Here is a 144,179-nt window from a genome sequence, read left to right on the forward strand (position 1 = left end):
TAAAAAGTTTTTTGGTACATTTAGTTAAATTAGGGTCGTCTAAATGCGCATCTTATACTCGCATCTCATCTCATTTTATTTAATATGTTATAATTGAATTATAAACGATAAAATGGTTTTCAACAAAATTTTTATACTTAGTCATATGTTGCATCAACAAACATTTTCTTTATGATCAATACTCTATAATAGCATTTAATTATTTCTCTTTAAAATTAAATCCAAATTTAATTAATTTATTTGTGAAGAAATTTCTGCTTTAAAAAAATATATAAAGCTCAGAGTGGGCAATTTTTTTGACCTGCTTATATTTATAAATTCTAATTATATAAATAAATCGTTTCCAAAATAGCATAAGAAGTTTTAGAGAAATTTTATTTTATTTTAAAAAAAATAAGATTAAAAATTTAATCTGTCAAAAAAATATTGTCATATACATAAAATGGGATTATTATTCATTAATTTATTAACTTTAAATAGGGAAATTTATTTCCTTATTGGTATGCATCCATATATTGTATAAAACAATAAACTTCTTATTCTTTCATTAGATTAAGTTCTGCAACATTATTTAGCAAAACAATTTAGATTCTGCGAAAAGCACCAACACGCAACCTATATTCGCGTTTAAATTGTATAGAAGGAAACCAAGCAATTTTTTTTTAAGTCAAAAATTTGGTAAAAATAGACATAAGGATTAAACTCTTAAATATTATTTTAAAAAAAAATTAAACAAAACAAATATTTAAATATATATTTTGAATAATTTTGTTGAACAAATTAATTTACTACTTCATAAAAAGCATATACAATGTTTTAAGTTCATGACATTTAAAAGAAAACAGTTAAATCGAACTTTTAGCCAAAATTTATCACCTCGACCTCTAAGTTTTTGACGAAAGGTAAATTCATCCTCGAGAAAAATGTGGGGGGAAGGGATCAACTGGTCTTTCAAAGATATTTTTGGCACAGGCTTGTTGATTTAGCCGATTATGCAACACTATTTACAAAATAAAAACTAGGAAAAAATGGTATATTTTTTATAAATTGAATGTGTGCGTCCTAAAATTTTCTAAAAAGGTTCGTAGTTTTATTTAAAAATTCCTATTTGAAGTTTGTTTTTACATAATTTTTTGCCTTGATCTTTTTGGCAAGGGTGTTTAAAAATTTAAAGGAACTAGGTGAATAAAAATTTCTATGAATGTGAATATAATGACGGAGCGAAAATAAAATATCAAATTTTAGATTGAAACTTAAAACTCTTCTATGATTTTTAAAAAGCAAGTTGAAAAAAGGAGAACGTATTCATTTATATTTAATTAATTTCCTAGCCTTTTAAAAGAAAAAACAAGAGAAAATTTAGAAAATATAAATTAAAAAAATGTTTTTTTAACCAGTGTCAAATATATTGCATTTTGGGTATTAGAATTTATTGTATGTTATTTATATATAACAAGGGAGACCGGAGATAGTGTTATCCCGGGGCAGGTAATTTCTTTTCAAATAATCTTAAAACTATTAAACTTTTGAAATTTGACACATATATGTATTTTAATAAAATGTTTCTAAAAACGTTTCGCAGTAATATGCTCGAGAAAAGTTTTAAATGTATTAAAATTTTAAACATAAAAGTAACTTTAAATTTTTAAATTTTTACTAATAAATATTTTTATAAAAGTTACAATATCAATTTTAATTATTAAGTAATCTCAATTTTATCATGTAATATATTGACAATATTTATGTTAATATGTTGAAATTAAATTTAAATTAAATGTGAAGCCCTGGGGCAGGTTTTGACTGGGTGAATATTTTTTTAAGCAAATATTATTTTGAATGAAAACAAAATTCATTTTATAACATTTTACTTAGTGCAGTTTAGAGATCTGCAAAGTTAGGCCAGGCCCGTACCTAGCCCGAACGGGCTTCGCCGGGCTCGGGCCTAATTTTATTTAAAATAATCAGGTTCGGGCCTAGCCTAATATTTTTTTAAAAAAATTCGGGTCGGGTGGGTCGGACCTTGGAAATTTTTTTAAATATATCTAAATTTATCAATTTTATATTGAATTTTTTATGTAAAATAAAAATATTTGATTTGATTTATTGAAACTAAACGACATATAACATATGTCTTTTATTTTGAGTAATTATAAAAATTAATTTCTATATTTAAATAAATTCGGGCAGGGCTGATAAATTTTTTTTAAAAAAATTTCGGGTTCGGACTGGCAAAACTTTTATAAAAAAATATTCGGGTCGGACCGGGCTTGATAAATTAGGCCCGATGCAGATCACTAGTGTAGTTACGTGTAATTTAGTAAATTTTACATATTATGTAGTTTTAAATTTTGTGTGCCTTTTTAGTCATTTTATGTGTATTTTTTGCCCTAATTTGCTTGCCTTTTGATTTTTCATTATTTTTGTATCTTTTTTGACTCTATGCACATTTACGTGAATCATGGCTTGGGTTGGTTTCGCTCAATTTTTGCATAATCTAGACAAAATTTCGCCTGTTGTTTGCGTCGTTTTACATTCTTTTTATATCACTTTGTGCCTTTTATTTATTTTGCATTATATTTTCTGCTTATCGGTCATTTTATGCACTTTATTAGTGATTATTTCGCAGTTTAGAATTTTGCCCACATTTTTCATCATTTTGAATTATTTTTGTGTCATTTGGCTTTTTGTCATATTCCATTATTTCACGTAGTTTAATTATTCATCTATTAATATGGTAAATTTCAAGTTATTAAAATATGAAACAACTAAAAATTTTGTTAATTAGGTTTTTCTGATTGTTTGATCATGCTCATAATTTAATTCTCTGAAGACTTAAGAAAATATATGCACAAAAATAACCAATAATTTTATATGAAAATATAAATTATATTTGGGATATTTGATAAATGGGTTAATAGATTATGGGTCAAAAAAACAATGTCAAAAAGATAAGATTTTTGATTAGTTATAAATAGGAAATTTATATGCTTAGATTAAGTCATATTTATTTACATAATATGCTTCTAAATATTTTTTGACCACTTGATTGGCTTGTCGCCAAGTTACTTTGCAGTTTTCTTAATAACTATATTATTATTAATCTAAATTCATTAATGAAAAGAACAACTATACCATATTTATCATTGCTAATTATTAAGAAATCCATCCACTAGAACCTACTATCACTTAGATAATTAACTTTATAAATTAAATTTTATTAATGGGATTTAATGCTATTTATATTTAATGCGATTCTTAAATATATATTGACCACTGCATAGGAGCCTACTGGGGGTGCCCCCCTTAAAATATTCTTAAAAATAGATAATAGATCCATTATTTAGACATCATATTTTCATTAAAAAATTTACAGAACCCATAGAAATCTTTATAGTCATCACTTAACTACTTACCTAAAAAATAGGCCCGATGCATAGTTTCCAATATTAATAGTAAGTAATAATTATATTTTTTATACAATTTTATTATTATTATAAACTTATATTGTTTTAATAACTCTTGTAAATGAAGCATCTATAACAAAAAAATAAAATAAATGACATTTTTAGCAAATTTTTAGTACGATTTTTATACATAGAGATAACTAAAATTTATCATATTATATTTTTTTATCATTACAACTTTAACTGTTTTGTAAATTCTTGAAAACAAAGCGTCTAATAAAAAAAAAGGAATAACATTTCCAACTATTTTTTAGCATGGTTTTGGGCAGGTTTTAATTTTAATAAATGCATAGAGATCGAGATAAAATGTATAATATTTTTTTATTAACAACATTAGAAATAATCAGTTAATCCTGTCCATACAGTAAAATTTATATTTAAGATCTTGGATAATTGTAAAAATTTCTACTTAGATTCCTATTCAATTTAAAATATAAACTTTTTTTAATCATATAATTTTAGATAAAATAAAGGGAGTGTTACTTTTGTGCTACAGACAATTTTTTTTAACATTAAAATATATCAACAAATTGTTATTGAGACTATGGGAATAGCTGAAAGCATGTATTGTAATTTAAGGAAATTAGGGCAAAAGTAGTGGATGAATTTCATAAATTATAGGTCAATGTTGAGTCAAAAGCAGAGCTTAATCAATTTAATATTTGTAGAGACACATCGTTCCAATATAATGTAGGGTCAGTAGAATACCCTCTTAATCCCCCTCTTATATACCTTTATAACTCAAATACTGATTTATCAGGTCTCCAAATATTACCATAGAATAATCCTCCCAAATCTATTTCACATCTTGACAGAGAAAATAAATTAAATATTTGGCATATTTTTTATTACTTTTCCCTAATATATTAAAATAATTATATATTTTGGCTACTATACTCATTAGTAGTACTAATGAGAAACAACATTTTCTTTTTTAAGAAAAATAAAAACCTGTTCCTTTTTAGGTGAGTATGACGTAATATCGTCAATGAAATTAGAGGGTGCAGAAGTTCATGGGAACAGGAATAGACCAATATTATTTTTAAAATTCAGAATCTTTTATAAATTCTTAAAATCAATAGTATATACTAAGAAAAAATAATTCTGAACAATTAAGTGGCTAGTTTTGAGTGTTTTTTATATTTTTCTGAACGATATATTTTTTAATCTGAAAGTTTCAGTTCTAAAAAAAAATATTTATTTATATGGTAAAAGTGATTCATACGCCGGTTATATGAATTTAACATTTTATTACCCACATTAATATATATCAGAAATTGCCAATATTTTATAATAAGTAGTCTCAGTAAATTTCTAAAATAAGTAACTGGCTACGAGCATGAAATAGTATATATATTTAAGGTCATCCATTATTTTACTTCTCCTATGTTTCAAATTAATCTAGAAAAATATATTTATAAATATTAAATTATTCATGGATTGAGAATGCCTTTTTTTAAAAAAAGAGAAATTTAGGGTGGATGCTTAATGTCCCAAAACCAAATTATATCGGTGTAGGGGATTATCAAAAAAAAATAGCAAGGCAATATTCTTTCCTTCCTCGGAAAAAATATTTCTTACTTCCACCACGAATTTCTTACTTATATTTTTACATATTTTTGTATAATAAAATTATATAATTTAATAATAAAAATAATCATCTAATAATTTATATTATGTTGCCACTAATGAATTTATTGTATATTTTTTTATTACCTGATTATTATAAATATATAATATAATAATCAAAACACTGCCTTTAATATGTATTTTATGACTTGGTATTTTATAATATGAATATAAATGAAATTTAAGTTATAAATTTTTTATGATAAAATCATTTTAATTGTACTACCACATAAAATAAATTATATCGATGACATTAGGTATTTATTATTCAATTTTTATAGTGATATAATCTTTTTTATTTATACAATTAAGCAACTTTTATAATTTGGGCAATCAAGAGCGGCCAAGTTTTAGTAAACTTTAACTTAAAAAAGACTTTTACAAAGACAATTTTAATAAGTTTTAACGAGAGGGACTACCTAAAGAGTTCAAGATAAATAGGTGGTTAAAGATGGAGATATGATCACTTCGGAGATTCTACCTTAATTTCATTTACTTTCAAATCGGATAAATTGTTTTTAGTTTTATTTGTAATATATATTATTCTCGTCTAATAATAATATAAACATTTGGGCTACATCCTAGTTCGTCCTTTTTCTTTTAAGAATTCTAAATATCTCATCTGAATAGCGATTTTCAAGAAAAAATAAAAAATACGCACATCTTTATGTTTATTTTAAAAATTTCAATATCTGATGTTAAAATCTAGAATAAAAAAAGCAAAAAATGTACTGCTATTCTGAATAGAATTGAGAATTAAGAAACTTAAATATAAGTCATAAGACGCGATCTTATGATTTTCATTTGTGTTAAATAATCTAAACTAAACGTTTTGGTGTTATATTTTGTATAAATATTAAAGATAAAAAGAATTTTACAAATAAATCTCTAGTGCAAATACAACTTTTATTTGAGTAATAAATAATTTTATTTTCATCTAATAAATCATTTACCAATTAGGAATTAAAGGGGTCCTATTTATATATTAATACTACTTATATTATTAAAACACCATCTCACTATCTCACTGTAGTCTCTTTATCATTTTTCTTCTGAATCTTTTGTTAATAAATTATAATCTTTTTTTCCAAAATTGATAATCTATCTCATATCGAATTACTAAATAAAGAATAGAACTATTTTTTTACTTTTAAAAGAAATTGCTTATTGATAAAATATATAATAACTTATGTATGGGGGAAAGGAAAGGATTTTAATATTTAAAAAAAATGATGTAATAATAAGTATACATTTCTTCTTGTAATTTAATACATTGACCTAGTATTATATAATAGGGACCTACAGGATAAAATTTTTCAACCCGATTTATAGGAAGAAAGTTTTTTCACGACCTATCCCGAACATAAAACTATTTCACATTCCAGACCTAACCAGCCACAAAAATCATAATTTATATAAAAAAAGTACCTAATATTAGTTTTTTTGAGTATATGCTATAAGAAATATTCTAAAATGAATAAAATTATAAAAATTAATATTATTCAAACCATGATTTTTATATCGCTGTTTAAATTCAAAATTGTAACAAAAATATTTTCAAACCCGAAAAAACTTAGGAAAAAAAATTCCTAATACCCGATTTAACCAGAAATAAAAAATAATCCAAATTTCCCCGTCCACAACTCATGGTTCGGTTTTGGGTTGAGTTGGGTTTTGCAGTCCTCTGTTATATATAAAAATAAAATATGATAAAGAAAATATAATATAATTGTATTAATGATACTTTTGTGTATGTGTATATTTTTTCATCAATTGACTGGAAGAAGGTTTATAACAAAATAAAATCTACAGAAATTATTACTCATAAAATAAAATAATCGATCAAATTAAAAAAAATATATATAAGTAGGGAGACACTGGTTAAGGGAAAAGTAGGGTAAAATGATAGGGTTTCATAAATTAACAGAAAGACTGGAAAAAATATATTTATTTTTATACTCCGTATCCGCGTCATCAATATTTCTGAGTGGGCCCTCTTGATATCTTTTTGGATTTTTAAAATTTTTTGTTTCAATCTAAAAATGTTAAATTAATCGGAATTTATATTCAAAGTTCTAACATGTATAAGCTATTGAATAAAATTTTCCAAAACTCTACCTCACATAGAAGTGAGCCAGTTACCTAAGTTGACTTAGATACCTTGAGGAGGCATAGTTATAAAACATTTAATTAAATACAATAAATTACAAATAAAAAAGGATAATTGTGTCGGTAATATGCATAGCTGATTATAAAATTAACAACTGGAGTTGAATGAGCAAAATATGCAAGTAATATCACTGCGATTACTTTTTTTCTACTATTAACATTTGAGTAAACAAGAGAGGGAAAATTCTAAGAAAATTTCCGAGTTTTCATAAATACTATTAATATAATTCTTTGCACTTACACCGTATTCCTAAAAAATATATAAAATGATGTCATCATAAACTATTTTTATTTAAAAAATAAATATATAAGTTAATTTTAAAATGACTATAATTATTAATTTTCCCAAAAAGAATGTGACACCAAATTTTTATTAAAAAAAATATAACGCTCCCAAAGGCCTTTAAAAGTGAGTCATAACTATCTAATGTTGTAGCATGGAAAGCCACCTAAAAATCTTTCCCCCTTTTAAGAAAATCTTGCATAGGCCCCTGTTCTTTATATGCTATTTATATGATAAAAAAAAGGTAAAATATAATCCACCGTTATTGCCTTGATGTTCAATCATTAATAAATTCGATACAATTTTAAAGATTGAATACTTGGTATTTAGATGATGGCTTTATAGCCGGTAACATCATTTAATTACCCCATTCTGCACATTATTAATAATCTTATGTTCAATATAAGTTTATCTATATTTTTTCTCACAAATTCTATTATCCCAATCCTCCCTTTCAAATATAGTTCTATCCAGGAACTCACTCATTTTGGTTCTCCAATTGGTGGTCATTAAAATTAAGACGTTTTTAGAACAAACATATTATAATCGAGTAGTAATACAATCAGTTTGTTTTGAATGAATTACCAGCCCATAAGGCGATATTTCTATTTAAAAATTATTTTAAAATACCCAAGATCATATATACTAAGATCAGCCTCAATCTTTCATTAGCATGAGTTTTATATCCACATAAGAGGAAATCTTGAGACAAATCGTACCTCCAGGCCTCTCTTTAATGTAAAAATGGCGGGATTGGTTTCCGTCACCCATCTCTCCTCTTTCTTGTTGCTTATATCTCCACAAGATTAAGCATTTCAAGTTTAATTCCTATTGGTCATGATCTTGACCTAGAAAGCGCTCATTTGGTTGAGCAATTGTCAACCTGACATTAGCAAACCTGCATTCACCCTTCAGAAAACTGGAATATTTCCCTAGTGTCTCACTCCGTTGATCATCTCTTATCGAGTGATTCTTTAGAACAATGTCTCAGGAGAGCTATTCTGAATTATATATCGGGCTATTAATGGCTATCGGCTATTCGGCGCTATATTTTTATAATCGTTAATTTTTTATATATGCCCTTTGTTTTAAATTCGTTTTTTAAAACTCAATTTTACTTTTGTGTTATTTGTTTTACCTTTTCCGTCTTTGCCATTTCGCCTTGGGTAAAATAAATAATTTGTCGCAAAATGTGAGGCTACCTCCAAAACTATCGAGTTAAATATTTAATTATATAAATATTGTAGCTAACGGATATCAATTATTTTTAACTAGGAAACAAAATATAAAATTTTTAAAACAAAAGAGCAAATGATTTTCCGTTAAGCATTTATACTATCATGAAATTTAATTAATAAAATATATACAATTGATATAAAGATTATCAAAAACTATAAAAAGTATGAATATCAATACTTATTATACTATAGCTAGCACACTTGAATAAATGCTATATTTTACATTATAATTTAATAATCTATAAGGTCCTCATTCTATTAGATCTATTTCTATAATAAAAGAGAAAGAACATTGTCAGTGATATTTTTATTTATTATTTACATATTTATCCAAAAAGATGATATACAATAGGGGTTGCCAGGTCTTCCCGTCAGCTGGAGACTCCCGCAATTTTTTGACACGCAGACATCTCACTCCCGAAAACTATCGCAATCGGAAATCTACCGCAAAAAATCTACCACAATTTGTTTCTCCCGCACAATTTTTTTTAGCATTTTAGCATTTTACGTTTTTAATATATAAATAATAATTTTCAGAAATAGTAATTGATTATTTTTATATTTTTATATTATTCAAAAAACATATCTAGTTTGTAAATTTCTATCTTAGTCATATGTTTTATTTTTATCCAATAATAAATCAACTTCATTCAATCATATTTTATCATAGTGAAAACTTTACTTGTGGTAGAACAAAAATGAGTAAGGCTGTCACCAATGTTTTAGGACCTGAACAGGAGGTCAAATTTTGACGATTTGAAAGATGGGCATCCATAGGAAATTCTAACAGATGCATCTAATAAGGGAAATATTAAAACATTTCCCTTGATCCTCAGCTATTTCAACTAAAATAAGGGCGTTTCATTAAAACTGTTAAAAAAATTTTCCCTCAGATAGTGAAAAATCCAAAGACATAGCTAACCATATAATGGTAAATATAGCAGATTCGAGATTATCAATGAGTTGCATATCAGCTTTCTGCACTGATAATGCCTCAGTGAATTTTGGCAAAATCCAGAGGGTATTTACAGAATTGAGGCAACACAATGTTGACTAATATCAATTGGCTGCATGTGCCATATACTACATAATTTTGCAAGAAGGCAATGAATGTATTATCTGTAAATTCAAAATAATTGTAATGAAATGTTTTAATAAATTTAGTTCATCAACTAAAAGAGTTAATGAATTAAAAGAGTTGGTGGGTGAGTTGTTGGCACATGTCCATATCAGGTGGTTATCATTAATATCCGCCATCGATAGAATTTTAAAATTTTACGAACCTTGAAAAAATATTTCTTAAATAAAGATTATAAAAGTTGTCCTAATATTTTTAAAAAAAATTTCGAGAATGAAATGGCAGAGGCATATTTAGTATGATTTAACATGTAGGAAATTTACTACTTACTGTTAATATGCAGTTACGATCAGAAATCTTTTAATAAAGATTCACAAAATTATGCTGCAGCTGTGTTCATCTTTACAGTAAAAAATTGATAATAAATTTTTGGCGCTATTGCTAAAAAATAATAATAAAATGTTCAAATATTACTCTAGTTAAGGCATTTTTAAATGAAGCAAATTTTTTTATTAAGACAATTTTAGAATATTTGCAATCAAAATTTGATTTCAATAACTCGATTTGCAAGTATAGATATCCTTGGAACAGAAACCATTAGAACAGAAACCATTAATTGATTGTTTTTGTAATTAAATAAATATATTAAAAATACCGATAGACATTGATGCACATTTTGTAAAATATATTGATATATTTTCAAATTCTTGCAATACAATCAAAAAAAAATTTCTCAAGTTTATTCAAAATCAAAATAAGTAGGCTGTAAATCGTTTTTTTTTAAATATTCGATTCATCATCGGGATGACCTAATAGTAAAGATTCATATTTCGATGTTGGAATAAGATCTCTAAGGTTAGGTTATGTTAGATCTTTAACTATATATTATATAAACTATTCTTTAATCGAAATGAGACCAAGTAGCCTACAAATGTATTTCCAGTTATAAAAATAAAATTTTTGGTTTTATATCCCAAAATATATAACTCGCTTGTAAATGTATATCAGGGGACATAAAATATCAAAATGGCTAAAAGGTGAAACGGAAATCAAAACACTAAAACCAGAAAAAATTTATACGCGGATAAACGTTAAAGTTTTAAGCTTAGCAAGGGGACTATATGTAAGTACTCTCATAAATGAGATAATAATTAGTTTTGTCTAAATTTAAAACTTCATTTAACATATATATATATATTAATTTTTTTTACAAGACTCATTAAAATTTAAAAATGTAATAAATAGTTTAAAGAAGAAGTAAAAAGAAACAATAATCAAAAATAAATAAAGAAACATAGCGTCTCTAGGGTTTATGTAATTTGTGTTTAAGAAAAAATTAAACATTTTTACAATCGTTTTTATCAAAAATATTATCATTATTATAAAATGATTTGCTACTAAATCCATAATATGTAGAGAAACAGCCCAAAAGTCTAAACCTCTTCACGGTGGTCACCTTCTTCCAATCCCATTTAGGATGTTTTAACATTAATGTTGATGGTTATAATATATTCACAGATTGATCATTAAGACCTAATTAAGATTAAAAAAAATATGATAAGTTAGAAGCCATATTAATTTACCCTATTGATATTTATTGTAAAAGGCGAACAGGGAAAACAAAATTTTTATCTAAATAACATAGGGCCGGGGCTATAAGGCAAGTTATACACATGGTTTTTAAAAAATATTATAATTTACCTCCAAAATTAGTTTTTATAAGAATATGGTTATACGATACCGCCATGGCATATATAAGAGTATACGGTTTCTTTTTTATATCACGTAGCATCCAATGTTAAATACCAAAATACCCCTAAAACTACCTCTTTAACCTGAAAACCATTTTATTTCAAAATAAAATTAACGGCTGATAGGATGTCCGGCTAACCATTTCATTATTTTTATTTTTTAACTAATTAAATGCTATTATGATAAAGACAAAAATAATTATTAATATATAATTCAAAAAATATTAATAACGATATAATGTTTATCCAAATATTAAATATTAGATATAACTAATTTATATTTTTGACATATTCATTTTATTAAAGTTGGTTTTTATAAGATGAGATTTACAATGCATAACCTGTTGATACAAACACTCCTGTTTTTAATGTTTTCCCTTTTTTAGCCTTTTGATCTTGGCTCTCAGAAATTTTATAAGCTACTAGTTATTTATTTAACTTAGTTTCAAACATATTTAAGCCATTTACAATTTTATCATCTGTAATTGGTAAAAAGAAATATTAAGGTATTATCAAATCCTTTTTTTCGTAATAAATTTGAAATATGTTTTAATTAAAATCCAAAATTTTTTTATATCATTTTTATTTTCTAATAAGAGACAAAAATTTTGACACAATCGTAAAATACGTATTAACTATGTTTCATGTAAACTAAGAGTTGATGATATTATTTTTAGAGATTGAACACAACATTTTAGAGATAAAACAAGGGTTCAAGATTGAAATATAATTAAACAGTGTTTGCTTTTAATATAAAAACAAATTCTCTTAAAAATGATTAAATTGGTTGATTTTATCAATATTGGAAAAATTGTTTAAAATTTGTGAGAAAGTTGAGAAAAAAATGATAAAATAAAATTGATTACTGAAAAAATTACGTTAGGTTTTAAGAGATTTAACGGTTATATACTACAGATTCTGAAGATTATTTTAAAAATACATTTAAGCTAAATTATAATTACAAGCAATCTCTAGATTCAATTCAGTGGGAGTTAAACACAAATAATTAATTTTTAATTAAGGTTATACATATATAATTCATATAGAATAATGAGAATTAGAATTTACCTACGATTACGGTTTAGACCCTATATCACTTCCGGAAAATATCTAGAATAAACAAATAGCCCCCACCCCATGGCTTCTCCTTTTCTTCTAAAAATGAATAAAATAAATATAATTTAAAATGAATACTATAATTTTTTGAAGAAAAAGTATACTTAAAAAAATAATTACTTAGTGTAAAATTTTTCGGATGATTGTTCTCTTGAGTCATCTGTTTTGGCAGAGATAAATTTACCAGCTTTTTGAAGATGCGGGCAAGTGCATTAAATTTGGTAATAGTGGTGGTAGTAGCTAGGCAGAATAGGTAGCCGCCGGGTATCGGCATATTTTTCGAATTTTCCTCCTTCAACCACTGACAATATGCCAGGGTTTCGGTTGTAAGTAGAAAAATTACACTTAAGTCCCAGGAAAGGAACCGACCCTCGTTCCGTATGATATTGATGATCCCGTCTAGGGGGCAACTATCGTTGTATAGGTCTGATATTTAAGAGACCAGTATGGACTCTCTTGATGATGGCGGCTAAGAATATGGTGATGAGATCGGTCATTGCTATAATTACTGTGAACAAAATGTCCTGCGGGCTTTCCACATTTATAGAAAATGTAAGTAAGTGAGAAGAAACTGCGCAAGTGAATGGCTACAGTGAAACCAAATTCTTGTTTATATAGAAACCTAAGTTTCTAGAAGGAATTATATTATTAATTTTTTTAAAATTAAATCTTTAACATTCAGATGGAACGCGAGAGCAATGAAATAAATGGTATGGAATTGAAATGGAAGCACGTTCTTCTATAAGCTTATTCAAAAAAAGAAAATGATCATATTATTTTTTGAATTAAAATATAAAATAATATATATTTTATTTTAAGATAATATATATTTTATTTTAAGAATAATTCATAAAATTAAATAAACACATGAATAGCAGTAATAAGAGTGCAGACATCGTATTGGAACATGGAATCGATGAGAATTCTTAATTTTTCAATTTTAAATCATTTTCTAAGAGTAGAAGTCGAAGTGACCCGGCACAAATCGGACCACAGAGATTTTCAAAACAGTTTTTCTACCCTGCTCGTAAAATAATTTTGTACAAATTGTCCAGCTCCGGAAAGTAATTATTTTTTTATGAATGATAAAAATTTTTTTTGCCTAATTACATGCTTTAAAAACAAAATGTTGACATAGCCCGTAAAAATATTTTGAACAAATTACCCATCTCTAATGCAGAGTATACATATCCTATAAAATTTCAGACAATTTTTTTCCATAAACTTTTGTGTATTTTTTTAAAAATTTGTATTAAAAATCTTTATAAAATTAATATAGATCAAGAGTAGTTTAAAGGCAAAATTATCTGAAATTCACAGTGTGGTTTACTCTATACATGTTGGCATAGATTTCAGGCTCAGTCAGTTTTTTAAAAAAAATTAAAAAGCTATCTAAGTAAATAATATAAAATTGAGAGTTTCATAATCCCAATGGATTTCATTATCCTAATACGACATTTATATTCGTATTATTTAATATATTGTATGATTTTATAAAGGATAATAATAATAATAATGTATAAGAAGGAAAAAATAAACCTATAATTTTTATATTTTCTATTAATATATATTTTTTTAAATATATTAAAACATCATTCGTACGTAAACTTAACCATTAAAAATATCGCCTCATTTACAATTCTTTAATCGTCGCGATTTATTAAAATAAGAAAAGAAATATTACTATTAAATTCTGGTACTAAAAAAAATAATATTTAAATTTTTATTATTATAAAATACTATATTTAGTTAAGTAACAAAAACAACCAAAAACATTTAAATTTTTCTTAGTGAAATGAGTATAACATTTTTTTATTATCCTTGTTATGTTATAAGCGTTTAATATTTTTTTACGACTCTAAAGTTTCTAAACGTGTTATAGTAATATAAACGATGCTACAACTTATTTTTTTTATGATAAGTTACTAAATCAATTTTTAACCTTTTTTTTGATCAATAGCCAAAATTAAAAAAGTTGTCATGAATGAAAAATTGCATTCGTTTCTAAAAAAAACTAAAAAACGATATTTTATGTATTATAAAGCCCCACAAATGTTTTAAGAAATATTAAACTCAAAATCTAAAATTAAAATTTTTTTAAAAAGGATTAGTACAAATAATAAATGGCTTCTATCCTGAACCGGAACCCGAACCGTTGTGTATAAAGATTAGATTAGGTTTGGTTATGATTTTGGAACGATAGTTTAAATAGAATAATTACATAATTTATGAATGTGATATAAAATTAAATTATAACTTGATCCTAAACAAATTAGAGATCCTCAAAATTAGGCCCGGCCCGTACCCGGCACAAGTCATTCGGGCCGGACTCGGACCTAATTCTATTTAAACTAATCGGGTTTGGGCCGGGCCGGGCCTATATTTTTAAAACCTTGGAATTTTTTTTAAATATATCTAAATTTATCAATTTTATATTAAATTTTTTATGTAAAACAAAAATATTTGATTTTATTTATTGAAATTAAACGACATATAACATATGTCTTTTATTTTGAGTAATTATAAAAATTAATTTCTATATTTAAATAAATTCGGGCCGGGTAGGTAAATTTTTTTTAAAAAAATTTCGGGTTCGGGCCGGGCCGGCAAACCTTTTTTAAAAAAGATTTCGGGCCGGGCTAGCTTGAAATAGGCTCGATGCAGATCACTAATATAAATACAGGTTTAAGTTTAATCAATCTCTGTGATTTGATAGGTTTTTTTAAATATAATAAAACGATAAAGCTATTTGTAAATCCTTTAGATAAAATAAAGGCGTTTTAATAAATGGTTTTAAATTAAATTATTATATTTTTAAAATAATAAAAATTCGGTTACGGTTTGAGAAATTATTTTTGGTTCATCTGCTCTTCCCGATCCGATTTTAAATAAAGAATCCAAATCAATCCTGTCATATCTTTTTAAATTTATTTCTTAACAATGGCAAGTTATATTTATTTTAAGAACATTCTCCGTTTCATGAGTCATAGCTCAAATCTCCTGAAAACTTAGTGAATAAACATCTATCGCGTGCTTGTCCATTTTAAATAGTTTCACTGTGTGAATATGTTATATTATAATATGGAATCTATGGAGATTAGGAATCTTCGAATATTATATTATTTACTGGCAGAGATTTTAAAATTGTAAAAATCTGATTAGACTGGAAATGCATTCCAGAATTTGTAGCATATCTACTCTATAAATTCCAGATAATATTCGCCATAAACTCTTGGGTATTTTTTTAATTTTATATAAAAAATCTTTTATAAAATGTTATAAACAAGGAATACTTCAAATATTCTAGACAATGTCTGAAAATTCACAGTGTGAATACTCTATACATGTTGGAATAAATTTCTGATCAAATCAAATTTTTCAAATTTAAAATTCTTTCTTAATAAATGATTTAAAATTGAAAGATCTCGAATCCCAAGGGATTCCATATCCCAATACGACATATAAATAGAAATAATATAACGAATCAGATATTCTTAAAAAAATTTTTTGAATAAATCATCTCTCAGTCGTGTAGAGTGATAATAAATTTGAGTTTAGCGTAGAATAGTCAATGGATTGGATAGTTATATGAATATGAGCCAATAATCATTAAAACTTGTCTTTTTTAAAAAAAGAAGAATTTTTTTATAAGAGTAAAATTTTGAAAATTAATTCAATATTTACAACAAAGATTTATATTTTATTTTTTTTAAACTCCAAGTCCAATACAAACAAACTTTGTATATATAGATAATAGATAGATGTTACAAATACTTATAACTAACTAAACTATATATTTATTATTATTATTGGCCTAAATTTATTTTGATATATCTAATAAGGATATCAACTTCTTTATCTTCTTTTATCTTCTTTTATCTTTAAAGTTTTCAATAGAGAGAATGTTTAAGGTTTTTTTTATAGTTGTCCCTACCAAAATGCGAAAATTTTTGGTATTAAAGTAAAATAATCAATATAATTTGATTAAATATACATAAACCGATGAAAAAAGATTGTTTAATCAAAGCTGATCATTAACCTAAATATTGAGTTAAAATATTGATAAAGGTTCTAGAATTATATAGGTAGAAAAGTAGAGCGGCTTGTAATGGAAGAAGTAAATCTAAGAGAAAGAAAATGTATTCATAAAAATTAGGTTTGATATAATTTAGGCTGATGATTAAAGCAGATGTTGATAAAGTATAAGAAAGAATAGAGAAGAAGAATTTTAGATTTCAGAGCATTTCTATATGAGAAATAGCAGAAATATAATAGAATTTATTATAGTTTATAAATAGGATAAAGTCCTTTATTTATAACATTTATAAAATTTGTAACTTAGCTTGTATCACATTTTACTTCTCTTAACAACCCCAAAAGAAAAAGGTAAAAATAATTCGTAAAAGCAGCAAATCCATGATTTATACCCATAATTAATTATTTTTTAAAATTACCAATATAAATTTTACTGTCCTATTTTCAACTGTTTTAAAATGGGAATGACAATTTAGGTTTAAATAAAGGATAAAATATTTTGATCTCATCTTATATAATTTCAAATATATTTTTGATCTGTCGAATTATAATAAGTCAATAATAAAATAACTCACGGAATATTTTGATTTAGCACCATTTTCAGACAGATAAAATAAAATTCGCTTTTAACTAATATATATTCTGTAATATAAGTATTCTAATTTTTCTATATTTGGACAATTCACATACACAAAGTGGGTTAATTTTGAAAAAATAATATGTAACTTAACTATATACCTGTAGCTTTATTTTTATATAGCCAATTATGTAAAAAAAACGTACTATATTTAAAATAGTTATTAATATTTTGAATATAAAAATCGATATATTGTATATAAACACTAGCCAAATTGAAATTTAACATTAATCTCTCAAGTAAAATATAATAAGTATATAATTATCATAATTTTATTATAACTCTCGTTAAAAAAAAGGTGTCAAAAAGGGGCAATTTGAAATATAAGGTAATATGAGAGAATATTTAATTAAGATAAATTAGTTTTAAAAAATGTATAAATTACATTCAAGTAGCGAATGTAAGAAATATAAGATAAATATTTTTAGTACGTATTATAAATAATTATTTAGTATCATCTATTTCAACTCGTTACTTAAGAAGTTTTCGCGAAAGAAAAGGGGGGGGGGCAGGGTTAAGATTTGTTTATGTCAATATTTTGTACTACTCTTTAATCAGTGTATAAACAAATTATTAGCCAAAATTAATTTAAAGCCAACTTAGGGCTAATTAATATATTGAAAGATTTAGTTCTGAAAACTAATTTAATGTTTAGCTTTTTATTATTTTATTTTAGTGCTTGCATCTTTTTGGTAGACAGTAATAAGAAGTTAAAATAAGATAAAAATCAGCAACATGCTAGAACGGAAAATATAGAATTATAGAAAAAATAATTTTTAATCAATTTCTTAACAATTATTACATAATAATAATAATATTTGATGCTATATGTTCATTTTTATTTTTCACTATATACTTACCAGAGAACGTTCTAAGAGGATATGTTAAGAAACAAATTGTTTTTCAGACTACAGATAGTAAATAATAATCAAACCTTGTTTCCTTCTTAAAAAACAATTTTAATTTATATTAATGAACTATTTATATATTTTTTTTTAATTAAAAGTTTTAATAAAACATCGTGTCAAAAAGAAAAAGGAAATAAATATTATGGAAATGGGAGACGGATAAAAAAGATATTAAAAACTCAATGTACTATCATATATTTTCTCATACTAAATCAAATATGAAACTTTTTCTATGTCCGTAAATTTCTGGTGCAATTTATTTAAAATTAATATTTTTATTTGCAAATATATAAATAATAATAATCATTTAGCTTGCTAAATTTACTTAGAAAATCAGCCATCATCGTCGATCCTAAATCATCTAAAATTATCAACAAAATACTGGTGTTCAAAGAATATTCTACTCTCATAAGATTTTTCAAAAGTATATGATACACCATGATTTCGTAAATTGCTTATAAGATAATTATATAATATTCGCTGTTATTTAGTGAAGTACCGATTTATCACCATGTAAAGAATTGTAATATAAAATAAGTTAAAGGGGTACTTTATAGGAAAATTGATAACTAGAAGATGTGAGGGTTCCATTTATTATAAAATGAAATTTAAATTTAATTCGAAAAATATTTATAATCAGGGACCCGAAGGTCATTTTTGCCTTCCTGTCTTTTTACGGCCAAAAATATAGTTCTCTGGCATTCCACGTTCCGAAACGCATTCCTAAAAAAAGATCTATATTATTTCTATTTTATAAATGTACATGTCACGTTATAAAGTGTCTCCAAACCTAAAGATTGATTTAAAAAAGAATTTTAATTTTTTTAAATACCGAAATCTAAACGGAAAAGTGAAATAATCAGATATTATCAAAATTTAACCTTTTAAATATGTTATACTAAGTTTTGAATATCACGATAAAGTGTCGCATGATAAAGCCGCTTTATCAAATGACTGAGTTATAAAGTGTCGTCGTGATAAAGTGTCGTCGTGATAAAGTGTCGTCGTGATAAAGTGTCGTCGTGATAAAGTGTCGTCGTGATAAAGTGTCGTCGTGATAAAGTGTCGTCGTGATAAAGTGTCGTCGTGATAAAGTGTCGTCGTGATAAAGTGTCGTCGTGATAAAGTGTCGTCGTGATAAAGTGTCGTCGTGATAAAGTGTCGTCGTGATAAAGTGTCGTCGTGATAAAGTGTCGTCGTGATAAAGTGTCGTCGTGATAAAGTGTCGTCGTGATAAAGTGTCGTCTGATATTGTCGCCGCGATAAAGCGCCGCTTATAAAGTGTCGCGTGATCAAATTCGCTAGGCAAACAAAATTATCTTTTGAAATTCAAATTTTATTATACAATATTAATTTTATAACAAAAAAAACGGTTAAAATTATTTTAAATTTAAAAAAAAAGGAAAAGTTCTTATAATCTTAAAAATCACGTAACAAATGGGTAAATGATGTTATGTGATCAAACTGGAAATAAAGAAAGAAAAACGAATATTTATGAATGAGATATTACAAATATTATTATATCTTATAATTATGTAATAAATTCAAATAAAATTTTCATAATGAACTGTTCTGAGAAGGTTCCTAATTTTTTTTTAAATTTATTTTTAAGCCCTAGCCTAGCCTAAAAAAATTTAGGAAACAAACAAAACGAATAACATATTATAAAGTTAAAATAAAATGAAAATCGCTAATATGACAAAATTAAATTTTTTTTTAGGTGCACCGCCCGATCCGAGTTTAAGTAATAACGCCTAATAATCTGATTCCCATAGAATCGGTCTCAAGGCATCATTGCTAGACCTCTTCAAATCGATAACCCTAACCTTAATGCATATTTTGTTGAGTTTAAAACAATTTATTGCACTCAATCAACAATTGTACTGGATTTTTAATTAAAAAATAACATTTTTAAAAAAATATTTTGGCTAAAACTCCAAAATAATCTGTAATCATGTACTAAACTATAAATCTAACTATTTTTTTTATATCCATTGTAAAAAAAATATATTAAAGGTTTTCAAAATAATACTTTATGACACAATTTCTATTACTAGAGGAGGCTCATTGCGCAACGAAGGCCATATTTAAATATTCATAAATTATTCTATTAAAATATATTATTTAAAATAGTTTTGTATCCATAAATGATAGCATTTTACTGACTAATTGTGGAGCGAAGATAAACTTTTATAATGGGTGGGGGGGGGGGAGGGTCTTACATTTAGCACATTATTAAAAAAGGTATCACAATATATAAGTTATACATTTTATAAAATCCAATGTAGCTTTAGGGGGTCAGTTACTGAGATATATGATTAGACTTGAAGTTGCCTAAAGACCCCCCCCCCCTCGCCCATGATTTATAAGTGGATAAGATGGATAATTTTTTAGGTTGATTTTAGCTAAACTAAATATCAGCCAGGGGCCTCTTGTGGACTATAGTTATTCTGCCCAGGGCTAAATTTAATTTTAAAAAATGGATTCATTTGACCCTATTCCTATTGTATCATCTTTAAGTTACTTTTTTCCTCCTAGATTGGATATAAAATATTTGTATAATTATTATCTAATATCTATATTTCAGGATAAATTAAATCATATATCTTTTCTAAATAAATAATAAAAAGTTTGTCATAACGCTTTAATAATATGTATATTATCAATTTTTAAAAAAAATTATATTTATTTTCTACCATCATAATAAAGAATCAAATTTATATTTTTCTTTTCTGTTCTGTTCTGCTGTCTGCTTTGCTGTCTTTTCTATCTGTCCTTTTATTAATAATAAAAAAATAAAATAAATTTCTATAAATTATTATATAGTAATTTTTTAAACAAAGAACAAAATAAGATGCGATCTTAAATTTTTTTATTAGAAAATAAAAGTTTATTAATATTTATTATAGATTTACCTTATACACGAAGATTCGTATTATTTTTTTTTACTATAAAAGCAAAATATATTTTATGTAATATTTATATAAGGTTATTATAATCTCGATTGATTATTAGATTATAAGATGTGGTTAGGGAATATAAAAAAGATTTCTTAATTCTTTATTTGTAAAAGAAAGCGACTTTTAATCTGATTTTTCTTAAAATAATAATATTTTATTAAATAACTATTGGATAAATATTTAGTTAAAATAAAATTACAAAAAAAAATTATTGTAGTTACATTATCAGTTGTGATTTTTTAAAGTCAGTTTTAAAAGAAACAATTATTATTTATTTTTTTGATTATTTTTTATTTTTTTCACTTCAGCACCTTTTTTGCCTACTTTTTCCTTCATCACTCCCCTTTTGTCCCCTTGACTTTTTATTTTATTTGTTCATATTTTATAGTATAATTTTTTTTTTACGCATTTACGAATTTCAGTGAATTTTTTAGGATAAGATAAAATAATATATTGTTATAGTGAGAAAAGAGGGGAGGCGGGGGGGGGGTGGTGAGGGGTTAAACTTAAATAAGTTTTATTTTTTTTAAAAATAGATATAATAATTTTTAATATAGTAGGTTGATATGGCTTAGATCATGGAGATTTAGATACTAGCAAAAAAAATTTGTGCCATGCCAACAATAAAAATCATAATATAAAACGGATATTTTATTTTTGTTAATAATAATGATAGAAGATTATATAAAATAAAATATATAATATTACCTTGTCAAAAGTGAGTTTTAAAAAATAGTGTAACAATATCAAGTTATGGGAAAAAATTATGATTTTTTAAGATATTTTTTTTAATTTAAAAAAAATAAAAATATATATAATGTGGACATGTGTAAAGTGTTGCTCAATGCTTATTATTATATTATATTATGATTTGTAGGATCAATACCATGCATGCATGATGCAGCAATGATTAAATAATTTTAAAAGAAATTAAAAAAAATAAAATAAAGATAACATAGTTTGGCTATACACTAAAGTTTTACGTTATGAATTAATTAGAGATATCTTCACATAATTTACATAAATAGAATAGTCATTTTTTTTAGATTAATTTATATTCTCCACTGTTTTATTTATTCTTAATTTGTAGAAGGGAAATTATATATTCAAATCTTATAATTTAATGCGTTAATATAAAAATAATATTTTTTATCAAAATTAAACTTCATTTTATACTTGTATTTTTATTTAACTAAATAAAAAAATCTCAGTGATAATTATTATGGGGCTCAATTAATTTCAGATAAATCATGATATAGCCTATTCATGGGATGGGACTTCGATTTACTGTTAAAAAAAATTCCCATACAGATACATTACATTTTCGAGAGTAATTTGGTTAAACGGCTCGATTTGAACCAATTTTTAAAAACGGCTAACTCAACATTTTAGCAAGAAAAATATTGCCTATATTGCTAATAGATGCCAAAACCTTTGTATTACCAAATCTTCAGGCCTGTTAATATTTTTTCTGAATAATAAAATATTGAGTTAGTCGTTTTTAAAAATCGGATTAAGTTATTTAACAAACTACCTGAGAGATTTAATTATCTAAATATTTTTACACTATTTTTAAACTTATATATTTATTTAAATTATATTTGATTAATAATTTGGTCATTCAGTTAAACCTTCAAAGGCCACCATTCTTAACCGCTCTAGGTCTGTATAGTGTTCGGTTCAATTTAGTCGAGATTTAATAACTAAATAGAAATTTATTCAAAATACTATTACCTAAGATTTCGCTAATAGGTGTCCAAACCTTATGTATTAATCCAACTTTAAAACATTTGAATATCTCCAAAGGTTGTATTTTTTTTGCCACAAATATCCAGGTCAAATATATCTAAGATCAAGATTGAAAAATTTATAGTGATTCCAACTAGTACCCTTTTAATATTTTTTTTTTAATTTAAAATATTGAAATTATATAAATAAATAGACCCTCTAGAGGTTGAAATTTTAGGTTCGACCAAGATTTTAAAAAATACCAAACCCTGCTCGGATTTTAATTTTTTAAATTATCAAACTTGGGTGGATTAAAATAATATCTTTTTTACTTGTGCCAAATTCGAACTGGACTGTGGGCCGGTTCTGCAATCTCTCTGATAAAAATATGATCATTGGGGACAGAATTTTTGGGGAAGGACTTCTTCAACGTGATTCTATACTTCTTCCTTAACCAAAGTTTTGGCAAATTTTAATATAATTATAAGTTATAAGTGTATATACTATATTTCAAAATGAATGAAATAAAATTAATTGTTGATACACTAAATATCCTATATTATGGTAGTTGGTGCTATATATGCAGGTGGGGAATTTAGATAGGAGCAATTTATCATGGGGGATAAAGAAAATTTGGAATAAGGGGTAAATATCGGATCGTTTCCTGCAAATTATTTTTCTTATGAGGATAGGGGTTTATGGTAAATATTTACTTAGAAAATTAGTGACAATAAGGAAATCATATGTGGGCTAATCAGGCCAATATTTAACTTGAGCATGCCTAAAATATTTTCTATCTTAGCAAACCCTAATTTTATTTCTTGATTCTTTCCTATCCATATAATAAAAGAGCTAATGATGCCCCTGAAATGAATTCGCTTGGCCTAAGCTAAAAATTTAAATATTCATTTTTTGATAATAAAGATGAATCTCAATCATTCGTTGCAGACCTCTAATAATATAATATACTATATTTTTCAATTTGCTTTATATTTAAAAAATTTAAAGTGATTAATTTAAACCCATTTTAACCATTTTTTATAGTATATTTTAGTATAAAGCCTAAGAATAAATTAGCCTAAGTAATTGAAATGGAAAAATAATCAATCAAAATGAAATCTATATTTATTTTATACATCGCATATTTGATCCAAAAAGAATATATTTTTTTTATATTACACAACTAATGTATATTTTATTTTATTATATTTTGCTAAAATTTGGATCTAAATCTTATTTCATAAAAAAAAGTAATTTTATTTTAATTAAACTTCTTTCTTTTTTTTAAAAAAAGGCATTTTATTATTAATAGGATATTTATTATTATATATAATCTTTTGATTGTCAGAAAGTATAAATAAAATGTTTAACTTTAATAAAAGCTACACTTTTTAAGTTTTTTCTTCATTTCGTTTAAAAAAAATAATATCCTTTTCATATCGCTAGTTCTATTAGAGTATTTTAATTTCTAAAAAATAAAATCAATAAAAATTTTATCTTCTATAGGTAATAATACTAATAATATTTTAAAAAAATAATAAAATAATTTTCTATTTTATATTATATTAATAGGATAGGATAATATTATTATCTAATAAACAAATGTACACATTGATGTAATTATATTATTATTGCCGTTTCGAATCTAGTATAAGGGTGCTTACAAATAGTAATGCAAAATGAATCCACTTGAGCCGCTTTTTAAAATCGGAGTAACTCAGCATTTAGCCTAAAAGATATAATGCAGGCCTGAAGATTTTGTTCATAGATGGCACAACAATTTGGGCATCTGTTAGTAAAATCTCTATCTTTATTTTTCTGGCGGAAATATTCAGTTAACCGTTTTAAAAAATCGGTTCAAATGGAGTGATTTTGCATTACTACTTACAAAGTGAGAAGAAGCGTTTAACATTATGTCTTTAAAAAAAGTAAAAAACACAAACTATTTTAGCGTTTTCTTTAACGCAATGTTTTTTCAAAAAAATCAATTTGCACGTTTTACCATTTAAATATTAAATGCATTATTTTAAATTGAAAAAACATAACCTTTATAAGTAAAAAGAGCATAATAGTTTTAATATTAATAAATTTAGAATAATATATAAACATAGGGTTATAATAGGAGTTTAGAAACTGGATTAATAGGGATTTTTGGATCTAATATTTTTTAAAAAAACTATTTCTGGGTCCTACTCTTACACATTTTGTGTTCAGGTTTTAAATTTGTGCGCGATTCAGAAGGTTCCAGTTTCCAAACTTTATCAAAAAGCCATCAAAAAACAATTATAACAATATATTAACCCTCTATAAAATATTATATGTTATTTTATTATGAATACTCGTGATTTCGATTCCTATCCCCCTACACCCAATTTTTCCATGGAAAGAATAATTATAGTATTTGAGTAAAAAAAAATCAATTAAGCAATTAAAATGCGTTGTATCTTCATTATTATCTTGTAACAGCGCTCCTATAGAATTGTTCAGAAATTTTCTCTAAAACTTGAATTTTCCTTCTCTATTCTTTTATCTCCTATTATAATATTAATCATTGCACTATTATATTTATATCTTACATTAAACCCATGGATTTTAATATTCCGAAATGATCTCTTGGTGGAACCCCCCCCCCCAACTTACCCAATAGAGTTTGTTATAAATGCTCAGATGATCAAATAATGACAGAAACCCGAAGTTGGCAAAGTCAATATTAACATTTTTAGAGTGTTTTTATTCAAATATCTGAGCGAAAGCCAGGATTAATCGTTAAATTTTCTATTATAACTAATATTGTATAGTCAAAAGCTCATGAAGTATTTACTATTTAGTAAGGTGAAATTATAAGGGCTGGATTCTCACTTACACATTTATTTTCACTAAATCGAAACATTTTTAAAACAAAGTTTAGTGATATATTTATCCTAAAGATTTTATTTGTAACTTATAAATTTAAAATATTTAATTGATAACGCATTCGTTAAACAAAATATGATATTAATTATTTTTATTTATAAATCAGATTTTATATATTTTATTAAAAATTTTAATTATGCTTTAAATTTTTGTTCCTTCTTATCTCATGATAAAATTTTAAACCAGAATTTCCCAAAGTTGACCTAAAGATCATAATTATGTCGTATTTATTGTTAATTTTATTAAAAAATATTCATATATTGAGTTTTAAAACTACCAAAATTACAAATTAAATTTGTTGTTAAATTATTATATTTTACTATTATGTAAGTTGATTCCTTTTTTATTTTGCAAATTCATAAATAATTTATACATAATAACCAATCATTAATTTAATTTTAACGGTTCAAAATAAAAAGGAATATGTTTTTCACGTTTTACTTTCCATGATAAAAAAATATATAATTTATAAATTCTGTTACCTAAGCCAGAGCTAAGCACATTTGATTCCATTATTATGTACTATGTAAAAAAAATAATATTATTATATTATTCTAAAAAATAAATAATAATGTTTCAATTTTTTTTACTAGAGTTAATAGATCTATCATTAAAGATATATTATATAAATTTAATAACCTATTAGATATTGTATAAAATATATAATATAATCCAATAAAAATTAAAATGTAATATCTAATATTGTAATAAAAAAGTTTTTAAATTCTATACATATTTTATAAAATCTCAATAAGTTATAAATAAAGTTTACAAATTATGAAATAAAAATGCAATGTAGAATTTTGTTCAAATTAAAATTATTAATTGATGAAATTTTTTAAATCCCATAATAACTCATATAATTGCTAAAAAAAACATTATTTATGAAATTAATAATTGATTTAATTAACAATTAAATTTAAATTTTAGATGTGCATTTAATAAATAAAATTCAAACAGTTTAATAAAAATATAATAATTATTTTTTTAAAAAAACAGCGTGAAACAGTAACTTAAATTTTGAAAATAAAATTAGTCACAAATTTTTTTTAAATAAATGATAACATAATCAATGATGATTTTATAAATAAGTTATTCTTTTAAACAAAAATAAAACGAAAAACGAAACACAAAAATTTATTAATTGAAAATTTATTATTTTATATAAACTATTTTTATTATGAAATATATTATTCCTAAAAATACGCAATATCAGATCGTTATAAAATGCGGGAATCTAATAAGCTTTTATTGATAAATACTTTCTATAGGACGCCAAAAATTCTGCCTTTTAGGTGCTATTCTACGGGGTTTATCCGATCCAATTCTGCTATAAAAACAATAATACAACGCAATGATATTTCTATCTTTCATGCAAAGTTACTACTGTATTTACTGCGTTATTCAGTAATTTTTATGTTACACATTTGGTGTTGCAGCATCAAAATTTCGCTCACGGATGCTGCCACTGTTAAAGCCAATGATTATTATGACTTCACGGGAACTGATTCCTATGATAATCAAAATTTTTCCAAAATTTGGAAACAAAATATTATCGAAGATCCTCATAGTCCCTCTTTTACTATTAATAAAGAGATCAATTTGAACTCAAATATCGATGTAGATGGAAACACTGCCATTATTACATCCAAACGCAAGAGACACAAGCTATCGTGCCCGGCGGCATGCCACTGTTTCACGCTGAACAACGCATATACAGTTAACTGCGAAACCAAAAATATGCTTGGCATCCCGGAAAGTTTAGATTTATCGACAAAAATATTGCGCCTTAATGGTAATCCTGGCATTCGAATATTGCAAGACAAGGTATTTTTTGAGAGAGGATCGACGAGTATTCAAAATTTGGTGCTGTCTCATTGTTCTATCCACTTTATAGGCACCGAAGCATTTTACGGGTTACGATTCTTAAAATCTTTGGATTTATCTCATAATTCGCTTACAACTATTCCCTCGGAGGCCTTCATTCATACACCTTTCCTTAAAACCCTTATTTTATCGCACAATCTAATTCGAGTGATCAGGAAAAATGCTTTATTCGCTTGTTCTAGGTAACCCTCCCCCAATTAAATTAAAGCAATTGTACGTTTGCTTAATCAAATAATAAAAAAAGAAACCTTAAATTGAATAACAGCTTTCATTTAAAGAAATAGTGAGAATAAATATAGATATCTATCAGAACTTTGATAATATTATAAGATATAAAGAAAGTTTTAAGTATAATGAGATCGTGGTTATAAGCAAGCTTTAAAAGTAAATCAATAAAATTAAAAGTAAACTATGATTTTAAATATATATAAATATCTCAAATTTATATGTTGTCTTATATATATACATATATATTATAGCTTCACAATGTATTATATAATTTATTTTTTTGATTAAAAAATTTAATACTTTATAAAAAAAGGTCAAGGTTCAATATAACCCCGTTCTCATTATATCTCGGACCCTCTCCACTTTCAAACAATTTAAAATACTCATATTCATTAATGTAAAAATTCAGTAAAATTAACCATCACTCCAATTTAGCCATTCATTTTCTTTTTAAAAATTTCACACTATATATATTGCCTAATTTTTAGTGTTTGCATTTAAACATATCGTGGAATATATATCCTAAGTCCTAACTTATTGTCCTAAGTTATTGGTATATGTAAAAAAATATAATACTGAGTTTTATTTAGGGGATATAGACGTTCAAGTCGAATTCTCAATTCTAATATTGATTGACAGAGCTAACTATCCCCAATTAATAAAACGGGACAAAAATGTAGCATGTCTAAATCTTTTCTACGGAGCGAATAAAATTTAAAACACGATTTTTAAATATATGGCATTTTTTAAAATTAAATATATTTTTAGAAAAATCATTGGACAGACAAAGGCATTCTTGTCTTATCCCTAAAATACTCTAGTCAAAGTTATGTCGTTTAGAGAAAACTTGCCCACCCATAGTGTTAAAATTTTTTTTTAATCCATCCGCACATTTATTTAAAAATTTTGTTTATCACGTTAGCCTAATGCATTAGAAATATTTTGGTTGGTTTTGGCTCTTTATTTATTGTAAAATATTTTTTATTTCAACTTATAAATTATGCAATTATTAATTAAAAATTATTTTTTTTAAACATTGCCATATCCTGCTATCTCACTTGTAAATTATTTCATTATCCTGCATAAAAATATTATTAACCCGCTCTACCTATGTTTTAATTTTTTTATCTGCCCGTTGATTTCTAGTTATTAGAGATGTATAATGCCCGGACATTTTCCGGTCCCGGCCCATGGGAAACGTCTGGTTTTTTTTAATGGACCAGGCCGGGCTAAAAAATTTCTGGACCGAGCCGGGCTATTTTTTTTTGTAAATATATTTGATGAATTCTGATATTTGAATAATCCATAAAGGATATAGTTTTTCTAATTTAACCACTCCTCAAGATTATAAATTTCAACAACATATATTTTGGTATAGGTTGTATTTAAATAAAAAAACCGTGGCCAGGCAACCATAGTAAAAAATTGAAACCGTGGCCGGATTAGGTCGGGTAAGGTAAAAACTAAATTCTCACCGGGTCTAGCCGGATAATTTTGTCATTTATAGACTTCTGATAGTTATTATCTAATTGATTATTGTCATTTTAAATATTATGCCTTTAAAATGCATTTATAATGCAATCAATATAATATGGTTCAGTTAATAGATACAATGTAATTTATACACGTATAATTATTATCACGAATGTGGCCATCGAACGATTTTCGTCGATCAATAAATAATAATCATAAAAAATAGGATTTTGGAAGGAAAAAAACTCGTTTATTGATTTAATTCAATAATCCTTCTATTGCACATACATTTTTTTTGGTTTTAAAACAAAAATACTTATTCGATAGGATATAAATGATAAATGAGATATTATTATGTTTTTTTTTCTACAAGTTTTCTAAATTTAATTTTTATTTTCAAGAAAAACTTTATTTTTCATTTCAAGTGATATCAATCCAATTGAAAAAATTTTGACAGTTATACTTTGAGAATTGAACATGTCCATAATAATGAATATTTAATTAAAATGGGAATAAATACATTTATTTTGGTTATTATAATATAATATAATAATAATGATGTTTTCCTTATTATAAGCCGAAAAAAGTTTTTTTTTTTTATTATATCATTTTTTTTAAATTTTATTAAAAAAATATTAATTATTGCAATATCTATCCAATAAATCACGTGTTGGAAACTCCTTTGGTCCCAGAAATTTAATAATTTACAATCTCCTTTATAATATTGGCTTTCCGCACTTAAGCTTTTAAGAACAATTTTTAAATATATATTATTAGTTATCTAAGATTTCTTTTTAACCTAGATGGGAAAAATTAGCGTGATTCGTTGGATAAGGCATAGCTTTCACTTAGAACTGTCATATTTCACTAAAATTTCTATATTAAGCCTTGATATATTAGATATTTATTAATATAGAATGATAAAAAACTCGATTATGTTCAATGTAAAAATGTAAAATTATTTAAAAAAATTTAAATAAATTTGGACCGGGTGGAAAAATAATTTCTATTTCGGGTCGGGTTGGATCGGGTTTTAGGAACAAGTAAAAAAAAATTTGTTCATGACGGGCCTGACTGGACAAATTTTTTTAAAAAATTTTGGGCTGGGATCGGGCTTGGAAAATCAATCTAATTTTTATTTAATTAATAATATTTTTATATTTTTATAAGCATGTGTCCAATTTTTTCAACTATGAGAGATAAATAAATTGGCTTTTTGCCTTAAAAAAATCTTTTGAAAATAATTCAACAAAAATATACCAAACTTTGCAGAAACATAGTTCAATATAAAATCAAAATCTAATAAAAATGACAGGTCTAAATAATATGTTTTTTAGTAACAATTTTTAAAAATATCGGAGGTGTTGCCTATAGCACTCAAAAATGATGAAGCTAATTCAAAAGAATAGAATTGGAAAATTTATTTAATTTATTATTTTTTAAAAAAAATGGCAATGGTCTCTTCATTCTCTCTTATTTTTAATCTATTTAAAAGGGGAAAATATTTAAAATTCTATTTGAGAAATTGATTGTTTCTGTGATTTACCATTAAAAATCGATAAATATTTTATAAAAACATAAATTAAATAATATATAATTACAGGTTTAGCAAAATATTATTTAAAATTCATAATCAGTATAGTGATATAAATACTAAGTGACATAAGCAATTACTGACAAAAATATTCTTTAACCAATACAACTTATAATTAAAAAGGTATCAAATAAAATTCTAAACGGTAGTCATGAGCAAACTAGTTATCCAACTTCCTGAAAATCGAGAATATTATCATCTTAAATTTATTCTTTCTATATAAAAAAACAAATATTTAGCTAGGAGCTGGTTTAATTTTTCGGTCTGGATCAAACTACAAGACTGTTTTTTGGCTCAGTCTTAGATTTTTGCAATAAACTATTATTATTCATAAAATTTTTAAACTGATATGGGTATCTATATTTAGATACAATTTTATAAAAAGTAAGATTTATATACTAGATACTATTTTAGAGGTATCTGTATTTTAGATACTTTTAGATACATTTTAATATAATTTTATTTTACTTTTTTTATATTAAAAGTAATAATATTTGAATTAAATTATTTAACAATATGTACGAGTTTATTTCATTACAAAAACAATACGAATTTCATTTTAGTCAATTGTTGACGACAACATGGTAAATTAATATTATAATTTTTATACTAATTTTAGGAATATACATCATAATTTTTAGATTAATATTTCTTCTAGACAACATCCAAAAGGAAATCAAACAATTAAATAATAAATTTTTTGGGCACCCTTACATGATACAAATATTTATATAAGTTTTAACACTATCCACTTTTAAATAATTTTTTTTTAAAAAAGTGTTGGGAATTTTATTTAATGATTATACCAATATAAAGTTGTTATTCATTAGATCTAACCATGCCGTCCAGTTCCCCGGTAGAAAGATTTTTGTGTGGCTAAAAATATTTTTAAACAAAAGTGCCTTAATAAAAATTTTGAGAATGTTTTATTATTAACTAACAATTATTTATAATCATTTAATTATATACTCTATAATCTAAATTATTAAAATCTAACAATCATTATTTTAATTATTAATTGTATATAGATGTGATATCAGCTCAATAATTTTTTAGATAACTTCAAAATTTGAATTTTAGCTGGAAATCATAAATTATGCATTATACACATCTTATAGTAAAATTGTATCGATATATAGATACATTTATAGACTATATATTGAGTTATTTTTAATTTATAATTAATTGACAAAACTAGAATTGACTAAATAGTATACGGCTCGATTTAAGAAGATTTCAAAAAAGGACTTGATCAATATTTTAGCCAGAAAAATATTACCTAAGCTTCGAAATTTTGTTAATAGATGTCCAAACCTTTGTGCAATATATGAGCAAAATTTTAAGTCTTGCTTAATATTTTTATGGGTAAAATATTGACGTTTACCAACACTAGCTGTAAAATATATAAAGTATAGAAAATATCTATTAGAAGAAAAGTTCCAGATAAGAAATATTAAAATTGTAAAGTATATATTTAATATCAACATAAATAATTATTTTGACTACTGACTTATATTTAAAAAAAAGGGTTCTATCATGACAAAATTGTTCATTTATAGTGATACATTGTTTTAATGAACAGGAATCCCTGTATAATCAAAAAATTTTTACTGAATGCATGAGGTCTACAGTTGTGTAAGGTTTAAAATCATTTAATTTGTTTTAACTTAGAAGAGTTTGCCTAAAATTTAGCTTAACACTTAGGCACGAGTTAATTTATATTCCTCTCTTCAAAGTTATACATAGAAACCCTGAGGCCTTAGGGTTAATCTTTGGTTAAAAAATGACGTTTTTTGCAGGCTATAAATCGGCGAAAACGATTTAAAATAGAACCGTTACCCAAATGTGACGAATTCTTTTTTCCGATAGATGTAACAGATTTAATTAGTATAAATTTAAAAATTAATATTTATTAAAAATTTAAAGTCTACCTAAAATTAAGCTATTTGAAGTAAAAAGCAAAATATAACCAACTTTTTGTTACAATAAACTTTTGATTGGTATGATTAGTAAGGCATGGATGGCTTGTTATATAGAAAAGAATATTATAATAATTTTTATAATATGTTACTGATAATTTTTACTGAAATGTATTATAATAATCAGTTTTTTTTAAAAAATATATAGATATTGATATAGAATAAATTATGAATTACACTCTAAAATGAGAAGCGAGATGTAATTTTTAACTATTAAGAGCAAAATTTACCATGGTATCTAATAATAATGTTTGTTATTAGATTATATCATATTATAATCAAATTTTTTTTATCATTTAGAGATGATATAAAACCTCCAATATAAAGCCTACTCAAGAACTGTTATGTTTTAGAAACTTAGAAATAAAAATGCAAGTTTCTTTAGATCCAAGAAAAAATTTAAAAAATTTTGCCCCATAGATTGTATCATTTTTTTTAAAGATTCTAGTCCAATCCTAATTTTGGAAATAATTCTGAAAAAAAAAATATTGGATGGAAAAAGTAAAGGATTTTTTAAGGAAAGCGGAAAAATTATAAGCGGTATTGAAAAATAATAATTGTATAAGTTAGTTCTACCCGAGTTCGAGTAATTTTAATTTTATCCGAATCCAGTCATCCTATTAAAAATTTAAAATTAAAGATAGCTCTGCTGAGATAATGTCTGCTAGAATCCAACGTTTAGGGCATAAATACGTGCAGGGCTCAAGTAATGGAACGACCTACCTAAAGAGATCAAAAGAGGAGTACTTCTATTTATTTTGAAAGAGTTCATCCTTTTGGAGATTTTACGCTTAAAAGAATCAAATTCGTAAATCTTCTCCTTCCACATTTAATAAATTTATTTTATGGTTTATAAAATATTTAAGATAATTTATCAAAAAAATTTTTTTAATATTATTTATATCATTGTTTAAATGTAATATAAAACTTTAAAAATTATTTTATACTTTATATTGCATATATGATATTGTTAATTTATTATAAATATTATATATAATGTAGATTGGTGGTTATATTTTTATTTTCTGAAAAATTACTCTAATAAACCACATGGTGTATCAATTTATATATTTTTTAAATTCCCTATTTTTCCATATAGGAGATAAAAAAAAATTTTATTAGTGCCAAAAGTTAACTAAATTAGAGTTCAATTTTTTTTACTTATTTATTTTTGATGAAAGATTAAAGTTTTAGAGAGAGTCCTAAAAATTAGAAATAAAGTAAATTTTATATACAATTCATAGACCTAAAGTAAGGGGCCTTGCAACTGTTACATTATATTTTTAAATTAAAAATATCCATTATATAATATATTATTTTAAGAAAATTGAACTAATTTTAACCTAAAAGCGTATATTTAATAACTCTTGTTGAATCTTTTCTATTTTGCTAAGGTTGGGCTTTGATTTAACATTGTTTCAAGAGTATCAAATAAAAATATTTATAACATTACAAATTCATTAGAATTTTCAAAACAAACAACTCTCTAAATATGTAACAAATAGATTAAGATTAAATAACTTTAACGCCATTTATATAATAAAATATTTAAATTTTTATAAATTGTCGCCCGAAAATTAGATTATTCTATATCCACTTTTTGTCAAAAATGACTTTTTTTATAAATCAATTTTTTTTATAATTATATTATTATATTTACACAAAAAAAATTGAAATATATATAGAATAAATTAAATTATAGCCAATATAAGATTAAATATTGTAATGAAAACAATAGAAACTTAAAAATTGGAGATGGAAAAATCTAATTTTCAGGCGATGAAACATTTTATTTATAAAATAACAAAAACTATCACAATAGATTAATAAATTCAGCTTCATTTTATATAATTCCTAATATTTATATATAGTTTAAGCAAGGCTTATTCAAAAACGAATTGAAAATAACGAATATGAATTGTAACTGAGTATTCAGTTTAATTATTAATATATTTTTTGATAAAATGTAACCATTTATCATTTCTATTGATAACTTATTAATCTGACAGGTGTGCGATTAACAAGGTAAGCATCAACTGCTAGTGAAGGCCTTTCTTAGTAAGGAGAAGCGATAAGAAAAACTCTTTATAGTAGTAAAAATTAGCTTGGCATTAATTAAATCAATATGCATTTTAATTTCGTTAATAAACTTGTTCGCATGTTCTTATCATCATAATATTATAACTTTTTTTAAAAATTAGATGGGCAATAAAAATTTAAAAAAATATATATTCTATCAAATATATTTCTGTATGAATTATTTCCTATTTAAAAAAAACGAATTATTATTCATACGAATAGTAAGCGAATTGACTATGTGTTGTTCGATTTTCGTTTTTAAATAGGCCAGTTTAATCTTTGTGTTTTTAAATATGTATTTGATTTTTTAAAGTACGCTTTCATTTTGTTTTCAGCTGGCCACAAATTTCTTAGTTCAATTTAAACCCTATCCATAGCCTAGTAATGAAAGACTCCAATGATCTCACTACAATTGGACTGTTATATTTTATTATTAAAAGTTATCGTATAAATAATAAGGTGCCCCAACAGGTTTTATTTTAATGGGATGATCTTATTATTTACTTCTTTGATTTCATGATTCGATTATGGCTTTCATAACCTAACGATGAACCATTTTTATTGATTAATTTTTAAATATTAAATAATTTTATTTTGTTAATATTAAATAAATTTATTTTGTTAATATTAAATAATTTAATTTATAATATTTTAAGGATAAGATTTTTTTCAGTATATTAATTAACTTTATTACGCAAACAAACCATAACTTGGCATGGGGTGCTTCAAATTTTTTTTATTACAAATTTGAAAAATTAAATTAAATTTTGTAACGAAATATACATGTGTATATAGAAGAAGAGGGTTTATAACCTTTTTTCCCCTCTCTTTAAAACATCTTGAAATATTTAATAAAATAGCAAATTTTAATTTCTTTACAACCATAATATTTTATCTTCATATATAAAGTTGTTAATTAAAATTTTCTACAAAGTATAATCAAAGTAAAATAAAATGATTCCCCTAATGTTGGATGCAGTGAAGAATTATTAATTAACTTACATATTACTATCATACATTAAGTTCATTTAATGAAAGATAATCCAACCCCCCACTAGTATTATTTAGGAGTCATTAACTTTAGTGTAAAAAAATCAAATATAAAAAAACTATGGTTTATAATTTTATTCTTATATGAACCTACCTTGGACAGGTTCAGGGTTAAATCACAAATGTTTTCGCTATTTTATAATAATAACATAATATGCTTAATTCCATAAATTCAAATGCAAAAATAAGGTTATATTGCAAACCAGTAGTAATATGTCTTAAGAATTTAATTTATATACAAGTAATTCTGGCCTAATATAATCTGCATATATAAAAATCTTTAACCACAAAAAATTGCCCCTCCCTTCCATTAAAAATTACTGGTTGCTTTTGCAACCTTTTTGACTAAACGCAAATGGGATTATTTTTTTTATCAAATTGGTTAGTGGTAATAGTTATTTTATTATCATTTCAAAAATATTATTTTAATTTAAAGCAAGCCCTCCCCCCACCCTCCTTTTTTTTATAGGCTATATCTATAGGGCTGTGCAGATTTAATTCAAAACATTTCTATATTTATTAATTTATTTGACTTGTAAAAAGTTGTTAAAATAACATATTTATATATTATTATTTTTACAAGTTAAATATTTTTATTTACAAGCAAATTAAAAAATATGGAAATGTTTTAAATTAAATCTGCACAACACTGTATTTAATTTTGATGGGATCACTCAGAGATCAAAATTTAATGACATGACCTAAAACATTAAATAGTTGCTCACCTCATGATACTTATATAATATTTAATAATTTTTAAAGGTAAATCCTAAACATTATAATAAAAAAAAATTGTGCACTCGATACCCATGTGTGATATCGAATTATGTTCAGTTTTTTTAAAATATTATAATGCCATTGTTAGATTATTTTAAGATATTTTATATAATATTGAATAATATTTATTATATAATCTAACATATATTTACTATAATAATAGTATTGATAGCCGAATGTTAAAATTTTTTTCCAATTTATATGTTAATTATTTATGATATTCATTCATTTATCCCCCCCTCCCCCCCCCCTCATTCAATCTAACGAGATTTACATATAATTTTTTTGTTAATTAACATAAAAGGTCATAATTAGTATTAGTTTAGTTTTCATTAAGCCATATTCGATATCTAATATTATGATAATGTATATTTTTTATTTTAAAATTTATATAAAATATTTTAATGATCATATATTTAAAATATTATTTTAAATCATTATCATCGTGGTCACAAAACGTATTCTTTTTTAAAAAATGCTAAAAGCTAATAAACTATTATATTACTGTTATCTTCTTTTTTTATATAATTTTAGTTTTATTCCCATGAGGGGATATTAAATTTAAAATATTCTAATTTTATAATAACAAAATTCTTAAAATTAGGAGTTATTATAAAAAATATTAAAGTATATTTTATTTATTAATCTTTTTTTAAGAATGAGTACTTCATTTTCAGATTGTTATACAGATTTTTTAAATATTAAAAATGATTTGTTAAGTAGATTATAGGATTTCTAAAAAAAATAAAAGAAAGAAACTATTCTAAAAAAAATTTCCGGAATATCGCTAGTGCTACCTGCGTGTTGAGTTGATTTAATTGACATCTTTTGAAATTATTGAGATAGAAATTATAAATCGATAAATTGTCTGCAATTTAATAATATATCACTACTACCCTTACTTATTCAATTATATTATGGATGATCACACGCTTATAAAATTTATCAAGAATCGACGATGAAAAGGAATTGTAATTTTAATTATTTAATAAAATCACGATTACATGCAATTTTAACTACTTACCGTTTTTAGAAATAGTATTAGTAATTTTAATTAAATCTATATTTTTAAAGTAATTGTGTTTAAGAATTAATTAATGCACATCCCTGACAAGTACTATTATCTTTGAGTAAATACAAGACTTAAAACTAAATTTGTGAAAAATTTTATTAATTTCTCCGTCATCACATAAATTTTTAATGAGAGTAGATTACCAAAAATTTTATATATCAAATTTATTAGGAGCGCAGTGGCGTAGGCATAGGGGATGGAGAGGGAGTTAGGGTTAGGGGTTAACCCCTCCCCATAAAAAAATGTAAATTTTTTTAAAAATTTATTACAATTTATTAAATTGATAATATAAATGCTTAAAATTTAAAAAACAACTATTTTTATATTATTAATTAATAATTTTGATCTACAGAATTTGATTATTTTTACATTTTTTAAATAAATTTTAAATGATCTTGCAAAAAACTTGTTTAGTTTGTCATATTCCTTTTTTTTTAAATCTACTTTGCAATTTTATTATGAAGAAACAATCATTAATTTATTCCTATTTCAACAAATACAGATATGCCACACGTCTAGTTGACTATCTTTTTGTTTCGCTATTAAATATTAAAGTAGTGCTATTAAACGGTTTGATATGCCAATTTTTTAAAACGGCGAACTCAATATTTTAGGCAGAAAAATGTTGCTTAAATCTCGAGATTTTGCTAATAGATGTCCAAACCATGGTGCCATCTATGACGAAAAATATTAGACATACGTAATATTTTTCTGGATAATTGAGTTAGCTGTTTTTAGAAATAGACTAAATTCGAGTCGTTTAACAACACCAAAGTATCAATGCCACAACCAAATCAAATCTCGTATTTTAAAATAATGAAAGGATTTTTATAATGATAATAATAGTAAAACCTATTTTAGATATTTCGTTTATTTAGTTTTTTTTAATTGCTTATCTTGTTTAATTACATTAAATTACTTCTATATTTATTAAACAAACTGAAAAGAAAAAATAACATCTATAAAGATCATACAATCATAAGATTCAAGATATCTTGAATCGGGGAAAATAATGTATATAGACCAAATTGATTTTTGATAATTTAAAATTTGTTATTATTTAAGATCTTAAGACTGCTGTATTTTTTTATTTCGCTTATAGCTGGTTTTTATTTATTGGCTGAAAAAACTGATCGATAAACTAGTAAGTAGTACTAATCATGCATTACATATTGTTGATTGCTTCTATAATTTTTCATTTAGCATGATACCAATTTTGGCAATTTTTTATATTTAGTCAATAATATTTTTCTTTAAACTACCGGGTTGAAGCAATAAAGAAGCATGAAATACACACTAATTAGAAATAAATTTCCGATGTATTGCTTCCAGATGTTTGGCTAAAACTTTAAGCTTAAAACATGATATCATAATTAGTTTTTGATTTATAGTTAGGTTACCTATTTAATGATTAAAGAACTAATAGGGCACTAAATATTAACAAGCAGATAGTTAGAACTTCTATATTCTCCGTTCTGGCATGTTGTTAATTTTGTCAATAAGCAATAAAATATACTAATAAGGCCCTAATTAATGGTTTAATATAGGTTTCAGAATTAGTGTTTCCAAAAGCTTGACTCACTTAACCCTTAGCGTGATGTCATAGTATTCATTTTGTTTATAACTCTGTTTCTTTTCGTGGTTCTCATAATAGAGTTAGGAATTGAAAGTACTAGTCAAGCATTTAGCGCACGTTAGATATATAGTTTTTATATTTTCCATTTTAGCACAATCTATTTTGAGAATTTTCTCTTTCTTAATACTGTCTACCAAACGGATTAAATTAATATACAATTATGATTCAAACAATATAAAATTTACTGAATATATGCTTTCAGACACTTTTTAATCGTAATGTTGGCCAAAATCTTTTTACTAATAATTTTCCCTTTATACTGGCTACTATACTAGTTAAAGGCTGCCACTAATAAAGAAAAAAATATTTAAACCAGAAAAATATTGTCTACGCCGTTTAGATTGCGCTAATAGATTGTATGATCAAAATCTTTAGTTTTGATCATTTTTAAAAATCGGCTCGAATCGAGCCGTTTAGCAACACTAATTGTGATATTATTAGGTCATCCTATACATAAAAATGAAGCAAATCCGAATATATAAAATACATAAAATTTGTGCTTATTTTCTAAATAATTTATGTTCATTATTGAATAAATCCCATTTTTTTTTAATATATTATTAATATTTTTGATAAGAAATTCTTTGGGGTAATTTAACGATTTTTTTAATGTTATGAGGCTATATGTTGTTAAATATTATTTAGGATGCATGTATATTATAATTAGTTATAATATAAGTTACAAATCTATGCATATAAACCCGAGCGAAGTCCGGTCAATAGCGATCTGAAAGCCATTAACCGAGTTTTAAAAAAATGATAGGCATCTTTTTTAAAATAAATTAGCATTCTTTAGCACCTCCTTTTGTAAAAAGCTAGCAACGCCTCTGAAATTTTATATCATTATTACTTTCTAAGTATATAAACATTTTTCTAATTTTAAATATTTAAGATAAAGGTAAATTGCTTAAATGATAAATCAAATTAAACAGCTGACAATTTTAATTAGGAAATTTGATTAAATAAATTTCTTTAGCAATTAACTGATTTTAACATTATATGAATATAAAAGGGACTTTAAACTTTCACATTTATCAAATTCTCAATACACCACTTGCATTTACATGATCATATATAACATTTTTTCAAGTAATAATTTCAAAATGCCGCATTTTTTTTCGCAGTTAAGAATATTACAATTTGCAAAGGTTCATATTGTATAATATATGTTGATATGGAATCCATTAGGATTCGGAGTTTCTCAACTTTGAATCCTTTACTTTGGAAAATTTTTAAATTTGAAACATTTGATTTGCTCCAAATGTTTTCCAGCATGTATAGAGTACCCACATTGGCTTACGCAGCGGGGTGGGGGGGGGGCAGGGGGGCAAATCCCCCCCCCCCCCCCAAAGCCAAAAAATGCAGATGCCGGATATATTTTTCAAAAAAATTATTGTTTATAATAATTTATATTTGTTAATATTTATTCGTATCTCATATTAAATATATATTATATTACATTTATTATCACATTCATAAGTTATTTTATCAATTAATTTCGATTTCAAGTTTTCCGGCGTAATATTTACTTATTATTTTCAAATTTTTAGTGGCGTAATATTTATCTACCATTTTCAAATTTCTAGTCAAATAATAATTATTTCTGAAACTTCTGGTCCAACAGGGAAAAAGAAATTGCAACCTTGTCCAACGAGATAGAGCCTCTTCCATCAAGCACTAACAGCTATTAAGGAGTTAGAAGAGCCAATTATTTCCTATTACTGAAATATTACAATGGCCTGAAAGAAATATTTCCTCAGAAGCAAGAAAATTATTGGATTCAATGCTTATTCCAAATTTTATTTCTCATTAGAATGTATTATTTAATTATATAACTATTTTAAGTATTACTTTTCAAAAACATGACAATGATTTGATTAAGAAGATCAGAATAGCGGAGAGCATTTTATCAGAACTCAAGGAAATTAGGGCTAATGTTGATGAAGAATTTCATATTTTATATTTTATTGTTGAGTCAAAGGCAGAGCTATACGTGTTTGATATTTATATCCCTCGACAGCAAGGCAAGCTCATCGTTAAAACATTAATATAGGATCAGTAGAAGAGTTTATCTTAGATGCAGATACATTTATAACCCAAATAAATGAATTTTTAATATATCATGCAGCACTTACATCTGCAAATATTACTTCCACAAAAGCCTTCCCAACCTTTTTCAGATGGTGATAGAAAAATAAAATATTTGTTAGATTTTTATTATGAAGATGTTAAAGTATCTTATGATGCCTTACTAGCTAAATAACTATGTTTATAAGATTAACTATAGTTGATATAGTCCCAAAAAATGCTATGGATGCTCTGCATTATTTCAAACACATTTTAGATTAAATTCCCAATGTATTGAAAGGGTTTATAAACTTTTCCCATTAGTAAACTAATGAGAGAACACTCTCTTTTTTTAAGAAGAATAACAGAGGCCTGCAGAAGTACCATTTGCAGGGCACGGCCCGGATTTTTTTTAAAGATTTTTTACGCTATTTTTAAAAAATTTTTTAGGCCGCTCGGCTTTTTTTTAAAATTTACAGGCTCGGCCCGGCTTTTTTTAAAATAAAATTTTCAGGCCCGGCCTGGATTTTTTAAAAATAAATTATATTTAATTTTGATTTTTATAGCTAATAATAACGATTTCAAATATAGGCTGTTTTAAAAAATAAAGCCCGGCTTGTTAAAAAAATTTAGGTCCGGCCTTGGTATAATTTAAAAAAAAATTAAAATATTGTCCGGCCCAGGAGCCGGGCCTGCAGGTCTCTGAAAAACATACCAAGAAGTACAACATGTGAAAGTAGATTGAAAGGTTTGGATTTTTTGAATATTCATAGGCATTTGACGACAAGCAAGGATGAGATAATTGAAAAATTAGCTCAATTCCAACGAAGATTGGATTTTACATTTTAAATATATAACATACAAAATACAATTATTCCTAAGAAACTTTTTGTGTAAAGGCTCAAAAAATGGGTCATTTAAGTGATTCTTTACATATAATTTTTTTATAATTCACATTAATTTAAAATTGTGTATTAGGAATAGTTATTAGTCCTAATAAATTTATGCTTGATATTTTTAAAAAACAATAATATTTCTCAAAAAAATTTATTATCCCCCCCCCCCCCAGACCAAATTCCTGCGTACGCGCCTGAGTACCCATATTGTGATTTTCAGGAAATTTGTAACGTAAACCTTTGAATTATTTTTATATATCAATTATTATAAATTTTTATACAAATTTTTAAAAAAAGAGAAAGGATTACGGGCTAGACACTCTACATATGCTTAAATCCGGATAGATTAAATTTTTCAAATTTAGGAGTCGCCCTCAGTAAATGATTTATAGGAAATCATAATTCCTATGAATTTCATATCCAGTTGTGACATATTGTATAATTTTCTGTTAACATGAGAAAATTGGGGCTTTCAGGCCTTCGAAAATACCTTCTGCTCAAATATAACAATAATTTAACGGGTGTTAATATAAGCTAGCCTAACAACACTTTCCTTCTCAATTGGATGGGAGCATCTGCATAAAATTAGTAAATTTAATTCTTAAAAAGTTTCTATAAAAGCAAACTGGTAGATTTTAAATAAATTGATTAAATATTTAAATATAATTATACTTCTTTTTAAAAAAAATATCTTTTTAAAGATTGCAAGTTTTAGAATTAAACAAATGCGGGATCAAAAAAATTGAAAAAGGTGCGTTTGATGGTTTGTACCAGTTGCAAAGCTTAAAAATTCATTCTAATCTACTAACCGTATTAACACCTGATGTATTTGATCCTCTGATACAATTGATCTACTTAGATGCCTCATCCAATCCTTGGATATGCGATTGTAGAATGAGAGAATTTAAAATTTGGAGCTCTTTGCATAAAAATCGAGCCTTTTCCATGAATAACGAAAATCACAACGTAAAAAAGCATTTCGATGGAGATATAAACCTTTTAAAGCCTATCACATCTTTGAAAAATACCAAATGTTGCGTTTACCCCCCACAACTGCATAATACCACGTGGGAATCATTACACCCTTATGACTTCAAGTGTGGACCATATATTTTAAACGAATGGAAAGGTGACATAAAAAATTTTCATAAAAAGGCATCTTTGATATGGAAAGTACTGAATGATTATAACCAGCAAGATGACAAAATTAATGGCATTTTAAGATCACTAAAAGATCCTTTAACTTCTATAACAAATGATTCAAGGGAAGAATTCTTGAAAGGCCCACCTCAAAGGTTTGAGTATCCAGTTAAAAGTTCAAATATTTGCTCTAAAAACTCTCCAAATTATTACAACGAGGTCCATTTAAAATGCCTGTTCATAGGCGATCCTATACCCATAATAACATGGACGTTCGTACGTAATTCAAAATTGATAAAAATTAGAAACTCCATTCTTCCAGATGCTAATTCTAAATTTAATATAAATAATACTGTGCGTATAATAGAACCATTATTCGACATTGTGGAGAATAACCAAAATACCTATCACTACAAAAACGTCGAGAAGATCGATACCTCCTATTTTTCTAACCATATTTTTCCTTCAAAAATTAGATCCTCCCTTTTAAACATTTCGTCAAATAATTTCAAAAACAGTGATTACGTATTATTGAAACATCCGGAATCTGATATTCATAACATGGAGAGTTTTGCCAAAAACAATTCTAAAATTTTGGAAGTGGAGAAACTGCTATCCTCCTATGCCAATTTACACCACGTTATTATCAGTCAACTAACTATATCTTGCTACGATCCGCAAACAGATAATGGCATCTACACTTGTTCTCCTAATGCGCACGCACTATCAAATGATAGCTCAATTCATGATAAGTATTATTATAGATCCATAAAAAGATACGTCCTATATAGAAATGGGACTATCACGGAATATAAGGGATCGGAGATGTTCGCCAATGGTTATCCGGTTAATTACTCTGTATTGTTATTATCATCACCCAACTATAATGTTGATCTCACAAATATTCGGGTTTTCACTAAAAGTGTTAAAAATATCAAGATACCTCGAGAAGAAGATGATAGAAAATACGTGAGTAATGTCCAGAAAACTTTAACTTATTTACCCGAAAAAGCAACGGAAACAAATAAACTCACATCGTTGGTGTCAATTTACTTACTTATCATCATAGGTATTTGCTGTGTATCTCTTGTCCTGTTGTCTGTATTAATTTGTTGTTTGAAATATCACAAGCGCTATTGGAAATGTATTAGTAATGATAAGCATCGTGCCAAAAAGGGTATCAAATCGGTAAAAATTGATAAAGGAAAGAGTAAGCAAACATATGATTCGTCGATTGTTGCCAACAACCATACACTTAACACATTAAACTCTTATCATAATCGCGATACTCTAGATCGTTCAGCTAAATCACATGGTGTTGTAAAAATGCCAAAACTAGCTTCGATAAACAAAAATTATCAAAATGGCAATTTGGCCAACACAAATAGTAACGGCTCCGTAAAATACTCTTTGAATAACAAAAATAACATCTCAAAGTGTGATTTGAGCCAAATCGATGTTATTAAAAACCATAATATTTTCGATAAATTTATAAAAGGTAAACACATTTTTTTCAGTAAGGTGGGTCTTAAACACGTGATAGTCAACTCCTTTATAAAAGCATCAAGAGAAAAATCTTATCCCACCGATAAAATTCCTAATCTTAGATATATCAATCATTCTATAAAGGAATCTGCGATGAATGAGAAAAAATATTGCAACGGACACATCAATAATATAAGTAATGGTCAAATCGAACATTTAGATGGCAAATTATGTAAAAGCGATTATGAATCTGTGAGGCAAGTAGAAGATTTGGAAAAATTAAATCATCACGAAACATGTTGTGCTAATGACGGGAGTAGTGTTATTTCATCGACATCCCCGTTACATGATCCCGTAACTGTCAACTCTCAATATCACTTAAAGTATAATAAAAATAATTTAAATCGAGTTGGAATGAATTATTGTAATAGGGAAACATTTGGAGATCAATACTTATGGGCTAGGAAAGAAGCACAAACACATCAAGAAATACCAAAATTTAATTATATAACTAAGAATGATCATGACCGAATAAAACCACCCTTTTATATGAAATCTTCATCTTCTTTTGCCACCACACATATGACAAATTTAGAGGAAGACTATTTATCTCATGGTTCACCTATCAATATTACGCAAAGATCAACTAATATGATAAATGATAGTAGCCACGAAAATATGTTCAACATCGAAACTAATCGTAACGTATACATAAATTCTGATAATTCAACAACAGAGCCTCGTCATCAGGCAACAAACACACCCTCATCTTACGCATTTGAAGATTTTAATTATAATAGTGATTCAGGCTTTAATAAATACAATAATAATTATTTATCAACATCTCCTCTTGAAGTTTATAGTTACGGTAATGCGAATATCGAGGATATTAAAAATGAAGGTAATCAAACTATATTCAACGACGTATATCGGCAATATTCTACTAGAAACAAATATGTACCTGTATCCCCTAAAATTATTTTACCTGATAAAACTACTATTGTTTAAAATCTTGAAAACGAATATAATATAAATCAATAGAAAATTATTATGTGTTCTTCTATACATTCACAATCATTTTGTAAATGACTATATGATTATTAATCCCGCGAATAACACGATAAAACCTATATGCGAATTTACATCAAAAAAAAGACATGCATGTCATTTAAAAAGAAATACTATAAATATAAAAAATTATAATCCTTTTAAATAACAATTTAATTATTTATTTAAAAATATTAAATAAATTGACATTGATTTAAATACAATTCACACTTTAACCATAATCTTATTTACGAATAAATAAAAGGCTTATTTTGGTGAATTAAAGGATTATCAGATTAATGGATCTTAAAAGGATTAAAATTAATATAGAATTAAGTTATGGTTCTTATATAATCTCTTAAAGAAAAAAATGGAATGCTCAGTAATTAAATTGATTAAATTCTTAGAAAATGTTAATGTATTCAAAAAAATACTTAGGCTGTCCTGGTTGCCAAACAGCGGGCTGTTTAACCGGCTATATAGTTCAGATTAAACTAAAAAGTAAAAGTGCCACCAAACATTTAAACAAACAAAAAAAGGAGTATCATAGATCAAAAGCTGCATAGCTTAGGCTAAACAGCAATAAGTATTAAAAATAAGTCGAGCCAGGAGACAACATTAATGCTTACAAAAATTTATTATTCATTATATAAAAAATTATTGATAAAATAAATAAGGAACTGCACGAAATTATCCGTTGCTACTTTTCAGAGGGCTCTTTAAAGTATTCAGGTGGACCTGAGCTCATAAGAGGCTCTCCACTCTATATCACTACTGGAAATTATAAAATTAATGTTTAGAATACATATTAAAAATGGACCAGTAATCAAAAAAAATTATGCTCATCTGAAATGCTTAAATTTAAATGAATGTTTATTTAAATTTAGACCTTAATGTAACTTTAATAAAAAGTATGCATGCAATCTATATTTGTACAATATACAAAATGGTTAGACATTTTTTTTAATTAACCTTTTTCCATAGAGGAGGGTGGGTTTCATCTTATAAACATAAATTTTTATTATGGCATAAAGGCATCTTTGTATAATTAAATCATTTCGTTAAGAAAATAGTCATTTTCCACTCCGTCTCATATCCCTATCATCTTTTAGCATCTAGATTGATAAATACATGCGCGAAAGCATCGGGGACTGATTCCTACCTTATATATTACCTTCATAGCAGAAATAAATAGGCTACTAATTTATTCTATGAATTAATATCTTCAAATTTTTCTTAGCATTATATTTATCTACCATTATAAAATTTCCTACCAAATTATTTGAAACCTTTTCACTGCAAAACTAACGTAAAATATTTGAAAAAAATGACATCAATTTAAATTGAAACTATGAAAATATAGTTGAAGGCATTATATTGAAACTTAAGGAAATTAGAGAAAAGTATATGGCGAATTTCATAAAATATATGTCATTGTTAAGTCAAAAGCAGAGTTCTATGAATTTAATATCTGTCTACCTCGACTAGCAACAAGATTCCCACCGTTCTAATATAATTCAGGGTCAGTTGAAGAATATTATAAAATAAATCTTGTTATTTACCTCTTGGATACTTATTAACTCAAATAATGAAAGTTCTTATTAATCAAGCAGCACTTACAAATCTGCAAATATTATTACCCCGCTAGAAAAAAAATTCCTACACCTCGAGATTTTGAAAAATGGAGGATTGAGTTGGTGTTAGCTCTTCTTAATATACACAGGGAATTGATACAAAACACTGATGAAATTAAAAATCCAACCAAAGAAGATTGAATTTATAAATTTATAATATGCTTCTTAATTATATTTTTTCCCATTTTTTTAAAATACCATATTTATTTTCATGACTTTGTAAGTTAATATATGTTAGCATCAATATGTTTTTTCCGGAAATGTGTTATTTTTCAACATTAAACCCTTTTTGAGTGCGTTTTTGAAAAAAAATAATTACCTCTCCACCCCTACCATAGCGAATGCTTTCAGATGCGCCTGGATGAATAGCTGAATGATATCTGGTTTCATATCAACCGACCATTTATTAGATATGCAAATAATACATGGATAGTGAGTATCTCCCCACAAATATATTATCTCCCCACCGCAGATTTGATGCAATTTTTTAATTCAGATAATACTAGATAAATGAGACCTTTCCCATTACTTTGACAATTTATCGGATGAACAATTGAAATGTGTCATGGTTTACTATTAATATCTTGCAATTCGGTTATTTGAATCTCCTTCTATACATAATCTCTAAATAATTAATAATAAATATTAATCACTTAAAATTATTTATAATAATATTATGTTCACTCTCATCTAATATTTATAAATTTTATCATGTATAGAAGAATTTAAATTACAAGCAATCACCTAATATTAACAACAAATTTGAATGCTAAATTAAGGTCTTTGACCTTTTGTCTCGTAATTGTTATGACAAACATAATAAACATAGCCCTCATGGGCCATTTGTATCTAAGTGCCCAGGCTCACACACAATCTAATAATAATATTGGTAATAACGATAATTATACATCAAATATTTTAATAATTTCATAATTTTGCTGATCACAAGGACTCAAGTATATTCCTTGCTCAAGATTTCCCAGCCGAATATAAGAGGCGCTCGATCAGCAGTTCAAACCTTATTCATATAAATATTATCAAATCTATATTAAATGACAAAAATAATATTACATCTTGAGAAAAATTGTTTAACTTTCCATTTAATATACTAAAAGTAACAAATGATAAAGATTGTCCACTGTCAAGGGTCATTAAGGGCAATATTAGCATATTCTTAAATAATAAATCTAACTTTCAAACACTCAACTTGGCAAAACTCATTCCAATGAAAATAAATAATTTTAATTATAAGCTCTATTTTGTTCTTTCAGTAAGCAACTATTTAGTAGCTCCTGACTCTAATAAATGTACAAAGAATTTAATGATAAGCACCCTAAAAATATAAATATTTATCAGTTTTTATCCATGAAGATCTCGATAGTATTTACTACGGTAGAGGTTTCAAAGGCAATCAATTTTTCTCTGATGGACACTGCTAGATAGATGGCACCTGGCCCATATCTTTTCAAGATCTAGTAAATATAGATAATGTCCTCATATCTGATATTACTAATTATAAGAACTTGGCAACTCCATATTCATTAAAGAATTACCACATAATATAATCCCTCAGTGCACGATTTAGCCTTTCAATCAAATCAGGCATTCCTCTTATCACTAAAAGGGGCTTGTTCAGAAGGATTATATCTAAATATTTGCTAACGAATAAGATTCCTTATCATATATTTTGACATCCAACTAATTAGAATTTGGGATTAAAGGATGATGCGAAACTGCAAGTCATGCATCTAGAATTTCTCATTCCAAAGAATCGGATCTGCCTTCAAATCATTTATTTATCAGGCTAATAAATGCCTTCAATTCATTTATTTATCAAGTTAATAAATGCCTTCAATTCATTAAATCATATGTTATAATTTATTTTCCAAAAATATCCAGAATTCTTTAAATTACAAGTTAGTATGAAACACCATCAATACTACCTTATAAATATTTTGTTAGGACTTCAGCAGGAGATTCTATAGGTCTACCCTTATTCTGTTAATCAATAAATAAAATAATTCACAGATATTAAGATTAATCGTCACCTTTACCTAAACATGTTGTATTTGGATGATGTTACATTCTCAGGCTCTATAAACGAAATAAATAAAGTCCTCGACATTATCATTTAACTTTCAACAGCATAACCTATCATTAAATAATAAAAAATATGAAATTTATTTAAGAACAAAATATTCTACAACCGTTCTATTTACTCCTATGACCAAAGACGAAATTTGTGTCATCGGGTCATCAATAGGTGGAGAACTAACGTTCAAACATTTCAAAAAAAAATCTACATTATCTAGCATCAAAGCAAAATCTTGCCTTCACATCAGGCTTATTATATGATTGAAAACTTTATATGTTCCCTAAAATTCTTTACTGCTTCAGATAATCAGGATCATATAGAATAATTAGTAATTTATAATGAGATCTGGGGATATTTTAATCTAAAATTTTGTGATAAAACATAATTAAAAATTACTCTTTCCTTTCCACAGAATCTTAAGGAATTGGGCTAAGCTCTCCTATATCACTATCAATTGTATCAATCATACTATCTATCAATAACCAAGAACTCATTCTGAATCAAATTAAACTAACCTAAGATTTGTTACTTTTTATCTATCTCCAGGGGGAATAAATCATCAAACAATCAGTTCACAATATATTGCGGCCTTCATATCGCGTTCAATTAGCTATTTGCTTCTTACGAGAAAGGACACAGAGCTGCTTGAAAATCTTTATCCATTGGTTATTGACAAGACTGATTATGAATAACTAGAAGTCTATCCAAGCTAAACAATAAGATCCCTTCTGAAAACACCGAATTTAGATACGTGATGGTAATCAGGGTAGGGATAAATATCTCAACTATATAAATGTCAAGAGGTAGGGCGGATCAAAAGCAAGGCATCCTATCCACCAAATATATAAAGCATGAAATAATTAATAAAATAATTCAGAAGGCACACGATTTTATACTCCAACACAGCTCGAACCGCATGTTTCTTTAATCATAAACAACACTCGACTGAAGGGATGTAAACCTAATCCATAGGACAGAGCAGGCAAACATATAATTGAGATTCCAGTATCAATATTTCTGACTCCTTTCATTATTGCAATTACGATCCATTTAGAAGAAAAAGAAGAGTCTAAAATATTTGCATATTTCTGTTTATAATATATTCATCTCATTTGTAGTATCAACTTCCTGTTCTTTGCATATGACTTAGATCTATTTCCAAACTTATAAGCAAATTGTGGGAATCCGGTTTAATTTTAAATTATTTAAAGATTCATAGCCGATACCTTATTAAGACCAAAATGCAGGGTTGCCAGGTCAAAATTTTTAAATTGAGGGAGAAAATTGGTATTTTGCGGGAGTAATATGAATATTGCGGTAGAAATATAAAAGTTGTTTAAAAAAAAATTTTTGAGGGCCTTCGGCCGGTATTTTGAATTGACTTAATTATCCGCCTATTATTTTTTATAATTAGTTTATATAAATACAGTCGGTAACTATTTTTCAAAATAAAATTACATCTTGATTTATTAAAATATATTAATTTATAAAATAACCAACGATCCTTTTTAAATATAAAAGGATGTAAACAAGATAAGATTTTATAAAAAAAAAACGATTTTAATTACAATGTAAAAAATATATTTTATGCGAATGTTCCGCAAAACATCCGCAATTGGAAATCTACCTTGTGTGTGTGTATAACATTATAGGGATAGGCGCTTAATTATCACGTATCACGTTTAAATACATAAGGTAATATTGTACTCATTTCAATGATAATTATTTTATTTATTATTGTTCAATCACATTATTGTAATCAGTGCAGGAGAGTGTATCTACATCTATTGAAAAACAAAAATATTCTCCAAAAATAAGAAATAATACAGATGCAACTACAGTTGCGGCTATTGTAATCACTTTTCTTGTAGTAGAACATTCACAGAGCTACTTATCTTTACAATGTGCGTAGAATCTTTCCACATAATATTTAACGACTCCAAGATAAATGAAAACTTTACTTGTAGAACAAAAATGAGCAAATATATCATCAATGTTTTAGAACCTGAATTCAGGAGGTCAATTCTTGACGATTAGAAAGATGGGCATACATATGCAATTCTAACAGATACACCTTAAGGGAAATATTAAAATATTTACCTTGATCCTCTGCTATTTTAACAAAATTAAAGACGTTTCAAGGAAACGATTAAATTTTTTCCCTTTAAATAGTAAAAAATCCAAAGGCATAATTAACCATATAATGGTAAATATAGCAGATTCGGGATTATAAATTGCATGTCAGCTTTCTGATCTGATAATGTCTCAGTGAATTTGGAAAAAACCAGAGTGTATTTACAGAATTGAGTCAGCACAATGTTGGTTGCGATATGTTCCTAATACCCGCCATCGATATATTCTTAAAATTTTATAAACCTTTAAAAATATATTTCTTAAATAAAGATTATAAAAGTTGTCCTAACATTTTGAAAATTTTTTTTAATAATGAATGGCAGAGGTGTATTTAGGATTGATTTCACATGTAGGAAATCTACTACATGCTATTAATGTGCAGTTGCAATCAGAAAAATCTTAACAAAGATTCACAAAATTATGCTGCAGATGTGTTCTTCTTTACAGTTAAAAATTGACAATAAATTTTATGGCGCCATTTATAAAACTATATTAAAATATATTTAAAAAAAACCGATAGACATTGATGTCTTGTCTGAGGAGATTGTAATGCTCTCTATTCTTGATTTACAATATAAAAAATATATTTATTTTATGCGAATGTATAAATAAGATTTCAAAAATATAAAAAAAATATGGAAAATTAAATAGTTATAATGTTAATTATATTTTATTTGAGATTTAAATAATGGAACTAAACGTTTACCGTCGTTAGTGAGATATTTATAAAATTCATGGCATGACATATTATAAATATGTTGTTAAAGCAATCCGATTTCTCTCCTTTTTCCAGGCAGTCCTCATCAGGCTAAAAATGCGCTCGGGTAAGGCATTAGAATGAGGTAAGGAGAAGACACTCGCATATTTTTTCCAAGCATGGGGATTTATTGTTACTACGAAAAAATTCAACCTATTTCTCCTCTACTTTTGAACCATCTAGCTTTAAGTATTATTGCTATTCATAAAAAATAGAGAGAAAAACAATCTCCTCAAACAAGGCATCAATGTTTTTCAGTATTTTTAATATATTTATTAAATTACAAAAACCATCAATTGATGGTTTCTGTTCCAAGGTCATATTTATACATTTGTAAATAGAGTTGTTAAAATTTTTGATTGTAAATTTTCTAAAATTGTCTTAATAAAAATATCTGCTTCATTCAAAAATGTATTAATTAGAGTATTATTTGAACATTTTAATATAATATATTTAGCAATAGAGCCATAAAATTTATTATCAATTTTTAACTGTAGAGATGAACAGAGCTGTAGCATGATTTTGTGAATATTTATTAATAAAGAATATTCTGATTACAACTAAATATTAACTGCATGAAATAGATTTCCTACATGTGAAACTATTCCCAAATATGCTTCTGCCATTTCATAATCCAAAAAATTTTTCAAAATTTTAGGACAGCTTTTAAAATCTTTATTTAAAAAGTATTTTTTTAAGGGTTTGTAAAATTTTAAAATTCTATTGATGGCAAGTATTTATGATAACCACCTGATAGGTACATATCGCAAAGACTCACACCATTCCAAGTCAGACCACTCCACCAACTCTTTTAATTCATTGACTCTTTTATGATGAACTAAATTCGTTAAAACATTTCATCACAATTATTTCGACATCCATAGATAGTACATTTATTACCTTCTTGCAAGTATCATGTTGTATATGGCATATACAGCCAATTGTTATTAATTCATTATTGTGATGCCTCAATTAGGTTAATACACTTTGGCCAAAATTTACAGAGGCATTATCAGCGCAGATAGCTGACATACAATTCATTGATAACCCTGAATCAGCTATATTTACATTATGTGGTTAGCTAGATCGTTGGATTTTTCACTATCCGAGGAAAATATTTTAACAGTTTTATTGAAATGTTCTTATTCTAGTTGAAATAGAAAAGGCTCAAGGGAAATGTTTTAATATTTCCCTTATTAGATGCATCTGTTAGAATTGCATATGGATGCTCATCTTTCAAATCGTCTAGAATTGACCTCTAGGATTCAGGTACTAAAACCAAGTAAGGTTTGCACTTATATTGGAGTCATTAAATATCATGGGAAAAAGATTCGACCAACATTTTGATGATATAGCTCTTTGAACTACATAATAGGTTTATACGATTTCTACAGCTCTAGTTGCATCTGATTATTTATTATTTTTGGAGAATATTTTTGTATTGCAATCGATGTTGATATACGATATACTCCCCTATACTGACTTATATGAATGAAATGATGTTGATTTATTGGATAAAAATAAAACAGGATAAAAAGAAATTTACAAATTAGACATAATTTTCCAAATATTTAAAATTTATTTTAAAAATATAAAAATAATCAATTACTGTCTCTCAAAATTATTATTTATATATTAAAAACGTTAAAATACTTTTTAAAAACATTGCGGGAGAAATTAAAAAATTACGGTAAATTTTTGCGGGAGATTTCCAATAGCGGTAGTTTTGCGGGAGAGAGATGTCTGCATGTAAACGAAAAAATTGCGGGAGCCTCCCGCTGATGGGGAGAGACATGGCAACCCTGTCAAAATGTATAGTAATATTTAATTTTTTTTTTAATTCCATTTAAAAAAAAGTTTTTTAAAAAGTTATATAGATATAATGCTGGGTTGGTTTATATCAATTCATATTCTTAGATATTATTTTTAAAACCAGTACCACCGCCCAATGGAGAGATCCACTATTCAACGCAATACTTTTCTTCAAAATATGAGGCAATGTAGAGATCTGCAGCTAGATGTAGGGGAAGGGGGGATTCTCCTTCTTTTGGATGTTAATATCATTTTAAGCGAATAAGTATTTTCCCCCTATATACACACCCCACGCCCCTCTCTCTTAGAAATGTACATAATATCACTATAAAGAATAATTTGAAAAAGGTAAGGGTTAATAATTGTTTAAAAACCACATAAAATAGAATTTTTAGAAAAATAAAGTAAATTCCAAAAATTATTTTTATAAAAATATAACATAACCAATGGCTTACTAAAAGTGTACTAAGAAACCTCCTATAAAATTTATATGGGAAAATCCATCCAATATTATCCCCCCCCCCTCCTTTTAGTAAAATATAGGCTACGCCTGTAGGTAGCAGGTTTGGTGTCTAATAAAATATAAGAATCTTATATCAACCCTAATTGCTATTGCAATCCACATACTTGGTTTGGATAAATGTTTCAAGCCAGGATCAAACTCAGGCTAACCCTAACATTATTAAAATTATGGTCTAAAAAAAAATAACAATTTTGAGGGGACTCGAATCCTGCGCCCCTCCCCTGATGCTACTGTTGTATGTTTTGCTAATATATTTTTAACACAATATAACAGTATCTCAAACTTCAAATAAAATCAAATAATATTTCCCTAATTTCAATCTAAATAAAACAAATTACCACAATAATCTGGTATTTATACCATACGATTTCTGTAATACGGTATACACTGGATAATGAACAATTAAAACGATAATTTATGGGCTTTTAATGCATTACATAATAATAAACCTTTTTATCTATTTTTGTTTAACACAGAATTAATTCCAAACATCTCATTAACTTCCAAAATACAAAAATTTTAACAAAACAATTAGTAATATTTATAAAAAGAGGATAATAATAGAAGCCATTGAAATTTACAAAAGTCCTTATAATCCTAACCGAAATAAAGTGTATTCGATTCCTTCTAACTAGCATCATTTACACTATTTTATTAAAACTAACAATTTTTCTACAATAAATTTATTTCTATATTTCTTATTTAATTATTATTTTTTTATATGCTTAGATTTCGTTTTTCTATTTCGTTATTTTTTATTTATTTGATACTGATGATGCACAAATGTTCATCAAAAATTATAATTTTTTTTTTACTAAATATGATTATATAACAATTATATGTATAATCTAAACATTTATTAAATAAATATTCCATATATTTTTCTTATTATGCATTCTAACTGATCATATTTCTCTAGCCCCTACAAGTTCTTAGCTTGGGCCACAAAGTTTAGTTTCATATCCTAGCCCTAAGATAAGATGTTCATTATAATAGATATAAATAAAATTAATTGTTCAAATAAATAATTAACATTGACTTTAAAATAATTATAAATTTTCTTATCAAAAATTAAAATCTAAATAATTATTAATATTCTCCCTTTTAGAAATTTTAACTTGAAATTGATTCAAACAATTCTAAAATAATATATAGATATTCAATTTGAGCAAAAGATTTGTAAATATATTTAAACAAATTTTAGAGGAAAATAAAATGTTTGCTTCTCTTTTTTTTACTATGATTAACTTTGAAAGCCTGTAAAAATTTTGGGTATTTAATAGACTTTATCGGCAAAACATATGTTCCAAATAAATTACCATCTTTCCATCAGATGCTAATTTAAATTTTATTTTCATAATGCATTTTTTTTCCACATTTCTGATTTATTATTTCATAATCACTAAATATGTATATTGCTCAAATTGTTCATATAAAAAGGTTATATTAGCTATTAGTTTTCTAAAACCATTTTATTTAGAAATGTAATCTGGGTGAGCCTGATATGATAAATGTGCATATTGTAGCACATACACATGATGATGCTGGTTGGCTTAAAAATGTTGATGAATATTACATAGGAAGTAAAGATTTACGTTAATAATAACTTAAGTTTATTGGTTTTATTGCCATTATGAACAGTTTTTTCACAGCACCTCATATAAAAATTTAAGCATTCAACCACTTTTTATTTGTTTGGCTCCTAAATTTTCAGGTTGTTCCTGTTGTAATGTTTGCTGTACCACTGATAAAGAAGGCCATTAAATATAAATTTTATATGATAATTTTAAAAATATATATTACTACCTGTTATTTATATCACTTTATTTTATCATTCAATAAAAATTTATAATTTAATTTTATTTAGGCAAAAAATTTATAGATAAGGCTGGTGTTCAATATATCATTGATTCAGTTCTCAAAAGTTTGGATGAAAATCCTGATAGAAAATTTTCTTATGTAGAAGGAAGTTTTATGCAAAGATGGTTATCAAGGCATGAATTTCAAAGACACCAAATACAACGTTTTGTTGATAATGGTAATTTAATATTATATCAAAGTAGAGATCTGCAAAGTTAGGCCTGGCCTGTACCCAGCCCAAGTCCAGCCCGGCCCTAAATCAGGTTTGGGCTAGGCCGGGTCAGGTCGGACCTTGGAATTTATTTAAAATATATCTAAATTTCTCAATTTTATATTGAATTTCTTATGCAAAATAAAAATATTATTTATTGTTTAAGTAATTATAAAAATTAATTTCTATATTTAAATAAATTTGGGCCATGCCAGGCTGGCAAAACATTTTTAAAAAAAATTCGGGTTTGGGTTCCGCTGGCAAAACTTTTTTAAAAAAATTTCAGTTTGGGCCGAGCTTGAAAAATTAGGCCCGATGCAGATCACTATATCAAAGTCTTTTTCATTTTAAATTCTTTAATGAGGGATTGGTAAAATAAACAAATGGTAAAAAAAAGGAATATAGTAAGACCTCATTTATAGCAACCATGTAAAATTCAAAATAAAGTAAATAATAAGCATTTATAGTGCTGTTGAGCAATGTGATGGATGAATTGCTATGATATCACTTATCTATATTCATCTTATCACTTAAACATCACTTTAGTTATGATAAATGAAGTCTAATCTATATTTTAAAATTGGGTAAATAGATTATTTTACAATATTTTTTTTTCTTTTGTATCATCCTGGGCAGGACCAATATTTTTCTCAAGTTGTAGTCATAGATATATGGGTTAAGGTAATAAATATTAAAAATAATGACTCAATAGCTACCATTTACCGAAAGAACTGTAAAATTGTAATTCACTATTAAATCATGGCTTATTTTTTTTTACTTATAAATAAATTCTACTTATCATTTATTTAAATGTATATTTTTGTAAGTTTTCTATATTATTTTTCGATAGGTAATGACAACTTATATATACTGATTATTCCAATCACCAAGAATTGGTAACAAAAATACAAATCTATGTTGTACAAAATGTTGCATGATTCATTTTATGGATTTTATTTACTGTTTAAATTTTTTGAAATTTTTTTTAATTTTAGTAGATTTTGGAACCAGTATCCATAACCCTCAAAACGGGGGTAAGATATATTGTTGGCTGAGTATAAGTCTAACGATATATTGGTGTTTTTATATCAATCTTTTGCAAAATCCCTTCATTTGTATTTTTTCAATAAATCAATCCTTCAGTACTATATCTCTCCCTATCACCAATAAAATTTTAAAATTTAATTTAGAATAATTCGTTATTTGCATCATTATGGCGTGATCTCCTATCTAAAATACAAGATATCATTTTTTTTAGATGATCTCCTGAAAAATTATAAATGTGCTTTTCATATAATATTTTATGACTTCACAAATTTTCTTTACAAAAAATCATTGTTTTGGAGTGCTAGATGTGTAGCTCAGATGTTAGATACATTTTTTATGAAAGGGCATGACAATGGTTAGATCCCAGCACGTGAGAGTATGCTAGTTAAGATTAATATTTTTGCTTTGGCGAATTCGTAGGGTTAAAAAACCTGAAAAATTAATTTTAAATATTTTATTTCGCTGCCTGATTATTATAGGGTTCTATGTCCACTCAAATTATTTTTTTAGGAAAGCAAATTTAAAAACAGTACGATTTCTCACAAAAACTATAAAATAATTTTGGACAAATTTTTTTCACCAAATTTAGATAAACTTAAACTAGGATAAATCCATTTTTTAATTTTATTATATACTATAATTTCTTTGGAAACTGCAAAAAAGGATTTTTGAAAAGTGGTGATAAAACCTTATAGCAAATTTAAGAATATTAAGATCAAGACAAAGTATGTTTTACAATCTCTCTCCATATGGTTAAAACTATAAATGACTAAAAAAAATATTAAACTTTAAATTGCAAAATTTTAACAAATGTTGCTTGCAGATGGATGATGTAATATTAGATATCTGTAAAGCTAGGTTTGTTTGTGACCATTAGGAGTTTTGCACTATTTGTTTCGTCCGGCCCCTTAAATTTTTTTGCCCATTCCAGCCTGTTATAATATTTTGAAAAATTTGCTCTGTGTCTTGTTGTTTATCCAACCCGGCTCGTTATAATTTTTTTTTAATTTGCTACGCCTGGCCCGGATTTAATAATTTACTTTTATGCATAGCATTTCATCTGTTGCCTAATTATATTGGCTACTATTTTGTCCTACAGGCGGTTTTTTTAAACCTTCATTTCGATAGCGCCTATTTTTGATGTAACTGTCCAACAAACAACCAGAGTTGGGCAGGTCATTGAAAAAGAATCTGGATATAAATAAGATAGAGATTCTTTATAAAAAAAAGTATCTTCAATATAGTTATATGTAATTTGTTAAAAATATCAATATGATATAAAATACTTGATGTGTTTTTTGTTAAATACGAATATCATAGTTTTGAGATGCTTTTTATGAAATATTTTATATATTCTTTCAGCACAATAAGCCATAATGTCGACGAGGAGTTTAATATAATCCCGTGATTTTCAAAAAATCTACCATATATTTTCCAACCACCTGTTATATAGGATTTTTGTGCAACAATAAGAATGGGAATAGAGAAATATACGAATCAATCAACAGAAGGACATAGAGAAATATCATATATAAATATTGATTTTCACGAGCTAAAAGATAAATTTTAATTAAATGATCAAATTATCTAAAATAATAGCAGACACATTTCGACGATTATAATAAAATATTCTTATATCATTTATATAAATATAATTAAAAACAAAAAGAGAAATCATTATATAAAAAATTTTTTTTAACAAATTGAAATCACCCAAATGTTATTATTATACTAATACTGTGTCAAAAGAGCGATCTAAAATGTTGGACAGTGAAAAATGAATATATGTTATTCCATCCTATAAAATAAGATTATTATTATTTTAATACAATTATCAATTTAAGTATGAACAAAAAACATATAATTGAATTATTTCATTTGCATACAATAATGAAGTTGGTATGCCAAAATATAAAATAACAATGAATTTAAAATTAAAGATAGGAAAAAATAAACAAAATTAATGCAAGTATTCACGGAGAAAAAAGGTTAAAAGCGAATTTTTTTTTAAACAATAAGTATACATAAGTGTATAAGAAAATTAAAGAGATAATTTTTTTTAAAAAGTAATTTTAGACACATAAGTATCTTATTAAAAACATCAAAAAGATATGGAGTATAGGATACAAAACAGTAGAAAAAGCTTTAAGTGTAGCCTAAAAAAATTAAAAATATATAGGGGTAGGTTAATCAAATCTTTTCCTTCTTACATTGTTATTTAAACCCATTTTAAAAATAGGGTCCAAATCCGATCTGAATAAAATTAAAGTAAAATATTCGATTGAGAAAAAGGACGATTTTTTAAGAAAATCCAAAAAAAATTTATGTATATGTTTGGGCTCAAGAATGTTTAAATATCTCTTGCCGGAATTTTGTTAACAAATTTATTAATGACCGATTTTCCAAAACGTGAAAGAAAGAAAGAAGAAAAATAAAGGTCTTTCTTCCTCTCTTAGTAACATTTTTATTTTTCATCATGATAATCTTGTTATATAAACGCCAATAATGGCACGTTAAAAATGGTTGTGAACCACCACATAATCAAAATTTTCTAGTTTAAGGGGAACCGATGGGGGAGGGGGGCGGTTGTATTTAAAAAAAATTATATATTCGTCTATATTAGACTAAAATTTATTTTATCAAACTCTTAAATGCTGGTTATTTTTATATCCTATCGATTTTTGAATATGTTGTGTAAATTCATTTTATTGTATTATCGTGATAGTAAATATAACAATAAAATTATTTTAAAACACAAATGCTTAGGCTGGCTTTGTATTGACTTCTTTATAAGAATCCCGGGAAAAAAACCCCCGGAATTTTTTTTCATATTTATAGAATTTAATTAAGACCTAATAATATAGGTATATTTTTATTTGGATTATAATGGATATACTCATATTTATAAAGTATAGACAAGTTAGATTATAAAAATATAATTTATTAATAAAGCTAAATTTTTTAGGCCCTAATTCATTATTTAAAGATTACTCATATACCCTCCATAAAAAAATGCTTCTAGATAAAATGTTGATGTTCAAATTGGTACTGGGGAATAAATAACCCATGTATTTCTTATTTTCGTAAAAATAATTTGCTATGTTAATAAATACAAAATCCATCCTTAATTACTATATTAAGTAGACTATATTTGACAAAATTTTGTTATAAGATATATTTATTTTATTGGTAAATCATGATTATGTATATGCAAATTTAAAATAATAATTATATGAATTGACATCGAATTTTGAAAGAAATCCCTCTTATAAAATCTGGAAAGCTTCGCACTCCATCACGGTATTCCTTACAAAGTTTCTTTAACCGAATCTGGGTATTACTCTGCGATTTTGTTTTCGGTGTCCAACTAACTACACGCCATCGTTTAAGTTTGGTTTCATCGGTAGCCAGCTTGCATTTTATTTTTTTAATCAATTCCCAGATTGATGTGTGTTTATTCCCAACCAGATTAGAAAAACGATGATTCCAAACTTCTCATTGATTATATATATGTTCTTCATCGGATAGAGTCTGATTCACGTTTCAAGTTTCTGGAAGAAATTGAGGCTCAGTTCGACGTGTCTGGGATTGAGAATTGTTTCTTGTGACCTTCCTTGATACTCCATTGATATAATTTTTATCGAAATAATCAAGAATATCCTTACCATTGATCGGAGTAACTGATCTCAGGAATGTCATTGCATTGCCCATAAGGAACAAATGCTATGTCGTCCATCATGCCATAAAAGCTTAGAGTTTCATCAGTCCTGTATTAGCTTTCCAGATCTAGCTTCTGAATTTTTCTATGGGTACTTTGACACAAATGGTAAAAGCATCCTCTGATTTTTTTTCCATGCGGTTTTTTCCCAAGGGTTTGTTTCCGGGGAGTTTTTTCCGGGGTGTTTTTTTCCTATTCCCATACTAAATTATACATAATGATGTTATAAAATGTAATTATTAAAATCGTTTTATAAATATTAAATTTTGTTTTTTAGGTCAATTAGAAATATTTGTTTTATAAATATTAAATTATTTTTTTAGGTCAATTAGAAATATTGTCGGGCGGCTGGGTAATGAATGACGAGGCTTGCTCTCACTACAATGATATTATAAATCAAATGACTTTAGGATTAAAAATGTATAAAGACACGTTTGGAGGTTAAAAACATGTTTTTTTAAAAGAAAATATTATAATATCTTATCATAATTAATTATCTATTAATTTCCTTCTATTTAAAATTAAATTCGGTAATCAAATGAAATCCCTATTTATGTCATCCTTTTTATGCTCTTAATAAAAAAAAATTATAGTTAATTAATTAGGTTTATTTAACTTCTTAATAAATTTCAAAGTTTTAACAAATATTCTTTTTTTAAAATTCATTTTTTAAAAGAGTTGTAACCAAAACCCTTATATCTTTGTACAATATTTTTTATGAGTGTTTATATTGGTAAATAATTAGTTTAATATTAAAAGTAAGTAAGTATGCTTGTATAAATTTGTAAAATTTCGATAAATTAATAGGTTAACCATATTTTTAACATTAAATCTATAAAATATAAATAAAATTGCTACCTAATTTATTTATAATTTTTTCTCGTGTTATTTTACTCTTATGAAGATCACTATGACTGTTAAAAGGTCCGATTCGGGTAGATTTTTAAAAACGACTCGATTAAGACTAACGCCAAAATAATATATTGTTAGCCTGGAGATTTTGCCCATAGATGGCAGAAAGGTTTAGACCTCAACTTGCCAAATCTCGAAATCTACATAATATTATTTTGGCTAATATCTTATTCGGGTCGTTTCCGAACCGGACTTTTTAACAACCCTAGTCAGGATCTGTATTTGGTACTGACCAGACGATAATCTAACTCTTCGCTTTCACTTTGGTTCAGTTGATACGCTGGGCATTGACTTTCTGACATTCACTACTTTTATTTTCCACCTCCTGAACTGAATTTAAATATAAAATAAATTTAGTCACAATTGATTAATAATTTTAAAAAATTATATATTCGGAAAGGTAAATTATTGATTAATTATTTGAAGAATATTTAATAAAATTGAAAAAAGGTTATTGATTTATTATTTATTTAATCAGTTGATATATTTATGGAAATTTAAGTTTTTAATATTTTATCAAGTCATTTTGTTTCATTATTTTTAAAGCTGGTAATTTCTCCTTAAAATGTAAGGTAAAAATACTAATTGAGTTATTAGAACCACATAAAATTCAATATATAAAAAATACATCATTTTTATACCAGTATAAAATTATTCATCAGCGGCTATGATCTACCCTATAAATTTATCATTTCTACATTTGCAATTTTTTTTTTTTATTAAGGAACATCAAAATCATCAATATTTAATAATATCATTATCATGTAATTTATCTAAATTAAATATTTATCAAAAGTATTGTTTAAAACATTTTATTATTTAAAATTTTTTCCCCAAATTATAATTATAATAATAATAATTTTTAAATTTCTTTTTAATTTTTTTAAAGTCTTTATAATGTATAGAATATTAAATCCACCATACACATACATACATTACATAATGATCTTTTCTAGATTGTGGTATCCCAAAAACCGGATGGCAAATAGATCCTTTCGGACATTCTGCGGCCCAAGCCGATATATTCGCGAAGCTCGGCTTTGACGGGACATTTTTTGGGCGAATTTCTGACGATTTTAAAGATACTAAATCATCTGAACGCGGATTAGAATTTTTGTGGCATCCTTTGCCAAATTGTAAATAAAACTACAAATTATTTAAATGCTAACTCAACATTTTAACCAAAAAATATTACGTCAGCCTGGAGATTTTGCTCTTAGATGGCAGAAAAGTTTTAACATTTATTAACGAAATCTCAACTTGCATAATATTATTTTGGTTAAAATCATAATTTGAAATCGGCAAAATGAAACTGCTTAACAACACTATTGTTTAAGTTTAAAAAAGGAACATCCTAATGATTAAGATATATTTGGGTATGATATTTCTTATTTATTATGTATATTAAATTTTATACATACTAGAGATCTGCAAAGCCCGGCCCGTTAAATTTTTTTTTAAATTTACCTTACACAGCCCGACCTGTTAGAATTTTACGAAAAGTTCGTCCCGGCGCGTTAAATTTTTTTGCACAAATTTTCCTGCCATAACATTTATAATATTATCTCTATCTAATTTTTTCCAAATGACAATTAAGGCTCGTATATCTTTTCTCTATGGCTTATTTATCTTTCTACAACAACCATTTTATAAATCAATTGTAATTGATGTCAGTATTGTGTTTGAAAGATCATATTCATATAGCTCTTAAAATACAAAGAAATAAGCATAATTTATTTTCAAATATTACTAATCAAAATTTTATGCCCGGGCTGGCCTTTTAAAATTTCACATAAAATTGGAATTTCCTGATTTTTTATATAATCCCTGCGAATTATATTTTTGGTCGGGCTTTTAGAGTACATGGTCTAGTTTTGCAGATCTCTAATACATACTCTTCTTTAATTTATAAAAAATTTGAGTATACTATCTTGTTTAAATTAATTTCGAATCCCATTATAATTATTACCCTTCTCGTTTTTTTTAGCTTAGTCAGATTCAGATGCGATATTTTCACCAATTTTTTTAAAAAAAACACGAATTTAAACTGTTAATGATTATTTAATTAATTTTAAAAATTAAAAATCGGGGAAAAAAGTTTCAGTTTTTTAACTTTAAATTGATATAGATATTTTTATTTAAATTTAATATAATAAAATGATATATCTATAATAGTTGCCGAGATGTATACAAGTACTGCTCAATCAATTAACGACACGACATCGAAGTCTACAACACCTAGCGATATGTTTATATCCATCTTAGACAATTTATACCAACCTCCTGCTGGCTTTTGCTTCGACATTTTATGCGACGATGATCCTATACAAGTAGAATTACTTAAGGAATTTATAATTTGATTAGTTTTGACATTAATTTTGCTCATAAATATTTGTAAATTACTTTTTTATCTCGTTAGTTAGCATTTTTAAATGATAAAATGCCATTTCTTCAGTTCACTAGACCTAACTAAACTATGAGGTATAATATTTCAAATTAACGAAAACTATAGGCGCGTTTTATATATTAACCCGTGCCTTTAACTGCGAAAGCAAAATATCCGCTGAGTCCAGTCTTAATGACTACATAATATCAGCTGAGCCAAAGTGGGAATTTAGTCTAAATGACTTTAGTATGGCATTTTATTGGGAAGGCATGTTAATGAAACAGGGACTTGAAACATTGTCTTTTTTTGTTTCATAAGGTTTAGTCCCTGCTATCACGAAGAGATAAGTAAATCAAAAATTTGTTAAGATTTTTTAAGCATCGGAGAAAACATGGAGATCTAACCTATTTTTTTGTTCAAAATATTTGTTTAAATGTTTTTGGATTATTACAACTTGTCTATAATTTGACCTTTTGTAACATAAGAATTTAATTCTACGAAGTATTTTGTCCTGAACGATTTCTTTTCTATTATTATTAAGGAAAGGTTTGGATTTAGATGTGAAAATGTTTTGATAACATTCCATCAATTACAGAGGTTGAAACCATACCCTTGAGTCCCTCTTCTTTTAAAAATTACAGAAACCAAAACCTATTTGAGAACCTGTTTCGTTTTTATAAGAGTGCGAGTAATTAAATATATGTGTTACTTGATTTATTTTAGAGAAGTTTTTTCTTTGATTATTTTGACAAGCAATTTGAAATCGGAACTTAGAACGCTCTAATTCTCGTAATTAAGAACTGATAACAGAACCCATTATTGAAAATTTTCAGGAGGCAGAATCTTTTTTAGTTCAGGTTCTAAAATTTGATTAAAGCTAATTACCATTTTCTTAGTTTCGCTTATAAGTTTATTTCGTTGATTAATTAACCATTTTTTTTGATGATAATTAAGAAATATTAAAGAATCTCGAATATTTTCGTAAAGACAATTATAAAAAATATTATTTAATTTGAATTTTTTTTTCTTATTGGTGGCTCATCTCATATTAGACAAGTTGCATTTGTTAAAAGTACTTATATTTACAATTCCCAATTTTTTTATCTTTGATTCCTATTTTTGGAACATTAAAACATCCAGAGATGACAGTAATCCTACATGCATATTTCTTATCCATATTTATGAAAAATTCTGCATTTCAACGTTAAAACAAATCCAATAAATTTTCATTAAATATTTTATCTCTAAAGTAAACAGCTATGGAAGTTTTCTACTAAACCAAAAATATTTATAAAAAAAATTTTGTGATAATTTACAATATGACCATAGTAATTCTTCAGGTAAACTCGGAGACTTAAACTTATTATTAAAAATCTTATATAGAAATAAACTAATTTTACATGTATACTATACTTGGGTCGGTAAATAGACCCATATTGGAAATTATTAATACTAAAATTTAGTTAAAATTAAGGAATTTGCGCAATTTCAAATTGTAAATAAGTCTAGCTCAAATTTATGTTTAAAGTGAAACCAAGCAAATCAAGTTAATTTTTTTCTTCTATAATAAGGCTAAATTTAATATTCGTTCAAAGAAAAAATTGTTTTACCTCATTTATTTGATTTCACTTAAAACACACATATGCTCTAGGATTTTTTTTAGATGTTACTTATCACTTTTATTTTTAAAGATCTTCAACACACAGCTATAAAAATAAAACAAAACAAGGATGAAAATACTATTTAAAAGAATATTAAAATTATAATTAACATACTATATCTATATTCTATATAAAAATATTTAATTAAAAGAAGAGAAATTAAAAAATAATATATTTAGGTGTGTTCGGTGGGGTTTAATGACCCATGTTTGGATATGTAGTTGAATCGACAAATTTCGATTGATATACTTTGTCGAAGGTAAAAGCCTTCTTTTGGAATACCTGGGATTAAACTTAACCTTTGCGCTATAGTTTTAAATAATTTTAGGGGTTGGGGTCCAAATGATCCACAGGTGTCTGATACTACCGGAACAAACAAAACATATTAAGGTGACTATATCTATTTGTTTTTGTATTTTCAGCTTTCGTGATGGAGTTGACAGAAAAAGATCTTACAAAACGATCTACTCATGTATAATCCCAAGCTAAGGGTAAACCTTGGCTCCAAGGGACTAGCGTCATTCCATCCGGTCTGGTTTGATTATCAGGGTAAAGCCAGAGGGTTCCAGCGTAGAAGGAATATTTGTGGATTTCAATATTTTATTGATGATTGAATTGATGGCATTGTTCCTGGGTAATCTGCCTTTTGAAAAACGACAGTGTAAGGGGTGGTGTCTAAGGCTATCGATATTAGTTTCACGAACACATGATGTAGCGTTACGATTTCGCAGCCTAAACAAAGACTATAGCTATTCTAAGCCCTTCGTTAGTAAGCAACAAGCCTAGATTAGAACTAGGTAAAGGTATATCTTCTAACCATTCGTATCCAAGGTGACATATAGGCCTATACAAAAACGTATTCGAATCGAATAGTGCATTATTCGTATTCGATAATAATTTACTATTTGAATTCGTACTAATAAAAAAATCTACTATTTGTATTAGCGAATTATTCGATTAATTTTCGAATAATTGAAATGAATTTTCTTAATAAAACAAATCATACTCAAATATATTGACAAATTTTTTTATTGCAAATTTGATTTCAAACAGAAAAAATTATAATAATCCGATGACAAATAAATATAATCAAGTTATAAACAAAATTAAAATATTATATTATTCATTTAATTTATAATTTTAAGCCAATTTTTAAGGCAAAGGGTTTTTCTTATATTTTCTTCTTTATACGACATGCGGTTTTTTGACAACAAATTAGTGCCAACTGAGAAAAGTCTTTCACACGCAGTTGATGTTCCTTGTATAGATAAATAATCTCTTGCCATTTTTGAGAGTATGGGGATCCTATGTGCATTTGTCTTCCACCACATTAATGGATCAGTATCACTCTTTGATCTTGATTCACTCAGGTAAAAATCGATTTCACATAGTTGAACATAATTTTGTTTAAAAACAATGTCAAGCCTGTTTTGTTGACTTTCATCCTTATTTTGGCAGTTGTAATTATCAGCAGCTTATAAAATAAAATGATATGTATTTAAATGGGGGTAAATTAAATACCTGTATATATGCTGTAGATCTCTTTAAATTTGTCTGTTAACCTGGATATATCAATATCATAATCAAGAGATATTGTTCTAGGATCCAATATTGTAGCTATTATTGCATCATCTGCAGTTAAATTGTAATAGCCCAACAATTTATCACATGCCACTTTGAAATCATTGTTAGAGGTTTTATGGAAACAAGGTTTCTCGTTTTTTAAGTGTTCAAGAATTAGAATATAATAGGGTATAACCAAATTATAAGTAGGATAATTTTCCCCACAAACCATATTTGTAGTCTCATACAAAGGCAATAGGATAGATTTTATTTTTACAAGATCGTCCCATTCCTCCTGTATGTTATGTTAATAAAGTATTATTTACCTATTTATAAATTTTAGTTTACCACTGATAATTGTTTTTCTTGAAGAATTATAATATTAGTTATAACTTCATTAACTAATTTTTTTATAGCAGGTTTTAACAATAAGCCCCTTTCAATCATTTGGTAGGTGCTATTCCACCTTATTTCATAATCCAATTTGGGTTTTAAAAAATTTATAGGAGGATTTAGTGAACTACATATATTTTTTAATAAATTTAATTTTTTAGGAGAATTACATATCATCCTAATAATGTTTCGTAGTTTTAAAATTGATGGATTTAAAATTTTTAAAATTTCTTTGGATATTAAATTAATAACATGAGCAAAGCATCGAATGTGCCCTATTTTATTGATGGATATTTTATAGAAAATGTACCAATAAATGTTTTATTATTAGCAGCATTATCTAGAGTTATATAAAAATTTTTATTCTCCAAATTATAATTTTTAATTATTTTAATAAAGGCTTTAAATATGTTTTCACCTGAATGTTGTTCATTTATTGGAGCAACATCCAAAATTATGTTATTTATTTTAAAATTATCATCAATAAAATGGGCTGTTAACCCTAAAAAAGGAACCTGAGTTAGGCTAGTCCAAATATCAGATGAAAAATTAATCTGACTTTTATTTTTGGATATTATATCTTTTACCAACTGTTCTTTTTCTGCAAATGTATTATACATATGCAATTTAAGAGTATTGGAGCATATTGATTTTATAGAAGAATCAAGATCATTTATAAAATTTTTAAAATCAGGTGAATTAACAATTTTAAAAGATAAATTATTATTAATAAATAATTTTAGTAAGTTATCTATATAATTAATTTTTTTAGATAAAGAAAAAGGTGATATAGGCTTTAAAAAAGTGTCAATTTTATTACTGTTTTTACAGAGATGTGAATGAAACCTATTATAATGATTAATAAGAGGCGATGTTGTTTTGCCTTTGCATTTAATAATGCTCTTGCAATGATTGCAAGCAGCCTTTTCACTATTGATCCCATATAATCGCTCTTTTTTGTGAAGAAATTTGTCAACATCAACCATAACTATTTCATCAGAATCATTCTCCTCTAACATAATTAGGCCAGTTAACAATATTTTATTATAAAGATATAATATATTTTTATATACCTTTGGTTTGTATATATTTTTATATACTTTTGGTTTGTGTAATTTTTAATATAATTAATTTTGAAAAAATACGGGAAATTAAAATTAAAATTTTTGCTAGTCTTTTTATAAACACATCACCTGTTAGATTGGCAGGTTATCAAATAGAAATGATAAATGTTAGATTTATTTTTTAAAAAAAACAATTTATTAAATATTACGAATTATTCGAATTGATTATTCGTATTCGGATAAAACATTTATTATTCGTATTCGTATCTATTCGAATCGAATATTCGAATTTTTTTTGAATAGGTCTAGTGGCATATGGCTGAGGCTGGAATTATTTGATCTGGCAAAGAGTCGTATTGTTGTCATCCTGTATACTGGGGTTGGGTTTAAGTGGAGAAAGAGCATTAGAGATTCTTTGAATAGCTTTGAAGTGTAAGTATTCGACGTAATACTGTATCAATGGTAAATTCCAGTCTCTTTGTCTTATAGAATTGGATATGAGCGGCTTGGAACATTTTTTCTCCAGAGGATTAATGCTGCCGCATGATGTGGGTCTATTGATATGCTTATATTTTAAAATTTAAAATATTTGGCATGATGCTATTCATCGATATATTGGAATTAAACAAATAGTTATACTAATTTATAGGATGATGAAGGGGCCAGTGATTACAATGTTCCCGAAAAAGTTAATGCTTTTCTCAGCTCCTTAATTAGGCAATCCAAAAATTACGATACAAACCACCTATTAGTTACAATGGGAAATGATTTTAATTATCAAGCAGCCGACAATTGGTATAAAAACCTGGACAAACTCATTAAATACGTCAATAAACAAGTTTTTTACCTATCTTTTAATTCTCGCATACATAATCGACCGGAACGGGCCCAAAAAATTATATTATTTTAAAAAATAAGACCGGGTCATGCTTAAAAATTTTTTTTTTAAATTAAAAAATAAATTTAAATTATATCATATAATCAGTTGTAAAATCATATAATAATTTACAGCCAAAATTATTCAAATAGTGTAATTTTAAAAATTCCGGGCCTGGTCAAAAATGATCAAAAATAAAAATCTGGACGGGCTTAATATTTTGACCTCTGCCTGTCTCTGTTATATAAACTAAATTCTACAAAAAATTACGCTTTTTGACTTGACCATCTCTTAATATGTTGTGGAATTTAACTTAGGTATGCAGTTTTTAAAAAAAATTTTGTTATTGCCCATCTTTTGAAGAACTTATTATATTAAGCCATCTTCATATCTTTCTTATTTAAACGAAGACGATTTTACCGAACCTACCTTGAAAATTACTAATAGCAATGTGTATCTTTTATCGAGATTATTATAAGAAGCACTAATGAGTATATAGGAAAAGGAGAATAATGATAAAACTTACAATAATTCTGGATTTTAAAAAACCATTTATATTTTATAAATTTAATATTTCAGAGAAGCCTGCCTAAATTTTCCTTAAAATTCAACCTTATATATTCCACGCCTGGATGTTATTTATATGCTTTACACAACGCAAAGGGAGACCTTAATAGCACTTCACATAGTTTAAATAATTTAAACTTATATAAATCCGAATTAATAGACAATAATCGACCTTTCAAATCAAAGAGACAGCCAAAAATATCAGATAACAATTATGGTGATTATTGGCCGGAAATTAACGGGGGTGATTTTTTTCCCCTGGTTAATTTTATTACGAATATATGGACGGGATATTTTAGCAGTCGACCCACGTTAAAGGGCATGATCAGAGACAGTAGTCGTTTTTTGCATGTAAATTATTTATTTATATAAAATATTTTAGAGAAAATCTGTTATAAATAACATTTTTACCAAAATAAGGAATACATCTCGAAAAAAATATATAATTATATCATATATTTCTCTCTTCTTTTCAATACTTAAGAAATATAATTTTCAGAATTTATTAAAGCATTTCCTTAACATTTTAAATATGAATCCTATACAAAGCTTTCTATAAACTTTGATTGTTATTAGTATTCTTAAGTCATACCAAATTTTTCTGGTTCTCATTTTTAAAATAAATTGATATCTAGTTATTTATCACAGATTTAAAGAAAAAAAGAGATATATTTGATGGAATCCATCTCCCGACATAGAATCCATAAGCGCATAGTTTGAAGGAACATTAAAATTATATACCATTTTTTTAACCAAGATTTGTAAGCAAATAGAATCCCTAAGCGGTTTAGATAGAAACCAAGATATCATGTCGCTAGAGAGAGCCCAAGCTATAGCTCAGCACCACGACGCTGTCACCGGAACAGCCAAGCAGGCCGTTACTTATGATTATATCCATAGATTGTATTTGGGACAACTGGAATGTGAAGTTTTAATCAGTGTTTTTATTTTAATTTTTTTTTTCGAGCTTTTATTAGCGTAAGTTTTTTAAAACAATAGTTATGAGATTAAAATTTAATTTTACTAAGATTTCTAAAGAACTTTTAGAGAGTAAAGGGATAAAGTATTTTTTCGTATGATATATTTTTCATTTTAAAAGGAATATTTGTTTCAGCAATTCTTAACAACTAACAAATCATAAGTTCTAAAATTATATTTTGTCTTTTTTTAAATTTATTAAAAAAATTTTTTTTAGTATTTCTTGAGAGTCAATGCAAATCATAAATAAAGAAGGTAAAGAGGAAAGATATTAATTGTATAAAACAAAACGTATTTTTTTTAAATTATAGGAAAATATTTTAACTAAATTTTAGTCTCACGAGTTTTCCCTAATCCAGAAGTGTTTCTGCTTTGAGGGGTCCTTAGAGGGCCCTGTCGGGGAAGGCCATAGATTATATGGTTTAGTAAACAGTGGCCGAACAGGTTAAACCTAGATATACATAAGATGGTAATCATTTATACTTAAAAATGAGACTATTTACCAAAGTGATCTTGGACAGACACCAGAAAACGTTCATTAATATTATATTCAGTACGTATTATGGGGTAATTTAAATACAAAATTAGTAAATTATAAGAATTAAGGACATAGAAACCACACGAGACTCGTTTAAAATTCGGAAGGAATCAAAAGTTTTAATCCAAAAAATAAATACGTGGAAAGTAGATTACGGAAAAAATTTCCACTAATATTAGTTTTATTTAAATCAATTTTTTTAATTGAAGGGGAAGAAAATGAGATTTATAAATAGAGCTTGGTCTAGTTTTTTAAACTCGTGATATTTTCGTTTCATATTTATCTAGAAATTCTGTTAATAGTGAGAAAATATTTTAAATAAATTTCTTATAAATAAAAAGATGGCCATTGAAGAAGGTTTGCAAAGATTGGCAGTGATCAAGCCTAACCAAAAGGTTAACTTTTGCCCTTTACTCAATATTAGCAATTGCGTTTTCACTCAAACACAATCAGAAGTTTGTCGTTAGATTTAGATCTTTTTTTTCTATTTATGTATTTTATATGCATGCAAGTTTATATAGCCTATCATTAACAGAGACTAACTAGGAGTACGGTATATCTAGTGTTGTTATAAAGCCCAGTCGATTTTAGAAAACGGCTCGATTAAAACAAAACCAAAATAATATGATGTAAGCATTGAGATTTTGCTCATAGGTGGCAGAAAAGTTTGGGCATCTATTTGTCAAATGAGGAGTTTTACATTTTGGCTCTTAATTGGGCCGTTTTCAAAAATCCCAAATCGGGCTTTTTAACAACACTAGGTATATCCCAGCCCGGCAAAAAAAAAATTTGAAAAATTTTTTTTACAGTATAAGCCGAAGCTTTTAAAAGTTTTTTTAGCTAATAATTAAGCTAATTCATATCGTTTTACTTCATGAAAAATATACGGGGGATATCTTGCGAAAAATGACCGGGTAATAATTTTGGGCCGGACCGTAAACCCTGATAAAAAATTTATTCGGGTGCCAACCAGCCCGTACAACTTGGGATCGAGTGCGAAAATAGTATGATTTTTAAAAATTGAAGCCAAGAATCAAAATTCAACCTGAATCGGGCCAATTTATTTTTAAATTATGCCAACTAGTAAAAATCACGCTATAGAACATTTAAATATCCACTATTAAAGCCTCTAGCGAGCCTGTCCAAGCTGAAAAATGTTTACCTCTATAACAAGTCTCTAAATAATTTTATATAACAGTTGAGAAGTTTAATATATTATTTTATGTACAAATCAGTTCGATATACTACTTTACAATCCTTTGCCTTGGGACGTTGAACATTATGTCCACATTCCTGTAAGAAGCAATAATTTAGAAGTTTTCAGCGATAAGGATGAACCAGTTCTACAACAGGTATTTTTTTAAAAAAATAATGGATTTAAGTTTTTTTTTTGCAAATCTAATTGTATCTAACATTTTATCTAAATACATTAAATTAGAAACTATTATATTAAAATTTTTTAGCATGAAAAAACTGATATATTTAAATATTCCAAATAACTCATGAATCCATGAATAATGATAAATATTCTAGAATGATACGGCTTAAATGAGTGCGAACATTAAATATTGACATATATTATTTTACTCAGAATAAAAACTGAAACGCTCAGATTTTCAATATCCTATGCTCAGAAATATAAATATTTAAGGCTAAGATTTTTTTACTCATTTTCGCAATTTTTTTTCTTTAAAATCTAAGACGATTTTGCTAAATAGAAATTTTGATGGAACTTTTTTTATTGAATATATTAGAAGATAATTCAAATCTTTTACAATTTTTGCTATTTTAAATGTTTTTTATTTATAATTGCATTCAGCTTATGACCTATTCAAAAAAATATTTAAATAGTAATGATTACGACTTATTGGAATAGAATTGCAATGAATAAGAATAGTCAATTATTTGTTTTCAATCCATTAGAGAATTATATGATTCGAATAAAACAAATAATATGATGTAATCGAATAATTTATTTTAATTTGGTCGAATATTTAAATTACTCGGAAAAATTATGTTATTTATATTTGATCATTTGTCTTTTATATTGATTATCAAGCTAACAGGTATGTTTTACACGGTATAGATCAAATCCTTGTAATTTTTTCTTAATTGGAACTAATTTGCTGTCAAAAATGGTAAGTCTTATAAAGAAGAAACAATAATAAAGATATTTGCTTTAAAAGAAATGCTTGGCATTGAATTCAATTAATATGGATTTTGATATCATTAATAATATGACTTGCATCACATGTTTCATATTGAATACGAATAGTAAATTATTCTATTTGTTTAAATCAAATACAAATAATGCACTATTCGATTTGTATTCGTTTTTGAAGCCTAATATAGCTTATTTTTACCTTACATTATTTATGATATTTTGAGTGCTAAAATAAATCATCACTCAAAATTTATTACTCTGTTAATTATCATTCTTAATTTTCCTATCTAGATTATGCAGGAGAGGAGCGGGGCGGGGTTGACAACATTTTAAACATGGATACCAAGTGAAAATTTATTGACGTAATTGTTTAAAATATATCTAAGTCTTCAACGCCTTTTCGATCTGGGGATGTTATAATATAATATCTTAACATTGGCAGAAATTTCTACTCCCCCTACCTCTTAAGCTAATGACGATATTACCCCCCCCCCCCATCAATTTACCTTTTACCCTTATCAAATATTTACCCTGTACTCCTTCCTGCTAAATTAAAATTAGCAAAGAAAAGGAAATTCAAATCAAATTACCCTTCTAGCTGCCTTCAATTTTATTCAAATGACTATAACTTTTTTATAACTACCTATATATCTCAAATTTATCCTCCACCGGGGTAGAATTCCCGTCTATAGCTAGTAAAAATAACCCAAAATGATTGATTAAATTTATGTATCCTTAATATATTATGGGAATGGGTATGGACTATATATCTAGAAAATAATAATAAACTGTAAAAGATTAAATAATTTAAAAATGATATATTTTCTTTGATAAATTTTAAATATAGAAGCCAAGATATTTTTCAGTAAAAGATTCATTTTTTTCAAAGAAAGTTATCCAAGAAGTTATAAAATTTCGAATGTTTAATTTTATTTAAGCATTACCATATTTACAAAAAAAAATTTCAGTTTTTGAAGTAAGCCCTTTTAACCACGCATTTTTAAGAATTTATAATCATATACAAATTCTAAAAATTAATAGTACCAAGGAAAATTATTTTCTTAGCAATTAAGTGACTAGTTCTTGGTGTTTCATATATTTTTCTGAGCTCTTCATTTTTTAATCTGAGCAATTTTGATTTTTCTGGACAAATCTATTTTTTGTCTGAACATTAAAAATTAATTCTGACCATCTAGTATTTATTTTAACGTTTAGGAATTTTTTTTATAAGCATTTCAGTTCTAATTGAGCGATTAAATAAGAGCCTTAAACATTATTAATCTTGCAATATATATTGCCAAAGGGTATCTAGTTAAAGTTTTTCCATTTTTTTTAAAATAACTTTATAAATTAAAATGTTCACCTTATTTATAAAAAAAAATTAGCTTTCTTTCGTTCCACGCTCGATTAACCGGGTTCCTGAACGTTATTTAGATGCCGACCAGGCCACATTTCCATTAGATCGCCAATCTGATTGGACCCTCACCTTAAAGGCTGAAGTTCCAGCCCTGGGCACTTCTTGTTACCAAATAAAGTCCACAACAAAAAAGCAATCTGATGTATCCAAGCTCTTACTTAATTCGCCATATTATTATAAGCCTTTTCTTAGTGATATATCCACTCTAATGGATGTTTCATACAAGTTTGAGTTCGCTACTTTTAAGTCACGCTTGCCATATTAAATAATATTTACGAATAGATGATTTACTATTAAGTAATTCAATAATTTAATGGCTTTATTTTATTTGTTATAAATGTTTTATCTTATAACAAAGATCATATTTCTTAAAATGTATTATAAAGATACAGACAAAACGAAATAAATGCTAATCTTATACAACCCATTATCAAATCCGCTGAAAATAGTGAGTCTTTGCTCCTATCTCAAGTGCCTAGACAGAGGAAAGCGAAATCTGGTGCCAAGTTATTCTTAGAAAATAAGGTTCTTATTAGAATAATAGTTGGAATAATTTTAAAAATAAATATTTTAAGGATAATCATGTTAAATTAAAATTTATCATGAATATTAAAAAATGGTACAGAATTAGAGCATTTTTTAATATTTTTTTCTCCCGACAAAATTGCATCCCATTCAAGAATTTGAAATTAACTTTTGACCCCGACACTAATCAAATCCAGACCTTGGTTAACAAAATTTCGAAGTTGAAAGTTAAACTTAATCAAACCTTTTGGTGGTATGGGACCAGGTTAACACCTAGCTCTGGGGCTTACATATTTAGACCTAATGCGTATGAAGCTAATGATATATCGTCCTTTTTTGACGGCATTGATTTGGAAATTATTAAAGTGAATTTTTAATCATATTTTACTACTAATGAGAGGTAATTAAAAACGCATACTTTCTTTTAAGAGTTCTTATCAATAATATAATCAATTAATTAATTACTTTCATTCATGTTTTCCAAATCATTATATTTTAAGGGTCCTTTATTTCAGCAAGCGAGGCAAATTTTTTCTTCTTGGCTTTACCAAGAGATAACACTTTATGAAGGAGCATCATATTTAGAAATGGCTTGGACGGTTGGTCCTATACCAATACATGACCAAATACCCAAAGAAATCATTATCAGAATAGATTCCGACATTCGTTCTTCTGTAATTAAAAAAAACGTGGCTAAGCGAAAATCGAAAATCTCCAAAGAAGACGTGTAAATTTAATTTTTTTTGCCTCTAGTTTATCCATAAGTCAGTATAAAGCGTATCCCTTACTCAATCTTAAAAAAAATGAGTAAAAATTGTCATATCTTTAACACTTAACTAGGCTGTATCTTTATTTCAATTGATAACAAAAATAAAACTTTAAATAAAAAAAATGGAAATTGGGAATGATTTAATTAATCAGCATTTTAAAATAAATATTTAAAATTTTGCAAATAAAGCGAGTTAAGTTAAAGATATAAGTTATGTTTTTACGTAATATTTAGAATTTACATTTATTGGCATAACAGGGAGGGGGGGGGAATTCATCCCTTTGCCGCAAATTTGAAAGTTTTCTTAAATATTATTTTAAGCTAATATAATTAACCTTCCACCCATATTCCCTCTCAAATGAACCAATATTTTTTTAACTGGTTATTTAAAAAAAAATATATAATGCAGTCAAAGGCCTTCTAAACCTATATTTAAATCTTCCAAAAAAATTATGGGGGAATTAGGCCACTCAAACCCCCCCCCCCGTCTTCTTAAATGATGACATAAAGATTTATGATTATATAACGTCGTCTCCTAAAATATTTTTAATTAGCCCGTTATTTATTTAATCCTAAAATATAATCATAATGCCTTAAGAGATGACACCTTCTCCAAGATCAATAAATTTTACACCGATTCTAACGCTAGATTCATGGTTCCGCGGTCTGTAATGATATCTGAAAATATCAATAACACTCAGAATGATCAAAATTCAGAAGACTGGGATGTTAATTTTATATCCAAGCAGTATTATCCCGTCGATTCTAAAATATTCATTAAGGATGAGGAGGTTTGATAAACATTTATTATGTGATTATCTAAATTCAATATATTATTTGATAAACTATGATTGTTACACATTTTTAACTCATTATATAGTGTCTGCAGTGGCATTTTAGAAGGGGTTCAAAAGGGCATTTGCACCACCAAATTTTTCCCCATTTTATTTTTGGATTTTAACTTATAAATGAAGTTCTGATTATAAAATATCATATGATTTGTTATTTTAAATAAATATATTACGCATTTAGCCGAAATAATTAGATCAAATTTCTACATTTTGATAAATAACGTCTTATAATTTAAATCCCCCATTAGTTATATATTGTTGTTTTAAATTCTGTGATTTTTTCCCCCAAATGGTTGTCCTTGTGTCTTTTGTTTTATTTATAAATAAAATACGTTATTTTTTTTAGGGAAATGATAATAAATTACAAAGGCAGTTAGGAATAGTTAACGATAGAGCTCAAGGTGGAACCTCTCTAAAAGAAGGAAGCTTGGAATTGATGTTGCACAGGAGACTCATTTATGATGATAGTTTAGGAGTAGGCGAACCTCTTGATGAAATGGGGTCAAATGGTCAAGGTTAATGATTGTTTTATTTTAACTGTGTTAAAATAATTTCGTGTTTTTAATAATGTTCATGCACTAGGGGCTTAAACTTGTTTTTTGGCAAATTTTTTGAAATTTAAATTATTTATACCTCGCGTTTTTTAATTTTGTAACACCTGATTTTATCGGAAGCATATTCCAACTGGAAAACTTAGAGCCTTGCAAATAAGCTCGAGACCGACCTAAAAAAAATTCTGGACTAGGCCTAAAGTTTTAAAGTTCGGGTCAGGCTCAGACCCAAAAAAATATAGAAAATGATGTTTTATTTTTTTTTAAATCAAAATAAAATGATAATTAGATATTATCTGTGATTAAGACAAAAATTAGGCATTTTTTACTTCATTTAACTTAATAAAAATGAGCTTAATTTATATATTTTTTGAAAAAATTTAGGCAGACTCTTACCTAAAAATAAAAATTCGGGCAGGTTCGGATTTGAAAATCAATTTTAAAAAATTGAGCTCGGGCAGGGGTTGAATTTTTAGGCCACTATGATACCGAACTACAATTTTCTTAAACTTCTGAATTATAATATATATATAAATTAAAATGTACACAAAAATTTATACCAAAATTGGCTAGATAGTTGCTTTTCTTTATACATGTGGATTACGATACAGGAAAAATAAGGTCTTTCAAAAAATTTAAAAAGCTGTTTATAAATTATTCATGTTTCAAAAATTTCCCTAAAAACGGGGGTCGATGAAGTGCAATCGTAAGTTTTCTAAACTCTTACGACATATATAATTTATTATGGCTGCACCGATTAAATTTTTTGACCGTATCGATTCAATATTTGTTGATTAAATCCGATCCAATTCCAATTTTTACTATGATAATTTTTTACTTATATTGAATCTAGAAGGTGATCGTTTCAAACTTTTTTTATTAAATCATTTTGTAATTTAAAATACATGAAACATTCTTCTTTTTCTTTAAATCAAATTGCATCTTTTTTAAAATCGATTTTCATTCAATAAATTAACTATATAAACGTAAACTGAAATCAAAATTTAAAATATAAATTTAAAAGTATCACCGTATCACATCATTTAATAAAATAACTTTTAATAATAGACTTGATTTTGACAAACCCAACAATTATCTTAGGAGAGACTGGGGTTATGTGCTAGGTGTTTTTCTCTATTTTCATAAAATAAAAAATGGGACTTTCTACCTTTCATACTGTAGGTGCTATTTAATTAAGTAAAAGTCGTTTTACTATTTACCAACGGCCTTGGATAAAATGCCAAACTCTTCGGGTTAAAATGGCGAATGGGACTTATGGAGGTAACGCCTTTATAAAAAATTTTTAATTTAGCCTTCTGATATGTTAAAGACTAGTGGAATCACTGTGGTTTACCAGTCATTGTTTTACAAAATCTAATATTTTGATAATTCTTTTTGTAACTAAACGAATTTTGTTAGTGTTGTTAAACGGCTCGTTTTAGCCGATTTTTAAAAACGGCTAACTCAATTTTTTAGCCAGAAAAATATTACCTAAGCCTCGAGATTCCGCTAATTGATGTCTAGACTTTTGTGCCATCTATGAGCCAAATTTTTATGGCTTGTGTAATATTATTCTGGATAAAATATTGAGTTAGCCGTTTTTGAAAATCAGCTCAAATCGACCCGTTTAACAATACTAATTGTAACTGAAATTTAATAATTTTTAAAATAGATTTTGAGACTGATAGTTATTATTTTGAGTTAATTATTTTATCAATATTTTTCGATTTTCTTTATAAATTTTGTATAGTATTCGCCATTGACTTAAATGTGCTTGGATACTATCTGTTGATGTGTTCTATACCCTCACTATAATCCTTTAGAGCGTAAAATAATTAATATTTGTTCCTTTATACTTTTTCCTTTGAATCATTAGAATAGATTAAAATATGAGAATTCCATCTATAAGTTAAAATATTTAAAATCAGAATTTATAATAAAAATATTCCTCAATTTAGCATCTTTTATGCATTATCCATAACTATATTTGTAATGAAATTAAAATCCCTTTTTTATATTTTATAATAAGGGGTCTATCTTTTCAAATTATAAATTTAATTTAAAATGTACCTTTTTTTAATGTATTTAAATAAAAATATGAAGGCATTCATCTTTAACATGATAATGATATCATTTAAATAAGCGATATGAACATTTTATTATAAATCCCCACCCTTAAAGTTTAGTCTTATTAAATCTAACATTTTAAAACAATCGAATTCTGATTTAAATCAAAGCATCTTTGACATGATTAGCCCTAAAGATGAAAACGTTATAATCTTTTACCTTTTTACTCCACCTGTCGTACAGCTTCGATTTCCACTATTTATTTTGTTGATAAGATCTGTTTAATTTTTTTATAAACGCCCGAAATTTGGCCAGAAATATATAGCTATATGATTTTAGTGTCTAACCTGTATTTTGGATTAAAGTTGATTTTGAAACTGTCCAATTATTATTTTAAAATAATTATAGTAAAGGTATTTTTTGTCATATAGTGGAGGTGTCTTTCATAAATAAATAAACGATTGTTAATCTTAAATCTTTAATTAAAAAAATTTGAGCCTAGTGTTCACGTTCACACATATCCAATTTCTTAGATAATTGTTATTCTATAAAAAAATCCCCACATATTTTTTGAATAATTATATGGTAATTGATAACTACTAGAACGCAGATGTTTTAATAATCTCGCGGAGCCTTCATTTTAAACTTATACGGTTTATACACAAATGCAATCATTCCAAAAATTTCGATTTTTTTTTTCATTTTGTTATTTTTTCAGGTTTGGTTTTTAATAAATAGTATGTTATTAATTATCCACTGTATTTGGTAATTTTGTTTAAGTTTGGGTGCGTCCAAAGTCAAATTTCTATTTTAAGAAAAATAAATTTATTATCGAAATTTACGAAATTGAGTTTGGACGCATAATGTATAGCTAGTTACTTTTAAAATAAGATAACTAGTAACTGTAATTAGTTACATTTTTAAGAATATAACTAGAGCACCAATATATTACAATATATTTTTTCTACATGTAATTATATAGCATGTTTTTTCGGTCCAGTTATTTCTGTAATTAAATATTTTGATTTGAATTCTCTTTGATTAAAATTTTGTAAAATAGAAAAAAATTACATGAAAAATATTGAATGTCATTATTTACAAAGTAATTCGCAATGTAACTATTACTTTTAAAGTTTTACTGTAATCATTAACTAGAACTTGTACTTTTAAAAGATAACTTTTAACAACTATTATTTACGTTGTATCCAATTATTCTATTAAAATATATAAAGGTTTGATTGCGAGGGGGAAGAATTTGTTGGTTTTTGATAATACCTTGCAATGCAATAAATTAATGACGCAATTAGCTCAATCAGTTTATCTATCCCCTCAAGCCATGTTTTTAACGCGTAATGAATCTGTAGTAAGCGATACAACACTTGAAAAAAAATTTTAATGACAAAATTAACAAAAGTTATACCTAACAATTTATTTTATTCGGCTCAAAATTGTATTTAATGCTTAATATTATTTTATATACACACATTATTAGGTTCCTACTTCGAAACAGTTTATATTCAACGCGTTCCCCCCTAATTTACATCTCCTTACTCTCTATCAATGGGGTAAGCGTATATTATTAAGACTGGAACATATTTATTCACCAAACGAACACCCCGAATTATCGAAATCCGTTACCATTGATATTAAGGTTAATTTATGCAATTTTAAAATTTAAATCCAAAAAAAATAATTTTGACAAGATCGCCAGGCGAAGAAAACAAATTTTTCTAAATAGTTTTTGATCGAGATAAACAAATCTTCGCTTGAGTACTCTATCTGACATTTTCAAAAAAAAAACTATAATAGCCTCGCGATTGCAGTCCAAATTTTGACTGCGAATATCTTTTTTTATTAATACTCAGAAGCAATACTCAACCGATGTAGTGTTAGTTCATTTTAACAATTTTATTATATCGTTTAAAATAACATCTATATATAAAATAAAGATGTGATAAATTTAACCGGTGCCGGGCCTGGTCGAGGTTTTATTTTTTTACTCAGCCGGGTCCGATACTATCTTATAAATGATTAATATTTATTAACTCTTATACGGAGAATCTAAAAATTTAATTAGATATTTATCAATTCTATCATAATCAATGGCGTAGCCAGAATTTATTTAAGAAGAAGTTCGAGTTGCAGTTCTAAAAAATCTTGATTAGGGCATTTTTGACTTTCCCATCGTTATTTTTTTTGACTTTTTAAAATAAAATATTATTTTTTATAATCATATGATTTGCTCGATTCACAGTTTATTAAACTAACATTAATTTGCAGTTTAGTCATTTTATTAATTCTCTCTATTCTCAGTTTAGTCATTTTAATTTAACATTAATTTCTCGATTCATAGTTTGTCATCTTAATTTAACATTAATTTGCTCAATTTTCTCAGTTTCATCTTAATTTAGGATTAATATTTCTCAGTTTATTCATCTTGATTCTCAATTTAACTGTCAAAATCTATGCAAATTTTTCGTGCCTTAGATTCCTATGAGATGAGTGCATTGATCAGTCTAGTAGCCTGTATAACCCTGCATTCACAGTTAGCACGAATTGCAAAGTATTCAAAAATGAATGTGAAATTATTATATATATATCCCAGGATAAAAAAAAATTTGTTACCTTCATTGGCCAACCTTAAGTTTAGAAAGCGACGGAAGGCATTTATTCCGAGAATTTTATCAATGTTTAGTGCTTTATTTTATATTATTTTGATTCATTTGCTAGACAATATGAAGAAGAAAAGTTATTATTTAAATTATAAAAAATTGGCATCATGCCAGTATAAATAACTTGTTCCTATGCTTGACTAGTACTTATTAATTCCTCTATTCGAAAAAAATTCGAGTTTGGCAACACTTATAATAAACAATCAAAGAGTGATCCATTAGTACATTTTATCTGTTTGGGAGATATTTTAAAGGGGAATTTATTTTTGCTATTAGTATTATGCCAGAATGAAGAGTATGCTTGTGTTAATATGTAGTGTCTTACTTTTTAATCAATTTCGCCAACCACACTGAATTATAAGCCATATCACATCTTAAGCAGAAGTCAGCCAAATTTTTGGAAACCTTAACTCTAGAATTTATATCAATAATTAGGACGTGTTTAATATATTTTAATGCTTCAACCCGTTTGGCATTTAGTTTAAAGATAAGCGCATTATTGGTAAAATAAGAAAAACAAATGCCAAGATTGGCATCATGCTATAACAAAAATTATAGAAGCACTAAAAATCTAGGTATGGTATATGTAATGCCTAATTAGCACTTGCTATTTCATAAATCAGTTTTTCCAGTCAATAAACAGAAAATAGTTATAAATTAAATAAAAACTCCTTTGGCTGAGTCTTAAATATCGATTTTAATGCGATTCATTACATCTAATTGTCTACGCCATTTATAGTAATTATTAAAAAAAAATTTAAGATATTAAAATAAAAATGCTTATAAAATATAAAAATATTAATTATTTTATTTATAAAAAATATGCACCTTCTTTCTTGTGTGTTGTAATTTGTAAATATACTTTTATTATTTTATACTAAATTTTTAAAACAAAGAAATATGAATTTTTATAATATTCATTTTTTTAAATCGAATTAAAACCTTACCGGAATCAAATAGGGAAGATCTGCTACCAGATCATGGATCCGTTATGTCTCTGATATTAAATTGATACATTCAATCAAAATTTATTTTAAAATGATGTTTTATAATATATTTATTTTCTAACCCCTCATTTAAGATCAGTTCGTATTCGCGGCGTGGGATACAAAAATAGAGCATATTTTAGGTACTTAACCATCGCGCTAATTTTGAATGAGGGGTTATTTATCGAGAAATTTACAATTCAGGAATAAAAAATGCTAAATTTTATGGACATAAATTTATTTTCCTTTCATTTTTACGGTAAAATAAAATTTATTAATCCATTTTTTTTTTATAAAAAAAAGAATATATTTAAAACATTTACTGTCGAATCATACATCGAAATGAGTTTGGGTGTTAATCAAAATCAAAGCAGCTTACATAGGTATAGTTGGCCTACTAAATCCAACATCAATTTTAACATCAACACGGAAGAACGACAAAAAGATAATCAGCCCAATATCACCCTTAACCCGCTTGATATTAAAACTTACCTTTTAACGATAACTATGAAATCATAGGTTATTGATTTATATTCTTATTATAAATAATTTTATAGAAAATTATTTGTTCCGGGCCACAATTATTTTTTTACATCAAATTCATAAATATAAATGTAAAATTATTTTATATTTGCGTTCAAGTTAATAATTGTTTAAAATCTGGAAATAATTAATTTATTATCAATTCATTCATAATAATATTAAATATTGAATTTATTGTAAGATTAATAATGTTAAACATTTCAAAATTCGCTTTTATTTTTGATTCTAAAACGAATAATATAACAATTGCTTTTATTTTCTCCATTCTTGAAGATTTTTTTTAAAACTCGTTTGATATTTTACCAGTTCGCTACCCATTTTTTTAAAAAAAAAGGAGCCTCCCTTTTCTCTCCTACGATTCTTCTAAATATAAGTAATATTTTAATGATTTGTCCAAAAAAGTCATTTTTTCCCCTTATAAATTTATTAAATTCAATCATACATTATTACAAAGGCACATTCTCAATTATATTTGTATTTTAAAACATTCAAATAACAATTCATGATAAAGCAATATGGCTTCAAATATAATTATTTAATAGAAATAAATCTATCTAAAAATATCATTTTAATTAAACAATGAATTAGGACTAGGCTGGAGCAGGTTGTTATATTTTTAGAAGACCTTGTAAACCTGTTGTTAATTGGAAACGAAGCTTTTCGTAAGATGTAATATTAAAATATAAATCAAATACAACCGGTTCTTAAAAAAAAATTAAATTATAAAATTCGATATTCAAGTATATATGACAAAACATGACTATATTAATTAAATGCTGAGCACGGGCTAAGATTTAGGTTATTACTAGGGTTAGTAATTAAGTTATGATGTTTAGGATTGGAGCATTTTCACTTTATTCAATTAGCTACAAATACACAACTCTTTGAATTTTACATTATTAAGCAACATTACAATTATACGTTTGTTAGCTTATCCTGTGTTATATAATCACTTTCCTATAATAAAAATTATTTGAGGATTGCCTCGAGAAGTTTGTTAATGAACGATATATTATAAATTAATAAACGATCTATTAGGACATTGGAAAATTTAAAGAATTTTTTTGAAATCCACTATAAAAGAAGAAGCTGCCAAATTAGAACGAAATTATATTATATTATTAACTAGATAATTAGTTTTAATATAATTAGTATTGTTACCCGGAGGGAATTCATTAGAAGGGAATATTTCCAAAATTCTACATTTTTTTAAATATTTATAAAATTATTAAAAAATTTAAATCCTTTTCTTTATAAATAATCATAAATAGCTTGGATAAATTTATTCAAAATATTATTGTAGCTCTCACATTTAATAGTTTTTGTTTCTTAAGCCTGATAACAAATATATTTTATTTGACAATATAACTTTTCCCAAGATAGATTTCTTATACCTGGGCAGGGTTTCGAACCGTTTAGTATAACGGTTCGGTTCGTTCCGGTTTTTAGTTTAAAATTTTATAAAGGTTTTGTTCCATTTCGGTTTTTTAAAAAAATAATCATATCGGTTCGGTTTATAATTTATAACGGTTCTTTTCGGTTTGTTCCGGTTTTTATAAATTTAATTTTAAAAAAAATTAATCATTAACCATGTATATATTAATTTTAGAGAAAAATCTTTTTATAATTTCTTATTTAATTTAACCATGAATGATAATCTAATAGATATTTTTATTAAACTTAGTAAATATAAATTAGACAAATCAATTCTTTTTATTTCATAAATAAGATAAACACAAACATGCGCAAATACAATGAGGAATAAAATAACACATAAATATAATGAAATTTATATTATTTATTTTTAAAAAGAGAATTGGAACGGATAACTAAAATATTTTCTAATATTTCAGGATTTAATTTAGTTCTTTGCGCAGAGAGTATAAACTTAAGGCTAGAAAATGCTCTTTCTACGGATACCTGCGTAGCTGGAACTGCTAGCACAACCATAGCTAACTTATAAAGTTCTGGCATACTATTCTTTACATTTTCCCAATAATTCAAAAGATTTGCATCTTTTTCTAATCTCTCTATATTATCAAATGACCGAATTATATACTCTATTTCTACACATTTATTATAATTTTCTATGCCCTGAGAACTATTCTTATTAAGGCTTTCATGCGACATTAATAAATCTTCAAAATCATCATCTAAGTTATCTTTCGAATGTGAACACGTAGGAATAGTATCTAGATTTTCAATATTCTGATTATTTAAATTTTGGATTAAGTTCCAAGTTTTATAAAGATGTTTTTTGGCGATATCTTTTTCTTCAAATGATCAAAATACATTATATCTTGGATCGAGATATATAGCTGAGCAAAAAACTTCATTTTTCAAATTAATCTCTCGTGCTTTGATTGTACAAACTAAAAGTTTGGCAAATGAAGTGTCTATTTTGCTAGTTTGCATGATACATTTGATCCATGCTGCATAAAAATCGCCCATGGTCATTTGTTCACTTATTTTGTCAAAATATAAGATGGATATAAAGCTTTTAATATATCACTAATTATTTTCCATTCATTCTCTGACAAACATTTTTCACGATCATTACTTTGGCCGATATTTCTTGGCAAAAGTTTTTTAACTCTAATAATCTTTCCAACATTAAATAGATTGAATTCCATCTTGTGCAACAATCTATTAGTGGCTTTTTAAAATTTAATTTGGACAAAATAGACATTGTAGTCTGATTTCTTATTTTTTTGCAAATGTTTCTTGCTTTATTAATAATAACAATTTCATTTGAATTTTTTATGCAATCATTAATTGCTAATTGAAATGTGTGGGAGGCACATCTAATGCCCATTAACATGGATCTCGTATGAGGTACAAGATTAATACTTTCAATATTAAAAAAAGGTTCTTCATTTTCATTAACAATTATATCATCATTGTTATTTAAATTATCATTATCTAAATAATCATTAAGGATATCATCTTCATCATGATGTATTAACAGCTTGATTAATTTAATCATGTTAGCTGCATTGTCTGTGGTTATCGTATAAATTTGATCAATTCTTATTTCATGTTCGTTTAGAACATCTAGAATAATTTTTTTTAGATATTCTGATGTATGTCTTTCTTTTATCTCTTTCATGCATAACGTTCTTAATTTTATTTCTCCATTATCTATAAATTGAATATTGATCCCCAGTATGGACCTATCATATCGAGTTGCAATATCTAATTTTAACGATATAAGTTTTTGGTATATTTCTTTTTTTAAATTTTGCGAAAAATCAAATGCCATTTTTTAAATATTATTGCGTATATTTTCAGAATTGATGGTTAAATTACCACCCAATCCTACAATTATCGGATCTATAATATTTCTAAATGCTTTGTCATCAATTGATTTTATTGGTCTCCCATGAACTGTGATTAACTCAGTGCAGGAGCGGATTAAAGTGTCTTTATTAATATTAATTTGTATTGTATTAGTTTTGGTAAAAGCATTTTGAATTGTATTATGATTATTTGCATTTTTTGTTATTGTTTTTTTAATAGTCAAATTATCTTCTTTTTTTTTAATAATTTGAATTCCTTATCGTGGAATCTTTCTATATGTCGTTTAAGATTTGCTGCATGGTCCCCGGTTAAAACTTTACCACAGTTTTCTAGTTTACAAGTAGATTGATTTTTTACAATATCTAATTTAAAATATGATCGCACAGGATTTAACTTTTCCCGAACCATTTAATAGATACTAATATGCTATATGATGATGAATAGATCAGAATCTTTTATTATAAAAATAGAATAAATAAATTTCTTAATAGAATCAGTATAATTTTTTATTTATCTTATCTGACAAGATCTCCCCCAAAAACGTGAATTATATGCAGGCCTACCCTTCATATAATTATGCCGATTTTTTCCTCAAAGATACTAACAACAAACCTTGTACACAGATGAAACTAAATAAGTGAATGGAGCTTACTAATACCATTTTAATAAATAATTTGATTTAATAGAGAAAAGAAAGAAGCAAAAAGATAAGATATAAAATAAGAAGAAAAGAAATAGAAAAGCTGTTTAAAATTCCAAAAACAACTGTCTTTTATTAAAAAATTAAAGTTAATTAAATTAAAACTTTAATGGATACTTTATCATTTTATAATTATCCAATTGAATTTCATGTGTTTAAATTTTATTTGGTACTATAAGATTTAGAAGGTTAATCAGTAAGTAGTTATTATTTCAAGAAATTATCCACTAAAATGTAAATGGAAATAAATAAATAAATTAACCATAAAATACAGGAATATTAATTAACAATCATGTTTTTTTTTAATTTCAGAATTCTAATATTCATTTAAGTCATTATAAATTATTCATTATGAAAATATTAATTAATAAGAAATTAATATAAAACAGTATTTTATTAAAAGTAATCAGTACCTGATTTTCTTTAGATGTTAGTTAGAATTATGATTTTTCCCAAATTATTAGCAAGTATTAATAAGCTAATTAATAACTAATATACATATATATATATATATAAGAATAAACTTGTTAATTTAAATAATAGTCTTGTTTGATTTTAAGATTCTTATCTAATTAACTGGTAATTCGCCTAATCTCTATTAAATTGAGTATTTATTAAAGTGAAAAGAAAAAACAATAAACATGGTGGTATTAATTGACATGTAAAAAAAATTCAATTTAAAAAGAAATAAAGAGTTTAAAAATTTCCCCAAGGAAAATTCAAATTTCAAATTTAGGTTAATAATGTTTAAATTTAATTATTTTTTAAAATCGTTTTGAACCGGTTTAAACCGGTTTAAAATATTTATACGCTCTTTTTATAGTTTCTTTATAACGGTTCGGTTACGGTTACGGTTCAGAAAATTATAACGGTTCATTCCGGTTTGGCGGTTCGGTTGGGTTCGAAACCCTGTACCTGGGTATGATTTAATTAGTGTTATTAAACGACCCGATTTAGGTCGATTTTTGAATACAACCATGGACCTCTATTTGCAAAATTTCGAGGCTTACATAATATTTTAGCTAAAATCTTAATTGGGCCGTTTTTAAAAGTCGACCTAAATCTGGCGGTTTGACATCACTAGATTTAATTACAGTTAAATCAAGATTTTCTTATAAATAATAATGAAGTTTGGATACATTCATTCGTTCAGAATATTCTCTTAGGTTACATTTTATTATTGTTCCTTAAACCTAATAACAAATATATGAAATCGAGTTTTGATAATGTATTTTATTGAATATTTAAATGTATATTATTATTATATTTATCAGAGACCTGCAGACCCGGCCCTAAGCCCGGCCACCCGGGCCGTATTAAAATATAACCGGGCCGGGCCTGAATTTTTTTTAAAAACCCGGGCCGGGCCTGAAAATTTTTTTTTAAAATACTCGGGCCGGGCCGTATTTTTTAAAAAAATTTATACAACATGAATTATTATATTCGTCAATTAGATATGGTTATAGATTATATATAGTTATGATTAATATAATGTTTGGTGAAAGTTAACACTAGCTAACACTCATAGTATCTATTACATAATATAATTAAAGTTTTCCTGCCATGGAATAAATAAGCAAAGCATTAAATACATTATTATATAATATATGTTATATTTTTTATTAATTAAAATATCAGTTTTATTTTTTTTATAAATACAATTAATATAGTATATTCTCAAAATATTTTTTACACAAATTTTTTATAGTATCAATTTATAATATACTAAATATCTGTTTAGAATTAAAAAAAAATATGTAGTAGTGTTGTTAAACGGTTTAACTCACTTTTTTATCCAGAAAAATATTATGCAAGCCTGAAAATTTTGCTCATAGAAGGAACAAAGTTCTAGACATATAGTATTGAAATTTCGAGGCTTAGTCAATATTTTTCTGGTGAAAATATTGAGTTAGCCGTTTTTAAAAATTGGCTCAAAACGTATAACAACATTAGCTAATATGCCTGCTTATTAAATGATAATACTCGCCGAAAAAGATGATAAAATACCAAATAGATGAATTTTTTGTATATATCACGTAGAATATAATTTTAAAAAATTCCGATCCGGGCCTAAAAAAAATTTTTTTTTTAATCCAGGCCGGGCTGTAAAAAATTTTTGAAAAAAAAATCCGTGCCGGGCATTAATTTTTTTAATCCGGGCCGTGCAAATGGTACCTCTGCAGGTCTCTGATATTTATTATTTGAATTATAATTTATTTGTTGTTACTTGAATATAATAAAATTTAGTATACAAATTGGAAATTGTTGTTTGAAATTTAAACAATATCTCCCGTTTATTCACATATATTCTTATTTATTTCTAGAATTCCCATGAGAAGTTATCGCAAAAAATTCCCATGAATTTTACAACTATAAATATATTTGACCTATATTTATAATTATATATATATCTTAAACTGTAGTTTGAAATCAAGATTAGCAATGTGTTTGTTAAATTAATTGTGTTGGAGGTCATTGGTGTTTATATTTATCCATGTGGGGAGGAAGGGATGTGGATTTTTTTGAGGCTTCACTAATTTTTCGGTGGTTATCTTTATATATCTCCTCCAAAGTTGGCTGAACAATTGGAAGTACTAAATCTAAAATATTCCAGTGTATTGTGCGTTATTTGTCTAACACTAACCAGTATGGTAGCCAGCATAAATTAATAAATTATTAGTAATAAAAATTTGGCCAATCTTACGATTAAAAAGCAACTGAGCATTATTCTGAAATTTTTAACAAAGGTTTAGTGCTCAATTTTAAAATAATTTAATCTGTTTGGACATTAGAAAGAAAAAAAAATAGACAATATGCTAGAAATATTAAAAAAACTATCCGGCTTATGATAATATTTAATGCCTGACTAGTACTTTTAATTTCTCGATCTTATTTGGTAAATAATTGTTTAAATTACCATCACGCCTGAGCGGAGAATATAGAAGTTATAACTATCTGGTTTGTGTTATTATTTAGTGCCTTAATTATTAATTTCTTCATCAATTGATTAAGCCTTAAGCCTAAAGTCATAATAATTAGTGCGTATTTCATACTTTTTAATGCTTTAATCCATATGGTAGTTAGTCTAAAGAAAAATATTAATGGTAAAATAAAAATAGATTGACATCATGTTAGAAGAAAAATTATGGAGCAATGAACAATATGTTAGACATGATTAGTAGAAAAGATTAATAGGCAAACTTCACTAAAATTAAAACTACTTGATAATAGTGAATAAATAATATTTCATTTTATTCCACATATTTGCTTTTATGCTATACGTAGAATAAATTTTTTAAGGAATTATACTTTTTCAACAATATTAATTCTTCCGAAAAAAATATTTGTAAAGGATAAGTTATACCTGGGGAAGACGAGCTTTCCCGTGAAGCGCTTTTGAGCTGCTAGCATTGATTATCTCAAAATATGAAAATGATATTTGCAATTTATTGATAAAAATAAGCCAAAATGGAAATTAATTATAAAAATTAGTGAATTTAAACAAATAATAATGCAATAGGCATGAGCCCAAAAATAGCAATTACATGGGCAAAGACCCATAAATATTTTAGATACATTTATCAGATAATTGCATAATATAGTTTCTTTCACTTTCTTAAATATGTGTTTCGATGTGCACAATTTAAAACCTTGTTGTTTCATTATTCTTGATTTATATCGTTTTGCATAACCAAGTTTGTTTTATAATGGTTAGCAAGGACGGATTTTTATTAATAAGCTCATCTTTTATTAGTTGTTTCTTCTTTCTATTATGATTTATTAATATTCAAATTTCAATAAGTAAAAATAAATAAATTATACAATGTTAGATCTATTGTATTTATTCATTTTTCTGATGACATTATATAATTGCAACATTGATGTTGAGCAATCATGAGAATATGTATTGATAAATCATGATGGAATAAAGAAATTTATTTTATTTTTTAAAATTGTAAATACATATGACTAAATAACTAAAAATATCCATGGTATATATATAATATTTTATATAATATATTTGTATAGCTACATAACATAGAGGCCTTTCCAAAATAAGTTTTACAAAAATTAGAATATAAAAATATCTTGCGATAACACGTCAAATAAATATTAATTATACGAAAATAAAGAAAAGTTAAATCCATATTCAAAATATTCAACAATTATTTTAAAAACATTTATGCTATGCGCCGACGTGATTATTATAAATCGGCATTATTGGTGACCAAAAATATAGGCGGCCGGGGCACAGTTCTAATCATGCACAATTATATCTTTTAATATATTTAAAATATTTAGATAAAAAATTATAATAGTAAACCGGAATTAAATTTTCCCGTTAAATAAATGTTGGAAAAATGTCAAGAAAAACTTCGTTTAGACTAGACGCTATGAACAAAAATCAATAAAAAACGATATTTAAATAATAATATTCATTTTCCTGATCCCTTCTACAATCCAATCAATTCTCAATTTTGCTAGTAATTCATATTGCAAATATCAACAAAGTAATAATTTATTGGATCAGTATTTTAAATCAATAGAGTTTACTCATTAATGTGATTTTGGTCCCATCACTTTTCAATCAGCCTCCAAAAGTTTAAATAATAGTCTTCGAAGAAGTAAGTGTGGCTAACCCACAAGCGTGTAAAAGGTTCCTAAAAGGAATTTACCCAAATTTATTTTCAATATTTTGATGAAAATAAAGAATATCTAGCGTAGACAACCTTAGAAAGCGAAGCATTCACTGCAAGTAAAATAAATAAACCGATTTTTATCAGGTTATAATATACACCTGTTATTCAATAAATTAAGAACTATTAGTATGTTCGGTCGTAAAATATGTAATTTTACGAACGGTTTATTTGTAAGATATATTCATAAGACAACACCATCTTATAAAGCAAGAGCTGGTCGTTATCGTCCTACAACACACAAAACATTGCCTTTGACATATGAGCAATCTCAAGCTCCCTATTTAATAGGTGTTAGTAAAACATGGAATTCAATGAACACAAGTTAAAGTTACCTAACATGTTTATTTTTTATTAAGCAAATTTTTAAATTTATAATATATTTATCACCTAAAATAATTTAGTTTAATATTTATGTATGTATTTTCACATAATATTAAAAATTAGGTACAATAAATGAAGCACATGAACCATGTATTGCTGGAGATATTGCTATTCAAGATAACTTTATCAGAAAATTTATGTATGGCACATGGCCTAAACTTTTCGTCACAGAATTATTTATTAAACGTCGATATAACATGATCTTTATTGGAGGAATAGTTCAAAGAACAATAATACCTCGAAAACTTTATTTTTTAATTGGCTATACTGAAGAGTTGCTATCTAATTTCCTTAAATGTCCAGTTAAAATGGAAATTCAAACTGTTGATTCTATGAAGGATGTTATATTTAAATATGTTTAACAATTTTGATATGTGTACAATAAAAATCAACTTGCCTTTTCTTTTAAAATTTTGATTTAATATTGATTATGAATTATTTTAATATATTTTAAATAAATTTAATCAACTAATACATTTTTAGTTAGCTTAACTAAATGAACTTTAATATTTTAAAATTATAAATCTTTATATTTTGCACCTGAATTATAACATAATTTCATCAATTTAGTCTATCTTTTCTTTTATTTCCTTACCTTTTTATCATAATATAGATCCTATATGAAGCTGTCTAATTTAAATTTCAAATTCAGCACTATCTTCATTAAAGTTTATCTTCTTTCATTGTCTTTTTTATGTCATCTGTAAACAGAATTGTCACTCCTGAAATCCAGTTATATTTTTATAATTACATTAATGATAGTAAAAATGCAAAATTTTTGTAAATCTCTACTTTTATAGGGAAGCCAGCTGATGTATGTGATCTTCTAATATATTTTTCATTATTATATAGTGAAGATCATGGTCTGGTCTTTGGCCCACACTGGATAGATAGACTTGGGTTGGGCCAGAACTTGTTCTTTAAAAATATCGAACTAATACATGTTCCTATATAAAAAGACTGGTCCAGGATCCATCCTTTTATTTTTTGTTATTTTAAGGGCATGACTAAAATACGCACTTACTATGAAAGAAGCTTAATTTAATTTATATTATTTTAGAATCGTTTTTTTTATTCAAAAAAATGGTAACATATTAAAATTTTAAAATAATTATTTTTTTACATGACTAAAATACGCGCCCCCTATTAAAGAAGCTTAATAAAAAATGAACGTAGAATCATATAGAGGTTATTAAAAGGTTTAAAAAAATGTTAATATTATATTTTAAAACTTTTTATAACCTAGTGGGCTTTTGAAAAACAAATTTTTTTTGACTAAACTACACGCCCCCTATCAAAGTAGCTTATTTCATAAAAAATTATAGCATAATCGTATTAAGCTCATTAAGAGGAATCAAAAATGTTAATATTAAGTTTATAAATAATTTATAACTTATTGAAATTTGGAAAAAACACTTAATTTCTTCTTTTTTTCACTAAACTACGCGCCCCCGATATACATAATTTTTAAAAAATAAATACAGAATCATGTATAACTTTTCAAGGAGATTCAGAAAATGGTATTATTTATTTTTTAAAAAAATATTTATATTATCAAAAAAAATTTTTTTTGACTAAACTACGCGCCCCCTATCAAAGAAGCTTATTTCATAAAAAATTAAAGCATAATTTATTTTTTTTAAAAAAATATTTATATTATCGAAAAAAAATTTTTATAACTAAACTACGCCGCCCCCTATCATAGAAGCTTATTTCATAAAAAATCATGGCATAATCGTATTAAACTCATTAAGAGGAATCAAAAAATGTTAATATTATAAATTATTTATAACTTATTGAGATTTGAAAAAAGCATTTAATTTCTTCTTTTTTTTTGACTAAACTACGCGCCCCCGTTGAATATACATTATTTTTAAAAAATGAATACAGAATCATGTATAACTTTTAAAAAAATCATTTAATTAACTATGAAGTTAATATTATAAAATCAGCCCATAAGGTTAATAGGAGGTCTATTTATTTGAATATTCTCATAATTTTTTGATGAGTTTTCTTTTGATAAAGTTGAAAATACAAAAAACCCATCTTTTTTGAAAACTTATATAACATAAATAACCAGGGCTCGTATTGATTTATAGCTTGATTGGGAAAAATCAATTTCATTGACTAGATCCTATTAATAATCTAAGCTAAATTCTGCATAAGTAGCGTTATATTTACCAAAAAATTTCTATATTTCTAATTATTTTTTTTATTGTGTTAAAAAATAATGTATATTCAACGGGGGCGCGTAGTTTAGTCAAAAAAGAAGAAATTAAGTGTTTTTTCCAACTCTCAATAAGTTATAAATCATTCATAAACTTAATATTAACATTTTTGATTCCTTTTAATGAGCTTAATACGATTATGCTTTAATTTTTTATGAAATAAGCTTCTTTGATAGGGGGCGCGTAGTTTAGTCAAAAAAAATTTTTTTGATAATATAAATATTTTTTAAAAAAAAATAAATAATAACATTTTCTCAATCTCGTTGAAAATTTATACATGATTCTGTATTCATTTTTTAAAAATAATGCATATTTAAATGGGACGCGTAGTTTAGTCAATAAAAGAAGAAATTAAGTATTTTTTTCAAATCTCAATAGTTATAAATTATTTATAAACTTAATATTAACATTTTTTGATTCCTCTTAATGAGCTTAATACGATTATGCTTTAATTTTTTATGAAATAAGCTATTTTGATAGGGGGCGCGTAGTTTAGTCAAAAAAAATTTGTTTTTCAAAAGTTCACTAGGTTATAAAAAGTTTTAAAATATAATATTAACATTTTTTTAAACCTTTTAATAAGCTCTATATGATTCTACGTTCATTTTTTTATAAATTAAGCTTCTTTAATAGGGGGCGCGTATTTTAGTCATGTAAAAAAATAATTTTTTTAAAATTTTACTGTTACCATTTTTTTTAAATAAAAAAAACATTTCTGCCTTATCTTATGAAGCTAAATACGATTCTAAAATAATATAATTTAAATTAAGCTTCTTTCATAGAGGGCGCGATCCTGTCTATTTTAAGACTGATAGGACAGGACAATTGATCTTTACTATTATTATCTTATCATTATATTTTTTTGTTATTAAACGCTCAAACATATTATTATTCATAAAGCTTTATCTTTTTTGTTTAGAATAAATAAATCAGTCTGACAAAGTTTTTTCCTCGTGTTGTCTATTGATCATAGATACATCTCACCCACTTCCAACTTCCCATCACCATAAACCTATAACAATGAGTAAAAAATTTCTTGATTTATTTGGTATGTTTGTCTTATCAATTATAGTGTTGAACACAAAGCATTTAATATTATAAAAGCTTAGAGCTTTGGGCTTGTTATAATTTAATCTGTTTATTTTTTTTCGCTACATCTTTGAACATTTATTGCATCTACTGTTTAATATTCTGAAAACTTGATATAATCTAACTTAATGTAATAACTATATATTTTGTAACTCTAATCTATCTTCAACATATACTTGTCATCCACATATAATCATTTGTTATCACATTTCTACATCTAACTAATCAATTTTGTCTCTATATTTTTTTAAATTTCTCCTTTACCCTACCTATCAGATATATGATAGATATTTTTGATTCTTGCCTTGTTATTTTAGGACACTTGTTCCTAAAATACATTTCCCATTTACTTTTTCCCTCCTCATACTTTCATCATGACATAAAGGCTTCTCTATTCCCTTCTCCCTTCAGATGTTTCTCTGTATAATTATATATATTACCCAATTTTTCCCATTAATCAGGATTTCAAATCTATTATAACCAATCTCGTGCTATCATTTAAAACGATACTTTAAAATTTTTTTTTATTGAAATCATCATGCAGTACTTATTTTACTTATACTAACAACACTGTTAGCTGAAGATGATTGTTTATCTTTTTTTTATTGATAAAGGTATTTCAATTTATAAGTAAAATGTTTGAACAATCTTGAATATCCCTTAAAAACTATTTTTCTCTAATTGTTAGATAATCTCATCTTTCAATTAATAATATTTTATTGAGAGGAAACCACTGTCATCTAAATAATTACTTTAACATTATATCAATGAGATCAGCATAAATAAATATATTATCAATTCATGCTATATTTTACATTCATTTAACTCCTGTTATTTGATTTACACCTCTGTTAAATCTGGTTGTATAAATTCTCCTTCCTTAACTAATGAGGGCTTTTATAATTTAAATGATAATTTTATCTTAATTTATAGGTTTGATATCTTCAAAAAAAGTCAAAAATTGAGTAATTTAAGATTTTATTTTAAAATGTAAAATATTTTGTGGATTCACCAAAGGTGATATTTAACGAAATATTCAAAATCGTGAAGACAAATACACGATTTGTGTTTTTAAAAAATCGCGGCGACTAGCTTTTACAACTCAAATCACGCGATATGATATTTACTGTATTTTGTATTTATTGCGTCCAAATCGCAATCGCGCCACTATGAATATAGGGTTAAGCAGTGGTGTAGAGAGGGAGGGTTTGGGATTGAAACCCCCCCCCTCCCATAACCTCCAAAGAAAAAAATTTCTAAAAAATTTTTTTCTTATTGCAAATAATTTTATTTAAAAAATGGTTTCAATTTATAAATAAAATTATGATATGAAATATATTTAAAAAAACATATTAAAAATTATATGTAAAATATTAAATAAAAATATATTGTAAATTTTTTCTTGCATAGTTAAATTAGATATTTATAAATTTAATAATAAAATTTATATTGTTAAACTAATTAGATAGTTTTAAAAATTTTAATTTAAATAAAAGAAAAATCATTTAATTTGGGAAATATAATGAGAAAGTAAAGGTGATCACTAATATGTGTTTAACCCCCCCCCCCTCATGGATCAATCCTGGCTATGCCACTGGGTTGAAAATTTAAGAAAATATATATAATTTGAATGTTTCTGCTAGTTTCACAAATGTACTAGATGAATTATCAATCTTAATGATTCTCAATATAATATTATAAATATTATATCTACATCTCATATCTTACAACTTGTGGTAGATCATGCATTAAAAAATTGCTGATTCTATTATTATTAAAGTTCGTAATGTATGCAAGAAGCTAAGGACATAATCAATATCAATCATGCCAAAAAAAATTAAACTTAAACAGACCTATATTGGATTGTCAGTTATCAATCTATGACGTGCTAGAGAGATTGAATGAATTTCCTTTTATTTTGAATTTAATTATGCTAAAAATCATAATATATTTTTTAAATATCCTCTTTTAAACATACAATATTAGTACTGTATGATAGTCATAATGAAGGTAAAGAATTTCCCATAAAAAGTGAAAACCCAAAATAATTTTAATAAAATATAAGGAAAGATTTACAATAGGTTGACCTAATGAGTGCCAAGACAGATTGTGGAAAACCACACCAATACTGCCCTCTTATATAAAAAAAAATCCTGGATACATTTGTAGTATAATATATTTTTATTTTCCATTGTAATCAAAATAAATTAAAGAAAGCTATAAAATTTAATACATTGACAATTTTATTAAAATTTAATAAGAATTCATTTTGGCATTATTGATTGAAAAAAGGAAATGGATTTTATAACCTATAAATATACATAATATATATATTTTTTAATAATTCAGAATTTTATTGTTTCATATAATATCAAAGTAGGTAAGATAGGTTCATCATTATAAATATTAATTAATACCTATAAAACAAATTTTTAACTGCAATTACTTCTTTATTAAAATAAAAATGTCTGAGGTACATTATATTGTATAATTTTTCTTCATGCCTATAAAACAAAAAACATTAAAAATATTATAAATATAATATGTTAAATATATTTATCAGATGGTAGTGCATGTTAATATTATTCATCATTATTCATAGCTATTATATCATCATTTCATAATTCATAAAATAACTCACCTAAAGAGGAAATATTAAAAGAATAGATTCAAGTACAAATATAACATGTTAAATAATATCTAAATCGAATATTAGTATTTTAATTGATTTATTTTAATTTTTTTCAAAATAAGAAAAAACGAAACAACAAAGAATAATAATAAAAAGGAAATTAATATATAAATAAAACCATTTTCTCGTTTCTTAAATTTTTTTACCAAACCTTACATTATGAATTAAAATCCCTCCGTTAAAACAATGCTAAACGGGTCCCGTTTCTTAGCCTCCTTAAATATAAATGGCATCAAAGACAAAATGTCAATCTTTATGATGCTGCTATCAAATGAATCCACCGACATAATAGGATTACAGGCAACCCACTCCCCCGACAACCATTCGGCCCAATTTACAAATTTCATATACTACAGCTATAAAACCACGGTCAACAAATGTTCAGGTGTGGCCTTTCTTATCAAAAATAAGCTCAAAAAATACAACAAAATTTGTCCCCATAACTGAAAGAATCGCAGTATACCTGAATACCGCTTACAAACCCACAATTCTCCTCAATGTTTACGTCCCCAGAACTTACAGAAAGAATGTTATTCTTGGAACATCTAGAAAACGTGATAAGCTCCTTATCAAAAAGATACAACATTATAGCAATGGGAGATTTCAATACTAAAATAGGTCATGATATAACATACAAAGTAAGCAAAACTAAAGGCAACGCAACAGTTTATAACAGCAGCGATAAGGATGGGGAAAAACTTCTCTAAATATGTTTTGACAACAATCTAAAAGTCGAAAACACTTTCTTCAAACATAAACCTCCTCACCTCATGACCTTCTCAAGAGGTGGCCACTCCTCCCAAATCGACTTCTTCCTATCCAATATCCACAGCTGGTTTGCAGATGTAAAGGCCATCCTAAATATAAATGTATCAGATCACAAATTAATTAAAGCGCGCGCATATAAAAATACGAAGTGAAGAATGGAGAAACAATAACACCAGGCGAGTCCATAGCACAACACGCGCAGCGCCAGAACAAACTCCTAAATGGCACTTCACCAACATAAACAAAACAGCCTACAATGATACAATCTGCTCAGACATAGCTAGAATTATCCGGTCCTTCCCTACCAAATCATTAGAGAAATGTTGGTCAGATTTCAAAAATACATTTTCCACGCCTACAATAACCTAAATCATGGTCAAATACCAAAAAGAGAATGGCTCTCAGTAGAAACAAAAAACTTAATTTTATCAATGAAAAACGATAGCAGTCGTAATTTAGTGCTATGGAGACGTATTCAGAGATTACTACGCAGTGATCGAAGGATCTTCTTAGCAAAGAGAGCAGAAGAAATAGAAATGGATATAAGAAATAACAAAACTCACGACGCTTACAAAAAGTTCAAACACTTCTGCAAACCAGCATGCTTCAAGAAATTACCTATACTTACTCTACGAGGAGGTAACAAATACACAGACCCTGAAGAGTAAATGGCCATCTGGACAGACTTCTATATCTCAGTCTTCGAGTCCAGGATCCCTTCCAAGATAGCCAGCCATCAACAGCCAGGCTTGCCATTACCCCACTCCGATTTCTCCCTCATAGAAATCAACAGAGCCAAACAAGCTAAAAAACAATAGGGCTCCAGGCTCTGATGGGATCAGAAATGAACATAATAAAGCCGCTCCTTCTAAATATCTATTAGCCATATTCACAAAAATATGGCATTAATCCACAATCTGCAACTTCCCCAAGAAACTCCATCCTTCATCGATCGAAGATTACAGAGCCATCGCTCTCACTTCCACAGTCTCAAAGGTGTTCATGGTGCTCCTGAAAAACAGAATCCTCGCTTCTACCAAAAACCTTCTGTCAAGTAATATTTGCGCCTACAGACCAAACAAGATCATTAACGAACTCATTCTAGCTCTCAAAATCCACCTCCAAAAATGCTTCAGATACAAACTTCCCTTCATATTTACTTTCATTGACTATAGTAAAGCCTTTGACACCGTTAAACACGATGCCCTTTGGGAGGTTCTAGTAGAATGTAATATTGATCAAAACATAATCAAAATCTTGAAATATCATTACAACAATTCTTGGGCCAGGTTACAGCTAGGCCGTACTTTCTCTCCTTACTTCAGGATCAGAAGAGGCGTGAAACAAGGGTGCGTTCTATCACCTATTCTTTTCAACATAATCATACACAAAATCATAAAAGAAACCACGAGCACCATGAACCTAGTCGATCTTTCATCAAACAATAACAATATCAATCATCTAAGAATCATCTCGTACGCAGATGACCTGGTTTTAATTACCATCAAGAGATGAGACAATAACTAACAAGTCTCTGCTTTCACAGCAACAAAGTCGGCTTAACTATCAACTTCAATAAAACTTTTATCATGCCATCCCCAGAGGCGTCTATAGATAACTTAACATTTGAGGGGAATGAAATCAAAATAGTCAATAATTTTAAATATCTTGGCGTGCTTATTGATAATAAAGGAAACATCAGCGGCGAAATCGATGCCTGACTATAAAATGCCAAAATAACCTTCATGAAATATCACCAACTATGAACAGCCAGAGAGATCTCAGTCAAAACGAGACTCCGAATATTTAACGCTACAGTCATTCCAGTCCTCCTCTATGGCAAGGACATTTGGGAAATAAATAAATCCCAGACAAAGAAAATACAGGTTTTCGTAAACCGCTGTCTGCGCCAGCTCAACGGTATTTTCTATCCAATATTAATTTCAAAATGCCAGCCTATGGCGAATCTCAAAAAACTTCCCGATCGAGACTACTCTCAAAAACACATCCAACTCTTTAGTCATACCATCAGAAACTTCAGACAAAACATAGTTCATGAGGCTATAATCTGGCTCTAGTCTCATGAAGGTAAAATCTATGGTAAATACAAGTCATATTGGCTGTACAGAACGATAAAAGAAGTCATAAGCCTAAATCTGACGATGGAACAATTCATACGTCTAAACAATAATAAAGGCTCAATAAAAAAGCTTCTAAAAATCAAATCCAGCTACTACACCCTCCAAATCTTTCAGCCCCCCCCTTAGCATAAGCACCACCTTCCTCCGCCATGGTAAACATACATTTCTTTATTTATAAAACTCCTCATGTACCTTACCTTGATATAACTATCCAAAACATACTTAACTTATACTATCTCCCCTCTAAGCTAATATTCTTAAGTAGTAAGGTAGGTTTATTAACAAAATATATCATATTTATATTAAATAAACAAATTCAATATAGACCATAAACTTAAAATTAACCAATACCCCTTCCTATAATATACATTTTACTTAATCGGGTACAGGCTTTTATCTCTCTTCTTATCTCCCGTAGGCGTTTAAGCAAGTGGTTTCGCCTCTTGCGCGCACAGGTAACTGCAACCTGCCCAAAAATTGTGGATTGGCTCATCTCATAGGCTACCCCCAAATTTCTTAACCCAATTAGATGGAACGAGATAGTCCAAGCGTAGCTCTGCTGTTTTATAGCGATAAAGGGCGATTGCGCTTATTATGACGTATGACGTAGTATTTTAATTAATGTGACCGAAATATATCAATAATCCTGTTGAGTATTTAGGAAAAATATATAGTACATAATTTATGTTCCAGAAGTTTATATAATTATCACGGGCTATTTTATTCATGTCCCACCCAATTTGATTGTCAAAATTAAATGCTCATTTATATCAGATTCTCACTTATTATTAGACTGGTGTGAATTAAAACTATTTATTATATAAAATATGTTAAAATAACATAAAAACTATAAATTTAAAAGATGTATAATTAATCATAGATTTAATAATTGTATATCTAAAAAAGAACCATAATTTTATCAAATTTAATTAAGATGTTTTGTCTAATGCAGAAATTTTTTGGCTTTGTTAGTAAAATGTCTAATTTTTCCATCTTAATTTTATAAAATCTTATTATTGGCCAAAAAAGATTTTAGTGGTGACTATCGGAATTAAAAGGATTGATGTGATCATTATATTTTTTGATCTTTTTGGTTTAGGCTTGGATAGCGTGTAGATGTTGATGTTTGAAGTAGTATTATTAAAAAACCCGATTTGGATCGATTTTTAAAAAAGGCCTAATAAGATTTTAGCTAAAATAATATTATAAGCTCGATATTTTGCAGATAAATTTCCAAACCTTTCGTCACTAGGGGGGGGGGCAGGGGCTTGAGATGCCTGAAAAATTTGAAGAGCCCTCTAAAAATTTTATAAAATTTATTATATACCACTAAAAAAAAGAAGGTAATTTAGTATAATGTTACTAAAAAAAAGGTAATTTAGAATAATATTACCTAAAAAAAGGTGATTTTGAAAATAATTAAAAAAAAAATTTTTTGAGAAGTGGGAATACAGCATATGATATCATATCCAAATTGTACAATGATATTAAAACTTTTTTGCCTTCATGTTCGAAAGGCATGATACAGGGTCGGACTGGGAGACTAAAGGTTCCATGGAACATTTCTAAAAGAGGCCCTAAAGTTGGAGGAAATGTTTATATAACAAAAAAAATATATTAATAAGAATTAAATAGAAGCTCTGGTATATTTTCATAATTATCAAAATAAAAAAATATATAATATTTTTAAAAAAGAAGTCAAATAAGTATTTAATTGTTAATGCAATGGTGTGCTGATAGTGTTCCAATAAAAATCTATCGTTGAGCAGGACTTTAAACCGATAGCATTTAACTAAATCTTTCACCTGCCGCATAAGGTTTGGCTTAGAAAATTGGAGCATATTATGGGTGAGACAAAACGGAAATAACTTTTGTATTGCTAAAATCTTTAATAAATATGTATATTGATAATCGTATTAAAAATTTACTGCTGATTCGATTTTTAAGATACTTGCATTTTATAGTACAACATATAAAAATCGTATATTCCCAAAATAGGAAAAGAAGCAGAATTAAAATGAATATGGTTTATCACTATATGTATGTCCTACACATATCAGTCATAGATAACAATATGAAAATTTCTAAATGATATAAAATGAATAATGTAAGAAAATATTTACGTTTACTTCTAAATCGGCTTTGAACATTTGGAAAAAAAGAATTAGCCAAGTGCCTAAGGTTAAATTTCCTTTAAAGATGACTAAACAATTTTCTTATTAATGGTAAACCTTTGCTCAAATAATCAATAATCTCACTTAGTTCAATTTTTTCCCTAAAAATTTCTTTCTACTGATATCATTAAAAAGACTTCTAGATAATCCTGCCCAATATTTGTTTGCGGTCCATTTTTAATTATTTTTAATTTGAAAGTTTGTTCGCGACTTCTTGTGAAAATATAAAGTGAGAAGATATTCTTATTATATATAATTCGATATATGCTGTATGCTTATTATTTGCATAATGTCTCATAGTCATATCAATTATCAAACATTGCTTGCATTTTGTATTGCATTAGGTTAAAGTTTCTCCATCATTTAATTTTCTTTCATAGAATCTTGAATAAATTCTTCATTTTCACTTTCAGGTTCTGATGTGTAATCACTATGATGAATCAAATCTTCTATAAGTAGATTGTTATAAATTCTAAAAAATAAAATTAGTTCCTCTCGCAGCTTATCACTATCCATCTAGGCTAGCGAGGAGATTCTTTTCAAAGCCTCTTTAATTATGCCTCCCCTATTAACTTCATTAAAACTTCTAGGATGAAAATATTGAGCTTCAGTTATTAGATGTTGATTTTTCAAAAATCTTTAAGTTACAATTTGATCAATGATCACGAAATACTTAAAATCTGTAAATTTAAATGGAGTCATTTCAACGCTCATCTAAATATTTTTTTTACTAGGGTGCAAACCCGACAAAATTTTTGCCCGGGTTCGGTTCAGGTAAATATTTTTGAACCCGGGTTTGGGTCCGGGTTCAGCTCGGGTTTAAGAATTTTTGAATTGATAAAAAAAAAATTCTATATTTAAATCATAATTAAAAAACTTGACATAAATTTGGTATAAAAAATAAATTTTTTATTTTATTTATAGGCAAAATATAGTTAAAAATACAAAGCATAGTCATTTATAGATTTTAAAAATTTTATTTATACGTATTTCTTTAAATTAACAATATCCAATATAATATTTTTTACTATGACTTGTTCACTTTCATTTTCCTCTAATTAATAATCTTTGAGAATAAGTTAAAAATTAAAAATAAATGGCGTAAATGAATTTAATTGTTTAAAATTTATTAACAATCCAATAGGAATCTTGAGAATAAATTTTAAAAAATTTAAAAGTGGAGTAAATGAATTAAGTTGTTTAAAATTTATTAACACTTCACTTAAATGGAAATTTGAAAATATTATAAAATGTCAAGTAAATTATTAATATTTGTATTTACAATTATACAAATATCTTATATTAATTTAAACAATACACTGAAACCGGTTGAACCCGGGTTCAAATAAAATTCTCGGGTTCGATTCGGGGTTTTGAAATTTTATAAACGGGGTTCAGTTTAGGTTCGGGATCAGATTTTTCCCAAAAAACCCGGGTTTTCTTCTCCGGGTTCGGGTTCGGTTCGAACCCCTGCTTTTTACGACTATTTCTATGCTGCGGTATTTCAGTTTTCATGCATACATCATTGAGTCTCATCAAATCGGCCAAATTTTTATTGATAGATAATACCATATTTGTATTCATATGTATTGCGAGGAAATTAGAATTTAAAGAAAATTTAAAATTTTTTACTATCCAGGTAGTTAAAATGTCTAAGTTTCTTGTTTGTAATTAAATGGATAAGAATTTAAAGAAAATTTAAAATTTTTTAACATTATCCAGGTAAATGTCTAAGTTTCTTGTTTGTAAATAAATGGATAGGGGCTTAATTATCTCACAAATTTTCAATAAAATTTGTGCCATTAGCTATTAAGGATATCTATATGTATTTTTTTAAATTATATTTAATGATCTATGTCAGATAAAATGTTGATGTTATGTTTGAATGAAATAATCATTAGTAATATTTCAAGTAAAAAGATTATTAGGTTATGTTATATGAATTTAACAAATGGTTCATTTTAGTTAGGGCGAAGGGGGTTATAAATTTTCTTAATACTTAGTGCACATGCAAAAATAATCCAACCAACCTGTATTTTAAATTAGGGAAAGAGAAAAGTTAGTTTTCTGGGATAGACTGATTCTCTTCTTTTAAATATTGTTGATTTAGTTAAAGCTATTCTTTAATAATCCCTTCTATCAAAGATTGTTTTCCAGAGAATTACATTCATTGCATGATCGTTTGCAGAGTGAGCTGTCAGGAATTCTCTTGCCTAGCAAAATTTTTGATAATCTTTATCAAGTATATATCTTTTTGAGGCTGTGTTGGGAAATTACGTCGAGGAAAAAAATACAATTTTTGATAATACGATATTCAATCCAAGGATAGGATTGTATCACCCAAATTGAAAGAATCTTCTGTCTTTCTCCAAATTAATATATGGATATGCACCTAATATAAGTGCATAGGTCCAGTTGTTTTTGTACACAGATCAAACTTTTCTTAAAAGTGACAAATATTAATATATGAGATAAAATATTGTTATAACTCTTCTGAAAATAGTGATAAATATTATATATGAAGAAAAATATGTTAAATAAAATGAAAAAATGTTGATTATAAATTTTACCTAATTTGCTATAAAAAGTATAAGCAGAGTATATCAGATTTTATGCCATCTAATTTTTACTTTAATAATATTAAAAAAATTATTACTATTATAGTTTTTATCTCAAGATTCGACATAAAGTATAGATCCTATTGTTTTATAAATAACATATCTTATAAATTAATATACCTATTTTCTTTCTTTTTTTGCTTACATTATTTATATATCCCCCATTTATAAGTATTCTTCTTTCTTCATTATCAGAAAAATCTAAATTAGATTAGTTTAAAAATGTATTTTAAATGTACTTTGTTGAAATATAACTCCTTTATTGTCCAATATACCTTTATAAGGATTATTGCTACCAACAATTAGACTTGATATAGTATCTTCATCTGATTCCATGTCGATATCTAATTTCATATTTAATTATATTAAAAAAATTATTATTATTAGGGTTTTCATCTCCAGATTCAACCTCATATATAACTTCTATTGTTTTACAAATAAAATAACTTATTAATTAGGATTGTAAAATATTTAAATATTAATGATTATATTGATTTAATTAGGATTGTAAAATAATTTAAATAATATTAAATTAACATATTAAACAAAAAAAAATTTTTCCTTCAGGTGGCTATTCAAAAAAAAAATCGTTATTTATTTAAAAAATTTGCTCAGGGAGCTATTCAAATTTTTTAGGGAACTCGAGCCCCAGCGCCCTCCTTAGTGATGTCACTGTATAATATAGCTAATATTATCTATTTATATACTATCCAAGTAATTTGCTGAGCCAGGTGTACATAATTTTTTATTCTTGCTACATAATTTAGGTGATAGGATTTTGTATATGTTTGGTCCAGGGCCTCTTTTTGGAATATTTAATATGTAGTTTGATCCTCGGTAACGATATCTGATCAGGTCTTTTGATTTAATACTAGACCCCTGATCATACGGTTAATAATTTCTCGAAGTTAAAGTTGTTGGGTTGATGTGCGTTTCTATTAGGAAATTCAAAGTGCATTGGTTCCCTTTTATTCTAACTATACGGGAATTCAATGTCTACTTAGATAATGTTATTGACCGGAAAATCCATAGGATGGGGGACATGAGTGGGGATAGAGCAACTATTAATGTTGGTTAGCTCTACTTTCATATATTTGAAGCGTGTGAAATGGGTTGAGATTCAAAAAGCTCGACTTTTTAAAGATAATTGACAAAATTGTAATCCCTTTTTGTTGTCATCATTTAGCGGTTTTCTCTCTAGAATTGATTAAATTAAATAAGTTTAAAATATGATTTTGCTAGGTTTATCCGGAAGTCCCACTTTCTGACTTTTGCAATACATTATATAAAATTAACTAGTCTTTTGATTAAATATAATATCGTCGAGATATACTGATAATTAGCGTTTTTTCACACTCACTAATCTAAGGTATATTATTAATGACACTCAGGCGCGTACGCAGCGGGGGGGGGGCAGGGGGACAAATCCCCCCAAAGCAAAAAAATTCAGATGCCGGATTCTATTTTTCAAAAATATTATTGTTAATATTAATTTATATATTTGTTAATATTTATTCCTATCTCATATATATATTTAATTACATATATTTTTCACATTCATCTACTTTATTTTATCAATTAATTTCGATTTCAAGTTTTCCTTGGCGTAATATTTACCTATTATTTTCAAATTTTAGTGGCTTAATATTTATCTAAATTTCTAGTCAAATAATAATTATCACTGAACCTTGTCCAACAGGGAGAAAGAAATTGCAAGCTTGTCCAACGAGATCTAGTCTCCGCCATCAAGTGGTAACAGCTTTTATGGAGTTAGAAGAGCCGATTATTAATGTTATTACTGAAATATCACAATGGCTTGAAAGAAATATTTCCTCAGAAGCAAGAAAATTATTGGATTTAATACTTATTCCAATTTTTTCTCATTAGAATGTATTATTTAATTATACAACTATTTTATGTAATACTTTTCAAAAACATGACATTGACTTGATTAAGAAGATGAGAATAGCGCAGAGCAATTTATTAGAACTCAAGGAAATTTGATTCATATTTTATGTTATTGTGTTTAATATTTGCCCCCCCCCCTCGACTTGCAGCAAGCAAGCTCATCGTCAAAACATTAATAAAGGATCAGTAGAAGAGTAATATAAAACAAATGCCCCCTCTCTTAGATACATTTATAACCCAAATAAATGATTGGTTTTAAGTCATCATGCAGCACTTACCAATCTGCAGATATTACTTCTACAAAAGCCTTCCCAATTTTTTTCCAGATGGTGATAGAAAAAAAATAAATATTTGTTAAATTTTTATCATGAAGATGTTAAAGTATCTTATGATGCCTTATTAGCTGAATAACTATGGTTGATACAGTCCCAAAAAATGCTATGGATGCTTTGCATTATTTCAAACACCTTTTAGATTATATTCCCAATGTATTAAAATGGTTATATATATAATAGCAACTCTTCCCATTAGTAAACTAATGAGAAAACATTCTCTTTTTTAAGAATAATAACAGAGCCCTGCAGAGATCCATTTGCAGGGCACGGCCCGAATTTTTTTTTCAAAATTTATTTTGTCCCGGCCCGGTTTTTTTAGAAAATATTTCTGGCCCGGCCCGATTTTTTAAAAATAAATTATATTTATTTTTGATTTTTATAGCTAATAATGGCGATTTCAAATATTTGGTTTTAAAATATACAGCCCGGCCCGGATATTTTTTGAAAAAAATTTTCAGGCCTAGCCCGGGTGTTTTTTAAAAAAAAATTTTGGGTCCGGCCTGAGTATATTTTAAAAAAATTAATACGGTCCGGCCTGGGGGCCGGGCCTGCAAGTCTATGAAAAACATACCTATGAAATGAAGTACGACTTCTGAAAGTAGATTGAATGGTTTGGATCTTTTGAATATTCATAGGCATTTAACGCCAAGCAAGGATGAGATAATTGAAAAATTAGCTCAAAATATACAAAATACAATTATTCCTAAGAAACATTTTGTGATATTTCCAACATTTAAATTTTTTATACTTTATATATAAATTTTAAAGGCTAAAAATATTCAAATTTCAATTTTGTGTCATTTAAGTTATTCATATGGTGGTTATATTTTTATTTTATAATTCACATTTATTTTATTATTTTTCAATGCCGGTTTATATATAATTTTTTTATAATTCACATAATTTAAAATTGTGTATTAGAAAAGTTATTAGTCCTAATAAATTTATGCTTAATATTTTAAATAACTATAATATTTCTTAAAAAATTTTATTATCCCCCCCCCCCCCACCAGACCAAACTCCTGCGTACGCGCCTGATGACACTAGTGGCATAGCTAGAGGTAATTTTGGAAAAATAGACGGTTGATATTATAAAACAATCCCATTTTTAATATGAAGATGAAGTTTATTGAATATAAACATTAAAATTATTAATGCATATATATTTTGAAAATACTAGTAACAGACGTCTTATCGAATCTGGAACAAACAAAGACCAAGCTCATCCGTACATAATGTAGCCAGATACCTTCCAAACTGAATAATTTATCTATATGACTAAACGTTTCCCATTCCAACATTACGATGAACTTGATTGAATCCCAGATTATGCAGACAATATACAGGAATAAATTTATCTTAACTTCGATAAAATTTTCCGTAGATATCTATGGATATATGATATGACATTACAGGACATATCCCCCCCCCCCATTTATAATCCAAGTTGGAAAATTGTCCATTTATAAGCTTTGATTACATCTAATATAGTTGCATATATTAATAAATAAATTCATTCATATAATTTTTTTTAAGCCCCGTTCGAAATATCATCATTAGAGGATAAACAGAAAGGTATTTCAGGTAGAAAATCTACCATTACATTGGTATAAAATCAGGTCTGATATAGCACTATTCATTTCGTTTATTTAATTAGAAATTTCCCAATAGGCAGATAAGAAAGTTGTTTCTTAATAATGAGTATGGCAAATGAAAACTGAGGACTCAAACAAAATTAACAAGATTGCTCTGAAGTGACTGGTCGATATGATGATTAATATTTTGTTTTGTTATAAACATGTGCTTAAAATTTGATACAAATCTTGAAATCAATATGAATTCTACTTTTCTTATATATTATATAGGCCTTCATTTAATATAAAAAGTAGAATATTATCTCGACTCTATAAGAGGAAATGATGAAAATAACACGTTTTATTAATATGTTAGAACAATATATCATACATTATTATAATGTTTAAATAAGAAGAGTCTTGAAATTTTAAGCATATAATTTAGTATTATTTTCAAATTGAAAAAAAAATAAATAAAATAATTTGTGCAAATGAAGATTTATGTCATTCATACTACTACTCTTATTTAAGGAAAAGAAAATTTCGTATTTTTTTCAAAATTAAATTCAACAATCGAAAATTTTGGAAGTGTTAAGTTTAGAATTAATAATGATTGTATTTTGATGAAAATAAAATAGTATTTTTATGAAAAATTATAATTTGATAATGATGAAAATAATGGAAAACTTAATCTCAATTCAAAAATATAGGAAAGGTTCAAAACATTTATAAGGCTTTATTTCTTATAATATAATTGAAATTTATAGGTATTCGAATTGACATAATTATAATTGAATTATTTTTAAAAAAAATTGCATTCAACACTTTTGAATTGATGCTATATTTTGGTGAAAACTGATTAAAGATAATAAGAAAGTTACGCAATAAAATCAATAAAACACGAGAACCTAATTGTAAAAAAATATAATACTAATAATTTGCCTAATCTTGATAGTAGGAATGCAGAGTTGTTAAAAAATCTTAAATGCATTTAGAATTCGATAATGATACAGGGCCTAAAAATTTAGCTGCTGATAAATTTAAAAAAGTGTATTTAGGTATAGCAAAAATATTTTCACGATACATTTTTGATACAATGATATTAGAAAAATTATAAAATATAAGGTATGCATAATAATGCCAAAATTAGGAATCTGTTAAATCCCAAATTTTCTATCTTCCAAAAATTCTCCAATATATGACAAAATTATCGTGATATTTAAAATAGTTCTACTCTGCTTATAACAAAATCATTTAACATCTAGATTTTAAAAAAAAGAATATTTGCTAGACGAAGAAAAGTATAGTTACAAATATTTAGATCTAGCCTATTATTCAGAGTATCCCTGTGTTTTCTCTTAAGACTAAATACAAATATTATTACATATTAAAGAATATTATTTACCTTTACCATTATTATATTGTTACACATGGTGAAGGTCATGCCAATTAAAATATTGTTTTCTTGGGAGAAACTAAACATTTTATTAATAATAGAAGGTTCGTCTATTATGAGTTATTATTTGAAAAAAGGAAATTCAATAGTTGAATTTTCTGATTTGCTTATTATTTCTTCTTCGTCTAAATATATCAATATTAAACCATAGGGGAGACAGGGGGTCTTATGAGCCAAAGGTTCTTGCGAGCCAAAGGTTCTTGCGAGCCTTGGAGTTTTCTTCTGCATATTCAACTATAATAGTTAATTTTTTAAATAAATTTGTATAACTACATTACATTATACATTATAATTTATTATAATATCGGATCACGTATAAAATTTTTATAACATTATATATGATTAATACCATCAATAACTTTCTTAAATGCTTGCAATTTATCAAAGATAAAAAATAATAAAGGTCTTAATTATTCACTTCTCTTAATTAAAGATTAACCCCTATTCTATATAATATTGTTCTTTATTTATGCAAAGTTTAAACTACCCTAAGATTAAATTTTAAAGCTGTTGAGTGTCCGGGGCTACTTTTCTAGTTTATTATGAGCTTTTTAAGCGCCATTTTAAAAATTTAATTTTGCTTGTTGAAATTTGAATTTGGTAAGAAATAATATTAGAAGAAAGAAACAACTAACAAATGATGAAATCATGAATATATTTAATGAAATCGTCCTTGCTAGCTGTTATTGTGAAAACAAACGAAGGTAGTAAAAAGGTATAAATCAAGATTAATGAAACAATAACATATCAAATTGTCTACATTACGACAAATGTTCAAGAAAGAGAAAAACTATATTGTGCAATTACCTAATAAGTGCATCTAAATGTTTATGGGTATTTGTCCGATTTAAATTTCACTAATTTATTATAATGATTTCCCATTATGGTGTTTTTATCAAAAAAGTAGGTGCATAATAAATTTATCATTTTTATATTTAAAAATTAATATAAAAAAGGATAATTTTTTTAAAAATTATTTTTATGTAAAGCATAAAAGTAAATAAAATGAAATATAATTTATTCAATATAATCAAGTAGCTTTAATTTTATTGACGTTTGCCTTTTAGAGTTCGCATGCTCTCCAGTCTTTCCTATATAAATTAGAAATATTCAAAATTTATCTGAAATTTATAGGTTAAGATATTCTAATACATACTGGAGTAATATTTTGATTTTTGTTAAAAGATGATAATTGTTTAATAAATAATTTATTTTAGCGCCTTTTTTAAATTTAAATAATTTGACTTTTCATGAAATGTATTTTCACATGTAGATACATATCCTAAATTCCATATAATTTTCTAAGATATTACTAATTTGACTAAGGCAAAAGAAAAAATTATCAAATCGTTGTTCCATTTTCCAAATTTATGTTTTATCTATTTTAATTATATAAAAATAAGCTCGGGAATATTTAATATAAAAAAAAATTAGGATAAATATTTTTATTTTAATATAACATAACTGTAAAAATAAGTATAATATTCGATACCGATACATTATTTAAAAAACGTTTTGTAAAAATGTATATAGACAAAGATTTTCTTGCTCAGTCATTGATTTTGTGAAAATTATGAAAATATGTGAATCCTTCCATCTTTGATTGATAAAAATTTTTGTTTAGTTATGAGTTATGAATTTAACATCGAAAATCATTGTATTTTATTGAAAAAATATTTTATCGGATGGTTCATAATTTACTATTTTTAAAATAAATTTAAAAGATTAATACTGTATTATAAAAATTTATATCATTTTTATCTAGAAATAATTTGGATAAATTCGATAAACATTTTTTTAATATATAATCTAAATATAACAAGTAAATTTATTTTTTGCATTACAATTTTTAACGCAAATTGGCACTAAAGCCCTTTGAAAATGTAAAATATTTTTAGAGAATCTTATGACCTAGTAAAAAGTAATGGTAATTTTTAATGGTGAAATTGTATCTCTCATAAAATAAGGAGAGAGAGCAATGTCTTTCAATATTTTTATAGTCATCAGATTATCTTTCTTTTAATTCTGAACTAAAATCATCAAATCCTAAATTGACCTTATATATGTTGGTTCAATAATATTCCTGTGAATTTTCTTAAGTATATAATTCAAGACCATCTTATTGAATACAATTTGTCTAATCATTTAAAAATTGTACACATCAATTTTATTTTCAATAACATACTTCAATAATTAATAAGGTTTTTGTATATTATTGAAGGTGCCAGAGTTTCCAAATCCAATGAGGATTTAAATATAATTTATTTAACTCTCCTCAAGGTGATATCTACAAAGTTTTTGAAAGATGATGTTGTGGCTTTTTATATAATTTATATTTATTTTAAAAAATGTTTTATATATGTGCTAAAAAAGGAAGTGTTTAATTTAAATGTTCTAAAGCAGAAAATATCTTAGGCTTACTCATCGCTTCCTCCCACCCCCCACCCCCCCACTATCTCTGATGACGGAACAAATTGGCAGTATTGTTAAACGGCTCGATTTGAGCCGTTTTATTCAATATTTTAGCCAAAAAATATTGCCGAAGCCTCAAAATTTTGATAATAGAGGTTTAAACCTTTGTGTCATCTATAAGAAAAATCTTAAGGTTTGCAATTTATTTTATTGGATAAAATATTGAGTTAGCCGTTTTTAAGAAATCGGCTTAAAGCGAGCCATTTATCAACCCTAGGTATTGGTATATTTTATAGTTAGGTAATTAGTATAATTTTAACCATTTAAGTCAATTTTTACAGGGTAAAAAATCCGCTAACCCGAGTTCCTAGTCGAAAACTATTACTTTAATCTTGAGATTTTTCTTAAAAATATAGCAGTTCAAATTTGAAAGAAACTATTGTTTAAAACTCTCAATGTTATAGGTCTTTGGCACGCTCCTGTGGATTGAGCCGAATTAGCCGACATTTAGTTATTACATATTTATATAGTCCCTTTAAAAATATTGATACTGTTTAATTTTATTAAGATTAAATCTTAAATATCATTAAATAAACTCTACCATATTTCTTATTAAGCCACTAAAATAATATTATGCCTTTATTTTTATAAAATAGCTAATAAAGTGGGAGGCAATAGGTTTTAGGTGACTTACAAATGTGGTCGCTTTAAAGAAATTATAAGAAACCTAATATGTAAATTTATACATGATTAAAGAAGTGTTGCAACATAGCTCGGTACTCTAAGAAAATATTTATTAATATTATGTATGACTTTTCCATTAAAAATTTATGGATAACATAAAACATGAATATAAAATCGATTTTTAGCAATTCCGGTTTCTGAATATCAATGACGCTACTAGATTTTCAAATTTATTAAAATTGGTATGGTAGCAAAAATTCATGTAAAATTAGAATAAAAAAATTAATCCAATTAAAAGGGGGTGAAGGGGCTCCAAAACTTTTATAGGACCTGCCTTCCCCCCATTTTTCAACGACATCTCTGCTGAAATCCATTTTTAAAGAAGTTCATATCTTATTATCTCATAATGAATTGAATAATATTTAAGAAAATATTCTTGCCATTGTTACTAGCCTTTTGTGCACAAAATATAACATTACGATCTTTTATTTTATTTACCTTGGTTTTAGCATTAACCTTATATTATTTTCTCAGGCATCATTTTTTTAAGGGAAGAGACAATTATGAGAAAGAAATGAGTAGGGGTATATAAGACTCCTTATCAAATTTTTATAAAAATTTGAAAGAAATAATTTGTTCAGAAAAGAAAGAAGAATAAATAAGCTTAACATAGAGCCTAACGAGGCATTAATGAATGATTTGTTATTTTGTCTTCAACACGAGTAAATTATCACCATTTACAAATATATAATATGTTTTTGTGTTTGGTATTATAATATCAAACACTTTTCTAATCTTAAAGTTTTTTTCTTTTAATATAAATTTTTCGATTTTTCTTAAATATATTTAAATTTATTATTTAATCATTTATAAAAAAATGAATGATAAACTACTAATAAATAGATAAATATGAAAAGAATATTATAATATTTAAAAAAATTTTATTGTCTGACTTTATGAAAATCATTTATAGTGATTTTATAATCGATATTTTATATCATGTTAAAGATATGTGTCGCGGCTTTTATTAGTATTATAATAATACATTTTTACTAGTTATACTTATGTACAAAATATTACATAACAATAATTAATTTATACTTTTAAATATTTTTCCTATTATATATTATATTAGTGTGTGCATAAACTCGATACTATTTTGGGAAAAATAATTTTATCTAAGTTTTAAAGTTTAGGTTCATTTAAATTCAATAGGATTATTATTAAATTATTATTTGACTATTCGGGAGTTTATTATTCAAAATAGTTTTGATTAATTTGACACCAATCATTTATTTATTTTGTTAAATATGATAAAATTGTAACTATTAAGGGTTATGAGAAAGTTTTGATAAATTTCTACTAAAATAATATTTTCATTTCTAAAAAAAAAAAATTTTTTTAATTTTAAAGATGAATAAACATTATATATTTTTTCGACGATTGAAATATTAGGTGATCATTACAAAAAAAATTTATTAAATTATTTTATAATAATATAGGTATATTTTAAAATTAATTCAAAGAATAAATGCTTTAATTAAAGTTCTGTATAAGGATTAAAAAAACGTTTTTGGGGGAAAGGCAAAAGTTGTTTTTGTTTTAATTTTTTTTATATTACTATTACAATCCTTATGATATGAAAAATATAATCTACTAATTTTATTGCAAATTTTTCATTAACACAATCATCCTAAATATAATCTTCCCAATATTTTGTTGGAAATTTTTTGTTATTTATAATGATTTTATAATTTGCTTATTTTCCTAAATTTAATTTAATAAAAAATAATTTTGAATGTTTAAAGATTTTCGTTTAAATTATTTTTCTGTATATTATTTTGTTTTGTTTTTTTCATGGTTTTTTCCCCGTTTTCTTTTTTATATAACTAATATTATCGCATTTCCTTTTTTTCAAACGTATAAAAATTGGCACTCTTCTAATATACTATTAAAGAAATATGTAACCTACTAACTAAACAAGACAGGTGATGGGTATACCGAAATTTACATTCGAAAAAAATATAAAGTATTATATTTAGCTTTTCAATATAACATGCAAAAATGTCAAGTTATAACAATATTTTATAAGAAAACCTCTTAAAATATCAGAAAAGTATATCTTATTTTTTTTTTACTAATTAGCATTTTATAACACAAACAGCTTTAATATTTACGCCACATTAACTATCTATAGTAAATATATTGTTAAGCCATATTGTCTCCGAATTTTTTATAATTTTGCCTTTTAAAAAATGTGCATAATGTATCATAATGTTTAATATAATGATGTATATACCGTTAAAACAAGCTCCTAATGAAATATATTAGTAATAAAAAAAATGACAAATTATGTAAGAGACACAAGATTGCCTTGCTGATCATCCTAAATCATGCGTGAAATCATATTCATTAATCATATTTATATTTATCAAAAAAACATATAACTATATTGTAAAAATTATATATTCGTGCAGTTAACTAACAAAAATAAATGGTATACTTTATTTCTGATTATATATATAGGGTAAACTTAGCGAAAACGGACGGGTTAATAATGTTAAGGCAAATAACTTTTTAATTCTTAAACATAAAGACATAGGTGTACCAGGATTTTCCTATTGGGAGAAAAACACTATTAGGCGGGGGTTTCCGCAATAGATTTTATTGGAGGTCTTTAGGGCCACTTATTGGAAGTCTTTGGCTTTTTATATTTTTATAAAAATGTTTTTTTCAAAATAATTTTGAATTATAGTCATTATTTTGAAAAAAGTTATTAACTTTTATTAATTGTTCTTTCAAATTTTTGTTTATAGTGATATATTTTATATATGGGGGGGGGGGTTAATATCATGATATTTACAAGAATACGCAAATTTGCGATCAGATGGGAGATTTTTCCCTTTATCTTCCCTCCTGATTACGCGTCTGTAATAAGACCATAAAGGTGTGAAAATGTATTTTTATATATAATTTCATGCATCTTTTGAAAAATGTTCATGCTTTGATATATTTAACTAGAAAAGTATTTTTTGTCCATAAATTTTAAAAATCACTTATTATTTTTTGCTTTTAGTAAAATATATTTATCGGAATATTTAAAATTTGAGCACATATTCCTTAAAAATAAAATAAAAATAATTTTTATAGTATAACTAGAAGTCAAGTAGAATAGATATTACTACGGGATAGAGCGGCTATGGGTAAAACGGTTTAAATCTTTGTCTGATAAAAGCTTAAGAGTTCTGAAATATTAAAGTTTATTCTATATAAAAACAAATTATTGAGCAAGTTATTTACAATAAAATTTTTAAAAATAATATCAAAAATTAGGTATAATTATATTATATTATGCGATGGGCAAACTCCAAATTTGCTCATTTTGATAATTTCTATATGCCCTTATTGTATTGATTAATTTATAATTAAAAATAATAAAAAGTAAATATCAGCATTATAATATTTTGTTCAATAAAACAATTTGGGTATCCATAGTCAAAAAAAATTTCAAAAAGCGTCTATACTCGATTTCGTAAATTTCAATTAATATTTAATTTTTTTTAAATAAAATTTTGACTTTGAACGCACCGTTTGAGTAAAATTTTAAACCATTTAACTCTAGTGATCTCAGTTAAAATGGCAAAAATGTCACATTTCAGATAATTATTCATACCTCTTTAAAGTATTAAATGTAAAGAAAGCGATGTATAATTTTTTTTATAGGTATTAATTCATAATTTGTTCTATTTTACTTTTGTTTTTAACTTCAATGGTAGAAATGCAAAATACTCACCATTATACCCTGGTCTTTCTAAACATAAATTAAAAAAATTGAGATTAATTCTTCAAATAATATAAATTTTTTGAATTAGTGTTTTTAAAATAAAATAAAACAATAAAAATATTTATGGAAAATAAAATCAACCAAAGAAATCCATTTTCAACCCCGCCTTAAGATTTGTTTAAAATAATGAGATTTTACTTCTCAACTCCCAAAATGCACCTAATTAGATCTTAAATATCTCGGAAAATAATTAAGTTAGATTAATTATTTAAATGAATTATTTTATAACTTAGTAACTAATAAATATAATAGCCTTTTAATGGGATGTGTAAAATTAAAATCGGCCTTTAGAAAAATCACAAAAATTAGAAGCAAACTTTATGATAATAAAACGAAAAATTCATTTCAGTTTGAGGCATCGGAATCGTCAGTAAAGGTTAAATAATATATTAATATTAAATGAATATATAAATGAAATTTTTTTTTATAATTCTCTAATGATGAGTCTTTCGATTCACTAATTATTGGGTAGTAAAGTAAATATCTATATCTTTCAGAATGCTAATATTTGCTTCATACTTTCATCCTCATTCAAATCATAAACTATAACTCCAGATCTAAGTTATGAAAGCTATAACCTGATATGTGTGTTTTTTAAAAAATTTCTTTCAAATTAAGGCTTCAATGCTTTTCTCCAAAGTGTTGTAGCCATTTATCAGTGCGTATATATATTGTTCCGTAAATAATTTTCTTTTTTCCTTTACACTATTATTATTTTGGTTATTATTTTTTAGAATGAGAAAATATCAAAAATATTTATTTGACATTTTGCATTGTATCTACAAACTTTTAAATAATAGTTATCGAACTATTCTGCGTACAGGTAGGTGCGGCTAGCCCACTAGCATGTAGAGGGCTCCTCATATTAAAAATAACCCCCGATTTAAGTTATTCCAGCTAGATAGAAATGAGGTGATCTGCTTTTTTTCCCCGTATCATGTAAAAAAAAAATAAAATAATTTTAATCAAGAAAAAATATATTAATATTATCCCCTAATTTTCCTCCCCTCCATTATCCTTAGTCCCTACTGCCATTAAAATGTATTGAGACATGGCGTCTGATTCTGATCTCATTCCTTCCCTTTGGAATGAATTCTTCTAGTCGATAAACTGTTTATGTTTTCTCCGTCGCCCAATTTACATTTGTTGCATATATTAATTTTTTTTTAAAAATTTCAATTTAATTTTCCTACAAGTATAATTAAATTAAATATAATAACTGTAATTTATGATTAATGCGTTAATAGTTTAAATAATTAATGAAGGAATATCTATTTAAAATATATTCAAAGCGAAGGTAAAATTTTAGTTAAAGAGGGTATAATGATTTATAGGCGTTATATTATATTGATTTTAAGAAAGATTTAACATCTTTAAACAATTACGTCATTTTGAATAAAGCGTATAACAATTAATGAATTAATTAAAATCATTATTGTATATTAAGTTTTTTTTTCTATGAAAGAAATTATGAAGGGTTCATATTCCATCGTAAACATTTTTCTATAATTAATTACAAAGATTTTAGTTCTCGAATGCAGAGGAAATATGTATTGACATGCGCGTAGCCAGCCCCCTCCCCGTAGCAAAAGTTTTGATCATGGATTGTGAATTGCAAATTATTTTATTTAAAATAAGTTATATTATATTTTAAATTTTAGCAAAAAAAACAAAAATTTAAAATATACATTACATCTTTGTAAACCTTAAACATTGATGGATGGATACAAGATAATTTTACCAACCAAAAAAAATTAATTTTATTTATCTCTACTAATAACTATGATTAGGCAACATTTCTATGGTGTATGAAATGTTCAGATATTCAAAGAGACAGAATTTACTGAATATTATAATTTCTGAGACTTCTTGTACTGCAAGAAAAATGAAACTGCAAAAGGTATGCCTGACAAGATGGAGCCATTGACATCCGTTACAGCATTTTTAGATCTAGAAGAACATATTTTGAATTCCCTTGGAGAAATATTAGAATTGCCTAAATCAGATATTTCACCTGAAGTAGATACATTATTAGATTCAAATCAACAGCCTATTTTTTTTACATTAATAAATTATTTAATTATAGCATTATGTTATTCAATATTTTTCAAAAAATTGATATGAATTTGACTGAAACCATGAGAATCACGAATATTGTTATCTTACCTCTTCAAACAGTGAGAGAATAATATCGACCATTTCAAGAGATTTATGCGATTGTTGAGGCGAAAACGAAATTATACACTTGCACCTAGACAAACAAATTTCAATATTAATGTGTACTATTGAGGATTACTATACAGTTATTATTCCCCTTTTGGATACATTTTTGACTAAATCAATAAACAATTTGTGAATTATCAAATGATCATTCTGGGGATATATTAATCTTAAAAAATTAAATATTTTGCTAAATTATATTCCGAGGATATAAATATATCTGAAGGCAGAATTTAAATCTTGGTATGAAAAATTTTTAGTAGATAATCCTCCATGAAACGCAATGGAAGTATTGCTTTCTTAAGATATTTTAGAGAATTTTCAAAATATATTAAAAATATTTTATATTTTGGCAACAATACTAATTAGTATAAACTAATGAGGATCTTTTCTTCATTACGGAGAATAAAAACCTATCTTAAAAGTACGATATCTTGAAATCGATTGAATGGACTAGCTTCACTTATTATATATCGAGATTTAATCCATCCAGAATAAATTATTGAAAAATTTTCGTAATTGCAAAGAAGATTAAATTTTTATTTATGAACGATATTTTGATTAACTTTTTAAATCATCATGTTATAATAAAATTTTATATTGATTAGTTCTAAAAAAATTTAATGTTCTAAAAATATTTCAATATAATCCTCTCCTCCACCTCCCCTTTAGGAAATTCCTGGCTGTGTTTTGAAAATTATCAATTCTTATATAGTGATTTAAAATTAAAATATATTTAAAGATTCGTTTTGGTAAAATTCAGCATAATCTTACTTAGTACTAATTAATTTTTATATAAAACCAAATATCGCATATAGTGATGAGATATTAATCAGATCCATTTAAAAATAAAATATATTTAAAGATTCGTTTTGGTATATTTATTACTTATTAATTTTTATATAAAGCCAAATATCGCATTTAGCAATGAGATACTAATCAGATCCCTTTGGTTGCAGCTAATAATTTAAGCCATGACTCCATATTTATAATATAATTATATTACTAAATACTATGTCCCTACCTCTTAAAATAATAACAGCAGAAAATATATATAACCCCTAATAACGATTATTTTTATAATTGCCTATTCCTTTTTCTCGTAAATTTAAACTTTACTTGAAGGACTTATTTTTTATTACTCCACAATGTAATTTTTAAAAATATTATTATTTATATATTATATATGAAGGTGATTTGGCTTTAAACACTCTAAGCTTTGGGAAGAAATCAAGTTCTAAAAAAATGCTCTCCCTTTAATTTTGGAAATATATATTACCTTGCAAGTAAGGTTAATACTTTCAGAGTGTAATTTGATATTTCATCAAATAAAAGGTTGAACACAGGCCCATTTCTTATTCTATCTTCTAAACCCTAAACATATTTTTAATCTAACAACCAATGAACCGAAATAACAATGCAACATATCAAATTTCAATAAACTAACCTATCTTATCTTCTTTTGGCAAAAAATCCAATCGATCTGGTTCGTAAATATGTTTTTTGATTGATATAATATAAAGCAAAACCAAATAAATGGTAGTTAGCATGGGAACATTTAATTCAGGATGAACATAATATAAAAAATAGTAAAATAATTATTTAAAAAGTCGTATTTTATAGGTAAATTTTTATAAAAGTGTCTGCAAAAATGTGTTTAAAGAGATACCTCCGTGATAAAAATTTTGAGAATGTTTTATTAATAAGGGTTAGATATTTTATAATCATTTAATTACATATTTTATATATTAAATAAGATAATAAACTGAATTAAAAATAGTGGTTCAATTCTTTGAGTTTTAACACTTTTCAATTTCGACATTCACTATACATGATTATAATAGATGTTTTTATTGTGTCTTAAATGCATCTTAAAAAAATTGAATTAAATATATCATAGGAAAATTGTATCTATATTTAGATACATTTTAGGCTATGTATCTGCTTCTATATCTAGATACATTTTAAAATTATTTTTTAAAACACTGGCAGAAATAGTATTTTTATTTGGAATTGTTTGGGAATTGAAAAGGCAGGAAGACTAGGTTTCTTATTTAAACGTTTTCTTATTTAAAAAATTAAATTCAAATATGTCGAGGACCAGTAATGAATATACGATTTTTCTTCGATTGGTAGGGAAAAAGGCATGATGTTTAAAGGCTCTCTTGATCCTTCCCCCCTCCTCCCCCATTGTTTGGGATTTTAATTCTATCATATTATTGAATTAATAATTTTACAGTCTAATTATTTTTTGATTATAAAGAAACATAACTACCTAAAAAAAATTATGAGAAGAACTGTGAAATTGATTGATATTAGATTTATTTTATAAATTTAAAATAATGAAATAATTTAGAATTAACATTTTTTTCTCAATTTGGGATTATTGATTTAAAAATATTATAATTTAGCAGGCGCGTACGCAGCGGGGAGGGACAGGGAGACAAATCCCCCCCCCCCCCCAAAGCCAAAAAATGCAGATGCCGGATTATATTTTTCAAAAATATTATTGTTAATATTAATTTATATTTGTTAATATTTATTCTTATCTCATATATACATATATATATATATATTATTTATCACATTCATCTACTAAGTTATTTTATCAATCAATTTCGATTTCAAGTTTTCCTTGGCGTAATTTACCTATTATTTTCAAATTTTAGTGGCGTAATATTTATCTAAATTTCTAATAAAATAATAATTATCTCTGAAACTCCTGTCCAACAGGGAGAAAAAAATTGCAAGCTTGTCCAACGAGATCGAGTCTCCGCCACAGTAACAGCTATTTTGGAGTTAGAAGAGCTGATTATTAATGCTATTACTGAAATATCACAATGGCTTGAAAGAAATATTTCCTCAGAAGCAAGAAAATTATTGGATTCAATACTTATTCCAAATTTTTTTTCTCATTAGAATGTATTATTTAATTATACAACTATTTTATGTAATACTTTTAAAAACATAACATTGACTTGATTAAGAAGATGAGAATAGCGGAGAGCATTTTATTAGAACTCAAGGAAATAGAGCTAGTGTTGTTGAAGAATTTCATATTTTATATGTTATTGTTGAGTCAAAAGCAGAGCTATACGTGTTAAATATTTGTCCCCCTCGACTTGCAGCAAGCAAGCTCATCATCAAAACATTAATATAGGATCAGTAGAAGAGTATTATAAAACAAATGTCCCCACTCCCAACCTTTTTCATATGGTGATAGAAAAAAAATATAAATATTTGTTATATTTTTATCATGAAGATGTTAAAATATCTTATGATGCCTTATTAGCTGAATAACTATGATTAAAAGATTAACTATGGTTGATACAGTCCCAAAAAATGCTATGGATGCTTTTTATTTCAAACACATTTTAGATTATACTCCCAATTATTAAAATGGTTATATATATATTAGCAGCTCTTTAGTAAACTAATGAGAGAACATTCACTTTTTTAAGAAGAATAACAGAGCCTTGCAGAGGTACCATTTGCAGGACCAGGCCCAGATTTTATTTTAAAATTTTTTCCCGCCCGGGTTTTTTTTAAAAAATTTTCAGGCCCGGCCCGGCTGGCTTAGCCCGAATTTTTTAAAATAAATTATATTTATTTTTGATATTTATAGCTAATAATGGCGATTTCAAATATTTGGTTTTAAAATATACAACTCGGCTCGGATATTTTTTCTTAAAAAATTTTCAGGCCCAGCCCGGGTGTTTTTAAAAAAAAAATTACGAGCCCGGCCCGGGTATATTTAAAAAAATTAAAATACGGTCTATCTCAGGGGCCGGGCTTGCAAGTCTGTGAAAAACATACCTAAGAAATACAACATCTGAAAGTAGATTGAATGATTTGGATCTTTTGAAAATTCATAGACATTTAACGCCAAGCAAGGATTGATAATTGAAAAATTAGCTCAAAACATACAAAATACAATTATTCCTAAGAAACTTTTGTGTATTAATTTATATTTACAACATTTAAATTTTTTATACTTTATATATTTTAAAAGCTCAAAAAATTCAAATTTCAATTTTGGGTCATTTAGGTGATTCATATCGTGGGTTATATTCACTTTATATTTTATGATTCACATTTAAATGCCGGTTTATATATATAATTTTTTTAATTCACATTAGTTTAAAATTGTGTATTAGAAAAGTTATTAATCCTAATAAATTTATGCTTAGTATTTTTAATTAAAAATATTATTTCTTAAAAAAATTTATTATCCCCCCCCCAGACCAAATTCCTGCGTACGCGCCTGTAATTTAGGATTAATATAAGTCTTTGTCTTTCATTATATTAAATATATTGATCAAATTTCGTAAATTTAATTTACTGATTTAAATCCCTATTAATTTTTATTACTCAACCCTAATTTAATTATATGTATTACATATTAAATAACCTCAGATTCTTAAGTAAACGATCATCAACAGGGTTGCCAGGTCTACAACATTCACTAGTAGACTACCACATTTTTTTAAAAAAATTCGAAATCTGCCAAACTCAACTGAACTACCACAAGAAATTCATTTTTATTAGCCAACCCTAATTTATTATCTGTTTCCATATTAAATAGTCACGGATTTTTAAGTAAACGATGATAAGGTGTTAAACCTCGAGTTCTTGAACATGGTTACCAGGTCTGCCACATTCACTAGTAGAATACCACATTTTTTTAAAAAAAAGTCGAAATCTACCACACTCAACTCAACTACTACAATTCTATCACACATTTAAAATTTTCGAAATGCACCTCAAAATCTTACACATTCTAAAAATTTTTCAAAAATCATGTTTTTAAAAATTTTATATAAAAATATCTTGTATTATGCCCAAAAAAGATATTTTTATTATCTCTTCCTATTGAATCCCCTGTTCTTAACTTTGTTATGTTTTATCTGATAACCACATAAAAGGAACAGGATTTTATAAAATTAGCGGCCATACCATATTAACACATTTTTATAAATTTAAAATGAATCATCAGCTATAAACTTTTAAGAAAAAATTCCCTCTTATTTTTAAAAATATTTGAAAAATAAATCCTAATTAGTAAACTTTTTTAGGCCAGAAATTAGTTAACCCGCCCGGAGGCCTGGGAAAAAAGAAGGTTTGGGGAGAAGTCGCCAGCAATTTTTTTTTTACAAAAATCTCTCACAATTGAATACGTTTTAACCATTAATTTATAAGGTGGGATTTTTTTCTAAAATCATACTACACAATATAATTTCTTCATAATTCTGAAATTTCTGGAGGAAATCAGTCTTCTGCTAACATCATTATATCATGTTTTAAAAGCTCAAAAACTCGTGATATATTATTCAAATATATGCCACATCAAGAGAAAAAGTTGGTTAATTTTTTTTGTTTTAAATGTAATAGATTAAGAAGTAAAGGAAATGTTGAATTACTATGTGGACCTATTTATGGGTAGACATCTTTTGATTATGTGTAAATTACTTAACTTATATCATATTTATTTCGGTTTTGACAATTGATATGCCATTTATTAGTGTATAAAGAAAGGAAGTAATCAATTAAAAATTTAGAATAACAATTAGGTGTAGTATATATTTTAATGCAAAATAAATATTTTATTAATATTAAAATCTTCAATAAATACCCCCTAAAATCAATAGAGCCCTTAAAAATGGGTTATATATTTCCATTTTCAATTCTCTCTATTTTGCCTTATAGCATTTTACTAATTCTTAAATATAATTTGATTTGATATCAATTACAAATGTGCATATAATTACGCGTTAACTATAAAATTAATATAAATCTTCAAATATCATAAATATTTTTCCTCAATTACTTCAAAATTTTCAAACTAGACTTTTATTTAATTTGTCATCATAACTCATAAAATGTACATGAGAAACTTATATTCCTATATTAAAAAGAGAAAGTTTTAAATTTGTTTATTAGTATAGTTACGAAAAAAGATAAATTTTGATTTTTTTTTTATTAACACTGTGGGAGATAATGACATTAAGTTAACTATAAAAATTTTGTCTCCATCGTGTCTGCTACCAAGCGTAATGTTATATCTAAAATTTATTTATGCAATAACTTAGGCATACCTTTTACGTATATAATGTATGCATATATTTTTTTAAAAATAATATATTTATTGTATAGATATAAAAATGTAGTAGACGTTCACATTGGAGTAAAAATAAACGTAACCCCTTCCTAAGGACAAGATTTTCGGAATGGGCTATTTAAAATTGTCCAAAAATAATATCCGTTATTTTTCAATTTTTTTGGAAGAGAAAAAAAAAATAATCGTCATTATAATATTATTATTATTAGTAGTAGTAGTAGTATATAATATATATAGTAATAATTTTAATCATTTTTTAATTATCATTAATGCTTAAAAATTAATAAAATCCTACTAAAATTAAGTAGTTGGGTTTTCAGAGTAAATTAAGAGATTTAATTATAAATGAATTGACAGGGAATTTTTTTTAAATAAAAATTGGAAAATCAAATTTTCTTTACAATTTTAATTTTCTCGTGATGCAATTATTATTATCCTACCTATATTCTTAAAAAAAATTATTTTATTAAATTAATTAGATAAACGTTAATTATCATTTTATATATATTTTTAGATAATGATTATTTTATCACTCAATTTTTATAATTTTTATATGCATTTTAAAAATTCTAAATTTCATTTACGATAATATTATTTAATTTAATAATATAATATAATATAATATAATAAAATAAAATAAAATAAAATAAAATAAAATGTTTAATTTATTTTTAATTAAAGTAATTCAAAATTATATTAAAATAAATTCATATTCTATAAATATTGATATATAAAAATATATTAAATAATATAAATTAAAATTTAATAAAACATATTTTTTAAAAAAAGCCTATAAAAAGGTTGTTTTTACCTGTATTTTTGGTTAATTAATCAATATAATATAGAAAGGCTAAGTGATGTGATTGCATGTTAAGATTGCTATCAAATTTATTACAAATGTATAGTGTTGCACTTAAATATAATTAAAGGCCTTTAAAAAAATATATATAGTGAAATATCATGATATTCGACATTTCTGCCCCAATGACATAAACAAAACCAAGTGGTGTCTAGCGTTTATCATTTTTATGTTCGCTTTTAAAAAAAATTAAAAAATATTGTATGAGTTCACATATCCCCGACGTTACGCCACTGAGAGCAGCCTTTGCGTAACTGAAGGACCTGCAAGATTTTATTGTAGGCCAAATTTATAGTTATTTTATAATTGTGATATTCAAGCTGACAAAAAAGGAAGAATAGGAAGGAAACATAATATTAATATTTTTTCGGGCAATCAAGGACTATATTTTAATTAACATTGAAACATGGAATAAGATTTATAATTTATTATACTACATTTTATAATTATGTCTTACAAATTAAAATACAATATATAATGCAGTATATTAAGTGGCTATCTTGTATTGGTAAAAATTTTCTTAAAAATCATTACCTTTTTTAATTATGCCACTCTGCCTCTTGACCCCTAGGACACTCGCATATAAATGACACTAGCTTCTCCTCTGAGATAGAAGAAACTCCGTACTCTTACTTAATATGGAACAGAGTTGTCATAATGTAATCAAATTTATTTAAATCGCGACCTACATCATGATTAAAATCAATGATTTTTTAAATTTTTTTGAATAAAAACAGGATTTAAATTAATTTTTTGCTTCTGATTTAAAAATATTAGTTTCTTATTTTTAGATTAAAACATTTTATATCTTAATTAATATTTTATATATAAGTTTTAATTAATTGTTAAATTCTATTCAAAAAATTTTACTGAGTGTATTCTGAAATAAATATATTAGAATAAATTCTTTAATTATTTCAATTGGTTTTTATTTAAATAAATATCAACAGTTTATTTAAAATATTAATTTTAATTCAAATTGACAAATTTTATTACTTTTAATATATTTATATAAAAATAAAATTTTAGTTTAAGTAAGATAATCAAACGATTGTGAAATTATTTCTCTTAACTATAATACATCAAAATTTGAATAATGGGCGAATATTAAATATTGATAATTATATTTTTAAAATATCTTTAGCAGTCCCTTTAATTAACAATAGTTATTTATGAATTTCACAGAAAAGGGGTTTAAATGTAATAAAATGAATTTAGGTTATTTCTTTCCAGAATACATAAAAAAAATAGCCGGACTAATTTACTTTGACCCTCACTTTTTATTTAACATATGGTGTAAGTTATGTATAAAAATACATCTATCTTTTGATCAAATTTGAAATATTTAGCTTTAAATAGTTATTGCTTTATTGCCCCGCTCACCACAACTTGCCACGGTTTACCATAAAACAAGTTATTATTTTCATTGTACACACTTTAAATAGCAATTGCAACCATACATTTATTACAACTATATACCTGAATTGAATATATATTAATATTTTTACATCTTTCACTTCTTTTAAAATTAAAAGTTAAAATATTCACAAAAATTTCGTGACAAACCTGTCAGCATATTATATTTTTTTAAATGCACACACATGAAGCTATTAACTTTAAAATTATTCTCGTGAATAATCGGGACATTTGATGTTCAAATCAAAATATTAAGGTTTTTTACAAGATATCTTAGAGATTATTTTTTTAAATTAAATTTATTATCTATGTTTTAATATTTCTATATATTTTATTGTTAGGAAAAGAAGAAAGGAAGCTTAAAATAAGGAAAAACTTGCAATATTTTTTAAGATTTTGATCAATAGAGGAGACCAAGGATAAACGGTTATAGGATTGGTGACTCCTTTAATTAATCCACCAAATTACCTCTCTAAGAGTTTCTCAAAATGTGTATATAGATACACATAGTGACTAGTAAAGGTCAGTGGTCAGGTCATATCGGTCTTAAACCAAAATCGGACCGATTGGAGGGTCGGTATTTTTTTCGACGACTGCAACCCGGACAGGTCTTTTATTTTTTTCCGGTTTTTTTTAATTTCAAGTTTACCTTACATTAAATTTTTGTGTATATTTTATTTTATACTACTTTTCTAGATTACTTTAATTTTTGTGATTTCCCCCCCCCCTTAGGAAAATCCTGTAGTTCAATTTTATTTTGTAATTTAGTACGAAAACGGAAAGTTTGTAAAAAAAGTATTTTACTTTTAAATTACACATTTTGTATTATTTATTATATTATTCATATTACCGGTCAAAAAAATGTTTTGACTCAAAATCCTTATTGATAATATGCCCTATAATGGTTAAAAACTTAGCTTTTTATTGTCATATGTTCATAAATCGGTGGTTATGGACAAGACATTAATACCGCATGTTTATAATCTAATTTTAATTTCATCATAATTTGTAGCTATATTAATAATTAAAAAATTTTGCGGGTATATCTTTTATATTTTTTAGTCCTTATTTAATATTAAAATGTGTGAACTCTTAGCCTACCTGGTAAAACTCTGCCCTTTTGAATGCATTTAGAGGTCGAGGATTTTTAGAAATAAAATTTAGCTATAAAGAATATTTTATAAGCCATTAAACTGTTTAATTTTCCTCTTAGTTGTAATTGCTTCTAGTTGAATGTTTATACCTACCAATAAAATTAATGATTATCTATTATTAGCGTCTATTTGCCTTGTTATTTATTTTAAATCATTTTAAAAGTTAAACAAACTTTAAATATTCAAAACTTTTAAATTTCTAAATAGATAGAAAAAATGTAAACAAACAAGTTACTTAGGGTGTTTATTTTTCTTTTAAATTTTGAATGATATCTAATTTAAATGTAAATCATTGTATACAGTAAAGCTAAATGAAAATATAATATATTTAAATTTCATTTTTAAAATTATTTCTTTTCTAAAAGAATTTAATTTTGAAAATTTATAAGAAAAATAATTTTAAAAACAATACTTTTCACGATTAACTGAAAATTTATATTCACGCCAAAAATGCCAGGAGAACTGCTATATATTCAAAATTTGTTCACACTAACATCGTGACTCACGGGTTACTTGTAATCATAATTTAAATTCGTGACAAGTAATTTAAATGAAATAGTACAGCCAGTCAATAGTCAATATTCAAAAAATTGATTTTTCGAAAATGAACTAGCTAAATGAACCATTTTAGATTGAGATTTGATTTAATTTATAGATTAAGTTTAGGCTCTCAATATTACTATATTTGATTAAAAATCATCTTTAAACCTCTTGTTTGTAAATATACATGGCCACTTATCCCTGGTGTCCACTATATACTTTATAAACCTTATATTATATACATAAATTTAGCATTTCCAGTTAGTTATTATCCTAATATTTTGAATATTATTAATAAAGAAGAGGTCACCTCTAAATTTATCCTAATTTTGTTCCGATAGTATATCAGGCCAAATTAGAGCTTGATTATTCCCCAAATAACATAAGGGTTCGGGCAAGGTGATAAAAGTCTCTAGCTTGTTTTCCACCATAACCATGGTTTGTAATATCCTTAGTCATCTCGGTACCAAGTATTGGGCCAGTCCATCTTAAACGGATATAGTTCTGTCCATTAATTACCTTAATGGTTAAAAAATTATATTAGTAAAACCATAAGGAAAAACAGATTATATGGTTTGACACTTTTATATAAAGTATATTCATGGAAATTGCACTAATTTAAATCTTAGATAAATTTACCAAATCTTAACTGAAGTTAGACCTATTCAATATTTTATTTTGAGTCTAATTATTTGTTTAATGCCTTTAGCTCTATTTATGAATTTATCAAAATCAAGACATTGCAATAAGATTGCAAGATTAATTAAATTTTATGTAAAATTTTGACAATTCTTCTGAAATTCAATTTATTTAAGATTTTATTTTTGTATCTTAATATCACAATGACTAAAAATTCTTCTAAAAAAATCGATTATACAAACGTAAATAATTTTTCCCATCGCTGTTTGTCCTAGTTACTGGTAAATATTTAAAAATGATTTGTGGTTTAAAAAAATTTTTTTTAGCTTATCAAACCTGACCAATCGAAATCAAAATGCCTAAGAATATACCTTGAGCCAGGGCGGCATTTACAACCATAAATATATTTCATAATAATATAATATGTATAACATATTAAATATTTTAAGAAGTCTTTTCAGATTTTTTTTTAAAAACCCATAAAAATGTATTTAAAAACCATAAACATAAATTTTAAAAAATATATAAATGATATTTTGTCGGCAGTTTATGATAAATTGTTATCTTAAAAAGTAAATTTTAAGTATTATAGATTATATTATAATACTATATAAACCGAGATATAAGAAGACCCTTTTATATAGAATCTATACTTTAAAATTTAATTTATTTTTAAAAACACGTAGTAAAATAAAATCTTTATAACCCGATAAGTAATTGAAGGTTTCCTTTCCGTTCAAAATTTTTGCTTATCCAAAATATTTCTCTATCATGGAGAAAAATTTGCTAAAGATTGTGAATCTCTCAGTCTCTATTTAGGAATTTCGATTAGACCCCACCCCTATATCTATACTTATTCAGTTTTATTTTTTTAAATGCCATTTTAACTAATTCTATTTTAATATATAAATATTGTCTACATACAATATTAATAAAATATCGTAATTAACTTAAAGCTTTCAATTTATTTGACACCTTCTTTAGGAAATGATATACTAGAAATTATTTATATATTTTTTTAAAGTGTTTTTAGTTTTATTTTTTAAATCCATTGCCGATGATAAATAGGCACGTATAAATTGTTAAATATATATATATTATAAAAATTTTACATCAATTGTGTTTAATTTTATAATTATCTATATTAAGAAATTAAATGTACAATGAAAAAAAAATTTTCAAAGACTAATTCTGAATAATTAGACGGAAATTATAAAAAGACTAGCAAATAAAAAAAATTCACTTGAAATTTGTTATATCGTTTTTACGAATATTTATTTAATAGATGGAAATCTGAGAGATTTAAAATTTTGCAAATATTTGGGATATTTATAAATATAAGCTCATTTAATATATTGGTAATAAAATACCTTGTCAATACTAATAAATTAGCCTATCCTACAAAACAAATTAATAAAAAAAAACAATTTTGTCTTAAGTTTATATATATTATATGACACCTATTATTTATTAATAAAATAATCCCAACTCTTCTTGATGAAACTGATATAAGATGGCTACAAACTAAGAGTTTTAGCTGGGTTCAGAATGCCATAAAATAATATTTTACATACAAAAAATTTTAAGATGCTAGTTAAAAATAGTGAGATAAATATTTTGAAATTTTTAAAAGATTGATTTGAGAAGGGGGAAATTTTAAAAAAAATCAAATCACTTCTTCAATTTGTTTGATTTAGTTATTTGATTTAGCTATTTTACTCAAAAAAATTTGTATTTGAAAATTCAACCCATTTTTGGTTATTTGTTTATCTCACTTTTTTTAAAAAAAATTTGTTGTATATTAAAATTATTAACCAGTTGGAACGAGTTCTTATTATATTTAATTTGTTATATACATATAGTAGGTTAAATTTTAACCACAAATAAACTTATTTTTCTTATATATTGCCACTGCCAGAAACATTAGAGATGACCGGAGATAGTGCCATGTTTTTGCTTTAAAAGATTTTTTTATCAAATCATTTTGAGTGAAAGTCATTCTTTTGAAGGTGTTGATTGGCCATATATCCGATGTTGACTGCCCTGCACTTTGTTTATCATTAATAATAACGATAACTTATTTAAATCAAACCTGGACTGTTATTTTTATCTAAAATAAAAATCTATCAAGAGATTTGTTCTGTTTTAGGCTCTGGAAATTAATGTTTACTATATTTATTAATCTTAAAACCAAAAATTATTCAATTTTTAAATATTATATATACAAAAGAATAATAGTCATTTATATAATTTAATAAAATTTTTATAATTATGGCCACTTAACCAATGACCACTATTACCTTTCTACTTATTATTTTTGATGGTCCTAGTATTTCAGTTCAAATTTTTTTTTAAATATAGCTTAAATTGTAATGATTTTATCTGTATAAAATAAAAATTGTGAATGCGAAAATTCTTAGTTAGACAGAATACCATTTTTGTTCACCAAGGCACTACTATTTTTCTTATTAATCAATCGAATAAATGAATAGGTTAACAATTGGCTTCTATTGGTCTATTTTGTATCAGGAATATCAATATTATTAAATTCAATAACTCTATCAATAAAGGGGGGAGGGGTATGAGAAAATATAGTAATTTAATTGAAGAGAGGGGGAGTTGTAAAACGCTATTACTATTCAAATAAAAATGAAAGGATGGGTAGGGAGGGTAAATGCAAAAGCCATTTTTAGATTTCCTTATTTCTGTTTAAGAGGCGAGATCCTTTTTAATTTCTCTCTTATTTCCATTAAATACAAATTGTTAAAAATCCCATCCTCGATAATCATAAATATCAGAGACTACAGGCACGATCCATAATGAACCGTTAAATGGTATGATTTTAAACATCGAGGCTTGACTAAATACAAATATTTTTTTAATCTTATCAAGTAGTCAGTTTGAATATTATATAATAGATCAGTTAAAATTTATTTGCTTCTCGTATTTCGATTATTTAAAAAATCTCAGCCTCGGGCCCTAAGAATGGGTCCTGTTTTAGGTTAGTATACATTATTATCTTCATAATATATATATATATATATATAATATGTACATTTTAAGGAGTTTATTATAATTTTTAAGTTGTAAAAATATTATTTTCTCAAAACGCTTTAAAAAATATTAGTAAATTAATCATCAAAAAAAAGTTTTTTCGAAAAATTAAGTAACTACAAAAAAACGGGGCAAAATATAATACCTGCATATAGAATTCTTATATACAAATTTATAGAATGTTTCTTAAATTTACGGTAAAATCAGAAATATAATGATTTTTAAAGGAAATTTTAAATGTTAAAGGAGGGAAAAGCAGAGTTTGGATCCGGAAACACAAGCTGAATCCTAAGAATTGGAAGAAATTTTGGAAAAAGAACCTAGACCCTCCCTTTTTAAAATTTGTAGAAACCAGACCCTTGCTAAAAAAAATGTACAAAATCAGAACCAGTATCCCCTTCAATTCATGCGCTTAAACTGCGAACATTATTTTAAAAAGGAAACATTTTTGGAAGATTTGTATAACCAGAAATTTTATTAAAAACGGGAAATGTTTTAAATATAATTTGTCGTTTAACTGGTCACTGATTAGAGCTATAAGTGGCAAAGAGACAAAAATTACTTAATTATCGCTAAGCATTCTTAACCATATATCTATTAGTAGAATTTCCCAACTATAATTATTTTCTAATAAGATTATGCAGTTCCAGTATGTCTAGCCTGACCAGAGAATTTTTCTTTCGAAATATTTGCTTAACGAATCAGATTATTTTTTAAAAAAGTTGGATATCTGTTTTAAAAAATCGGTTCAATTAAGTAGAATCTAATTTGAAAAAAAAAAATCTTGAATAATTCTCGACTGAATATATGTATACTGTTTTTTTAAGTAAAGCGGGAGAATTATAAGCGCAAAAGGATAATAAATAATTGTTTTATTTTGAATAGTGTTATTAAACGGCTCGATTTTGAGCCGTTTTTTAAAAACGGCTAACACTCAATATTTTAGCCAGAAAAATATTGTCTAAGCCTCGAGATTTCGTTTATAGATGTTATAAACCTTTGTGCCACCTATGAACAAAATTTTAAGGCTTGCATAATATTTTTCCTGATAAAAGATTGAGTTAGCCGTTTTTAAAAATCGGCTCAAAATGAGCCATTTAACAACACTAATTTTGAAAAATAATATTTTTAAAAAAATTAGAAATATAAAATAATTCAAAATTTTGCCTAGATCTAAATTCGATATGAGTCCAAAAATCTTTTGTCCGTACATAGCCTAGATTCAAATGACAATTTTATATTAAAGTTTCGGACGGTTTGAGATTGAACCGATTAATTAGAACTTGGGTTGATCTACTAAGAGAGACTTGTACAATACATGAATAACTATGTATGTTTGGTGTCTTCGGTGCTCAAAATAAGGACAAACTTTTTCAATAAGTTTTTCTATTATTAATTATATTTTAATTAATTCATACTCACATTTCCCATTTTAAAAAAGAAAAGATATATAATACATTATTTCAAAAAAATTTAATTTATAACAATTATGATAACCAACCACGAAACTAAATATATTTATATAACTTTAGATTTTTTTTAGTATAAATAAATAAAAAAATACTTCTTTTTGATTTTACTTTTTTTTTTAAAGTGGGAAATTTTTTTTTTTAAAAAAAATGATTTTAAAAGGACATTTTAATTTTTATTATTAAAATTTTAATTTTTTCTAAAGAAAACGTGATAAATTAAAATTATCAAGAATTTAATGAAATTTTCAAATATATTATTTTTAAAGAGATGATGCAAAAAAAAATTAATGTAGTTACGTTTCTTTTTAATCAGATTTACTATTAATTAGATATGTAAAAAAAAGATATATGATATTTTTTTCATATAACAATTGATTTTAGTTTAAATGAGTTATTAGTCCTTAGTATAAAATATTTTCTTTATTTATTTATATTGTATTTCTTGTGTTTTGAAGGTTAAGTTTAAAACAAAAAGTCTCAATTTTTAGGAGAAACGATTTTTTAAAATCTTTTATATTAATTTACTTATGTATATAGTGTATATAATAGCTACCTATGTTGGTTTATAGCCTTGACCAAAGCCAAGTTCGGAACGAAATTATATTTAAAAATAACCCAGAAAAAGTTCTTTTTTTACAAAACCCGAGGGCCAGGCTAATATTATAAAATTTAAATTATATCCATTAATCAGTTGAAAAATCATATCATGGTACATTTAAATTCATTTACTACTCACCTTCCTCTTGTATAGCTCATACTTTCCCTATTTTTTTTTCTGAGATATTAATTTTTATCATTTTTATGATGTAAAAATAAGTAAGGGAAACAAGAAACATTATTTATTAAGAAACATGAGGTAGTGGAGACCAGGGATGGTTGGGACACTTTCAGCTCAAATAGAATAAATTCAATAATATTAGACTAATTTTAATAAATATCATCTGAATCCTAAATGTATAGGATATTTAAAATAGTTAGTATATATATTTTATAAAAACTTTATTCTAAAAAAAATTGAATCTGATTTTTTTTTTCAATCAAAGCCATATACGTTGGGCACCGATATGTGATAGTTGGCCCACACATAAAATAGAGGTCTAAATATTAATTAAAATTTTTTTTTAAATATTGTTATAATACTAGAGGCTTAATATATTAATTTATTGATAATATCATACATAATAATTAAGTAAGTTAAATTAAATTAAATTTCAAAAAAATTTATCTTTTAGAATAATAAATATTAATTGAAATTTATTTATATTTGTTTTAATTAAAATAAAAAATAAATATGAAATAATTTATAGGACCAACTATCCCATGACCGACCATAACCTAGCCCCTTTATAAATATCATTCAGAATCATATTAATTCATGTTATATGATTCTAAAACTTCAGATTAAAAAAAAGGGTTTAGACTTTCCTAAAATATTATTAACCTATAAAAGATAAAGTTAGAAGTTTATTTTGGTTACTTTTGGTATAACGCATTTTTCTCCGTAAAAATAAAATTACAAAATATTTTCAAATCCTTTTTATCTAGTCATATTTATAAATGAATAGCTAAAAGTACTGGACTAACATTCTATTTCAAAGTGTCCTGATTTCCCCTAGTATTCATTTAATTTCATTTTACCTTTTAGGGTTCGCATGATCCCCGGTTCCTCTCTATATTTTTTTATAAATTTATATATCTTTTTTAAAAAGAATATGTAGAAACAAATATTTCGAGAACAAAGCAGCAGTTGACCTTAATCTTAATTTTAAATTATTAGTTTATTAGTCTTATATTTTATACAAAAATACAAGCTTCTTTGAAATATTAATAACTCATTGCGCAATTCATTTCATCATAATTTTATTTTATAATTTAATCAATTTTTTATATCTTAATAATTTTTATTATTAGAAAAAAATACAATTTAAAATAATTATAAAATATATTAATTTTTTTATGATCGAATCGAATTCTAAAATTAGTTCATAATTGTATTATTTTCTCAATTATTAAATGGAATAAAGTATATTGACAAATTAATCATGGTGTTATATTGTATGTATTGGATAATGTTCCGGCGCAAAAAATTTTATGGATGCCCAATGCCGTTTAAAATATTTAAAATTTGACTTGAGTTTTTTTCAGGAAAGGAGTTCTTCCATCATAGGGTATCCTCATATTGCCCTATTAAACGTCATTTTGTTATAGGAAAATAGAATGTACTGCTTTTAAGAGAGTAAAAATTTTCTTTTATAAACGCCTGAAATAAGTGGACCTAAAGACCTTAAATTCCTAAAAAAGGAAATTCGAATATAACTAAAATTAGCAAAAGAAAAAGGAAATCAAATTAGCAACAAAAAAGGAAATCCCAAAAATTTTTGAGCCCGTTTACTGGGTCCCCTAACGCGACTGCTTATGGAGGGGTGGCAAAATTACTCGCCATCCCTCTCTATTAATTTCTCCAGTATAGAAAGTCAAATGTATGTTTAAACTGGTCAGACATGTCCTTTCCAAAACAAAGCATTCTTAAGATAAGCCCCATCAAAGGTTTCCCTGAAAAACATTCCGTCTTGGGTATAACCTTTTCTTGCGGCGCCCTGCCTTTCGAATTTTAATTAACAATTTTAATTTTTCAAAAGTCAAAATAACCTCTTACGATAGAAGAGAGCTAGTTGCGTGGGGCGTGACAAACCATTTGCTCATATTTTTTAATTTAAGGTATTCAGATATTTATATTTTGTCTTTATAGATTTTAGTACTGCACATCTTCATCTAATGCATAAGAAATATTTAGGAATAACTAACATTTTTATATAATATTTAATTTGATGCTAAAATTTGAAGTTTTTGCAAGACCAGATTATAATTTCTACTAAATTAAAATATAATAAAATATATTAAAAGATTTAACTTTTATAAGAAAGTTAATCCTTTTATGATTTGATAAAGTTTAGCATGGTGTCTGGATATTATTTTGATCGTGATTAGCGGAGCTAGTTCATTGAGCTTACTAAATTATGATATTTAAAACCAGTTATTATTATAAAATATCATTTTAAGTTTATATTTTATCTTTCGCTATTTTGTGGATTAAATAGATAACATATTTCATGAGATATTGTAAAAGATGCATAAAACCTATACCAGTATTTTATATTTCCTAAATTGTATAGATTTTGGCTAAATTTTATTGCTATATCAATATTATTCTATAAAGATCAATCTTAAGTAGGGTGGAATCAACCGGTTCTATCCGTCTTAGACCTAATTGGAGACGATCTGATATTTTCCTCGAATATTAAGGTTCAGATCGTTTAATTTTTTTCGGTCCAGACAAGGACCCGGATTGATCTTTTATTAATATCTAAGTTTGCCTTCATATTTATTCAATTCATATAATTTTTACCAAAATTTTGTGCATATATTTTATTTTATAATGCTTTGCGATTGTTTTTTTCCTTTTGGTTCATTTCATTTTGCAATATACTATGAAAAAGTTTGTCAAAAAAAAATTTGCTTTTAAAAATATTTATATTATTTATGAATTATACTATATTATTCATATTTGATTTTAAATTTTTTACATAAAATACTTTTATAATTAATGAAATGATAAAACAAGGTAAAAATGAAAATATTTTTAAAATAAGAAAAAAAATTAATCTGGCCTTGAACCGGTTTTTCTTGAGGACATGGTCCGGCCCAATATGTGTGTATCGGTTTGAACCAGAAACAGGACCATGACTTATACTAATCCTAAGAAATAATTATAATAGGAAATCCAACAGTTCAGGAAGCCCCATTAAAGAGGTTAACCTGCCCCATTGTTGGGGTTTGATGGACACATCAAGACTTTTTACATAAAATTATAAGAATATATATTAATGAATTGTGTTGCTTTTAAGTTATGTTTTAATTTTGCTATATTTCATATAATAACGAATGTCAAATATTTTTATTCAAACGATATTAGATAATTTTTTTCCTTTTCAAAAATATTCGTGAATATTCAATTAATGAAAAGTTCTACAAGGAAAGGAATATATTGAGTTAAAACAAACAAATTCAAATATTTATGATAATTTCTAATATTTATAAATAATTTTGTACATTTTAAAAAATAAGAATAGTATAATAGAATTTATTCGTATTCGATTTGAATTTTCAAATCAAATAATTGAGTTTACCACTAGAAAATAAGGAATTATTTGGTTAAGGTGTATATCTAAGCCTATGTGCACATTTTCCAATTCTATTTAAAACGTTTTTATAAATGGGTTTTTTGCAAATCTTATATTGCTGATAATACTCCGCAGATAGAATAATTTTTAGAATTTCCTTTTAAAAATTAAATCCTTAAATATTTAACTAATATTTTGTCATTCAATTTTAAAACCTTCATTTAGTTATTAATGTTACTATCATTATTAGAATCCCCAAATGGAAAACGGTACATGTGCTATGTTAGATCTGTTATATCTATAATTATCTCTGATCTGTTCCAAAATCAAATTCAACCTCTGCTCTTTAATATACCGTGATGTTGAACATGTGTTAGAATAAAATAATTAGCTTTTTATTAATATTATATTATGTAATAATAGTTTCACGGATTTTGCTAAAAAAAGGGGGGGGGGGGAGCATAATTAGGTAAAAAATTTACATAAATTTTATTGGAGATATTTAGATTCACTTATTATAGGCATATTATATTTTTATAAAAATAATTTTAAGTTATCATTTTTTTTTATTAAAATGCTTTATTTTTAAAAATTTTGAATTATAGTTGTTATTAAAAATGTAGTAAATTTTACTATTTTTCTTTCAAATTCCTCCTTATAATGATATATTGCTTATATTTTTTTGGAAGGATGGGGTGTAGGGGAAAATATTTATTAGCTAGCTTGAAATGATATTTACGAGAACAGGCAACGATTACCCCCCCCCCCCTTATTGGTTACGCGCCTGGATTATGTATATTTAAATGTTAATATTATTTTAACATAACATTTTAATAGGTAAAAAAATGTTAAATTTACACGCTGACCGCAAAATCGGTGACGCACCAGTGTAATTTAAATAAACAGCGGCGCTTTTTAGGGGAAATAAAAATATCGGTGGCCGACTAACGGTCGGCAGGCCCGTGGTTCTAGGTACCCCTTGGACTAAATATGGCCTAGCTTTAGAACTGAAGAATTGGAAGACAAGGTTAGGAAGGGAATGGACATGGTATCGAGTATTTTTTGAAAGTTCTGTCCTAAAAAAATAAAATTAATTTGTCCCCTTCTTCTACTTAATTATAAAATCAATGGATTTATTAAGAATATGACAAACCCAAACCCAAACCAAATATTAATCACAAAATCAATATTTAAAAAAATAAACTTCGTATTTAGTGGACTCATTTTTTACTTTAACCAGAAAAAATAGGTTATTTCTTAATTAAATTTTAAATTTTTTAAGTGTTGTTATTCGATCCAATCGTTTGACTTTGACTTATATAATATTAAAAATATTGCATAATTTTTATACTAATAAAATATTACATTGATTTCGTGTTAATTTTTTTTTGAATGGCTCAATATTTTATTAAAATGTTTTTAAAGAGTATTTTTGTTATAAGACATAGTAAATATAGACCATAAATATTTCAAAAATTAATTGAAGCAAAAAATAACCAATCCAATTTAATATTTATTAAGTGCATTTTATAATATGGATTTCATATAAATTCCTTCCTTCCTTCATTTCAGGTTTATCTCTTATAATTAAACAATAAAATTAACCTATCCAGTAAAAGTGGAATAATATAATAAACTATTTTTATTTTACTTAAAAAGTATTAATAAACCCAATTCTAAATATTAAAAAAAATGTCATATTTGTTCACACTCACAAACAAAGCGACAATCACTTAAAATTTATTTTTAATATTAGATATTTTTTTATATAATATTAAATTTTTTGATTGATTGACATATAGTATATCCAACAAAGTTGGAAGAAAAAAAATGGTTTTTTTTCCTAAAAAACGACATTTATTTATATTATTTAAAAATGATTTTATTTGAAGAAGATTTCGTTATAAACTAAATAAAGATAAAAATAGA

General features: G+C 25.9%; 3 protein-coding genes across 4 annotated transcripts; all 3 read left to right on the top strand.

The window, feature by feature from the left end:
* The first annotated feature begins 27,325 nt into the window (after positions 1 to 27,325).
* On the top strand, positions 27,326 to 46,280 carry LOC135924382 (uncharacterized). The gene is made up of 2 exons (XM_065459438.1): positions 27,326 to 27,978; positions 43,349 to 46,280. Exons 1-2 carry the CDS (start codon positions 27,326 to 27,328, stop codon positions 46,278 to 46,280), a joined length of 3,585 nt encoding a protein of 1,194 aa, XP_065315510.1.
* A 10,309-nt stretch (positions 46,281 to 56,589) lies between these two features.
* On the top strand, positions 56,590 to 86,071 carry LOC135923713 (lysosomal alpha-mannosidase-like). 2 transcript variants are annotated; one of them, XM_065458619.1, is made up of 20 exons: positions 56,590 to 56,713; positions 56,754 to 56,856; positions 57,141 to 57,311; positions 62,433 to 62,549; positions 63,978 to 64,157; positions 65,197 to 65,351; positions 70,738 to 70,926; positions 71,545 to 71,883; positions 72,290 to 72,460; positions 73,390 to 73,503; positions 74,284 to 74,400; positions 76,598 to 76,854; positions 77,016 to 77,154; positions 77,310 to 77,519; positions 77,655 to 77,881; positions 78,522 to 78,714; positions 79,121 to 79,289; positions 82,625 to 82,755; positions 82,885 to 83,043; positions 85,354 to 86,070. In XM_065458619.1, exons 1-20 carry the CDS (start codon positions 56,633 to 56,635, stop codon positions 85,567 to 85,569), a joined length of 3,438 nt encoding a protein of 1,145 aa, XP_065314691.1. In that variant the 5' UTR covers positions 56,590 to 56,632; the 3' UTR covers positions 85,570 to 86,070. The 2 variants fall into 2 exon arrangements, with proteins under 2 accessions (XP_065314691.1, XP_065314693.1); XM_065458621.1 differs by lacking the exon at positions 77,310 to 77,519 and having other exon boundaries at positions 85,354 to 86,071.
* Positions 86,072 to 94,333: 8,262 nt separating this feature from the next.
* LOC135924741 (small ribosomal subunit protein uS3m-like) lies at positions 94,334 to 95,066 on the top strand. Its single transcript, XM_065459846.1, has 3 exons — positions 94,334 to 94,349; positions 94,412 to 94,614; positions 94,738 to 95,066. Exons 2-3 carry the CDS (start codon positions 94,422 to 94,424, stop codon positions 95,034 to 95,036), a joined length of 492 nt encoding a protein of 163 aa, XP_065315918.1. The 5' UTR covers positions 94,334 to 94,349; positions 94,412 to 94,421; the 3' UTR covers positions 95,037 to 95,066.
* Positions 95,067 to 144,179: the final 49,113 nt, after the last annotated feature.

The sequence above is a fragment of the Gordionus sp. m RMFG-2023 genome, chromosome 2, assembly GCF_954871325.1.
Source record: "Gordionus sp. m RMFG-2023 chromosome 2, tfGorSpeb1-WG-v2, whole genome shotgun sequence".
Classification (NCBI taxonomy): domain Eukaryota; kingdom Metazoa; phylum Nematomorpha; class Gordioida; order Chordodea; family Parachordodidae; genus Gordionus; species Gordionus sp. m RMFG-2023.

Coding starts and splice junctions, on each gene's coding strand:
- LOC135924741 (XM_065459846.1), top strand. CDS start 94,422: ATGTTCGGTCGTAAAATATGTAATTTTACGAACGGTTTATTTGTAAGA. Junction 94,615..94,737: donor ATGGAATTCAATGAACACAA/GTTAAAGTTACC, acceptor ATTAAAAATTAG/GTACAATAAATGAAGCACAT.
- LOC135924382 (XM_065459438.1), top strand. CDS start 27,326: ATGTTACACATTTGGTGTTGCAGCATCAAAATTTCGCTCACGGATGCT. Junction 27,979..43,348: donor GCTTTATTCGCTTGTTCTAG/GTAACCCTCCCC, acceptor ATCTTTTTAAAG/ATTGCAAGTTTTAGAATTAA.
- LOC135923713 (XM_065458619.1), top strand. CDS start 56,633: ATGCATTTTTTTTCCACATTTCTGATTTATTATTTCATAATCACTAAA. Junction 56,857..57,140: donor TGATGAATATTACATAGGAA/GTAAAGATTTAC, acceptor AATTTTATTTAG/GCAAAAAATTTATAGATAAG. Junction 82,756..82,884: donor TAACGCGTAATGAATCTGTA/GTAAGCGATACA, acceptor ACACATTATTAG/GTTCCTACTTCGAAACAGTT.